General features: G+C 38.5%; 1 protein-coding gene across 2 annotated transcripts; it reads right to left on the bottom strand.

Moving 5' to 3' along the window:
• Window positions 1-49,722: 49,722 nt before the first annotated feature.
• On the bottom strand, window positions 49,723-73,261 carry LOC120535645 (T cell receptor delta constant). Of its 2 annotated transcripts, none has more exons than XR_005634952.1 (5): window positions 73,166-73,261; window positions 69,512-69,814; window positions 66,273-66,332; window positions 50,292-50,402; window positions 49,723-50,135 (listed from the first exon to the last, which is right to left on the bottom strand). XR_005634952.1 is itself a non-coding variant. In XM_039763598.1 (5 exons), exons 1-4 carry the CDS (start codon window positions 71,775-71,777, stop codon window positions 50,293-50,295), a joined length of 477 nt encoding a protein of 158 aa, XP_039619532.1. In that variant the 5' UTR covers window positions 71,778-71,827; the 3' UTR covers window positions 49,723-50,135; window position 50,292. The 2 variants fall into 2 exon arrangements, 1 of the variants encoding a protein (XP_039619532.1); XM_039763598.1 differs by lacking the exon at window positions 73,166-73,261 and adding an exon at window positions 71,774-71,827.
• Window positions 73,262-144,179: the final 70,918 nt, after the last annotated feature.

Raw genomic sequence — 144,179 nt, 5'->3', positions numbered from 1 at the left:
ATCGTTCCTCCCCCACATTATGTGACTCTTCAATTCTACCTGGGAGGGTAAACGTTAACATTAAGTTATTGTCTGTTATACCTGCATTTTTACCACTCTTTAATTTAATATGGTTTTTATCAGTATGCTGCTGCTTGAGTATATGAATTTCCCCTTGGGATTAATAAAGTATCTATCTATCTATCTATCTATCTATCTATCTATCTATCTATCTATCTATCTATCTATCTATTGTCAGGGATGCCAGGGGCAACGACCCGGCCGGGACGGCGTGAGGGACCGGAAGAAGGTCAAGGCCCACCCTGGATCACATGGGGGCCGCCTTCCTGGTTGCTCTGGGGGCCACGGGTTGAGGGCATGGAAGCCCCACCCTGTAGGAGCCCGTGGTCACCACCAGGAAGTGCCCCAATCCCTTGGGGACCTGTTACCTCAGCACTTCCACCACACCAGGAAGTGCTGGGGGGAAGAATAAGGACGATACCCGGAGAGCTGCCGGGGGAGTGTCGGAAGCACCTGGAGCTCATCCGGGTCATTTATAAAAGGGGCACCTTCATTCGAGGCTAGAGTCAGGTGGAAGTAGGACGAGGCACGAGGAGAGTGTGGAGGCGGCCTGAGAAGAAGGCATTTGTGGCCAGGACTGTGATTATTGGGGTTTGTGTCTATCTATCTATCTATCTATCTATCTATCTATCTATCTATCTATCTATCTATCTATCTATCTATTCATGTCCTTCCTTTTCTTTCTGCAAGTAACCAATTACCACACAATAAGTTCTTTAAATGTAAAACCATATCTAAGCTTGGAATGCTGATTCTTCAAAACTTTTGAGAAACACTGACATATGTTCGTAGTACATGTTTAATTATTCCATTCATCTATCCATCCAGTGTTGCGCCAGTCCCAGCAAGCATACAACAAAAGGCAGTGTGGAGGACTGCCGGCTTCCCATGCCGGTTCGCACCCACAGGCCGCCAGGAGGAGCTCTCCCAACAGCAGAACCATGCCCCGAGGACCAGCAGGGCCTTATGGACTTTGTAGTGTTTTAACACAACCCTGCTGGATACCTTGGGGGCCACCAGGAGTCGCTGTAGGGGGGCTTATGGGTTATTTTATGCCCTATGACCCGGGAGTACGTCAGGGTCACATGACAGGAAGGAACGACGTGCTCCCGGGTTAAAGAAAGGACTGATTGCCCTGACCCGGAAGGAGTAAGGAACTATGGACTGTCGGGACAGGAATACCTCCGGGTCAGGGACTATAAAAGGACGGTGCCTCAGTCCAGACGGTGAGCTGAGCTGGGAGGAAGGGTGGCTAAGTGTCTGGGCGAGGAGGAGACTTTATTGATAGTGTTTGTTGGTTTATTGTATGAGTAGTGTGGAGGGTGCTTGGTGCACGGAAGAACAAAATAAAAAGGTTCTGGACTTTTACCTGGTGTCTGGAGTTGTACCTGAGGGTTCAAGGGTGCACTACTGCCCCCTACTGTCACAGCAGGAACAATCCCTGAACGATGCACCAGCTCATTGCTACCGCAATGAAGTTAAAAACTTAGCTGTATAATGTAATATATATACTTTACTGCATTTTCATCTTAAAAATGATATCAAAAGCTCCAAGAAGATAGCGTTTGGAAATCTAAATTGATTTAGAAGCCAGTCGTCATTATCTGTAAAGTCGTGCTCTCTTCTATTGAATTGAATTGAATTAAATTCCTTTATTGTTATTGTATGGTACAACGAGATTCAATATGCAAATCCTCCATAAACTTTTTTTCCTATAAAATGATAAATGACTCAAGGCGCTTCTTCCCTCGATGTCTGGCAAGGGAAGATATTGCCTGTGATGTGGACGAGGCATTGTGGCCAGACCCAGCTGAGAGGCAAGATGCTGCCTAATTATTTTTCTTGCCTCTTTTTTTTCTATATATTTCTTCTGCACTTTTTCTGTTTCAGTTTAGTTTTTTCTGTGCATATTTTTGTTCGCTCCAATGTAAATATATCTGCTGTGCATATGTTGCACTGACTTGTTTGGTGAAAAATAAAAAAATAAATGCATGTGTGTGTATCTGCAAATATTTCTGTGCATGTGAACACTCTAATTTTCTACAATTTGGACTATTTTAGTATTGTGGCAGAGCATACTAAAGATGAGAGTGCTTTTCATTTTGCCCAACAGTGTGTAGTTGGTTAGAGAAAAATCTGGTGATATGACTGACATGTGTGCCATTTAGTGCAGTAGTTTGATTATGATCATTCTATATGTAGTTTTGGTTGCAGTGTTTCATTTTGCAGGATATGTGAGGTGTTTTAAATGATTTGCAACAATGAGCCTTGTTGTCAAAATTGTGCTTTAGCAATTGTAAAAAACTGTAATCCCAAATGTTTTATAGACATTAAAAACTGCATATGTTTGCGAGGGTTGAAAAAAGATTCTCCATCTTAAAATGCTTTCTACATTGGTTCCATATTCTGAGTGAGTGAAGCACTATTGGGCTATTAGTATATTGGAGATAATTTGCATTTATTGGGGTGCAAAGCAAGGAATATAAAGAGGTACTGCAGGATTTTATTTCTATTGCAAACCAAGCCTGTATATGTTCATCTATTTGTGTCCTCCAATTCCTGTCCAATTCTGGATTCGTCACTCAAGAAGATCCTTCTCACTTTGCCTTACAAATGAAAACATAGCCTGTGATGTTGACAAGGCCCTGTGGCCAGATTCACCTAGGCAGAGAGATGATGTTTAGTGTTCTCTTTTTTTCAGTTCTGAACTGGATGCTTTATGTTACTATTGTTAGCATTCAGTAATACTGTATAATAACTGGAAAATGTTTTCTTATGAATGTTTTGTTGAAATGTTCAGTATTGACTAACTTCCATCCAACCATTTTCCAACCCACTGAATCCAAACACAAGGGTTTGCTGGAGCCAATCCCAGGGCACAAGGCAGGAACCAATCCCAGGCAGGGTGCCAACCCACCACAGGACACACACAAACACACCAAGCAGACAATCTAGAATTGCCAATCCACCAAACCTGCATGTCTTTGGACTGTTGGAGGAAACCCACACAGACACGGGGAGAACATGCAAACTCCACGCAGGGTGGACCCTTGGAAGCAAACCCGGGTCTCCTAACTGCAAGGCAGCAGCACTACCACTGCACCACCGTGCCGCCCTTATTGACTATCTTGAATACATGAAAAGAAATAAATATTTTTATTGGTCTGCACAATTGGTGTCATGTACTGTTGGTGAACTTATTTTTATACTTTCTCTGGATGTGTTTATGTTATGACAAGAAAATATGGCTTTTGTAAGAAATTGTATAGTTTTGACTAAAGTGTTCCATTTTGCAAATAATTTGAGGTTTTGTGCTAATTGTGTGAAGTGAAGAAAACCAGGCCCTGTTTTCAAAATTGTGCTTAAGCAATTGCAAAAAACTGTAATGAACATCATTTTATGTTCTTTATAACTGTGCACTGTATATTGGTAATGTCATAAATTAAACAGCAGATGGCATTATTATACAAAATAATACACAGACTACAAAGTTACAACATCTAGCACAATAAACACATGATTAAAAAAATAGGATAGAAGTTAAACTACAGGTAGTGCGCTTCATTAGTTTTTCATCAACCTGAACATTCTCCTATCAAGTTTTTGCTTTTTGTACTTTAAAAGTGACTTCTTTTTTCTTTAAAGTATGTTGCAAGCTGTTCACTGTTAGATTGTAAGAAAGTTCAGTGGATAATGCAGAATTTGTAAAGCACTTAATTTGAAGAAAAAAGTAAAATTGAAAATACAGTATTAATTTTAGTGATACTCAAAAAATTAGATTATTTTATTTCTGTCTAGTACATTTCAGTTCAGTTCAGTTCAGATTTATTATCATCTGTACAATGTACAATGAAGTTAAGAATTTGCAGCTTTATCATTCCCTGTTAAAGACAAGTTCTCTTTGCATTATCTATTTCTGTATTTATCCATGAAAATCTGAAAACTGAAATGTAGTTTAACTTGAGCCACATGGTATAGGGCAAATTAAAGTTTATTCATTGATTTTCTGAAACAGCTTAATCCAGTTATTTTGGTAATGCAGATCTGGAGTGCGTACTTGTTTATATGCCCATTCTAGTTTTTTTTAAATTGACATATTCTGATTAAACTTAAACATTTGAGGAGAGAACCTAGATTACAGACTGTACAGACAGCACCAGTCCACTGTGTCCTTCCAGTTTTCAACTAGAAACATTAGGAGAAATGAAACATAATACTAGCTATATCATTTATGAGCCTTGTAAAATATGTCTGCTGCTATTAAATTTAAGGCATTGTTTAAGTATAAACAGTTGTCAGACCTTAGACTCCTAGGACCATGAACTGAATAAAAGTATGTAGGTTTTATCGTTAATGAATGAATGAGTCAGTGCTTGTGGGGATAGACCCTGGCTCCCCCACCATCCTGCTTCAGATAAGTGGGTTTGGATGATGGATAGATATATGGATGTACAGATTTTCAGTTGTGATAATATCCAATAATATTCCAAAATACACCTTAAGTTGTAGTTTTTTCCTGGCATTACTTAAGGTCAAGTATTCTTGTAATATGATTAATTCTATAACTTCTTCTTTCAGCTGCTCCTGTTAGGGGATGCCACAGCGGATCATCTTCTTTCATATCTTCCTGTCCCCTGCATCTTGTTCTGTTACAACCACCACCTGCATGTCTTCTCTCACCACATCCGTAAACCTTCTCTTAGGCCTTCCTCTTTTCCTCTTGCCTGGCAGCTCTATCCTTAGAATCCTTTTCCCAATATACCCAGCATCTCTCCGCTGCACATGTCCAAACCAGCGCAATCTTGCCCCTCTGAATTTGTCTCTAAACTGTCCAACTTGAGCTCTAATGTACTTGTTCCTAATAATATCCATCCTTGTCACACCCAATACAAATCTTAGCATCTTTAACTCTGCCACCTCCAGCTCTGTCTCCTGCTTTCTGGTCAATGTCACCCTCTCCAAACCATGTAACATAGCTGGTCTCACTACAGTCCTGTAGACCTTCCCTTTCACTCTTGCAGTTACCCGTCTGTCACAAATCACTCCTGACACCCATCTTCACCCATTCCACCCTTCCTGCACTCTTTTTCACCTCTCTTCCACAATCTCTGTTACTCTGTACTGTTGATCCCAAGTATTTCAACTCATTCACCTTCGCTAACTCTACTCCCTGCATACTCACCATTCCACTGACCTCCCTCTCATTTACACACATGTATTCTGACTTGTTCCTACTGACCTTCATTCCTCTCCTCTGCACAGCATATCTCCACCTCTCCAGGGTCTCCTCAACCTGCTCCCTACTCTCACTACAGATTACAGTGTCATCAGCAAAGATTATAGTCCACCGGGACTCCTGTCTAATTTCGTCTGTCAACCTGTCCATCACCATTGCAAATAACAAAGGGTTCAGAGCTGATCCCTGATGTAATTCCACCTCCATGTTGAATGCATCTGTCACTCCTACCGCAGACCTCACCACTGTCACACTTCCCTCATACATATCTTGTACAACTTTTACATACTTCTCTGCCACTCCTGACTTCCTCATACAATACCACAACTCCTCTTGGGGCACCCTGTCTCCACGTCCACAAAGACGCAATGTAACTCCTTCTGGTCTTCTCTGTACTTCTCCATCAACACCCTCAGAGCAAACATTGCATCTGTATAACATATATACAGTGTCGGAGAGGGCTGGGGTGGCGACCCGGCCAGGACGCCTAGGAAGACCGAAGGAGGGCTTACGCCTTCCCCAGACCATGTTGGAGCGATCGCCCTGGTTCCTTTGGGGGCAACGGGTACAGAGCTTAGAAGCTCAACCCGTGCCTTTGGAGCCCTAGACCTCGGCACTTCCGCAACACCCGGAAGGGCTGGGGGGAAGAAGAATGGGGACACCCAGAGTGCTTCCGGGAATACACTGGGGTGTGTCGGTGGAAGATTGCCGGAACCCACCTGGAGCACATCTGGGTGCTATAAAAGGGGCCACCTCCCTTCAGACAAGGGCTGGAGTCGGATGAGGAGCGGACTAAGCTTGGAGAGGAGAGTGGAGCTGGCCCGAAGAAGGAAGGCAAAGTGTGAGTGAGGCCTGGACTTGGGGTAATGTGGGTTATGTGGCACTATTGACTTTGTAAATATTGTAAATAAACGTGTGGTGGTGATTTACAACATGTCTGCCTGTCTGTGTCTGGGGCATAGTCCACAACAGACATAGGTAGGATGCTCGTTCAGCTCATGATCCTGCTGCGAAAAGTTCAAACAAGACATTTTGAAGACTACCAAGAAATGTAAGTAGATGCTGGGTGATATATATGACCCTGTGTGACATGATGGTGTAGAACCCCACGGTTGCTTATGGAAGCACATAGTGTCACATTGCCACCATGTTGGCCAGGGACTTCAACAGTGGCCCGCTGGCCATTTATGTTCTGGACTCTCCTTCTCCTTTTGTAAGGTTGAACCCTGCTTTATCCACAAAAATGTATTCAAGGCATCTGTCCATGGAATCCAATTGAAACATTCTCCATATGTAGAAATAGATATACAGTTTTGTAAGTGCTACAGAAAGACAGACTTATGTTGTTCAGTAGACTATATGCACTTTTGATTTACATACATTGTACATACTGTGATGTCATTGAGCTTAACAGTAGTATGAATACAGTAATATTATACTGTAAACAATCTGGATTACTGCAAATGTGTCTGAATGTACATGTACTTGCATATACTGAAATCACAGCTTTTTGACTCATTCTGAGTTGTACTCAAAGGGTACTCTGTACACTTGCTTCATGCGCACCCTATTGCATTGGAGGAAATGGTTGATGGTGGAAAGGCTGACACTGTTGATTCTGTGGAAGACGAATGTTCTCTTCGTTCCCTTGTACTAATTCATGTCTGAGAAGTAAGCTTTACAAAACCATGTAACAGCATGCTTTGTTTTAGCAAACAGAAAAGTGTTTGTGCAAAGGACTCAAGGTCTGAGCATTCCACACATGAGTCTGCCTTATCACGTTTTCCCTTAGCTTACATCTGAACGCCATAACAAAAGGAGCCAAGAAATCAAGTTGCACAAGGGGCGTTGAAGGGGCTAAAGGTTTGTGTATAATAAATGTGTTGACTGTTACATTTTATAATGATATTAAATTACGCATTCTAGGGGTATAAAACTGGACCCCACCCAACAGACGGGGTTCAGAAGAGCCCTGACGCTGTCATGTATATTTGATTGTCTGCTTTTCTGAAACTCTTCTCACCGTGACTCTGAAAATAAAGCTGCTTTATAACCGCACCTGCTGTCGGGTCTGAGATTTCGTCCACAGTTTTGGCGCCCAAACGTGGGGCAGGAGACGGCAGACGGCTCCTCGTGCAGGATCGTCCAGATGACCGTGGTGGAGCCGATTCCGGCCGGATCGGGTCCAGCTTCGGTAAATGTAGGATTGGCCTGCCTTGGGCGTTTCCTGCGTGGGGAGTCCCTGACCTCCTCCTAGCCGATACGAGGCACGACTTGACGGGCATTTCCATGCAGGTGGATGGAGTCACGGTGAGTAGATCGGGGGACTGGTGTGCTGGAAGTAATATGAATATAGAAGGAAAAGGAATAAAAAGCATATGCAAAATAAAGAATAAGAAAGCATACTGTATGGAAAATACATAGGAGTGTTCTAAGGGCTCACGGAAAGTGACTTGGGACCCTACGGAAAACGGCACAGTGTGAATGTTAGCTAGTCACCCTGTGGAAAGGATTAGAAAAGGGCGAGTGGCACGCTCCTATAATAATTTGAGGAACGGGGGTGAAAGGGCATATTTAGAGAATGTGTGTCTAAATAAACGGGAGGTCGAGTTTTTCATCTGCTGTCTGGTCATACTCTTGTTTCAACGGGTTGCTAAGGTGACGGAGACAATACCCTGGCAGATTGACGCATACAAACCGTCTGATGAAGGGATCGGGGTAAAAACCTCCATATCCTGGACTCCACGGGCGTATTGATGTAGGATTCTGCTGATGACAATAACGGACACGAAGTCACCTGAAGCTGTAATCCGGGAATAGGAGCGGACGGCGGGTGGAACGGGGTTTATCGAGGGCTGAGTCACTTTCTGCTGAGATCCTGCCACTCACTATGGGAAAAACAATCAGTAGCCAGTCAAACAGTCCCCAAAGAGTCCTAAAAAACCTAACGTTAGAAGGATTATTTTCGGGGGATCGCCAGGCTCCTAGTGCGCTGTCGGGATTGAAAGGCGGGTTCCCTAGAAAGCTCATTGAAAAAAACGACAGGATTAAAAAAAACATGTAGGAGGTGGAATAAGGACAGTGGAGGTGGATGGCCAGTGGAAGGAACTGGAGATATGAATTAGAAAAATACTGTGCAGAAATACACAGGGTTGTTGTAATGGAGGTCCTTATCGGATGGATATTTATGACAGATGGGAATTGGTTATTAAAGACCGTACGTTGGAAGCGGCACAAAAACGGAATGAGCTTTTAGTTGCTGAACTTAAGAATAGAAAGGAAAAGAACAGCTGCTTATAGCTTTACAGAAAGTGTAGGCTGATACGGGACCCCAGTCTGAAGGAAGGAGGAGAAGGAGTGATAAAAAAAAAAAAACTTTTATATCCAGTGCTTCTTCCCAACACTTTACCCACAACCCTTCCACTGCCACATTCACTCATTGCCCCAACGGCTCCTGTGGTTACTGATGCCCCAGTTACTGATGATTTCTTTGATGAACAATATCAATGCGACCCCTCCTCACTTACACATCCTGATGATGAGACTGACGGCCACTTGTTAGGGGCTATGGGAGGCTCTTCTAACTTACACAAAAAGCCCTCCATTTCACAACGTGCTAGAACCAAAACCCTCAGAGATAAGACCCCTGAAAACCTTTAGCACCCACATTTTCATGCCCTTTAATTGAGGTTCCTAACCCCCGACACGATCCCACACTGCCCCCAGGAAACGCTAACCCCACTACTGTAATGATACACGTAACTGAGATATTCAAGAGCTGAAAGACGTAGTGTCCAAATTGCCTGATCGAAAGGTAATCGGTGGGTTGAAGTTTGTGGAACAGGTGCAGCAACTAGACAACATATATAACCCAGTGCGGCCGAGTGGACCCAAGTGCTACGCAGAAAGATGGGCACCACTTGGGCTACTGTCAATTATGGGCAGCATAATGGAGTACAGTGGCATTGGAATGAGGCATTGCCTCGTGGACAAAATAATGAGGGTCCTTTCCTTGCCAAATGGGAACCCGTGAAAACTGCAATAGCTGCAAAATATAAAAAGGGCACCGACTGACCTTTTCAGCTGCCAAACAAAAGAAAGATGAGACGTAGATGAATGGGCACACCGCATTCAGGACTTGTTGACAAACCATTCTGGCTTAGACAGCCCAGACGACCGTAACAAGGCAGGAGTTCCTCCTTTTCTGTCAGGACTCAGAAGTGATATTCAAAATAAAGCACGTCCTGTATTTGGATGGGAAAGTGCCACTTTTGATGAAGTTAAAAAAAGACAGCGGAGCATGCTGAACGACAGACTAAACAAAAGAGTCAGACACTCAGACCAAGTTAATCGCGCACAAATGAATTATTATGCAGGTGGAGCTCAGGCAGGGGGAGAGGACGTGAAAGACGTGGATTTTCCGAGAACAGGGGCGAAGCCGGGGGAGAGGTCGTGGATTTTTACTTCCTAATCCGAATTCTTCGTCTGCTCAGCCGCCTCTCCCCTCAGATCAAGCACCTACACATCTTGCCTGTGGGACACTTCTGCAGCAATTGCCCACATCAGCTTCCTCCCCCGCCTTCCTTACCTGAACTTGAGGATATTCCTTTCACAGGGACCCCCAGCCACTCTTTTCAGTTGCCTTTGCTCACTTGCCATGCGGACACAGATCCTTTATTGACTTTGCTGGTGAATGGCACTGAAACTGTTTTCTAATCTGCCTCGAACGATACACTGACTGTACTTACTACTTCTGGACAACCACATGTTTTGCTGGTGTCTAAACCTCTTCGGTTCAGCTTCATTTCAGTGGTTCCACTTTGATGCACCGTTTTTGTTAAATCAGCTCTGCCCTGTTAATCTTTTAGGAAGGGATGATGACTAAGCTCTCCCTCTCTATTTCTCTAACCAAACGAGGGTTTCACTATTCTTTTCGTAAATTCCTGTGCCAAACCTCCCCACACTAAGCCCTCTTTTGCAGCCTGGACCCTGAACATCTCCTCACACACCATTCTTCTAAAGCCCTACACTCTTATATTCTTTTCCCCACTTGCAAGTCCCCAACACCCTCCACTGCACTGCCCAGTACTTCCCTTCTGAAGTGGACACACCTTGGTTAGAATCTTTTCTCTCTTCAGGTAATAGCGCAGAGACCCTTCATATCCCTTGCATTTTTTTCTCATGCAAACAGCTGCTGCTCAGTGCACTTCACATATTCCAAAGCGTTTTCTATTTAGGAGGTTCGGTTCCCCATGTTTTCTTTAGCCAATTATAGCACCGTTCACTGAGTTGAAATTGGGGATTGGGTGGAACAATGTTTCAATAGGACGGACTGGCTACATGTTGCTTCGGGTATCTTTGATACCTCAGATCATTTGATAACTAAAGTTTGTGCTTCAAAATGATTTTTTAGTACATCATGCATTGTGCCGTCTTCCCTTTCTGCTTTTTCATTGCAAACCGCCTCTCCCTTTTGGCTTTCCTCACTTCCCGATGCACTTTGGTCCCAGGGGAAAAATGATTATGGAAGGATAGCACACTGTGAGCCACTGGTGATTTACCCAAAAATCCTCCTTCCGCCCGCATCGCCCCAGTATCCTCTGTCTCCAGCAGCAGAGGCTGGCATCTCCGCCGTACATTCCGATCTCGTGAAACGTGGAGCAGTCATTCAAATTAAACACTCTCCAGTCAACTCCCCCGTTTTACCTGTTTAAAAGGCTGACGGTTCATGGCGTTTTTGTTCAAGATCTTCGACACGTAAATTCTGCAGTTTTCCTAGGGCACCTATTGTTACTAATCCTTCCACTATTCTTTCTACGATACCCTCGTCGCCTGTTATTTCTCTGTTATTGACTTTGCTAATGCTTATTTTGTATTCCTTTGCACCCGACTCTCAATTCTGGTTTGCCTTTACTTTCCAAAACCGCCGTTGGACATGGACCGTTATGCCTCAGGGATATATTGTAGCCCTTGTGTATTGGATAAGCTCTTGCTCAAAATTTAAAAGGCTAGATAAAGACAGTGTATTGATACAGTATGTGGAATGATTGTGTAGTACTACGAAGCAGATTGTGCACGGATATTCAGCAATTGTTATTATTTAGCAGAAAATGGCCACAAACTTTCTAAAACAAAACTGCAGTTAATTCAAACAACTGTGAAATATTCAGGTCATGACATTTCTTGTGAAACGAGCTCTCTCTCTCTCTAGCGACCGTATAAACACCATTCAAAATCTTCCTAGACCAAGACATGTTACAAAGCAACAGGTTGTGTCTGTATTAGGCATTATAGGATACTGCCGGCAATGGATTTTAAACTTCAATGAAAGAGCACAGCTTTTGCAAACTTTAGCGGTCACCCCTGATCTCCCCCTTTCTGGTCAGGTGGCATGGAAAGATCAAGCTGGGAAGGCTCTATGTAACTTAAAAAAAAAATGCCCTACTGTTTGCGCATGCGTTGGGACTGTTGACTATCTCGTCCATTCACTCTGTTTGTGGACGAAAAGGGGGGATATATGAATGCATTTTTTACACAACTCCATGGAGAAAAAACAAAGGCTTAGCCTATTTTTTGAAAAAATTGGATCCAGTGGCTGTGGGACTTCCAACCTGTCTCAGAGCTGTAGCAGCCACAACAGAGGCCGTGCTAGCCAGTACAGATATAGTGCTCATGAGCCCCCTAGTGGTAAAAGTGCCTCACGCCGTACACTCCATTTTAGTACAGGTTAAAACCTCACATCTCATTACTGCTAGGGAAATACACTACCAAAATATACTCTGTACATTGTCAAACGTTACCATAGAAAGGTGCTCCACCTTAAATCCAGCTACATTGCTTCCAACTGAAAATCAAGAGGAACCCACAACTGTCATGATAAAATAACTAAGGTTATAAAACCTAGACCAGACCTACAGGAAACAACCGAATTTCTTCAAGTTTAAGCGCGCAGGCAGCTGAGTTGATAGCTCTCACCCGAGTTTGTCAGTTGTCAGAGGGAAAAATTGTAACTATCTATACTGATTCTAGATATGCTTTTGGAGTCTGCCATGATCATGGGGCATTATGGAAACTCAGGGGATTCAAGACCAGTACTGGCAAGCCCATTCAACATAAAAAACTAAAAGAATCCCTCTTAGAGGCCATAACAAAACCATCAAAGCTAGCGATCATTAAATGTCAAGCTCACATAGGAAAACAGGATCCTGTCAGTAAAGGAAACAAATTAGCTGATCATTTTGCTAAACGGGCTGCGTATAATAACACACCAATCTTTTTATTCCAACAGAGAAATGACCAGGACACTGATAATCAAATTATTTCTTTACAGAATGCAGCCACGGACACAGAGAAGAAAATGGTCCAAAGAAGGGTCCCTCTCTGATGGAGTCTGGACCCATAAGCAAACTAACAAACCTTTCCTCCCAAAGCTTCTTTCCCAGGTATGGAAAAAATCGCCCATGGCCTAGACCATGCTGGAAAAGACGCCATGGTTCAAGATGTTGAAAAATATTGGGAAGCTGTAGGTTTCTCTACATATGCAGAGCAGTTCTGCAGGTGCTATGCATTATGTCAAAAGTTTAATGTAGGAAAGGGCACCCAGGTAAGTCCCGCCATTACACCTAACCTAATGGGTCCATTCGAACACCTTCAAATGGACTTCATTGAATTAACACCATCAAAGGGGTACCGATACTGTTAAGTAATTGTTGATGTGTTCTCCCGATGGGTGGAAGCTTTCCCTTCCAAACATGCAGATGCCAAACCTGTGGCAAAAGCTTTGATAAAGGAAATCATTCCTAGATGGGGAATACCACAGAAATTACAAACTGATAATGGCACCCACTAAATTCCATTATAAATAGGTATTTTTACAAGCCTTAAATTTTACACCGTTTGGCTTGCTCTCTCTCTCAGGGGTGGGGATCGATCTGTTCTTAGCATAATTCTTTTTTTTTTTTGTAAAAACTTGATTGCTATGTATTGATTGTAATAAAATTAATAAATAATAAAAAAAATAAATAAAATAAATAAATTCCATTATAAATGAATTAACCACCTGGCTCCAGATAAATGTGCATCATTATTGCAAATACCACCCCCAGAGTGGAGGTATTGTGGAACGATGCAATGGTGCCTTGAAATCTAAATTGGCTAAAATCTGTGAGCAAACAAATTTAACTTGGCCTGATGCTCTGCCTCTGGCCTTGATGGGATTAAGGGGAAGAACACATTGGCAGTTAGGGCTGTCGCCATTGAAATTCTGACCGGATGGACCATGCCAGTTGGCATGGTCATAGGTAATGTTACACTGCATACTGTGGACAATGATCTTCTTTCCAGTCTTACAGGTCTCCGAGCTTCTCTGAATGAAGTCCACGAGCAGGTGAATCAGGCCTGGAGAACTAGTCCTCCATTAAAGGACTCCCTGATTCCATTAGGAACCTGGATTCTGGCTAGAGATACTCGAAGGAAACATTGGCATCACCCTCGGTGGAGAGGACCGTTCCAAGTTCTGCTGTAGACACCACACGCTGTTAAAGATGAGGGACTGCCTGCTTGGATTCCCATCTCACATTGCAAAAGATGGCACCCTTGATTGTGGTCCTACTATGTCTTTCCATCCCCTTGTCGACTGCTCTGGTCACCTTGACTTTTCCTTTCGGAATCACCACATCAGTTCAGGTGGATTTCTGTTCTATTATTGACTATGGGACTGATCGACAAATCCAGTGGAACTGGTCTGACAAATATGTGTGTGTAACTGTTACAAACTCTGGATTCGGAAGTAACTGTGACATGTGGGACTGGGTTTTGGCTAATACTGGAACTGGTGACTGGTGTTTATCAACCCTATTAGGCCCAGAGTATGGTCTGAAATATCGTTTTCTATTATAAAAGAACATGCCCCTCATGAATGTGCCGAATACCATTGTAACCCTTTGATCATTACTCTGAAGAACCCTTCTTTACATGATTCAGGAACCTGTATTTTAGGGGCATGTGTATCTGGAATAGATCCTCTAGGGAGATTTCAAATTGTAATTGGGTATGGGGATCAGAACCGTTGGCTGCAATGGGTATGATATTTGGCTAGACAAGTGAATCAATCTGATTGCTATGCATGTGCTATAGCTAGGCCACATTTGGCCACTGTCCCTTTTCCTCTTTCTAACTTATCTGATCCTACTGGCCTTCCTTGCCTACTTGCCCTTTTTATCTCTTCCTCTATTCCAATCGACTCTAATTACATTACACTTTCCCTTCTTTTTACCCCTACTCTTCCCATGACTCCCCCGATGTTCCAGCCCGATGAAGGTATTTATACCTGTTTTTTTAGAAACCTTACTTCCTCTCGTGGCACAAATGTTGGTAATATCCCATCCTCTTTTTGTTTCCAAACTTTTCCAATTAATTCTTCCTGTTTAGCTTCCAAATTATCAATTTTTCTGATTACTCAGAATACTGATATTTGGTGGATGTGCTCATAGGTCTAAATTGCTTGACATCCTTCCACCTGACTGGACTGGCACTTCTGCTTTAATACAATTTGTTATGCCTTTCCGACTTTTCCTTTGACTGCCTTCCATGTGTCGACCATGTTTGGCCGACATTGTCAAACTCATTCTGTGGACCCTTCCCAGTTTTCCCTACATGGCCCTGGGGTGTATTTTGATTCCATTCGAGTCCCTCGTGGAGTCCCTGATAAGTTCAAGGCAAGGGACCAAGTTGTTGCCGAATTTGAGTCTATTTTTCCTCAGGTTACTATAAACAAAAATGTAGATTGGATTAATTACCTCTATTATAATCAACAAAGAGTCTTAAATTTTACTAAGAAGCTGTTGAAGGTATCCATGAGCAACTTGATAAAACATCCCTCATGACCTGGCAACATCGATTGGCTTTAGATATGCTCTTGGCTGAGAAAGGAGGCGTTTGTGCTATGTTTGGTGATGCATGCTGTACCTATATCCCTAATAATACAGCTCCTGATGGATCAATCACCCGTGCTTTAGCTGATTTGACATGAACTAGCTACTAATTCTGACATTTCTAATCCTTGGGACAAATGGTTTATGTCCACTTTTGGGTCCTGGGGCCAATGGCTTAAATCAGTTTTCATCTCTCTTACGGTTGCTTTAATTGTTCTCCTGCTTGTAGCTTGCTGTATTGTTCCCTTGATAAGATACATTGTATCCAAGTATTTTACTGCCTCGATGGCAAAGGCTTATTTTTACACAAAGAAAAAATGTTTCAGATCAGCACATCCACCCCACACTCCTCCGCCCACTCCACTCCATCCTCCTCTCCTACCCTTTCCTACTCAACTCTCTCTGATCAAATATTTTGTTTTGCTAAAAGGGAATGTGGAAGACGAATGTTCTCTTCGTTCCCTTGTACTAATTCATGTCTGAGAAGTAAGCTTTACAAAACCATGTAACAGCATGCTTTGTTTTAGCAAACAGAAAAGTGTTTGTGCAAAGGACTCAAGGTCTGAGCATTCCACACATGAGTCTGCCTTATCACGTTTTCCCTTAGCTTACATCTGAGCATATAACAAAAGGAGCCAAGAAATCAAGTTGCACAAGGGCGTTGAAGGGGCTAAAGGTTTGTGTATAATAAATGTGTTGACTGTTACATTTTATAATGATATTAAATTACGCATTCTAGGGGTATAAAACTGGACCCCACCCAACAGACGGGGTTCAGAAGAGCCCTGACGCTGTCATGTATATTTGATTGTCTGCTTTTCTGAAACTCTTCTCACCTTGACTCTGAAAATAAAGCTGCTTTATAACCGCACCTGCTGTCGGGTCTGAGATTTCGTCCACAGTTTCTTCAAAGTTTGTGTTGTTTTCAATAACTCATTGCTGTATTTTTCACAGTCTAATGGTACTGTTTTGGTGGACCATGTCAACTATAACGGCCTCTTGCTGTTGATTGAACATAGCTATCCTTCCTCCCTCCTGTGGCAGTCTTGCAATTCTACAAAAAGTGAAAGTGCAGTTACAAAAGTATTTATGCAGTACAATATAAACAATGATGGACTTTCCTCCCAGTCTACTGAAACATCTGTATACAGCAGTATTATGAGCTTTCAAAGACAAAAAAAAGTTATACTGTACCTTTTCTCTTGTCTGAATCTGCGGATTATGGTGGACACAGAAAATATGCTAATATTGCACTGTACTCTTTGTCCTCCTTCATTCATTGTCATTCTGTGGACAATAAAATGGTCTATGACAGTACCTTGAATTTCATCAGAAATTATTACTCTTTGTCTTGCTGTTCCTCTGCCCCCTTCTTCCACTTCATACCCCACCTCTTACACGCACTCATGCATCTCTTATTTTTTCTGTCCATTGTTTTTATGAACCTTCAACAACATGTGTGTACTCTGAACTGGCTTATATTGGTTGTGTCACATCATTTGAAACAAGTGTTATCAATTTTGAGTCATAGTGTTTAATTTATGACATCTGTGCTTTATTTGTGTTTACATTTTGCCACTTGGGGTTACCATTATGTATCACAAGTGCAATGTAGTGCAAAATGTGTTTTATTGCATGAGAATATGTTTATAGCTTTGCAAAAAGAGTTAATGAGATCTGCAAATTGTGTTTCACTAGGTGAAAATTGTTTATAGTATTGTCGAAAGAAAGAATCTATATATATAATTGACTAAGTCGCCGACCATGAGATACGCACGACAGAGCCCTGCCCGCCAACTCTAATCCTCCTCCCGTGTCATGGGATACACATGACAGAGCCCCGCCCACCAACTCTCCCTCTCCTACCGCGTCCATCCTCGCTCTCGAGGCATGCGCACTGGTTGCTCATGTGCCCGCACGCAACACCTCACCAAACACAGCCTCAGTTGCTTTCGTCTCTGCTACAGTCCATATGCACCTCTGAGCCACGTTGATTTTTCATTGTTCTTTTCGGTTCCGGCTGCATTTCTATCTATACTGTATATATAATCGACCAAGTCGCCCGACCATGGGGTACGCACGACAGAGCCCCGCTCACCAACTCTAACCCTCTTCCTGCGTCATGGGATACGCACGACAGAGCCCTGCCCGCCAGCTCTAACCCTTCTTCCGTGTCCACCCTCGCTATCGAGGCATGCGCACTGCCTGCTCATGTGCCCACCCCCAACATCTCACCAAACACATGTTTACACGTTGTATACAGCGATTCCCATCCGCGACAAACATGCTTCTTCTTAGATGGTACTGCAGGAACAGGGAAAACCTTTATCTACAAAACCCTGATTCATACCATCACAGCTAGGAAGCTAGAACCATCGTCCTGCTTCCACCACAAAACCGGTCCTGCCAACATGCAGCCAACACGTCATTTCTTGCCAAGCATCAGCAGTACGTTTACAAAATAAAGAAAACTCTACATGCAGCGAAAATGTACTTCTCCAGCTAGATTCCATGCTCAGAACCATCAAACCCTTCGCTAAATCATACAAACACATGCATGAAATCGCTCAGTCCAATCCAACAGCATCTGTATGAATGCTTTTCGAGGAAAACCCTAGGCAGGGTTTACGACAATACAATGCCCCGACATGTCACACCAGTGTTGCAGTGATTTTCGTCAGAGAAGATGGCGAACCGCCTGCCAAAAGGAACATTTGCATCTGTCCTATAGGCAACTCCTGTAAACAGATTTCCACGCTCAATATGAATTGCGATCCTATGGTTTATCCACTTTTATTCCCTTATGGAGACATTGGCTGGCACAAAGATTTACAACTTGTTCACGATAAAAGAACCACCAAGCGAAGAAGGCTTTCTCAATGCCAATTTTAGGCGTACAGATTAGCAATGAGGAATATATTTAGAATTTTGTACTCCAGCGGCGAACTGTTCCAACAGTACGTCGTAGATGCGTATGTTAAAACAAAGGACACGTGTCTCAACTGTCTCAGATTAGATCAACAAGATTTGCGCGTGGAACAATACAAAGGACTGTCAGACGCACTGCAAGCAAACGCTGAAAATAACAACGTACGTGTGGCAAAATGATCATATTACCGTCCACATTTCCAGGAAGTCCAAGATACATGCAACAAAACTAGCAGGATGCCATGGCCATAGTACCTAAATTTGGACAGCCTCATTTATTTATCATTTTCACATGTAATCCTGCTTGGCCGGAAATTCTACATGCATTGTCGGATACCCAAAGACCGGAGCACAGACCTGATACTGTAGTACGAGTCTTTTGGATTAAGCTGCAGGAATTACTTAGAGACATTCTACAACAACATCTTTTTCAGGTTGTTATTGATTATATTTACGTGTCAATTTCAGAAGCGCGGCCTTCCTCATACCCACATGCTGTTTATTCGTCACAATAATTCTAACAACCAGTCTTCAGCCACGGTCAGTTGTACGTGGCTTTTTCTAGGGTTAGATCTTTCGACTCATTATCTGTCGTCACCACCAAAATACCTATTCACACCTGCGTCTTTCAAGAAGTATTTATTTCTTCTTGATTTCTGAATTCCTTTCTCACCATTTTCCGTTCCTATTCTTACACCGCTGTATGCTACAGCGGGCTTCGGCTCGTGAATCAATAAATGAGTTCAGGCCACTGAGCTTTTGCTTCAGAGAATGGGGCATGGTGTTTTAGCAATTCAAAAACACTGCAATAAAGAAATAACAAAAATAAATCAGTACAGATTTACATAAAGAACTTTATATAATTATACATATAAGCTAAATATACAGTATACTATATATATATATATGAAAATATGTATGGGAATATAAGTTAAAATATATATGCACAAGTATAGCATTTATGTGTAATGCAATTTAAAGTGCAAATCATAGCAACATGCAGTATTAATTGTCATCTTACTATATACTTTCCAGTGTTGTCTTAAGAATTGCAAAATAATGATTTTGTAAATTAGAGGTCAACTCATTCTTACAATGTACACTTTTACTTAAAAGCCATTCACACTATACAGTATACAGTGTAAGTAATAAAAATAAAACACAAAGCACTTTTTAACCAAAGGCATCCTGAATTCGTACAAAGATATATTCAAATAGTACACATATTGTAACAGCTCTAACTCTTGCATTAGCCTGAGGATTACAACAGCATTGCGTTATCAGCAGTATGAGTGGACAAAGTCTCCTCTTCACAGTAGAAACTGAGACTTGTTTTTTTTTTTGACCACTGTTAAGCTGTGCTCTTTGTGACAGCTTGAATAAAACAAGTGCACCTTCATTCTCTATCATGAAAGAAGTGTTGTGGCTTCACCAGAATGCCTGTTTATTAGGTAGGTGAAGGAGAAAACAAACAAAAGATTAACGCTAGAGAACACCATCATTAAAGTGGAGCTAGCAGTTCTTTCTAGTTCTTTGAGTTGTGTCACCTTTAACTTCTGACTTTTGGGTAATCAGACTACTCATGAAGTTTGGATTGACTCTTTGAGAATGTCCTGAGGCAGGGTTTGATTATCTGAGTTGTGTGGGGAGAGTGGTTTCCTCCATGCATTGGAGATAACAGATAGATGTGTTGGTGGCCCAGTGGGATACTCCATTTCTTGTTATACTGTTATGAATATCTGTGTCATATTTGTGATATTAAAATCTAGTAATTAGCAGCATCTTTTGTTGACAACTGCAGGTAAGGAGTAATTTCTTATTGGCAATCTGATGAGTCACTGTATTTTTTGTATGTTTCATTTGGACATGAAAGTTTTCACCAAGTAATGAATCAAGTTTTCAAATGCCACATATACATTTCAAGGTATTCCATATTAGTTTATCTGAATAAAGTTATTCTCTTTATGAGGAATTATAACAGCTTGTCATATATAACAAATCAATACTTTTTTTTAGAAATTGTTCTTTGCAAATAATGAAAATAATTAGTTTTTTACTAATGTAAACTGATAATACTTTGACTATTTCATGAACTCTCTTAAAGCTTCAGGTTCAGGTAAAAACTTTTATTATTACATATATCCAAAGTATAAAGAAATTCTTACTTGCATGTCCTTCAAAAACTAATGGCCATAGTAGGACAGGTTAGATGATATGCATGTCCGACAGAAGACAAAAAAAATAAAAGCCTGAACATTAAATACATCATACAATACAACAACTACATCACAATAACAACTATGTTTGTCTATGCAGTTTACAATATGATTATTTTGTTAATAGGCAGATATTGAGTATCCTAATAATGCGTGGGCCATAACTGTTAATGAATGTACTGCTGCGAGTGTTAATGGCCAAGTAGCATTTTCCATAATGTAGGATGGAAAAAAGTAACTGTGCAAGTTTAATAACACTTTTTGCTCTTATAAGGCAACATGTGTTCTCTATGCCCTGAACAAAAGATAGGAGTGTGCCAGTAATGTTCTGTGCCACATTAATCACTTTCTATAGATCTTTGTGGTCCGGTACTGAGCAGGTGCTGTATCAAGGTGTTATGTAGCTAGTGACAATGGATTTCACCATGATCAGCAAAATGGAGACATCTCAGCTTACACCACACATTTAAGGAAGATAAAATATTAATGTGCTTTCTTGACAATTTGGTAAGACATGTAGTTTATACAATTTTGTTACAGCTCAAAGTGAAGTTAAGTCAAAGTGCCTTCTCCTTTCTTAAGTTTTTGACCAGCTCTTTGATTTTGCTTACATCAATTTTATCCTATCAACAGTGTGTCAGAAATCCCTGTATGTCATCTCCTTATAGTTGGTGATCAAGCATATGATGAGAGTAATCAGAAAATGAAGTCATGAAATTGGAGTGGTGTTTGGCCATAAAGATTTGGATGAACAGAAGGGAGTACAGAAGTGAGCTCACTCTATGGTGTGTCTACACTGAGGATTATGTGAAGGAAGTGATACCACCAATGTACACTACTTTGGGTAGCACCAAGTCAGATGTTTAAGAACATGATGATCAGCTTTGATGGAATAGATAGATAGATAGATAGATAGATAGATAGATAGATAGATAGATAGATAGATAGATAGATAGATAGATAGAATTTTATTTGTCCCCAGGGGGAAATTTAGCTTTTTACAGAAGCTCTTATAATTGATAAATACATAAATAGATAAATAAGTAAATAACACATATACCATGGTCTAAACACATATCAGAATTTCTAAAAAGTAAGAAAATTAAAAGAAAGGAAACTTCTGACTTGACAGTCACCGTCACATTGAGGCATTATGCATACATATTACTGTTGGTATAATGGCTTATTTGTTGGCTGAAATCATTCAGTTTTATTGTGTCAGAGAGAGGATGTGCAGAATTGTTCATAATGGCATTCAGTTTTGTTTTAATTCTATCCTTTGGTACTACCTCCAGGGAGTTCAGAGTGTCTCCCATAACTGAGCCTGCCCTTTTAATTAGCTGGCTGATTTGGTGGGCAGCTGTTGAAGTGATGTTACCAGTCCAGTTGACCACAGAATGGTGATATGGTCATCACAGAGTTGTAGAAGATGTGAAGGATGTCACTACTCACATTGAAGAAACACAGACTTCTAAGGAAAAAGAGCCTGCTCTGCTCTTTCTTGTACAGTTTCCCTATATGCAGAGACAAGCCCAACCTGTCATTAATGTGGACCCCCAAGTACTTGTAGGAGTGGACCATCTCTGCATCCATTCTCTGAATAGTGACAGGACATAGAGGCGCTTTGGGGCAGTGAAATTTCCTTGGCTTTGTTGATGTTAAGATGCAGAGTATTTCTTTTTTCAGGTTATCCTGATGTTTTGTCTCATACTGCCGTCTTAGATTAAATTCTGTAATTACAGCCACATTAGCTCCACAAATGAGACACATGGGTTTACCTGCAATGTCAGTAAACATATACTCAGCCTCCCATCGGTTTTTAAAGGCTCTATGTTCAGAATCACCTTTTCTCTTTGGCATCGTGTGGGCTAGCTTCGCAATAACTTGCAGCATCATAAACTAGACTTGATTAACGCGGTAAGTGTTCAGCAAGGCAGCTGAAGCGCTGCATTATGGGATCTGTAGTTTATTGTGTTACCAGCGCTTCATATACCCGGGCCATTAATCACAATAATACAGTATATAAAATGATCTCGCGGGCCGGATATAATTACGCCGGGCGGATGTGGCCCGACCCCTTGAGTTTGACACATATGGACTAAATAGAACTTGAAAAGATATATTTTTTCAAATGTGATCGCGCAATTCAGATAGAGTTGACGCGCACTACTGCCTGCATGCCTCAATAAGTCATCCTCCCCTCGCACTTACTGTTTTACCGTTCATCTAATGAATACACTGAGTATGGCTTTACCAAAACAATCATTGATGGCGAATAAAGTATCCATTATTCGAGTATGTAGATCGGGTTATATATATATATATATATATATACCTGCGTATCGCAGCTGAGAAGTAGTGTGTTAAAAAAGCTAGGAAAAGAAAAGGGAACATTTTAAAAATAACGTAACATGACTGTCAATATACAGTATTTGCTTTGTGAGTGTTACTGAGTGTTGCTGTCATCAAGGATTTGATTATCATTATTTCTTTCAATCAGGTGCGTATTTGTAGGATGTGTTGTGTTCAAGTTACATTCCGTGTTTGTCAATCGTTGTAAAGATGACAGGTTTCATTCATTGATTCGTTTCTTACTGCATCAATAAACAGCTCATCTTCTTCTTTATCTGAGACCTGACACACTGCATGCACAGGTTTTTTTTTTACACTGTCTTCCTTTAGCGGGACATTGACTTTTCCACCGTGTGCTTTGTTTCGCAGTAGCTGGATTTATGAATATGCTTGTATGTATCAGACGCTTCATATTTTTTGCTGCCTTTTCAATTGTGTAATTCGTTTTTTGTTCAGCGCTCTTTGCAACTGTTGCTTTTGGCTGTGCACTCGTCCAGTTCCGTGAGCGCTCGGTGTACATGCATCGAAGGTTCCCAGCTGTGCTGGTGCCATCTAGTGCTATGTCCATGGCTGTATTTAATGTTACCTTAGTCCTGGCACTTAAAACTTTCTCTCGCAGTTTCGCTGAGTTTGTGCCAAACACCACCCTGACCATCTCATCTTCCTCTGCATAAGAACAGTCCTTCACCCGTGAATATTTAGTGGGAGGTTGCTATTGGATTGCCGCTGACGGACGGCCTTATATGGGCAGGCACTAAATTACAAACGCCAGCAGCAGCCTGTCTATGAACTTAATTTAAAGTGTAGGTTTACATCGTACTTTGTTTCCGAAGTAGCAGAACTCATGAATATGGTTGTATATGTCACTCGCTCGCTTCTTATTGTTTCGCTGCCTTCTCAATTATATAATGCATGTTTTCTTCAGCGCTTTTTGGAGGTCTTCCTGGTTTTCTATGTACTGTGTGATTACGTGGGAGGCGTGATGATGTCACACGAAACTCCGCCCCCACGGCATTCAAGCTCATCTCCATTACAGTAAATGGAGAAAAACAGCTTCCAGTTATGACCATTACGTGTAGAATTTTGAAATGAAACCTGCCCAACTTTTGTAAGGAAGCTGTAAGGAATGAACCTGCCAAATTTCAGCCTTCCACCCACACGGGAAGTTGGAGAATTAGTGATGAGTCAGTGAGTGAGTGAGTGAGTGAGTCAGTGAGTGAGTGAGTGAGTGAGGGCTTTGCCTTTTATTAGTATAGATAGTAAAAATGCAATAGACAATATAAAGATTTGGGGTTTTTCCGGCCCCGTATATTGCAGACAATCCACAATATTTCAAAAAAGAACAGGTCAAAATATAAACAAAACAGTTCATATGCGCGCGCCTTTCAGAGCGCGTGGCCATTTTATAGAGGAGGGGCCGGAAGTGGAGGAATGCTGGGAAGGAACCGTGAGGGAGGATGGGACTGCTGACGTCAGGAAAGATGGCAGAGGAAGGGCGGAAGTGGACATACTGCGGGCAGGCTATGACGGCGGAGTGTCTCTTTTTCTGGAAGACAAAGGAGAAAGGTTAGTACCCCGCCACTCCCCGCCAGCGAACGTCTTTCGAAGCGGTTTAAGATCCGTTCGCGGCCTCCTACTCGCGCATGCGTGACACGACCCCCCCCTTAGCCCAAGACTGTCAGGTCGGGCGGACCTAACCGAGAGGTCGTGGATGCGAGAGAGGGCATCGGCATTGGCGTGAAGGCTGCCGCGGCGATAAGTGACCGCGAACTTATAGGGCTGTAAGTCCAGAAACCACCTGGTGACCCGCGGATTCGACTCTTTGTGGAGGGACATCTGCTGAAGTGCAGCGTGATCAGTCACCAGAGTGAATTCGCTACCCAACAGGTAGTACCGGAGATAAGTCACGACCCACTTAATGGCCAGGGCTTCCCTCTCCACTGCCGCGTACCTGGCCTCTCGGTCCAGCAGTTTCCGGCTTAGGTACATCATGGGGTGTTCAACACCATCGACGCTTTGGCTCAACACGGTGCCCAGGCCTGTGTCCGAAGCGTCTGTCTGGAGGATGAAAGGCCGCCCAAAATCAGGGGTCCTTAATACAGGTGCCGACGTTAGGGCCTTTTTCAGGCCATTGAATGCGTGTTCCACCTTGTCGTTCCATACCACATGCAGGGGAGCGCCCTTCTTTGTGAGATTATTCAAGGGTGCTGCTCTTTCAGAGAAACGGGGTACGAACCGGCGGTAGTACCCTGCCAGCCCCAAGAAAGCCTGCACCTGTCTCTTGGTATTCGGACGGGGCCATTCCAGGATGTCTTTGACTTTGGAACATTGGGGTCTCACCTGTCCTCGTCCCACAAGGTAGCCTAAATACTTGGCCTCCTTTAAGCCAAAAAAACATTTACGGGGGTTAATGCAGAGGCCGGCCTTAGCCAGTGTCGCGAGGACAGCAGAGACCTGCAATAGATGCTCCTCCCAGGTGCCGGAATAGATGACGACGTCATCCAGGTAGGCGGCACTATAGGACTGGTGGGGCTTCAGCACTCTATCCACCTGACGCTGAAAGGTCGCTGGGGCCCCGTGCAGCCCAAATGGGAGGACCTTGTATTGCCAATGTCCACTAGGGGTGCTAAAGGCCGTTTTTTCTTTTGCGGATGCCGTTAAGGGAATTTGCCATTACCCTTTCGTCATATCAAGAGTAGTCAAGTACCGAGCCGCACACAGCCGCTCGAGCAGGTCGTCAATGCGGGGCATCGGGTAGGCGTTGAACTTGGAGGACTGGTTTAGACGTCTAAAGTCATTGCAGAACCTCCAGGAGCCGTCCGGCTTGGAAACAAGGACAATTGGGCTGGACCAAGGGCTATGGCTTTCCTCGATAATGTCCATATCCAACTTTCGTTGCACCTCCAGTTTCACTTCGGCGCGTTTTGCCTCCGGGAGTCTATAGGGCCTCTCCTGGACGATCACTCCGGGGTCCGTGACTATATCGTGGGCAATCAGCGATTTCTGGCCCGGTGACTCACTCACTACTTCGGGGATGGCGTGGATAGCCTGGGTTATCTCTCGTCGCTGTAGGGGTGTCAGCTCGTCACCGAGGTTAAGGGCAGACGTGCTAGCGAAAAGGGAGAGGGATCTACGAGTGTCGGGAGGCTTGTCCCTGTCCTTCCAGGGTTTTAACAAATTGAAATGGTAGATCCTCTCACTCGGTCGACGATTAGGTTACTTAACTAAATATTCGACGAGCCCCTTTCTTTCCTTAACCTCGTATGGCCCCTGCCAGTGAGCTAGCAACTTGGAGTGGGAGGTAGGAACGAGCACCATCACCCGATCCCCCAGGTGGAACTCCCGGAGGATGGAGTTGCGGTTGTAACACTGGGCCTGTGCTGCCTGGAGTTGCCTGATTTTAGCAAGCCTGTGGGAAGGGCCTCAGCCTCCCAGCCCTCTTTTAGTATGTCTAAAAGTCCCCGGGGTTGTCGGCTGTACAATAATTCAAAAGGGGAGAACCCTGTAGAGGCCTGGGGCACCTCCAGGTAGGCAAAAAGCACGAGCGGTAGGAGCTGGTCCCAATTCCTGCCATCGGCGATGACTACCTTGCGGAGCATCTGTTTAAGCGTCTGGTTAAAACGTTCTACCAGCCCGTCTGTTTGGGGGTGGTAGACAGACGTCTTCAGGTGCTTTATTCTCAGTAATTTGGCAACCTCCCTGAACGTATCCGAGGTGAAGGGAGTACCCTGGTCCGTGAGGACTTCTTTAGGAATACCCACTCTCGAAAATAGGTTGACTAATTCCCGTGTGATATTCTTAGTGTTAGCGGAGCGCAGGGGAACCGCCTCTGGGTATTGGGTTGCATAATCTACCATGACCAATATGTACTTGTGGCCACGGTTCGAGGGTTCCAGGGGTCCTACTAAGTCCACCTATTGGTCCAAGCGGGATGTCTATCAGGGGTATTTGGACGAGAGGAGCGCGGTTCTCCCAGGAATCTGGCGAATCTGACATTCCGGACAGGATTGACAGAAGCGCCGGACCCCCTCGTTCATCCCGGGCCAGTAAAGCGGGCTTGATTCTCTCAATGTCTTCTCGGCCCGAGGTGGGTGGCTAGGAGGTGAGCGTGAGCTAGTTCACATACCTCCCGCCGGAAGGTACACGGCACTAGCAACAATTTCCGCACCTCACCCTCGTGGGTTGCCACCCGATACAACAGATTATTTTCTAGCACAAAGAAGGGCTTGCGTGGCATGGAACTGTCAGCTTGTGAGCTGCCTGGAAGAACAATCACATTCCGGGCAAACCGCAGGGAATCGTCATTCCACTGCTCACTTTTAAACGAGGCAGGCGTGGACTGAAATTGGTGGTCCAAATTGCCTCAGGCCACCTGTTCTACGACCTTCCGGGCTTGGGGACCTTCGGGCCGTAACCAGCGTCCCATTTTGCCCCAGAAGTTGAAGGCCTGTGCGGGCGGCTTCTCCGGGTCAAACTGCCAGCTCCGCCATTCGGTCGCCTGCTGGCCCGGCGTGATGCCGTAGCGTGCCAGGATCTCCTGTTTTAGGAGGTCATAACTCACGGCCTTCTCCTCAGGGAGGTCGTAATAAGCCCACTGCCACTCGTTCCGGGTGGCCATCTGTTCGAAAATGCCCAGGTAGGACTCGATGTCATCCGCCTCTGTCATTGGCACCAGAGACGGAGGTGTTGGACGAGGTGGATCAGGTCTTACCCTTTGGGCTTCTGCCAACCTGGCCTTCGTTTCCTCCAACTCGCGGGTGGTTGCGGCTTGCGCTTGCTGCAGGGCCAGGATCTGGGTATTCATCCCCTGCAGCACTGTGTTTAGGTCTTGCCCTTCAGTCATCTCTCTCGGGCTTTAATCCGGCCGACTACGCCACTGTAAAAGATGCAATAGACAATATAAAGGTTTGGGGTTTTTCCGGCCCCGTATATTGCAGACAATCCACAATATTTAAAAATAACAGGTCAAAATATAAACAAAACAGTTCATATGTGCGGCGTCGGCGGCCATTTTATAAAGGAGGGGCTGGAAGTGGAGGAATGCTGGGAAGGAACCGTGAAGGAGGATGGGACTGCTGACGTCAGGAAAGATGGCGGAGGAAGGGCGGAAGTGGATGTACTGTGGATGTACTTTCTGGAAGACAAAGGAGAAAGGTTAGTACCCCACCACTCCCCACCGGCGAACGTATTTCGAAGCGGTTTAAGATCCGTTCGCGACCTCCTACTCACGCATCCGTGACAATATATATACACACAGACACACACATATATAAACATATATATATATACACATCATATATATATATATACTAGCAATATACCCGCGCTTCGCAGCGGAGAAGTAGTGTGTTAAAGAAGCAATGAAAAGAAAAGGAAACATTTTGAAAATAACGTAACATGATTGTCAATGTAATTGTTTTGTCACTGTTGTGAGTGATGAGTGTTGTTGTCATATATATATATATTTACACACACACACATAAACATATATATATATATATACATATCTATACATATACACATATATACATACATATATATATCTACATATATACACATATATATACACACACACATATATACACACATATATATCTACATATATACACATACATATACATACACACATACATACATACACACACACATATATATAAACATATATATACATATACATACATATCTACATATATACACACACAGCTATTTTGTATCAGTGCAATACGCTGCTTGTTAAAACGGATGACTCCCGCTCTTACGTGCAAGTCTGCGTGGATATTATGAACTATCGTATTTGTTCAAGTTCTATTTAAATTTTAAATAGAAGGAATTTTTATTTAGTCGACAGAAATATCTTTGGTAGGAATGGTAAAAACAGACAGGAATATTATTCGTTAATAAATCAACTCAAACCTTAAACAACTTATAATATTTTGCTCTCCATAAAAATATATCCTGTCTAAATTATACAAGTTTGAAATAAAGTAAACGTTAAAAGAACAAACATTCACATTTCTTTACTCTTATGTAATTTTATATAAAAAATAAACTTAGATTTTAAATATCCCAAAAGATTTTGCTCTCCATAAAAGTATATCCTGTCAAAATGATACAAATTCAAATATGAACATGCTGCATAACAAAACCTAGAAATATAAATAAAATGTGTTCCTTTCAGCAATAACAAATCAAATCATTCAGTTGTCTTTGCTCATATGTCATTTTAGAGCTGGACGCCTGGCATCTTTTTTTGGCAACAAGTTCGTTTATGTTTGATGTGAGGTTCTGTGTTGTGGAGATTCTCAAGATGGATTGCAGGTGCTCATCAGTGAGGCGACTCCTGTGTGCTGTTTTGTTAGTCTTTATCACTGAGAAGAGCTTCTCACACAGATATGTGCTACCAAACATGCACAAGGTCCGAGCCGCATGTAGACGGAGCTGGAGCATTTTTGCGGGAATGGAGTGAATAAACTGTGCGGGCCGTGCAGTATCGTACTTTGCCTTCAGTGTGCCATTACACTGCAGCTCAATCACCTCCATCTGAATCTGCACAGGTGCAGTTTCCACATCGACAGCAAATGGGTTGCGAAACAAGTCAAAATTCTTTTTTTGTTCTTCAAAGTCACCAAAGCGCCGTGCGAACTCAGTGCGCAGTGCGCTCTGTTTATCAGCAAAGTGCGTATTTGGTAACACCGTTGTGCCGACTTAGTTCAGCATTACTTGGCAACAGGGAAAGTGGGGCAGGTTGCACTGGTGCATTTGTGTCTCACATAAAAGTAGCTTCACTTGAAATCACTTTGTGATTTTGCACAGGTAAAAACGTCTGCTGAAGTGTCAGATTCTTCTTTAACTCTTCTGCTTTCTGTATCTTGTGCATTGCATTCAGGTGTTTCAGGTTATCTTGATGTTTTCTCTCATAGTGCCGTCTTATATTAAATTCTGTAATTACAGCCACATTAGCTCCACAAATGAGACACACAGGTTTACCGGCAATGTCAGTAAACATATACTCAGCCTCCCATCGGTTTTTAAAGGCTCTATGTTCAGAATCACCTTTTCTCTTTGGTATCGTGTGGGCTATCTTCGCAATAACTTGCAGCATCATAAGCTAGACTTGATTAACGCGGTAAGTGTTCGGCAAGGCAGATGAAGCGCTGCATTATGGGATCTGTAGTTTATTGTGTTACCAGCGCTTCATATCCCCGGGCCATTAATAACAATAATATATAAAATGATCTCGCGGGCCGGATATAATTACACGCAGGGCCGGATGTGGCCTTTGGGCCTTGAGTTTGACACATATGGACTAAATAGAACTTGAAAAGATATACTTTTCAAATGTGATCGCGTAATTCCGATCGAGTTGACGCGCACTACAGTACATCGAGCCCGTGTGCTATTGTCGTTTTGCCTGCGTGCCTCAATAAGTCATCCTCCCCTTGCTGTTACTTTTTTACCGTTCATCTAATGAATACACCGAGTATGGCTTTACCAAAACATTCATTGATCGCGAATAAAGTATCCATTATTCATAAATCTTCAATTGGTGCTCTGTCCTTCTGGGTTAACTGCATGTTTTTTCATATGTCTCAAACCAAGGGGATGCGAGGCTAAAATGTATCGGGAAGCGCGCGTACATACTCAGTGCATCCCCTCTCGGGAATCGAACCTCAGAAGCCGGCGCTAGAGGTGAAGCCTCTACTATTGTACCACGGCGTGTGGTTTGTGTATTTGAGCGTAGCACTGTAATTCAGTTTTTGTTCAGCACTCTTTGGAACTGTTGCTTTTTGTCTGCGCACTGCGTCAGTTCACGTGAGCTGCTGAATATGGTTTTATATGTCACTCGCTCGCTTCTAATTGTTTCATGTTTCGCTGCCTTAATTATATAATGTATGTTTTCTTCAGCGGTTTTTGGAGCTCTTCCTGGTTTTCTACGTACTGCGTGATTACGTGAGAGGCGTGATGATGTCACACGAAACTCCGCCCCCCATGACTTTCAAGCTCAACTCCATTACAGTAAATGGAGAAAAATAGCTTCTAGTTATGACCATTACGAAATGAAACCTGCCCGACTTTTGTAGGTAAGCTGTAAGGAATGATCCTGCCAAATTTCAGCCTTCTACCTACACGGGAAGTTGGAGAATTAGTCATGAGTCAGTGAGTGAGTGAGTGAGTGAGTGAGGGCTTTGCCTTTTATTAGTATAGATGCACAGGAAATAATTTGGTGGTGGTAGTCTAGGAAATAAATATCCAGGTTTGTATAAATTGCAATCTTATATTGAACCAAATTCAGTGCTATGTCTCTATTATATTAAAAAATCCTGGGACAAGACATGAATTTTTCAGAGAGATAATTTCAAGTCCCGCGAGACGAGACTTTGTGCCAAGAGATTTAACCACGCCCGGGTCCGGAAATAAAAGACAAAGAGTAGATGAAAAAGTAGAACATTGTATAGAGGTTCAAAAACATTGGCGCGATACACATGCAGAGCAGGTTAGAGATAATGAAAGTACTAAAATTTGAAAGTCTCAAAAAAATTATATTAAAGATCGCATTAGTGAAAAACAAACGGAAATTATTACTCGGTGAAATAACAGAACAGCAAAAAGAGATTGAATATATTGTTCGGATTTAAACTTTAATTTGGAGACTTGTAGATTGTCCAATTTGTGTTTCCATCAGGGAAAGTAGTGTTTCTTCCCAATGAAGAGGCGTATCCTTGTGAATTAAAAGATTTGTTGTTTGGTGAAAGTGAAATCCACATACGCAAGTGGCAGAGATTTGAAGTGGCTGGCGCGTAGAGCAGACTTGGGTGTTGGTGAGCAAAGTGAGCAGGGGGTGAAGCTCCCTAGTTTTCTATATTATCTTCTTTCAACATTTTTTATTCTCTCATATAATATAAAATTATGACTTGCATTATTGTAGTGTTTTATTTATATTTGTATTTTTATTAGGCATTTACAGCCAAAACATCGTGACTCGGAGCCCATTTTATTGACAAGCTGCTGAAAGATGTTAATTTCAAATAAATACCACATACACAACAAGTAGCTTTTATGCAATGCAGTGCTATCAGCAAACAAAGAACCAAGACTTAAACCTTACAATGGAATTACATAGTCATACAACAAGTTTGGTCATTCATCTAATAAATTTCAGCCAGCCTTGGATACCTCTTCAAAATCTGGATCTCTGACAATTAAGCCATCTCTCTCTGACTCCGGTATCTTTTACTGTGACATACAGCCATACAGTGTTAACAGGCAGTTGTTCACCTTAACAAGTCTTTTAAAGCTATGAAGATGCTGCTTTTAATATACCCTCTACAGAAAGTATGGAAAGCCATTTTTGGTGCGTTTTGAAAAAAGAAAGAAAAGAAAAAAAAAAAAAAAATGAAAAAAAAAAACAGGGCTTTGTATATGGCTAGGATCTTCTGGCTGTAGTTAATTCTGACTGTAATGGTACACTGTCCTTAGTTGTCCTTCACTGGGGTGGGGTGGTTCACCATCAAGGTGAGTGTGCTTTTTTTAACATCACCTGCAGCTTTATTCCAGTGTTCTGTTTATACATCCTCTAGGCAGAAGCTAATATTACTTATGCCATGGACCAGCCAGATTGTGGTTTATGTGACATGCCTAAAATAAAGGTTCTGAATTAATTTTTCATTTGGGCAAAGAAAAAAAAAAGAATTCGAAAGTATTTATAGTGCAAGTCTCCCATAGTTCAATGTGTAACAAAGTATGCTTATTGACTTACATTTTTTTTGGTATTTCCTCTATATGGGCTATTTTAATGGTGGGTTTTATTGTAAAGCACATGACACAGTATGGGGCGGAGAAGGAAATATGGAGCTTAGTATAAAAGTGTAATCTTTCAAGAAAGAAAAGGAAAGGAGAACTGAATATACTATATAGCACATTACACAAGATCCAACTTATTTACAAAATATAATATGATTCAAATTAATCAGTTTTGGATTTTGTATTTACTTTATTTAGGTATTTAAATTTTCTAATTCAATAAGTATGTAATTATCTTTTTTTTAAATTTTCTATTCATGGTTAACTTTTTGCATCTTTTTCTTAGGTGTTTATAGTCAGGACACTGTGAATCAGAGCCCTTCTGATCAGCAAGTTCCAGAGGGACAGTCATTTCAAATAAGATGCAAGTACACAACCAATAGCTTTAATTCAATGCAATGGTACCAACAGAATAGGAACGGGGGTTTAAAATACATCAACGAAGCTACATCTTCAAGAACGTACGGTGATGATGCAGATAAATTTAAGCCAACTGTGGACACTTCATCAAAATCTGGGTCTCTGACAATAAAGCCATCTCTTTCTGATTCTGGAACATATTATTGTGCAATAGAGCCGCACATTGCTACAAAAAATACCTCAGCCTAACAAAAACATCAAAACAGGAGTGCAAACTATATCTTTGGAAAATGATTTATGCAGGTGTTGCAAATATCAACTTATTATATAACCACTACATGATATATGGGAAACGATGACAGCAGATGTTCTGAGAAAATGAAACATTACAACTGGCATCTGGAATCTGAGACATCTGTAATTAGAAGTAACACGTTTTACTTAAATGTTATTTATAGTAAAAATTTTAAATGCATGTTTTTGTGATTTTTTTATCCTCAGTAAAAAGATAAAAAGGTGATGCAGAAAATATTCTGGTTATATTAAACAGTTTAGAGACTTCAAAAATCACAAGACTACATTCAATTAACAGATTAAATTCTCGTAATCACATTACAGTCACTGTCTTTGTAAAAATGTATTACATATATGCTTCTAAGCAGGTAATATGGAATGCAAATGCCCTCCATTCCATCTGATGTAATATTCATGGAGGTGAGTGTGGCTACCCAGTCTGCGTAATCTAACCAATTTATACTGCACATTTACACTTTTTTCACACAGGCGTGGAACTTATTGAATTTTACAACACTGTCAGATCATTATTGAGATGTGTGTTCCTTTACCATGTTAAACTCACAGTTGATTTTACTTAAGGATTCTATAAAGGCTAATTTGGTCTTTATTAAAAAAATAAAGATTTTGAGTTTTGAAACAAGTACGAAAGGTAAATATACCACTGTACCATTTAGACTGATAATAATGTACTAAGAGAGAATATTGCTTGAGAATTTACTTCCACAGCTCTTATTTTTAAAATTTCAAGGGATTTAAAACTAAAAATAAAACAAGCAAGTACAATTATTTATAACAAATAATATGCAGAATAACACACATATACTGTACATAAAAGCTGTAAAAAAAAAAAAGGGAGACAAAAACATGTTATCTGTGTCTTGTTCTTCTTTTTTCGTCTGCTCCCGTTAGGGGTTGCTACAGCAGATCATCTTCTTCCATATAGTCCTGTCTTCTGCATCTTGCTCTGTAACACCCACCACCTGCATGTCCTCTCTCACCACATCCATAAACCTTCCCTTTGGCTTTCCTCTTTTCCTCTTTCCTGGCAGCTCTATCCTTAGCATCCTTCTCCTGATATACCCAGCATCTCTCCTCTACACATGTCCAAACCAACACAATCTCGCCTCTCTGACTTTGTCTCCAAACCTTCCAACCTGAGCTGACCCTCTAATGTACTCATTTCTAATCCTGTCCATTCTTGTCACACCCAATGCAAACTCTAGCATCTTTAACATTGCTACCTCCAGCTCTGTCTCCTGCTTTCTGTCAGGGCCACCGTCTCCAACCCATATAACATAGCTGGTCTCACTACTGTCCTGTAGACCTTCCCTTTCACTCTTGCTGATACCCGTCTGTCACAAATCACACAATCCCCGTTACTCTGTACTGTTGATCCCAAGTATTTTAACTCATCCACCTTCACCAACTGTACTCCCTGCATCATCACCATGCCGCTAACCTCCCTCTCATTTATACACATGTATTCTGTCTTTTACTGACCTTCATTCTGCTCCTCTCTAGAGCATATCTCCACCTATCCAGGGTCTCCTCAACCTGCTCCCTACTATCGCTACACAGTGATCACAGTGTCATCAGCAAACATCATAGTCCATGGGGACTCCTGTCTAATCTCGTCTGTCAACTGGTCCATCACCATTGCAAATAAGAAAGGGCTCAGAGCTGATCACTGATGTAATCCCACCTCCCTTCTTAACCTAGCTTCCACGACTCTTTCCCATAATTTCATGCATTTTATCCTCTTGTAGTTACTACAGCTCTGCACATCCCCCTTATTCTTAAAAATCTGTACCAGTACACTTCTTCAATTACCTCTTGCCTGAAGAAGGAGCCTGAGTTGCCTCAAAAGCTTGCATATTGTAATCTTTTTAGTTAGCCAATAAAAGGTGTCATTTTGCTTGACTTCTCAAATGAACAATTAACAGTACATTCTTCTGAATGAGACTGTAAATTATTCAGCATATCTCTTTTCATTTAACAATTCAACAAACTGAGTTAAAATGTTGAGTCGAATAGCTAACGTATTCCTAATTTATACTTCATTTGAATTTTACAAGGGTAATAGGAAAAATCTTAATGAAGAATTGGGCAAACAGACTAGTATGACACGTTTAAATTGACATATCATGTTGAAAGCTAGAAGATATTTTCTACTGTTCTTTCAGCTCTTAATGGTCCAACAATCACATCTGTTACAGTATCAGTAGACTGAAATTTATCAAACCACTTTAAAATTGTATTACAAGGAGGAATTCATGCTTGCTAAGGCACATTAAACTTGATACAAAAATGTTTTGCTGTTTTATTACAAATTTGGATTGAATGTATGCCATGATTGTGAACACATAATGAGGCTCCCATCAGTTGCTGCTGAAACTTCATTTAGAATCGAAATAACAAGGACATTATATTTTAAAAATTCCACACTACTGCTTCGCCTAAAAAAACACCATAATTTTTATACCCTTGTGCCTCACCAGTTATTTTTGATATTTCAATCTGACACCACAGTTCCATAACCTCTCAAGCTTATCTGTCTCCCCCTTTCTTAGATGTTTATATGTTATTATTATTTAAAATGAAAATTCTTTGTTATGAGTCAACAACATTGTCAGCTGAATTCATTCTAGATCACACACATCCGCAGTCAAATGTACACAAAATAGATGGTATCACAGAATTCATCCCTGGACAAACTCATTTTAGTACATGGTCATGTGGAGACCTATCATAGTAACCCATAGTTTAAAAAACACTGATTTACATAAGAGCATTTTAATGGTGTTACTCAGTGGCTTCTGTGCTGAGTAGCCTAACGATCTGAGGGCAAGAAAAGTAACTGTATTTCTATATCACATTTTCATTCAAAGAATGTAGCTCAAAGTGCTTTACTAGGTGTTAAAGATATAGTTAAAATAAAAGAGAAACAACTTAAATTAGGTAAGAATAATAATGAATAACTAAAAATATCCATACAAACTTCAATAACTGACCTAAAATTAGTATAAAACTAGCCTCCCTATACAGTATACAATATCATATTGTAATTCTCAGATGATTGCAATAATTAGGTCACATGGCAAAGAAAACTCCAGTTAAGCTGAAGAAAAAAAACAAAATCTGAAAGGCTCCCAAAACCAAAAGACTGGAGCCCTGGAGAACATTTATAGCACATGCTGCCTCAGCCATGCACACAGTCTATTTGAACAGCTCCCACTTGGCAAATGCTTCAGAACTTTTCCTGTAGGGACCTATCAAGTGATCCTGGGAGAATTGTTTGTACTTAGAATTACAATTACCTCACTGTAAACTTATACTTCAGTTGTAGTATTGCACAACCTGAGTCGCTTTATGAACCATTTTCACTATCTGCACTATATGTACATGTATATTGTACTTATGCTTTCATATTGTACTGTATATTTTATAAAGATAAAATATGTTTATTTAAGACAATATTATAACAATAGTGGGTACATTAGCAAATAGATTTGTTGCCCTAAATGGCACAGTTGTACTGTGAAGAATGTTCACTGTTATGTGTTCTCTCCATGTCTGTGTGGGTTTTCTCCAGAGTCTTTGTTTTCTGCCCACTATCTATTGATTTGCACATTAGAAGACACTCTTTTTCCTCAGTGCTATAAAGATTGGTGCTTTCACTATGTATCAGATTAAGAGGAGTTGAGTACAAATGAATGCATAATAGAACTGACTTGGATATATTTTCCATCATTTATTGTTCTTTTAACTGTCAGGATTCTAACTAGTAGGACAGACTCTGAGTTAATTCAATCCTTACCATAAATAATATACTGTAAATATTGTTATTTTATAAATCTATAGAAATATCGAATATTCTCCACTAAGACAGAGTTAAAGATAAACAGTACATTAAAGACAGGATGACTGGGTGCTTCTCGACTTTTGTTATATATTCACAGGAAATTCGGTGGTATGTTTGACGCAGACAGACATTGTCAAGTCATCTGGAAAATAAATAATCAGGTTTTCTATAAATTATAGTTCTCTTTTTGATTTAAGAAAGAAACATAAAATGTAACAAAATATAATGGAATTTAATATAATTCAGTGTTTCATTCTATTTTTTTCTTTTTTCAGGTATGTTCAATACATATTTTTTATTCTTTCACATATGATATGGTGGCATGGGCTATTGTTGTGTCTTGTTAATTAACTTATTTTTTCCCCCTCTTTTTAGGCAGTTATAGCCAAGATATTGTGACTCAGAGACCATTTTATTCTTTTGTTCTTTATTTTTAGTTTTTATGCAATGCATTGGTATCAGCAAATAAAGAACCAGGGCTTAAAATTCTTAAATAAAGTTATATATTCAAACAGCAATTTTGGTGACTATTCTAACAAATTTCGGACAGCCTTGTTTACCTCTTTAAAATCTGGATCTCTGACAATTAAGCCATCTCTCTCTCATTCTAGTATCTATTACTGTGCCATAGAACCGCACAATGCCTCGAGAAGTTGTTCAACTTAACAAAAACTGAAGTCTTTTACAACTATGAATATGCTGCTTTTAATATACAGAAAGTAGGGGAAATCATTTTGTGGTGTGTTTTGAGAAAAAAAAAAGAAATAAAAAGCACTGTGTATATGACAAGGATCTTTTATCTGTTGTCACATTTGACTATAATGGTACAACGTCCTTAGCTGTCCGTCACATTAAGGGCTGGAGTGGGGTGGTTGGCTCTCTCAATATTTCACCATCAAAGCGAGTGGGCTTTTCTTATTTCATCTATACTATAAAGCAGTACTCTGTTTGTGTACCCCCTAGATAGAGGCCCCCATCACTTATACCATGGGTCAGCCTGGATTGTGGCTTATGTAACATACATAAAATAGGGGTCCTGTAAATGCCTCCAAGACATCTAAATGCTGAACATAATTAGACCCATCTGGCTCTCTAGATGAACCAATATTAATATGTAAACAATCCAGTTTTGCAAGTTAAGAAATCATTTTCTCCTTTTGAATTTTTTTTACCTCATTCAGAACAGACAAATTAAGTATATTGTTATTTTATATTACAATGGTGAATCATTTGGTGTTTCCTTTTTTTTCTCTCTTGGTTGTTGTTAAAATAAAAAAAGTAGTTCTCATTTTCTGATATGTATAGTGGGTGCCCGGAAGAAAGGACAGGCATCCTGACCAGGATAAAAGAAATATTAATACCCGGCCAGGAGGCCATAATGGATAGGCCAGGAGAATAGGCTTAAAAAGAGAAGTGGTGGAGCCCCCTGATGGTTACAATTGGCGTAGTTGGTAGGATTTTCTGGCCGTCTCTCTGGTAGAAGACCTGTATAAAAACAAATTTATTGTGACCCAACCCTCAGACACAATAAAGCCCAAACACACTTTATGCTCAAATAAAGGTATTTTTTTATTGAGCCCCAACAAGTTTTTCACAAGAAAGCAACAAAATTATGTCAAGCACAATTCTCCTTCCTCATCCTAATGTTTAGCCCACTGCCCACTGCCTCCTGACTCTGACTTTATTGAGATAGCTGACTTTATTTTAAGCTCGGCTCAGGAATTGCTTCTGATCTCTTGTGCCAGTCATCTGGTGCATTACCCAGGTATTGCAGAAACCAAGGTAGTCCTCCCCTTGCACTGCCCTCTGGTGGTCCTCAAAGAACCTGACAGGGTTGCACTTCTGGACTCCATTCCCCATGCAACCCTGCTGGTGTCTTAATCAGGTTTAGTCCCAAAGCACGCTGCCATCTGCCTCATACTAACTAGGTATGAACCCTTCCATTTTTCCTGCCAGGATGCCTGTCCTTCCTTCTGTGCACCCACATTATCAATTAAATATATGTTGAATAACAATTTGATTGTTAGATAAAAATGGGAATGGCAAAGAATTGGATCAACATGGGGGCTTAAAACTGGGGTATTGAGGGTTTATCTTCTAAATCAGTTTGCGGTGGTGATTGTCTTCTGTTTGTAGTGAACATGGCAGCAATAACATGTAATTTTGGAACAGTTTAACATCATGGGTGTTTTGTAAAATCGGTTTGGAAGTATGGATTCACTTCTTGAACCTGTCTCTTATTTGTCTGTAGTTTTAGTTTTTTGTCTTCTTGAACTTCCATCATATTTTAAACACTTGAATGTAAGGAATGTTAACGTCAATGAGACTGAGGAGTTTTTGAAGCAAATAAGGAGAGATGTGTTTATTTACAAGCCTTGAAAGTACTGCATTTGAGTAAGTAGTTTATTAGCATCTATGATGTAAAGACTGGTGTAGGCTGTAGGTTGGTCTTTATAAGGATGTATTCCACTAATAACATGATAATCTTGCTTATGAATTCTGTACATGTAGGCCCCATGTCCTGGGGTATTATCAACAGATGCTCCCACGCATGAAAAAGATGAGCTGTTGATATTATGTAAGTGTTGCAAACAGTGATGTCCTGCAGTTCTTGTGGAACATATAATGTCTTTTACTAGTTAAGTACTATGCATCAAATGTACTTTGTGGTATAATGGCATTTGTAAACGCAGTGAGGAAGAACTTTTTATCTTCTTAAACCTGTCTGTTGTCTGTCTGTGCTTATAGGTTTTCTTCTTGCTGAACTTGGTTCTGCAAGACTTCTAAATGTTGGTCATCATATAACCAATTGGACAGTCTAAATAAACTAATATTTACACATAAATAATCAAATTATGTAACACAAAAAAATCAGTATAATCTTTTGAAATGTTATTTTTTGAGCTTGTTCAGGACAAACATATTTACTAAAGTAATTTATATGCCCGCACCTGGAGAGTCTTCTGTAATCTTTTTTGCCTTTCGATCATTGGTTATAGGATCATTTGGGTTTTCTATTGAATTAATTTTTCATTTGGGCAAAGAAAAAGATGGATTTCAAAAGTATTTATAGTGCAAGTCTCCCATAGTTCAATGTGTAATAAAGTATGCTTATTGACTTACATGTTTTTGGTATTTCCTCAATATGGGCTATTTTAATGGTGGGTTTTATTGTAAAGCACATGACACAGTATAGGGCGGAGAAGGAAATATGGAGCTTAGTATAAAAGTGTAATCTTTCAAGAAAGAAAAGGAAAGGATAACTGAATATACTATATAGCACATTACACAAGATCCCACTTATTTACAAAATATAACATGATTCAAATTATTCAGTATTGGATTTTGTATTTACTTTATTTAGGTATTCAAATCTTCTAATTTAATAAGTATGTAATGATCTTTTTTTTTAATTTTCTATTCATGGTTAACTTTTTGCATCTTTTTCTTAGGTGTTTATAGTCAGGACACTGTGAATCAGAGCCCTTCTGATCAGCAAGTTCCAGAGGGACAGTCATTTCAAATAAAATGCAAGTACACAACCAATAGCTTTTATGCAATGCAATGGTACCAACAGAATAGGAACGGGGGTTTAAAATACATCAACAAAGCTACATCTTCAAGAACGTACGGCGATGATGCAGATAAATTTAAGCCAACTGTGGACACTTCATCAAAATCTGGGTCTCTGACAATAAAGCCATCTCTTTCTGATTCTGGAACATATTATTGTGCAATAGAGCCGCACATTGCTACAAAAAATACCTCAGCCTAACAAAAACATCAAAACAGGAGTGCAAACTATATCTTTGGAAAATACTTTATGCAGGTGCTGCAAATATCAACTTATTATATAACCACTACATGATATATGGGAAACGATGACAGCAGATGTTCTGAGAAAATGAAACATTACAACTGGCATCTGGAATCTGAGACATCTGTAATTAGAAGTAACATGTTTTACTTAAATGTTATTTATAGTAAAAATATTAAATGCATGTTTTTGTGATTTTTTTATCCTCAGTAAAAAGATAAATAGGTGATGCAGAAAATATTCTGGTTATATTAAACAGTTTAGAGATTTCAAAAATCACAAGACTACATTCAATTAACAGATTAAATTCTCGTAATCACATTACAGTCACTGTCTTTGTAAAAATGTATTACATATATGCTTCTAAGCAGATAATATGGAATGCAAATGCCCTCCATTCTATCTGATGTAATATTCATGGAGGTGAGTGTGGCTACCCAGTCTGCGTAATCTAACCAATTTATACTGCACATTTACACTTTTTTCACACAGGCGTGGAACATATTGAATTTTACAACACTGTCAGATCATTATTGAGATGTGTGTTCCTTTACCATGTTAAACTCACAGTTGATTTTACTTAAGGATTCTATAAAGGCTAATTTGGTCTTTATTAAAAAAATAAAGATTTTGAGTTTTGAAACAAGTACGAAAGGTAAATATACCACTGTACCATTTAGACTGATAATAATGTACAGTCTATGGAACATGGTAGATAATCAATGGTTACCTGTTTCATTTAGAACCTTTACCATAATTCTGTCTATACAACTGAAATCACCACTACTTATGTATCATTTAAACACCACACAGTAGTAAATGTTGCACCAAACTTCAAGAAAATAGAAAAAGCAGATCTTTCAAAATAAATAAATATTGTATATCCATAATAACCTTTCAACAACATCACAAAAACCTCTTCAAATTTTTGTTTACAAAATTGTTTAAATGTCTAATTCTTATTGAAAGTTAATTTAAGAAAGGTGCAGGTAAGAAATACTGAAAGCCAAAGAATAAAATTCCAAGAAACAAAAAAAAGCTTCAGGCTATGTGGGTCATAATTTCAATTAGTTTGGTGGCCGAACATTTTTAGGTTAGCTGGTGTAAACACATTAGCAAATACAAAAGAGCTATGGTCTCCGTATCTCAGTATTGTGTCCAACTAAGCCAAAATATTGCAGACCAACATAATATAGTTTTTTTCTCATGTTATTGCCTTATTTATTATAATTTTAATTCCAATACTTCAATGTGTAGTGATACATACCGATAATTTTTCCTTCATGGTAAACATCTAACAGTTCTTTTGGTGTGGCTTGTTCCTCTGATCACTAGCTTCTACCACTTGCCAAAAAATACTGAACTAAGAGAGAATATTGCTTGAGAATTTACTTCCACAGCTCTTATTTTTAAAATTTCAAGGGATTTAAAACTAAAAATAAAACAAGCAAGTACAATTATTTATAACAAATAATATGCAGAATAACACACATATACTGTACATAAAAGCTGTAAAAAAAAAAAAGGGAGACAAAAACATGTTATCTGTGTCTTGTTCTTCTTTTTTCGTCTGCTCCCGTTAGGGGTTGCTACAGCAGATCATCTTCTTCCATATAGTCCTGTCTTCTGCATCTTGCTCTGTAACACCCACCACCTGCATGTCCTCTCTCACCACATCCATAAACCTTCCCTTTGGCTTTCCTCTTTTCCTCTTTCCTGGCAGCTCTATCCTTAGCATCCTTCTCCTGATATACCCAGCATCTCTCCTCTACACATGTCCAAACCAACACAATCTCGCCTCTCTGACTTTGTCTCCCAACCTTCCAACCTGAGCTGACCCTCTAATGTACTCATTTCTAATCCTGTCCATTCTTGTCACACCCAATGCAAACCCTAGCATCTTTAACATTGCTACCTCCAGCTCTGTCTCCTGCTTTGTCAGAGCCACCGTCTCCAACCCATATAACATAGCTGGTCTCACTACTGTCCTGTAGACCTTCCCTTTCACTCTTGCTGATACCCGTCTGTCACAAATCACTCCTGAAACACTTCTCCACCAATTCCACCCTGCTTGCACTCTCTTTTTCACCTCTTTTCCACAATCCCTGTTACTCTGTACTGTTGATCCCAAGTATTTTAACTCATCCACCTTCACCAACTGTACTTCCTGCATCCTCACCATGCCGCTAACCTCCCTCTCATTTATACACATGTATTCTGTCTTTTACTGACCTTCATTCTTCTCCTCTCTAGAGCATATCTCCACCTATTCAGGGTCTCCTCAACCTGCTCCCTACTATCGCTACACAGTGATCACAGTGTCATCAGCAAACATCATAGTCCATGGGGACTCCTGTCTAATCTCGTCTGTCAACTGGTCCATCACCATTGCAAATAAGAAAGGGCTCAGAGCTGATCACTGATGTAATCCCACCTCCCTTCTTAACCTAGCTTCCACGACTCTTTCCCATAATTTCATGCATTTTATCCTCTTGTAGTTACTACAGCTCTGCACATCCCCCTTATTCTTAAAAATCTGTACCAGTACACTTCTTCAATTACCTCTTGCCTGAAGAAGGAGCCTGAGTTGCCTCAAAAGCTTGCATATTGTAATCTTTTTAGTTAGCCAATAAAAGGTGTCATTTTGCTTGACTTCTCAAATGAACAATTAACAGTACATTCTTCTGAATGAGACTGTAAATTATTCAGCATATCTCTTTTCATTTAACAATTCAACAAACTGAGTTAAAATGTTGAGTCGAATAGCTAACGTATTCCTAATTTATACTTCATTTGAATTTTACAAGGATAATAGGAAAAATCTTAATGAAGAATTGGGCAAACAGACTAGTATGACACGTTTAAATTGACATATCATATTGAAAGCTAGAAGATATTTTCTACTGTTCTTTCAGCTCTTAATGGTCCAACAATCACATCTGTTACAGTATCAGTAGACTGAAATTTATCAAACCACTTTAGAATTGTATTACAAGGAGGAATTCATGCTTGCTAAGGCACATTAAACCTGATACAAAAATGTTTTGCTGTTTTATTACAAATTTGGATTGAATGTATGCCATGATGGTGAACACATAATGAGGCTCCCATCAGTTCCTGCTGAAACTTCATTTAGAATCGAAATAACAAGGACATTATATTTTAAAAATTCCACACTACTGCTTCGCCTACAACAACACCATAATTTTTATACCCTTGTGCCTCACCAGTTATTTTTGATATTTCAATCTGACACCACAGTTCCATAACCTCTCAAGCTTATCTGTCTCCCCCTTTCTTAGATGTTTATATGTTATTATTATTTAAAATGAAAATTCTTTGTTATGAGTCAACAACATTGTCAGCTGAATTCATTCTGGATCACACACATCCGCAGTCAAATGTACACAAAATAGATGGTATCACAGAATTCATCCCTGGACAAACTCATTTTAGTACATGGTCATGTGGAGACCTATCATAGTAACCCATAGTTTAAAAAACACTGATTTACATAAGAGCATTTTAATGGTGTTACTCAGTGGCTTCTGTGCTGAGTAGCCTAACGATCTGAGGGCAAGAAAAGTAACTGTATTTCTATATCACATTTTCATTCAAAGAATGTAGCTCAAAGTGCTTTACTAGGTGTTAAAGATATGGTTAAAATAAAAGAGAAACAACTTAAATTAGATAAGAATAATAATGAATAACTAAAAATATCCATACAAACTTCAATAACTGACCTAAAATTAGTATAAAACTAGCCTCCCTATACAGTATACAATATCATATTGTAATTCTCAGATGATTGCGATAATTAGGTCACATGGCAAAGAAAACTCCAGTTAAGCTGAAGAAAAAAAACAAAATCTGAAAGGCTCCCAAAACCAAAAGACTGGAGCCCTGGAGAACATTTATAGCACATGCTGCCTCAGCCATGCACACAGTCTATTTGAACAGCTCCCACTGGGCAAATGCTTCAGAACTTTTCCTGTAGGGACCTATCAAGTGATCCTGGGAGAATTGTTTGTACTTAGAATTACAATTACCTCACTGTAAACTTGCACTTCAGTTGTAGTATTGCACAACCTGAGTCGCTTTATGAACCATTTTCACTATCTGCACTATATGTACATGTATATTGTACTTATGCTTTCATATTGTACTGTAAATTTTATAAACATAAAATATGTTTATTTAAGACAATATTATAACAATAGTGGGTACATTAGCAAAGTAAATAGATTTGTTGCCTTAAATGGCACAGTTGTACTGCGAAGAATGTTCACTGTTATGTGTTCTCTCCATGTCTGTGTGGGTTTTCTCCAGAGTCTTTGTTTTCTGCCCACTATCTATTGATTTGCACATTAGAAGACACTCTTTTTCCTCAGTGCTATAAAGATTGGTGCTTTCACTATGTATCAGATTAAGAGGAGTTGAGTACAAATGAATGCATAATAGAACTGACTTGGATATATTTTCCATCATTTATTGTTCTTTTAACTGTCAGGATTCTAACTAGTAGGACAGACTCTGAGTTAATTCAATCCTTACCATAAATAATATACTGTAAATATTGTTATTTTATAAATCTATAGAAATATCGAATATTCTCCACTAAGACAGAGTTAAAGATAAACAGTACATTAAAGACAGGATGACTGGGTGCTTCTCGACTTTTGTTATATATTCACAGGAAATTCGGTGGTATGTTTGACGCAGACAGACATTGTCAAGTCATCTGGAAAATAAATAACCAGGTTTTCTATAAATTATAGTTCTCTTTTTGATTTAAGAAAGAAACATAAAATGTAACAAAATATAATGGAATTTAATATAATTCAGTGTTTCATTCTATTTTTTTCTTTTTTCAGGTATGTTCAATACATATTTTTTATTCTTTCACATATGATATGGTGGCATGGGCAATTGTTGTGTCTTGTTAATTAACTTATTTTTTCCCCCTCTTTTTAGGCACTTATAGCCAAGATATTGTGACTCAGAGACCATTTTATTCTTTTGTTCTTTATTTTTAGTTTTTATGCAATGCATTGGTATCAGCAAATAAAGAACCAGGGCTTAAAATTCTTAAATAAAGTTATATATTCAAACAGCAATTTTGGTGACTATTCTAACAAATTTCAGACAGCCTTGTTTACCTCTTGCTTAAGAAAGCAACAAAATTATGTCAAGCACAATTCTCCTTCCTCATCCTAATGTTTAGCCCACTGCCCACTGCCTCCTGACTCTGACTTTATTGAGACAACTGACTTTATTTTAAGCTCGGCTCAGGAATTGCTTCTCATCTCTTGTGCCAGTTATCTGGTGCATTACCCAGGTATTGCAGAAACCAAGGCAGTCCTCCCCTTGCACTGCCCTCTGGTGGTCCTCAAAGACCCTGACAGGGTTGCACTTCTGGACTCCATTCCCCGTGCAACCCTGCTGGTGTCTTAATCAGGTTTAGTCCCAAAGCATGCTGCCATCTGCCTCATCCTAACTAGGTATGAACCCTTCCATTTTTCTTGCCAGGATGCCTGTCCTTCCTTCTGTGCACCCACATTATCAATTAAATATATGTTGAATAACAATTTGATTGTTAGATAAAAATGGGAATGGCAAACAATTGGATCAACATGGGGGCTTAAAACTGGGGTGTTGAGGGTTTATCTTCTAAATCAGTTTGCGGTGGTGATTGTCTTCTGTTTGTAGTGAACATCACAGCAATAACATGTAATTTTGGAACAGTTTAACATCATGGGTGTTTTGTAAAATCGGTTTGGAAGTATGGATTCACTTCTTGAACCTGTCTCTTATTTGTCTGTAGTTTTAGTTTTTTGTCTTCTTGAACTTCCATCATATTTTAAACACTTGAATGTAAGGAATGTTAACGTCAATGAGACTGAGGAGTTTTTGAAGCAAATAAGGAGAGATGTGTTTATTTACAAGCCTTGAAAGTACTGCATTTGAGTAAGTAGTTTATTAGCATCTATGATGTAAAGACTGGTGTAGGCTGTAGGTTGGTCTTTATAAGGATGTATTCCACTAATAACATGATAATCTTGCTTATGAATTCTGTACATGTAGGCCCCATGTCCTGGGGTATTATCAACAGATGCTCCCACGCATGAAAAAGATGAGCTGTTGATATTATGTAAGTGTTGCAAACAGTGATGTCCTGCAGTTCTTGTGGAACATATAATGTCTTTTACTAGTTAAGTACTATGCATCAAATGTACTTTGTGGTATAATGGCATTTGTAAACGCAGTGAGGAAGAACTTTTTATCTTCTTAAACCTGTCTGTTGTCTGTCTGTGCTTATAGGTTTTCTTCTTGCTGAACTTGCCGTCTATTTGTAAAGTCTTGTGTAGCTGTTTGTGTTAATGAGGCACATACTGTAGTAGTTAAGGCTGTAGGTTCCAATCCTGCTACTGACACTGTGACCATGAGCAAGTCACTTGACCAAAAAGAAAAGTAACCAATTGTATCATAAATGTTGTAAGTCATCTTGGACAAAGGTGTCAGCCAAATAAGTAAATGTATATCTTGTAATTTATTTAATAAGTGAGGAGAATTGTATTTTCAGGCCATAATAGTGTTTGCTTAAGAGTTTGGTTTGAACTGGTATGTTCACAATAAGGTATTAAACCTGTCAGATATTTATGATTTGTGGTTTGTTTTTTTGTCCTAAATTCATATGCAAGACATTCAGAGTGATTGTTTGACTGTTGTTTTAGTGTCTGGTAAATCACATGTGTGCGTTAGATGTGAATATGTATTTAGGAGCAGGTTGCTCTGCTGTTCGGTGGTCCCCCTTTTTCACTTTAACTGTAGTTTCCCATCATCTCCATATGCAGGGGCCAGATCAAGGAAAATTATCTGTTATCATTAAGGAATAATTAAACATTTTTCAAAAAATTATTTTTGTAGTTCGTTCTATTTCTAATATATTGTAGACAAGTGAAGAAGCAACAAATGCAAAACTACTATTTTTAATTGTAATACTATCAATCATGTTTGAAAAGTCATTTACACTTGCAGATATGCTGAGCATAACCTAATGTTGGAGAGATTTTTAATGGAGTGCAGATTGCAAGTCTGTCTATCCTTCTGTTTTCAGAACCTGTTTCCTGCATTACAAGGTGACAGGGAAGATTCACCCAGTCCATGCAATATTTGGGCTGATTTGGAAATAACTGCACACCTTTTTTACTTCTCATCACACAAAGAATTGCTAATAACTGCTTAAACGTTTGGTTGGTTTTATGACCTTTAAAATAGGTGAAATTATTGTAAAATTATTTCTAGAAATTAATACCCCTATGGCAAAAGAGAAAAACAAACAAACAAACTAATAATTTTGACATCTAATTGCTTGTTATTTTTCACGTGTCCATGTCTGAAAGACTGAATCTGGAAGTCCTGCAGTGTGGCTTGTCTTTAGCTAGAGAATTCTTCCACATCTAAGTATTTTTTCCAAAACCTATTATTTTGGCCAGAAACGTGCCTCCTAACTGTTACGATAAAACACGGTTTAAAAAAAAAGTGAACAAAAATGATGCAGTGGATTTGCAGTTTAGGAAATCAAATACTAGTGCACTATTTTTTTTATCTTATCAAGTAACATTCCATACAAATAAGTCAAACCTGACAAAACTAATTTCAAATCAGCCCCCAACCAAGAGAAAGAGAGGAAGGACAACAGCTGGAGTAAAACTTTTAACAGTACAAAAGAGGGAAAAGAATCCTTTCCCCTAATATAAAGGCCTATTCTAAAATGTTATTGATTAGATCCTGCCAGGTTTTAAAAATGTTTTGAGCAGATCCTCATTTCATTTCATTTTTTCCAACTTCAGATAGCATATAACATCAGTTACCCTCTGACTTACAACAGGTGGGCTAGTATTCTTTCATTTCAGCAAGAGAGGGGGTTTTAAAGGCTGCATTACAGAAATGTGTTTATCAACATATCTTTTAACTTTCCCGGAAAAGGAAAAATAACTATTTCAAGATATTTTAAAGTGTTTTCAAATGTTGCAGATATCATATAATCAAAATGTCAAACCCTTACTTGTGGTATAACTGCTACTTGAATAAACAGTAAAAAAAAAACCACTTGTGCAACGAATTACATCCTGCCTGCTGTTGCACTAAGAAATAATTAGATTCTTATCTTACAATATGTTGGAGGCTTGCTTTTTTATAGTTACAATGTGTCAACCACTAGCCTTCCTGTATGAAAAACAAAAATGTATTTGGTCATAAAGACATACATTTTAAAATAAGTGTTATTAAATATTAATAGTATGCTGTAAAAAAGATAGACATTAATAAAATATTTTTGTACAAATTTCAGCATGAGAATTAATTATGCCTAATGTAGTATTTGATTATTAGTTTTATAGTGATTGTAAGTATTTAAAATCCCTTCTATCATGTTTATCCACCAAAACTGAACAGTAAAACAAATCTTGGTAACAAGATGAAGGGCTTGACAATCCATGAGAGCCCTGAGTTTCAGTTGCTTATTCTCTGGTACAGTAAAGGTCATCTGCAAATCCAGTGAAATGTCTGCTGGTAGCCTCCCACTTGTGAAGAACTAGATACAGCCAACTGGAAGGTGACCAAAAAGTAAACCAGAACATACCAGAGAAATTATGCTGTATCTGCCATTTAGCATAGGAGTGTCTGGGAATGCATCAGAAGACTATTATTGGGACTGAAGAGGTCTTGTCAGTCTTGCCCAGCCTGTTATCACCATAAAGCACACCATAAACTAGTCAACAGAATTTTATATAAGGGACAATTAGAAAATAAAGCAGAGCGTGTAACTGTATAGTTTTAAATATAAACTTTATTGAATGAGATGTGAATTGTTACATGTGAAATAAAAGTCCGTTTTAAGATATTAAACATACAGTATATTTTTATTTTGTTATTCTGTGAAGAATATATAAAATAGCCAAATGGATAACAATTAATTAATGGTGTGAATGAACAACAGAGCATTTTTCTGTATGAGCTTTCAATTCAATTTATTCTTAGCATCTAAACTTCAGTCAGCAATGATATTTATGCGTTACAGAAGTGTTTTAAAATATGATTTTGCCATAATATTTCTTTAATTAAAATTCAAGCTTATTTTGATTATGAATACTGAAATAAGCAAAATATACATAAAATAAAAAACAAAATATTCTAAAAGCAAAAAAAAAAAAAAAGAAAAATTGACATCAAAAACAGTAGCTCTCCTTATACAGATTTTGCCATTCTTGCTCTAGAAGAAAACAAAGAGACAAATAAACTAAAAGCAATTAAATTAGATACACAATTGCATAAATTTATTAAACTCTGTAAAGAAATATTTTTAAGGAATATAATTATGCTTTAGTAAAGAATTATATTTTCAGACTTAATATAAAATTACACTTACTTTAGAATATGGTGGCTCTGGCTGTCATCAGTAGATTAAAAGCCACACACTTTGCTAACAGCACTCTTAGTCCATTTACAGTCAGAGACAGAAAATTAATCTTTGTTAAATCTGTTAAAAAAACATACATTGATATTTTGTTCTTGAGTATATACTAGAGAAAAATATAAAATATACAATATACAAATTCATTTTTGAGTGTTATATGCAAAATATTCATCACCATTTTTTAATAAACTGGGATAATATGATTTATTTCTTATAAGATGTAAAATTTCTAATTTGTCCAAAGATATTTTGTATCTTTTAAAGTGATTTTTAAAAATGAAAAGTGTTCATTAAATTGAAATAGTGTGCATAAAATATGATCCAAAACAAGTGTGATTTAGGTTGATCGATGACTCAAAATTAACTGTGTTAGTGCCTAATGCTGCTGGGGTAGGCCCCAGCTCTCCAAAGAGCTTCAATCGGATTAAAGGCATTTGAAAATATGGGTTGATGGTAAAATAATCTTATTAACTTTTCTTCATTTTTGTCATAATTTAAGTTATATGTACATATCTATGTAAAGGATAATGACTATTAAATTTAAGTGAAAACTAAACTTTGTTGTGTTTATGGACTGGTGCTTCATGGATTCAACATCATGGATTTGAGTCACTTACTCTACATCGGTTTTTCTTTGCGTCTACTGATTTTACTCCTACATCCAGAAATAAAGTGTGTGTTGGATAATTGAAAATTCCATATTATCCTTATGTGATTGTCATTATGGGTGCATGTGAGTGTAGACACTGTGCTGGACTGCAGCCCCATCTTGTGTTGATTCCTACTTTTCTATCTGATGATGTCAAGATATGTGCCAACATTCATGAACCCATAGTTTGATTAAGTGGATTTGAGAATACTGTATTATTTCCACATTTTAAAATAATTTTTACGAGGGAGATTCAAAAGGTTTCCTCACTTTTTAAAACTCTATTTATCAAGAATTTCAAAAACAAATTACACTGGTTTACTACATAGTCACCTTCGTTTGCGATGCAATTTTCCCAACGTCATACAAGCTTTTTAATGCTCAATTACTTCTCTTCCCACCTTCAACGTTTCCAACGAAAATATAAAAGTGTTTAAACTTTTTAAACGTCCGTTGTACTTTTAATAGGACTTTTATTAAGAATAAATGCAATTGGTAATGTGCATGAACTTAAATAGTATCTTCACTGAGACATATTATATTTGCAGTGTTTTATTTTCTATGATTTGGTTTCTTATGTTATTATGTGCATTAAAAGAAGATAAATAGAAGGCCTCTGAATGATAAGACATTTTCTTTTTCCACATTTGCAGCCTAAAGTTTATTGAAGTTAGTTGTTAAATCTATCTTTATACTTGTAGCTGAAGAATGCAAAAATATTTTAAATTCATGCTAATCTTCCATGGTGGGCTAGAGAATGCTATTTAACATTGTTAATCTCTAGTTGGGCGGCACGGTGGCACAGTGGGTAGCGCTGCTGTCTTGCAGTTAGGAGACCTAGGTTCGCTTCTTGGGTCCTACCTGTGTGGAGTTTGCATGTTGGCTGCATGGGTTTCCTCCCACAGTCCAAAAACATGCAGGTTAGGTGCATTGGCGAACCTAAATTGTCTTTGGTGTGTGTGTGCCCTGCGGTGGGCTGGTGTCCTGCCCAGGGTTTGTTTCCTGCCTTGTGCCCTATGTTGTATGGGATTTGATCCGGCAGGCCCCTGTGACCCTGTAGTTGGGATATAGTGGGTTGGATGATGGATGGATGGATAATCTATAGCTTTCTATAAACAAATTTTTGTTTTGAGAAATTATGAGAATAACAGCAATTAAATTATAAGATTTAATTCAAAGTACAGTATGTGCTATAGCATAGTATATATGCAAATTCTTTATTAATTAGGAATTAAAATAGAAAACCTCAAAAGTATTTTAGTGTATTCACATTAATATAAAATTAATAACTTCAATTGGATTTACTCTCAAAATAAATTTTAAGTGACCAGAAAGATAATAAACAAAGAACTACATCCATCCATTTTCCAACCCACTGAATCCGCACGGGGCACAAGGCAGGAACCAATCCCGGGCAGGGTGCCAACCCACCGCAGGACACACACACCCACACCCCAAAGGGACAATTTAGAATCGCCAATCCACCTAACTTGCATGTCTTTGGACTGTGGGAGGAAACCCATGCAGACATGGGGAGAACATGCAAACACTGCGCCACCGTGCCACTCCAAAGAACTAAAGTTTCTCACTATCAAATCTTTCATTTTCTTATAATCTGAAGCTCACACTTATTTTTTCAATTCAGCACTTTGTGTATAATATTTATGTGAAATATGGGAAGATTCTAGATGTACAAATAAAATACATTTTTAATTTCAAGTGTAGAAATAACATTTGATTTCTTTTTTATTCTACATGTGTATCTTTTAAAGTTTAATCTAATATGCAAAATTACTAAACAGCATAATATACCTGAGTTGAGGAAAATATGAAAGGTTGCAGGGTAGCGCAATGGTTAGCATTGCTGCCTTACAGATCTAGCATCCTGCATTCAAATCCCATGCCTTGTATTTGGTTTGCACATGAGTTTTCTTTTGGGTTTTCCAGTTATGTGTGTGAAGTTAACTGTTTGACTGTGGGCATGGGCATTAGTGTGTCTGGTGATGAACTCTGTTCATGGCTGATTCCTACCTTACTCCCATGGCTCAGAGCCCTGCCACTCTTGATTAAATGAGTTTGAAATGTTATTTTAAGTTTACAAAGCCTTCCTTGTACTCTGTAATAGAAATCTACGTGGATCAAGAAAATTATTGTCAGTCATACTCTTTGGCTTCTGCTTTTTGTTTACCATTAGTTCTTATTACACTGAAGTATGCCAATGCACATATACTGTATGCATTAAAGAGATATGATTTAACAAAGCATTTTTAATAGCATAGGTTAGGAAAACAAAGAATATAAATGATTGGACATCAAAATTAAGATAAAAGTTTTATATATATTGTTACAATATCATTCAACTATTGGAAGTTTCCACAGCTCACAGTCTCACAGCTCCTACGTTTGAATTCTGAGACTATTTCTGTTGAGCTTGTAGTGTGGTTTTTACCTCAAAGATATGTACGTTAAATTAATTGGTGAGTGACAACTAGGGTTCTATGAGTTGGCCCTGTGATGAACAAGTGCTCTGTTGAGAGTTACAGTAGTTCTTTTTCTTGAGCTCAGTGCTGCCCGGATAGTCACTAGAACCCCTTGACCCTGAATTGGAAAAGTATATTACAAAATAAATTGAAAAACTATAAATAATACAGATAAAATTCAGTTACAATGAACTTCCAGGGACCTAAAAAATATTTTGTTGTAATGAAAATTTCGTAGTAATGAGATTCTGTATTTGAATTCTCAGACTTAATGTCAATTTTAATTACGAACTATGACACACTCTTAATAGTCGGCGACTTTAACGTTCATATTGACAATCAGTGTGACCAAAAGGTAAAGGAATTCATGAACCTCCTGGACTCTTTTGATTTGAGACAGCTTGTCAATCAGCCTACACATAAAGCAGGTCATATGTTAGACTTAGTGATTACTAAAGGACTAAAAGCTGATATTAAGCAGGTCATACGGGTCTATCAGACCATTTTCTTCTACTTTTTAATATAGAAATAATGATAGAAAACACTCATGAGAGGCATATTGTTGAAAAACGCTTGTTTGATTCATCAGCAGCTTTAAAACTTACAAACATTCTAAGCAATCAGTCTGTTTATAGTGCCAGCTATAATAGCGAGGATAATGTAAATAGTAAGGTGGAAAAATTTTATACTAAAGTGAGAGCTGCTGTTGACATAGTTGCACCTGAAAAGACAGTTAAAAAATCTTCTAGCATTGTTATACCATGGAAGACCCAAAGAGTGTCTGATTTAAAGAGAACATGTCGTATAGCTGAGCGTAAAATGGAGGAAAACTAAACTGATTATCCACTATGAGATATTGAAGGTTAAAATAACAGAATACAATAACACAGTCCGTCTTGAGAGGCGCTGCTATTTCTCTAAGATTATAAATAACAATGCTAGTAATCCCAGAGTCTTATTTTCTACGATTGATCGTCTGCTAAACCCAGGTAATGCAAAGGAATGCCGCCAAAATACTTCCAGTGAAACCTGTGAGGCTATTGCTGTATTTTTTAATCAAAAAATTAATGATATTAGAGATAACATAGTATATCTCCCCAACACTGTGGATCCTCCTAAGCCCCAGTACTCCGTTATAAACAAATTATATTCTTTCACCAGGATAGATTTACCTGAACTACATAGAATAATCTTTCAACTAAAACCCTCCACCTGCGTCCTTGACCCAATACTAACAAGTTTTTTCAAAGAAGTATCGGGCGTGCTAATTGATAATATTCTTGACATAGTAAATCCGTCATTAAATACGGGGTCTTCCCAGACTGTCTTAAGACTGCTGTAGTTAAGCCCCTACTCAAGAAAAATAATCTTGACTCCTCGGCTCTTGAAAATTTTAGACCCACGTCTAACCTGCCCTTCTTAAGTAAAATTCTAGAGAAGGCAGTCATTATGCAGTTAAATGACCACCTCAATAAACATGCTATTCTTGATAAATTTCAGTCAGGTTTTAGAACAAATCACAGCACAGAAACTGCACTTGTTAAAGTAGTAAATGACTTGCGGGTAAATGTAGACAGAGACCATTTATCTGTTCTCATCCTCCTCGATCTGAGTGCTTTATTTGACACCATTGATCACAATTGATCACTGCCTCTCTGGCAGTGTCTGAAATTGGTTTGAATCCTACCTGGCAGGAAGAAAATTTTTTGTTAGTTGTGGTAATCACTACTCAGACACATGATATCCTATACGGTGTTCCACAAGGCTCTATCCTGCTCTTTTCAATCTATATGCTTCCGTTAGGTCAGATTATCTCAGGGCACAACGTGAGCTACCACAGGTATGCTGATGACACACAGCTGTATTTATCAATAGCACCTGATGACCCTGACTCTCTCGATTCACTAACACAATGTCTTACTTGTATTTCTGAATGGATGAATAGTAATTTTCTCAAGCTAAATAAAGAGAAAACTGACATTTTAGTGATTGACAATAATGGATACAAGGAGGTTATGAGAAATAAACTTGATGCATTAGGATTAAAAGTCAAGACAGAAGTAAAAATCTTAGGGGTAACTGTTGACTGTAACCTAAATTTTAAATCTCGTATTCATCAGACCACTAGGACAGCATTTTTTCACTTAAGAAGCAGTAAAAGTTAGGCCTCTTATATCATTGAAAGATGCTGAGAAATTAGTTCACGGTTTTCTTTTCAGTTGACTAGATTACTGTAACGCATGCCTCTCAGGACTACCCAAAAAAGACATAAATCGTTTGCAACAAGTGCAGAATGCAGCTTATAGAATCCTAACTAGGAAAAGAAAATCCGAACACATTTCTCCAGTTTTCATGTCACTACATTACCTGTGTCATTCAGAATTGACTTTAAAATTCTGCTTATGGTTTATAAAGCCTTAAATAATCTCGCTCCATCTTATATATTGGAATGTCTGACACCCTATATTCCAGATCATAACCTTAGATCCTCAAATGAGTGTCTCCTTAGAATTCCAAGAGCAAAACTTAAAAGAAGTGGTGAGGCGGCCTTCTGTTATTATGCACGTAAAATCTGGAATAGCCTGCCAATAGGAATTTGCCAGGCTAATACAGTGGAGCACTTTAAAACACTGCTGAAAACACATTACTTTAACATGGCCTTCTCATAACTTCACTTTAATTTAATCCTGATACTCTGTATGTTCAATTCATTATAATAACTATTCATGGTGGCTCTAAAATCCGTACTAACCCCTACTCTCTCTTCTGTTTCTTTTTCCGGTTTCTTTGTGGTGGCACCACCTGCGCCATCACCATCTACTCAAAGCATCATGATGCTCCAACATTGATGGACTAAAAGCCAGAAGTCTGCATGACCATCATCATCAAGTCCTTCCGTGAGAACCCTAAATACAAAAAGGACTGTTTCATTTATGTGAGGTAGAATGCCCAGAGGGGACTGGGCGGTCTCATGGTCTGGAATCCCTGCAGATTTTATATTTTTCTCCAGCCGTCTGGAGTTTTTTTTGTTTTTTCTGTCCTCCCTGGCCATCGGACCTTACTCTTATTTTATGTTACTTAATGTTGACTTATTTTAATTTCTTACTATGTCTTTTATTTTTCTATTCTTCATTATGTAAAGCACTTTGAGCTACATTTTTTGTATGAAAATGTGCTATATAAATAAATGTTGTTGTTGTCACTATAGTGCTTTCTTTAACTTGCCTCCAGGCTTTTGCAATCATTTTAATTGCTTCTTTGGTGTTAATTTTAATCTCCTCCTGTCTACAAGTTATGCTGAAAAGAATTTATTTCAGCATTTCCTTGCAATAATACACTTTGGCGCGAAAGATGCCCACATCCAATGGCTGAATCATTGCTGTGCAATTGGGTGGGAGGAATTCAACGCGAACATTATCTAAATGTGGACAGCACAGTTATCAATCATAAGCCAAATCATCATTTTCTTCTTCTTCATATTGTGAGGTTTCTGAACTCATTTAGGATCCCTCCCACCCAACGGGAACGACACGCTGAAGTGTGTCCTGAAGCGCGATTTCCCTGTCAGTGTAACATTGTTTGTCCATTGCCGGGGCAGGGCATCAGCAGTGCTGCAGTGAAGCACTACAGAAGCAAATCATAAAAGATCGGGGTTGCGCTATAAGTCCCTGTTTTGCACCCCAAAACACGAGGCTTAGTCTCAATATTTTAGCAAATCCAGCTTTATTCAGCTTGAAACAGGAACGCAGGGTTATTTATTGTAGTGTGATCTGCCACTTTCCTATACAGAGCTGTGAGCCTGCTGTTGCAATGGATAAACAGTCTTCCACAGACAGGGTGATTGTACTTCGGAACACTCTTTGGTGTATTGTCCAGTTGGGAGAGGTCCCAGGAGAGTTTAGAAACATCACATTTTCTTGAATGAGTGCCGCATTAATAGGAATGTTTCTTGAACAAACATCACTGAACCATATGAAAACAGTTTTTTTAATGTGTCTGCCATTTCTATACAAGAGTGACAATGAGTTAAATGCCAATGGATGTTTTTCAAATGTTAACAAGCAATAAGCAAAAGGTATCACTGAAAACCAACAAAAACAAAAACAGCAAAAAAAAAAAAAAAAACAGTACGAGGAAGGTTTGAAGAAAGAAAAAAAATGACAGTTTTTCTGTTTGGGGATCATTGTGCACAGCTGAGCTGCGACCACAGAACTAACTGCTCTGTGGATGATTCATTCGGGCATTTCAAGGTCTTTTAGGCACTTTGTTGTAATGAAAGTATCTGCTGAGTGTATTTCGTAGTAACGAGATTTCTATAGACTCATGTCATATGGGGAAACTGTCGGGACCATAAAAATACTTCACTGTGATGAAAATTTAGTTGTAAAGATATGCATTGTAACGTAATTTTACCTGTATAACATTCTCAGATGTACTCAATCAAATTTAGGGTCATGTAGTGCCAAAGCTTATCCAAGTAACAACTGGACATAATCCAGGAAACAGTTGTCGAGAGAGTCGCAAGGCCAACTCAAATACATACTACTCACGGCAATCACACAGCCTACTCAAATACAGACCCATATATCTTACCCTGGGTCCATTTTGGAATTGACAATTAATACATTAGTCTGAGTATGTGGGAAGAAAACATATACATGCTGAGAATGTGCAACATTAGAACAATCAAGATGAGAATATGCCACTCAGCCCAACAAAATTCACCAATCCTATCCACTTAATTCTTCCAAAATAACATCAAGTCTAGTTCTGAAAGTCCTTGAAGCCCTACTGTCAACCACACTACTTTATAACTTATTTCATGTGTCTGTGGTTCTCTATATAAAGGGGAACTTCTTAATAGTTGTTTGAACTTATTTTAAAGCAGTGCTTCTCAAATAGTGGCTCCATCAAGGGGGGCGCGTTTGACCTCAGGGAACTTACTTTTTTATACTTGTACTTGTACTTATAACAATTTTATAGACAAATGATACTATTTATAGTCGTGCGGGGGGCGCGAGATGTTTTCTTCTTCCTAGGGGGGGCATGACAGAAAATAATTGAGAAGCACTGTTTTAAAGTAACAGTTTCAATCCACTGCACTAATTTCCTTCATAATTCCAAAAACTTCAATTATGTTTTCTCTTAATTTTATTTTGCTTAAATTGAAAACGCATGGCAATTTTAATCTTTCCTCAACTCCTAACTCTGCCCTGTGGTCATGGAGTCAGCGTAGTCACTCTTCTCTGAAGTTTTTCTAGCACTGTTATGTCTTTTTTGTAGCCAGGAAACCAAAACTGCACACAGTACTCCAGGCGAAGTCTCACCAGAGCACTAATTGCTTTAGGAAAACCTCCTTGTACTTGTACTCTACACATCGACCTAAACAGCTTAATATTCTGTTGACTTCTTAATGGCTCTTGTACACAGTCTGGCTGTTGATAAACTTTTGATTTTCATTATGAATTCAAACCTGACATATTTACTTCCTACTTTTAATACTTTACATTTAAATACATTAAATTTCATCCACCACAAATCTGCCTATGCCTCTATATTGTTCAGTTCCCTCAGTAATGATTCAATCTCGATTTTCTGCCGATCCACCTAGCTTGGTACCATCTGCAAATATATTAAAAATAGCAGTTGGCCCTTGCACTGAACCTTATGGGACACCACTCTTAACATCAAGCAATTTTGATAGGGCTCCTCGCACCATAACAATCTGCTTCCTGTGTCTGAGAGAATTTTGCACCCATCTGCACATAACATCCTGAACTCCCACTTCTTTAATTTTGATGCATAACCTCACATGTGGAATCTTATCAAATGTTTTCCGAAAGTCAAGATAAATAATATCATATACTCCACTTTGAATATATCCGTTTGTTGCTTCCTCATAGAATTCTAGCATATTAGTAAAACACGACTTTCCTTGTCTAAACCCATGCTTACTGTTCAGTAAAACTGCTGTTCTTGCAATGTGTTTCTCAATCTTTTCCTTAATAATTCCGTACATTAATTTACCTGTGATGCATGTAAAGCTTACTGGTCTAGAGCTACTTGGATCTCCCTTTTTAGGTGACGGTATAAAATTGGCCATTTTCAATCCTTCAGAATTTTCCCAGTGCGCAGTGACTTCCTAAAAATATATGTCAAGGGTTTATGTATGTACTCTTTAAGCAATTGAGGAAAAATATCAGGTCCTGGTGATTTGTTCGAATTCAGCCTATTTTATCTAACCAACACTTCTCCCATTACAATTTTCAAATCATTCTGTACCTCTTTAGTAGTCTTTTTTCAGCTGGGAGGTTACCCAGTTCACATGTGAAGACCTCGGAGTTTAGAGCACCTGTTATTTCACTGTCATTTTTAATTCCCCTTTGCTATTCCCAATGCACTTCACCTTCACCTTGATTGTTCTTTTACTACTAAAACACTAAATGAATCTCTTTGGATCATCTTTCACCTTATTTACTATATTCCTTCCTAACTGTCTTTTAACTTCCCTAATATCCTCTTTAATGGTTGTCCTTAAGCTTTCATATGCATAATAATTTACATTGGAGTTATTACTTTGTATACCATATACAGATTTTTTTTTTTCCTTTGCAGCTTCTTTTTTTAAAATTTTTATTAACCCACTGCAGAGTTTTTAATTTTTTTTTTTTTACTAATACCAAATTTAGAGATGTACCTGTCTGGCATTATATGCATTATTAATATTTTTAATCCTGTTTCACTGCTCCTTGGCAGTCACTTAGTTTATCCTAGTTCATCCTCCTTAGATTTTGCCACAATGCTCAAAATTCGTCATACCAAAGTTGAACTTACTATTTTTGGTATTTGCACTCTTCCAAAATGCTGAGAATAATATTATATTATGAACACTTGACCCTAGCGGTTTAATCACCTGTACACACTCAATTTTATCCTGATTATTACAAAATACTAAATCTCAACAGACTTTGGTGCTTTAACATACTGTGTTGAAAAACAATCACCGATTACTGTACTTCTAAAAACTCCTCCTCTTATGATCCACTATCTGCAAGGTTAGCCCACCTGGGGAGTTAAAGCCGCCCAGCAAACTTGACTTATTAATATTATTAAAAAGATGTGCTTTACAATTACTGTCTGCATTAGACCATCTATAACATACTCTTAAAATAAAGCCTCTTTCCCTGATGCTTTCCAGATGAACCCAGATGTCTTCGCTAAGATGGTGTTGATCATCTAATTGAAGAGGACTTGAGTTTAAATTCTGTTTAATATAAACAGCAACCCCAGCTTCTTTTCTCTTCTATCCTTCCTAAACTGTGTTTTCATCTAAGTTATACTATATATTTCCCCATCTTTTTCATTTAGCCACGTTTCTCTTATTGAGATAATATAATAATTATACTCAGGTACATACAACTTCAACTCACTTGTTTTATTTTTGATACTTCTAGCATTAGGACAATCTATTTTTAATGTGCTACTCATTTTACTTTTGCCCTTAAACTTTGGGTTAGAATTTGCGTTAATATGCAGTTTTATTTTTATACTATTGTTTGTTTCTTCATGTACAATTGTAAAACTTGCCTGTCCTAAATTCCCTGCCCCGCCACCATTCTCTAGTGTTAACAATCCTCGACTAACCTTCTTATATGCCTCCCCAATAAATTAGTGCCTCTCTGGTTCAAATGAAACCCGTCATGGCAGAACACACATCATCTGTTCCCAAAGGAATCCCAATGCCCATTAAACATATACCCTTCTACAATACACCAATATTTGTGCTATGTGTTAAGCCTTTTAATCTCCTCAGTCTTACCTAGACTGGTGTGTGGCACAGACAAAAATTTGAAGCCTTCTAATCTCCTCAGTTTTACCTGGGCTGGCAGAAAGGCACAGGCAGGACTTTGAAGGAGACTCTTAAATTTGGATTGCAAAATTAAATAAAATCAAAACAGAAGTTTAGATGGGGTTTTTGTAATGGTAAAATATCTAATAGAAGGAAACCTGGAATAAGTACTTTTAGATGTAGGTTGATAGAAAACAGCAAGCCATATAAAGAATTAATGTTGAAATTCACAAAAATAAACTATAAAATTAATATATATACTTCTGGAAAAGGTAATGTGTTAGAGTTAATTTTAAAGTCATACTGCGTTATTATTTATTCCGTTGCATTAACTCTTGCATTATCGTATGCCTTAATTCTGATTCCCCAATTGGAAATATTATAAGAAAGATTTTAATAAAGGCCTATAGTATTCCTTCATGCAGCTAACTAACATGAGAGTTTCACTTGTGAAAATCCTAGAATTAACAGCTAAAAAGTAAACATTCAGTTTGCATCTCACCAGGAAGATGATGGCAGGGAAAGGTATAGGAATGGTGTTACTTGGTTCATTTTATTTAAAAAATTTGCCACATGGGTCAGAGGATAATGTAATTTGCAATATTTGTGTAGCTGAATTTAAATACCACAGGAGCACCACTTTTGTTATCCTATCACTTGTAAGCAAAACATAAACAGATAGCTTGAGTGGCACTGCGTGAAAAGCTACTGTTCACTAAGATGTGTTAAATTGAACCATGTCAGATGTTAAGGTGAATGTGATAACAAATGCAATAGCAAAATAGATTGCTTGCGATTGAAGACCTTTGAACACTGTTGAGAATGAAGGCTTTTTCAACATAATTAGACTGACAAGCTCCAATGCTACATACACATTGCCATCGTGTTGAACAAATGCTTCATGGATTGAGGATTTACATAAGAATCAAAAATCAATAAAAATGGAACAACTTAGAAGTACAAAAACATTGGCATTGACAGGTGACTATTGGAAGCCATTTAGCAACCATAACTAACTCACTACATAGACAGTTTGTGGATTTTTAATTTATTTGCACTAGGAGTGACACTTATAGACATACAGTACATTTTGTAGAGGAATGTGGTAAACATTTTTTGATATCGCATTGTTGGGAAATACGTGGAAAAGAGCCAGCAGTAGGCCTAGGCAATGCACACATTATGATGGCTGCAGCGAGACTCATGCCCTGCGAACAGATGCTGTGCATTGCACACAGTATACAGTAGCCCATTGTAATTGCTGTTTGGGACTGTGGAGTTGATATTGTGCTGGCAAAATTTAGAAAGGAAGTTGGACACTTCAAGCATAGTCTGGCTAATGCAGTCGAACTGACTCAGTAACAAGAAATGACTTATGTTTATATTTTTTGGCAAATTATCATTTTCTAAAGTGCAATTCATACAGCGAATCAATAGTTGATTTATTGCAGTTGATTTGTTAAAGCTTTTTTTAAGTGAATTAGACTGTTTCAGCAAACTATGTTATTTAAATTTTGGAAATTTGTATTTGATTGAGCACTTCTGTTAAATAAGTTAATTTTATTATTAGTTCAAGATTTATTTAAATTATAAAGTTGTTTTTTTTTAAGTCTAATAGATTAAAATGAGAATTTTGCCAGTTATTAGCTGCACTTTTCTGTTTGTAATAAATTTCTGCACTGAATATGCTGTAAAATATACTATATAATATACTGTGATATAGATTATTATTATACAATAAACTGAAAAATCAATGGTATTGCAACATGATTTAATTAGCGATTGTTTGTGTGATTAACCATGAAGGTTTGCGATTAACCACACAATTGTGTGCGATTACTTGTGATTAAAATAATGGACTGTTTCCCAACTCTAATTTATTTACAGTATATAAAAATAAAACCTTTAACCAGGACCGCAAAACAAGTTAAAATCTGAACTGTGTGATGAAATGACATGACGTTAACACTAAATAAACATTCAGTAATCACTACAATCAGAACTACTCTGAAACAAAACATAATAAAACTCAGGAGTGCTAAGACTTAATCCCATCTCAAACAAACTCTTTTAAATGACTATCATGTAGTGATTTAAACTCTGTATTTAGTGATTTGAGCCTTATATCTTTTAGATAATTTTTTTTAGAATCCTAAAAAACAGATTGGTAGGTATATATTTTTGAAATATATTAGCTTGGGGATTAAAAGAGACATCAGAAGGAGTCCTCGCCCAGACAAGATACATGAAATCTCAAAGAAACTGGCAAAGCCTCTATGGACTGAACAAAAATCTGAAGCAGATGATATGCGTCCAGACTTGATGTTCCATAACACTCTTTTCAAAAACTTTTCCTACATTTGCTACCATTGATTTTATCATGTTTTAATAGCGTTGCTGAATAGTAATATTGATTTTATTTTGCTTCATTGGGTCAATAGTGTTTAAGAGTAACTATTTTGAGTGCCAGCCATATTCCCACTGAGGTTAATGGCTCAGGAAAATATGTTTTCCTAATATAGCAATACAGTGATTATGGGCTCCTGTATTTATGAGTGGCACAGATGTATCTTAGGACCGAAGACAACTGTTTGGTCTGCTTATGCTGAGCTAGAAAGTCTCTTTGCTTAAAGCAGCTGTCAACATGCTACACCGGGCAGTATAAAGAAGTTATATTAAAGATATGGATCAATTTTCACAATAAAACAGACATGAGCAGGCTGATTGCTCACATGACAATATTCCCATCAAAGAAGGAGCCAATAAAATTTTATAGTTCTGCTTTAATAATAATAATAATAATAATAATAATAATAATAATAATAATAATAATATAATATAGTGGTTAGTGGGCATTTAAAATCAAATGATCATATTAGAAATATTTCCACTGTGTTTTCGAGGAGTACATTTTATATAGAGTTATAGATATTAGAAAATGTAAAAGTCAGTAGGGGTTATTCCTGTATTTTAACAGCAAGAAAACAGTCAAAGAAAAGGTGAAGTGATTTTGCAGGAATTGGAACAATCCCGGGTTTGGATTAAATTAATTCAAGATTGCTAAAGAAATTATGAAGGAGAAATAAAGAAAAAAATACTCGTAGAACTAAAAAGAGTAACATAATTGGTGGGGCCAAATTATTTTTAAAGCTATTATTTTAAGTACAAGACAAAGCAGGACATATCTATTTATGACACAGTTATCATTGCTGTTGATACAAGAGAACATGTCTCACTAACATGGAAGAATAAGGAAAAAAAGACATATTTGGTCATAGTGGAGCATATTACTTATCTGGATCTTTAAACTATGCAAGATCTCTTTATTCAAAGTGCAGTACACAAATGTGTGTACTGTGTCAAAGTTACCATTCATTGTCAAGAAGTGTACAGAAACGACTAAGAAGGCTAGTTATAATATGAGGCTGATCTTCTAGTCGATAACTTTTACAATGTGTTTGAAACCATGCACGTAAGTTATGTCGTGAGTATGGCATTCCGCAAATGTATAGATATAGGTACCTGAAAAGTAAGGACTGATTCATAAAAATACCTCAAGCATGGCCATAAAAAATTGTGTTTGTTTATTTGAAATTATCATATGATCCAAAAATATCAGATTTAGGGTGGCAGTAAAAAAAAAAAACTCATGTCTTAGCTTAGATCAAAAATGATTTACATGTCATCAAAACTTCGAACTTCAAAATTATAAAAGTTGTCATCTGTTCATGAATTAGCAGACTTCATTACAATAAGAAATCATATAATTGCAACTAGTCTGCAAGACATCTGCACGGCTTGTGTTTTGTTTTTAACTATCCCAGGGACAGTTGCAATGGCTGAGCAAGCTGAAACATATTAACAATTATCTACGATCTGCTGTGTTCCAGACTTTAGAGTCAGGAAGAGCTAAGGAACTAAATGTTATGAAAATAATACAAGGTTTTGCCAAATTAAAATCCTGAAAGAGGAATATATATTAGAATTGCTTGTTTTTGCTATTTTTTTCTAATGTGAAATCCACCTTTACAATGCAGTACAGTTCATTATGGATCATTTCTCTTTTTTGTATAGTATACAAATTGCATAATTATAACGATAATTCTTTATAAAGTTACATCGTTGCCAGAGCTACTGCAGTATTATGCAGTTTCAATCAATGTCGCTTCATTTTCAAGTTTACAAAACATTTGAGAACAGCGGTTCCCGTAATGTACGTGTACTTGTACTGCATACTAAAGGGGGATTTTCTATAACTTCAACATGTGATGAAAATATTTTTTTGTGATGATTACTATCAGTATTTGCATTATATAATTTTACAATAAATGTTAAACAGCATTGTAATACTCGTATATTTATAAAAAAATACGCGGACCATTTCGTAAATGTGAAGTGTGCAAGGCAAGTGCAGATGCCATCACTTGTACTTAAAGACTTCAGAAATCCAATTGTGTATTAGTTACATTATATAGTGATATTTTTCCTGTTTGAATCAAAATGTACAAAATGTTTGATATGCATTTATGTATATTGATGTACCTAATCCTCGGGGCCCCATTAAAACCTTTGACACGGGCCCCATTCTGTCAAGTTACGTCCCTGGCTAGCAGGATGTTGGGAATCACATCAAGCAGTGTTGGCAAAAAGTCAAGATAAAGAACAACTCATTTATGAAGCTTAATCTTGCAGCTAACAGCTCATAAAATGTGACATAACACAACTGGTTTTCTAAGCTTTCAACTAATAGGTAAACGTTAGAAAAATGAATAAACATAAGAATTATAATCATTTTAGACGCATTTGGTTACTAAATTGTTTAAAGTGATAAATGATATATGAGCAAACTTAATTAATTTTACTGAGATATATAAAGTTGTTAAGTATTGTGTTCTGTATTATTAGACATTACACATATAAATATATACACCAGATCAAAAATTCGTGTTTCTTACCATGTGATTCAGGCTGCTTCCATGCATCAGTTGAATTGCAGGTTTTGTTACGTGGTGCAGCTATCAAATAAATATTTTATAGTCAGATAAATTTTAACATAAGTATTTTTACATTTGCATAAATAAAATAAAAATAGCTATTATATGACTAAATGACAGTAAATTAAATGAATGTATCATCAGTTAAGGAGAACCATGTTTAATAAAGCATTAAATATTTTTACGAGTAGTATGTCAACAAAATTTCTAACACCAAACAAGTTCATTAAATCCCCCTTTTCTGTTACATGACAATCCGTCACAAGGTACTCATGCATTCACCTACATGGACTTTTCCAAGAAAAGACTGTTCAGGTTTAGTTGTGTCAAAGCATTTCAAATAAAGTACAAGCAAATTTTAAACATCAAATTTACTTTTATAGAATATATAACTTTATGCACCTGAATGGGCTGCCCACTATTAAATGACTAATAAACACACAAATACAAAGTAACACGTTCATCCAACATATCATGATAGGTGCAAAAATCTTAACAAACAAGAGAGAGGCAAAATAAATAAATAAATTACATTACAATGTGTTTACTCCAATTCTCACAACACTCCCTTTTTAGTGGCAATTTTCTCATAATGAAAGTGAAGCATCGATGCTTTATTTTCTTTTCCAAAGGTAAACGTGGCGTATCTGAATACCAATTACTACTTTTATTACTATTTGGTGACATTCCAAATAATCGTAATTTGGGTTTATATGCTGATCATGTTCTGATTTATTGTTGTATTTCTTTGAAATGAAACGGTAAACTGTATGGAAGAAAATTGCTTATTTTTAACCTCTGATAAAACAGATCTTCTTTTATTAGGTGGATTTTCCAATGACACTAATCAAATTAAACTCAACTTTATATTCAGAGGGCTCCATTTTTCACCTTCATTTGTTACTCTTGGCTTAGGTCTTTTTATTTTAATTATTGATTCATTTTGAAGGATTATTTATCAAAATGAATCAATATTGTCAGTTACAACTGTCACAAGAATACCACTGCGTAGGTTACACAAACACTATTTATTACATATTGTATGAAGAACAAGCCTTTACAGGAATGTATTACTTTCTGACAGTACACGTCCTAGTAATTCTCTGAAATTGCTTCTCTTTCCATTTGACAACCAAGGAGCCGAGTTTATGATAAGAATATAATATATTTTAAAGTGTTTTGCTTAGGTTTCATTTTAGAAAGGTAAATTTTGAGCAGATGCTTCAATATCTAAAAGAAAAAAATTTGGGTTAAATTTGGATATGGAGTTGGTCAAATAACTGAGGAATGGACCTAAAAATATAGTCCGTCCATCCATCCATCCATTATCCAACCCATTATATCCTAAATACAGGGTCACTGGGGTCTGCTGGAGCCAATCCCAGCCAACACAGGGTGCAAGGCAGGAAATAAACCCCGGGCAGGATGCCAGTCCACCACAGTATAGTCCGTCCAATACATGACAAGTTCATCCCAACATGTAAAAATATTAGAAGATTTAATAAACGTTCACAGTGGATGACTAACAACTTTTAAAACAAATGTCAATTTACAGAAAAATAACTCACTAACTGTGGGGCTTATGAGCTGACAGTAGAAGTGGTTAAAATTAAATTATTAATATCAAAAGGCGTTTAGAGAAGAATATCGCTGAAAATGCAAAACTGGACCCTTAACAGGTTTCTTTCAGTGTTTCAGCAGTAAGAAAATAGTCAAGGAGATGATGAAGTGTATTAATAAAAAAACAGAAGAAATAAAATATTTAAAAACAAAACAGCATTATTATTATTATTATTAATAAATTATTTTTAATACTTTAGTTTCATGTGAAATAAATATTTTAAACTTCATAAGTTATTATTGAAATAATACATTTTTGGAGATTACAAAACCACAAGTGCTACTAGGATTAAAAAAGATAAAATCAAGTAAATCATTTGGAACAGATTATATTTACAAAATATTCCTGAAGGTAAATTGAGATTTTAAACTTCCAACATGCATTTTTTTTAGAAATCGCTGAATATATAAGAAATTAATACAGTGTGAAAATGACCATATTTGAATTATGTAAAATGTGATCAGGCAAGCATAGGCTGAATTGCCAGAAAATAAATGAATGAACAGTCAGTGTAAATTTAGACAGGATAGGCTGCGCTTCACCAACAGAGTAATATGAGAAAAAATAACAACATTTAATTAATGTGGCACAAATTAATAGACGATTTTAACGCACAAGTGACTAGTGGTCTGATATGCCGATTGGTGCAGAATTGGCTTAAAGATACAAAGGTTATGATGTAAGGGTTTGTTTTTCTTTATTAGTTGACATTAAACGTAGGGTCCCGCAAAGATTAGATTTGATTCCGCTACATGTCTGAATTTACATAAACGATACAGGTGAAAATAATTAATAAACTGGTTATGATTAAAATTCACCAATCTACAGGATGGTCCAGATCTAATTATGCAGATCCAGATCGTCTGGATGACTTTGATTATTTGGGGGCAATTCCGGTTCGGCGCGAAGACGATTCTTTATGTCGTCAGTTCGCACACTTCTCGATGGTCCAGGATTTTTCAGGTGGTCTTCTGCGTAATAAACTTTTAAGTTAAAGGCGTAATGAAAATTGAATAGTTAGATCTGGACGACCCTATAGATACTAAACAGAGAGAAACGAAAATGGCTCTTAAATTGGTAGTTTGCAGAAAATCCATTTTTTCATTCAATGTAAACCTAATTGACTATTGTTCCTCTATAGCTCAAATGTGCTCGGTGCCTTCTTTAACATCTGTCAGCTAAATCAAAAAAAAAAAAATCAATGACGTACAATAATTTATGAAAGTTTAGCTACAATTAAACAACTTAGAAAATTGACGAAGGATGTAAAATTAATACAACATTGTGTGACTTAGATAACTTTTTTGGAAGTTAGAGCATTTTCCATTTTTATCATTAAAGACAAAGCTATCACATTTCTGTGTATAAGTTTTTTAATAGTTTAAATACCCTTTTGAGTTATCAGACCTATTGAATTTTGCTTTCTGTAGAGCGCACATATACTTGGGTCATGAATTTAAAAAAATGAAATAAAATTTGTGTGGTATGAATGTTGATTGCGGCAGCATTTGTTTTCAACATTTTTATAAACAGAAAAGAAAAGAAGATAAAAGAAAAGAATGGATAAATGTCAAATTACCATTGATGGTTGATGGATTTGATTCCGTATTTTCCTTGTAAGATACCGTTTGTCCATCCACATTACAAGTCAGTTCTTTCATTGAATTTATTTCCTTAACACCAGCAAAACTATATAACTTCTTGGTTAAGGACAACGTTGTATTTTCCATGTTAGCCTTTAACAGATCCTTGCCTTCCGAAGTTAATGTCAAGGTCTTTGAGGAGTCATAGAAATCTGAAGCCAGACACACTGCTGCCTTATTATTGTTTTTGGTTTTTATTACGGTAATATTCAGCTGAGGATTTGTTGGATTCTGGTCTCCTAAAAAAGAAAAAATGAACAAAAAACTATAGTTTAAACCAGTTAATTAAACCAATGCGAAGGATACGTCTATAGAACATATGCTGTTGTAAAAATAATGATTATATATATATATATATATATATATATATATATATATATATATATATATATATATATATATATATATATATATTATATGTTGCTTCTTCCCTTCATAGATAATACAAAAATCTAGTTTTCTAATGCGTGCATATTTAAATATTACATTAAGGAAATTGTGATTATTAACAAACGTTTAATGATGTACTGTATACTAAATTAATGCATTTTTGTTTTACGAACGTTTATGTAATTTGTAATTTAAATTTCATTTCTAATCTTCCGAGTAAGAAACAAAAAAACAAAAAACACTCCACAGTGTTTTTCAATGCAGGTACGGAGAAGTTCTAAAAAAGAAACCAGTTTTTGGAAACAGTAGAGAAATTGGGTGGACATTAAAACAGGCAAAGCAAAACCAGCATATATTGTTACTAAACCCAAAGAGATTACATTCAGATTATTAGGACTGCTTCATCTTCACCGCACACGTTCTTTGTTTGGCATGGTTCAATTCTTGTTGATTTTAATTTATTTACAGAAAATTCAGATGGCTTAGTTTCTTGAAAAATGGGTTAATGTATTATCTTTATTATTATCACATTTCAGTGATTCCTATTATTATTATAGTTTTCAGTAAGTATGAAAACCACATTAGATAACGGATGCTAACTTTTAATACATTATTTTAATATTTTAAAGCTCCAAATACTCACTAAAAACATTAAAGTACTCTGAAATGTGTTTATTAGTACAGGGTTGTTGGTGTGACAGAGTATCACTATTAATAACTGAAAAATTCATGGTCAAATAAAAATGCATTGATTTTTGGAATAGATTATTTTATTTTCATATACACTCTTAAAAGGAAAGGTGCCAAGGTAGTTTTTCAGAGTGACAACTAGGGGAACTGGTTTTGTTTTGCAGAAGAACCATCCACATAAAGTGTCCTGAAAGAATTTTTTACTTTTTCAGATGCATAATTCAAAGGTGAGAGATTTGTGAAGTCCCAGTGGGTTCTTGATTTTAAAAGAACTCATAGTAAGTACAATAACACAGGCTAAGCTCAGATTTTATTGATCTGTTAGTATACTGCTAAGTAGCCTGCACCGCTTTGTAGTTTTCCAAAAAACCAAGACCAAAAAACCAATTTCATAAACTCAGAACGAAACAGGTCAACCAAGGGTCCTACAAAGAAGAACAAAACACAGTAAAGGGCCATTTCTGAACCCATATCTCTAAGAGTGATGCACTTTAGAAGTTTTAAATAGTAGCAGTCATAAAAACTGGTTGTATATAATTAATAATACATATAATTATTTAAAATAATGAGTTTTCTGCTTTATTTATGTTTTTTGCATGTATTGTATAATATTTAGTAAAAATAATAATTGTAATGCAAGAACAGTATCCCATGAGAAAACTTTAGAAACAGTGAATGTTTTCTTTATTAGTTGACCTAATAACAGAGGTCCAAATATGAAACTTAAGCATCAAATAAAACACCAAGATTAGTTTTCTTCAAGAAATGTGCTTAGTATTATTACTATTATTTATTTATCTATCGGTTTTTAATTTTACTTTAATATATACATTTTATCCTAGTGGATGCCTAACTATAACTACTTTAATATAGATTTGCTTTTAAAATGACAGACAAGTACAAATAAATAATCTTTTGTAAAGGACATTCAAAGTCCAAAACAAACAAAAAAACCTTTATCTGTTTTCCTTTTAGAACAATTTAAATCAATTCTGACAAAGGTATCATTAGAGAGTGAAATATGAGATATTTTAAATATTACAATCTAAGAAAAATCTTTAAAATGTCAAAAACATACCTTCAAAGAATAAGAACATGAATGAAAATTAGAAACTTACTCATTTTAACAGTTAACTTTGTTCCTTTTCCAAATGTTAGGGGTCTAGCCTCCAGTTCCCACAGCATAACTATCCTTACCAGAAAACATTTATTTGGAATATATATATATATATATATATATATATATATATATATATATATATATATATATATATATATATATATATATATATATATATATATATATATAGATTTTGAGGAAAGAAGTAGGCTGCCTATAATTTAGGTAATTTTAATCCATTTATTAGCTTTAAAGTAACACTTTCCCTACACATATTTAAAGCACATTATTTTATTTCAGCACTTCTACCTTTATGTAGTTACTATAGCCATTTATATGAAGATACAATTCAAATTTGCCATTTTTCAAAAAAACAAACAAAAAATGGTAAATATATTTGGTGTATTAATTACAATTTAAATTAGTAAATCAAATGTTTTTTGTTCAGCTTGTATTTTTAAGGCTCCTTGGTGACTTTTTAATTACTTTATTTTTATTGGAAGATGAGCACTTCTTAATAGTGTTATTTAAACAACTAACAATATCTTATTTGCCACTTTCTCTGGTACTGGCAATTCCCTAGCTTATTTTTCAAAAAAATTTGTTTTTGGTTTTCATTACATCTAACAGTTCAGTTTTCAAAATAATTTTTAATTTTAAAACTTAAAAGTATGGGAATGATTTTTTGGTTGCTAATACAAAAACAATGTATAATATTTAATAATAGTGGAAGCTGTCATTCAGTTAATTTTTCAATCAAAAAGAATTTTCTCAAAATTTGAAATGGCAACTTACAGATGCTGTAGTTCTGTAGGAACCTTTAAAAAGTCATCTGAATATACACAATTACATTTAATTAATTCATTTATAATTCAGACAATGTAACATTTGTCCAAAAATACAAGTCAAATGAGACTACAGAGCACAGTTAATCATTTAAAAAAATGAAGTCCTCAGCATAAAGTATTTTTACCACAATTTTCTGTAATCTACTGTCAATAACTTTTTTCATCCATCTATCCATCCATCAACACATTATGCCAAAACTGCCATAGTAAAACAATCTTAAAATCTTTTTCATTCTCTATAAATGAGGTTGATTGGTAATTCTAATTTGACCTGATCTGATGTCAGTGAGAGTGTGGATGCCACCGTCCAGAACTTATTTCTGCCCAACGCGGGTAAGAAAAGGTCTGGTCCCCCCTGAACTGGATTAAGTGGGTTTCAGACTATTCTGTTGTTTCTACATCTGTATTTTATATTCATGCCCTAAATTTTGCCTGAAAGGCAGCAAAATATCCTGGTCTTTAAATAATAAAATAAAGTTTATGAATCTGAGTAAGGTCATTTTTCAAAGCAGTAAAAGTAAAGATATTAAAATTTTACTTACTTGGAGTAACGGTCAGTTTAGTTCCAGCTCCAAAGGTTAGTTTATCTGTACACAGCAGCAGATAGTACAACAAAAAAGCTGACTAAAAGCTTGGTTCTCCAAACACTTTTAACATGTGATCAACATAAAGGAAAACAGGAAATAATACTTCAAAGCAACCATATTACACAAAACACACCAAACAAAATTTTCAGAGAAAAAACATCTTTAAATGAAATGCTTTAAACTGTTTAGATCTGTACCTCATGTTGCTCATTTCCGGTGACTCTGTTTAGTGCAGCAAAGATAAATAGACATCAATTAAGCAATTTAAAAAATAGAAAGCAAACACATGAATCATATACTTTTCGGGAAATAACCTGTAGTCTGAATCCAGTATTTTTTCTAGAATGCCTTTTCTATAATTTATTTCAGGAAAAATTCCTGTGAGTGTTGTTTATGGCTGAAGTTACCTCAACAGTTGTCGATACAAGGCTAGATGCTAGAGCTATTCACTTTTGCTAGGCTAATTTAACTGCACAAAGATGCATCAAGGTGAGTTTGTCCCCAATTGTACAAAACCTTTACACAGCATGTCTGGTGTAATTTTCCACAAAGAGGGTGTCCAGTAGCACAATGTCAGCATTTGCTGGAAAAGTTAAATCAGTTATCTGAGCCAAGGTTTTTCTCTAATCTGTTTTCAATAGGAAGAGGGAAAAATATTTATTTGAATGTGCTGCATTGCACTCTTCGTGGCATAATCCATAATTGTCTTCAGAGTGAACTATTGTCTATTGTAAGCAGGTTACACTGCAAGCAGACCATGGGTTTTGTTTAGGAGTAATGTAATTAAAGTAGAATAACCTTAATGTGATGTAAAAATAACAATAGCAGGAAAATGACAATTTGATATCCTGTTTCTGCACTGTGAAAAATCATAACAAAAGTAAAAGAAATATTTTTGTGATATGTACAACATTTAAAAGTAAAACTTTTTAAAATAATTAAGCTGTGAATAAAGTCAACGTTATTTTTGGAGAAGATGAAAAATATGATCAAGGTTTTTGGGCTGAATGGCCTGTTCTTGTCAAATATTGTTCTAATATAAAAAACAAACAAAAAAAATCTGTTCTAAAGAACCAACTCTTTGTTGTTTCAAAAATGATGCATCATGCAGGCATGTACTTTGTGATCTTTTTAAAGACTTGTAGTCACATAGTCTATTCCCTAATCCCACAATCTATTCCTTATTTCCTAATCTATTTGTATCAAGCGTGGTATATGCCTTGGCTACTGGCACTTAAATATCCATTGGGATCAATAAAGTCTGTCTGTCTGTCTGTCTGTCTGTCTGTCTGTCTGTCTGTCTGTCTGTCTGTCTGTCTGTCTGTCTGTCTGTCTGTCTGTCTATCTATCTATCTATCTATCTATCTATCTATCTATCTATCTATCTATCTATCTATCTATCTATCTATCTATCCCCTGTAGCTGGAAATGCAAGAAGTGCATGCAGTGATCTCTGTCATCTACTAGAAGGGTTTGCAGAGAATGGTACATTCTAAATTTGAGGTTATGGTCTTTATGCTGCAACAATGCTTCCCGAAGTGTTGAAGTTTAAGTACCTCAATCTCATGTTCATGAATGAAGGTAAAGGTGTTTATGAGATCATTCAATACATTTAGTACAGTGGTAATAATACTGTGAACATTGTACTTTAGACAGTGTAGCTAAAGATTAAATTAAGTATTTCAATTTAGCTTCTGATTTACTAATCAGCTTAAATCCCATGTTCACCAATAGTCATTAATTGTGAGTTGTGACTGAAAGAATGAGGCTACAAAGACAAGTGGCCAAAATGAGGTTCATGCACAAGATTGCTGGGCTCATTCTCCACCAACAGAGTGTGGGGCTTAATAATACAGGAAGGCCATGTAGTAGAAGAAGTGCTGGTTGTTTAGATTAAAATGATCAAGCTGAGGTGCTTTGCGAGAGTTGTCAAGGTTATTTTTGGGTTCCACACATGGCCCACTGGGAGAAGATGATTACATCATTTGACTGATTTGAGAGTTCTTGGAAATTCCTCATAAGGAAAGATTGTCCTTTCTAATCATCTTTGCCTGTTGCCTTAGCAACCCCCACCAGGAAAAGTAAATAAAGGACAATAAATAAGTGTGACATATTTCCTTAAATATTTTATCAATCATTAGTAATTATGCCTTAGCCTTTCATTAACCATTTTATTAGCACTTTCACTATTCTTGAGTCATGAGTCATAAGAAAAGATTTTTTAAGAAAAACTAAAACAGGTCTTTAAAATAACATGATTTTATTTAAAAAGGATTATGAGGTACATAGCTTGTATGAGTTTTGAACTCCAGTTCTTAGGAAACCTTATTGGCTTTCAGTCATCTATGGAGCTAATTTTAAGATTCACATTTTGACAAATAAAATGATAAACAGTGTAGCCCTCATGGAAGTTGCCTACACTTCAGACTGTGCACCTTAATGATATGTTGTAGGTGTCCCTATAGTTTCAGTTTACAATATAAATAAATATAAATACAACTACTGTTGGTGGGACATTTAGCAATATAACACACAAACACTGGAATGATCTATCTATTACAGTTTTTCTCGATTGGTTTGGCTCATTTCCTGAAACCGAGATGACATTCTCAAAATAACATGGACAAATCTCCAAACCACCTTGCAATTGTTCAGAACAGAATGTCATTTTTCATTGGTTTAATCAAATTGCAAATGCTTTAGTACATGTCTCAAGTGACTCTGTGCTTCTTTTCAAATGATTATGTACAAGTAGCTACAGTTAGCACAATGAGCCCACATTTAGCACATTTTCCAAATAAATAGATCTTGCCGATCTAAACTGATTAGTTGATTTTTCAGTGAAATGGTCACTCACTCCAAAACATATCAGCATGGTTTCATTGTGTAAGTCATCATATGCACAATTGTCTGTTCAACTGTCAAAATTAGTCAAAGATATAATACCATGAAAGAATATCTTGGAACATTTGATAAAGTTATGACAGTACTTGACAATCAATCAGGTGAAATTAGAACTAACGAAGGAGCAGTTTCCCACATCTCAGATGACCAATCAAACAGGTTGTTCAGATACCTGACAGGTGTTGTCTATGATTATGACTGCTGCCAAAAGTATATAGACAGAGCTTGGCGGGGCCAGTTTCATTTGCATTGTGAACATGGAAGCACCTCGCCAAGTACAACAGCAACTTCCTGCTCGAGGAAGAGGAGGAAGAAGAAGAGGAAGAGGAGGAGTGAGAATGCGTGAAGGAATAGGGGGAAGAGGCCGAGGAGCACGGAGGCACCATGATGTCCCAGATGAAATCCGGGCCACCCTTATTGACCACGTCATAAACCATCGCCTCACAATGGCAGAGGCAGGTCGCCGAGTGCAGCCTAATGTGCCTCGGTCTACAGTCTCCTCCATCATCCAAACCTTTTGCAGGGAAAACAGGTACAGAACTATGCTATTGAACTATTCAGTGTTGGTGTGTGTGTAGGCCTAGAGTACTGTAATATCGTCATGTGATGTTATATGATACTATAAAAATGACAAAGACAAAAAAATGGAGAAAATAATGTGAACAGTATTCCAGTCACTGTGCAGTGCATCACACTTCTAGTACCATAAGACAGCAGTACAATTACATTGGTAACTCATTTTGTAACAAATTTACAGTGTTGACCTTTGACTTGTATGTCTAGGATTGGACGACAGCCTCAAGTGGGTGGCAGAAGAAAACTTCTAAATGAACAACAAGAACAAGAAATATGCAACATGGTCATTGCAAATAATGCCATCACACTGAGACAGATTCGTAATGCAATCCTGCTAGACAATGTAATGTTCCAAAATATAAACTCTATCAGCATCTCCACAATAGACCGGGTATTGAAGAAACATCAGATGACCATGAAACAGATTTACAGGGTACCATTTGAGAGAAACTCTGACAGAGTGAAAGGGCTGCGGTACCAGTATGTGCATGTAAGTCAACTAATGGTTGTCTATCATTGTAACACTATTACAGTAAGACATGGTTACCACTGTTTTTTTGTTTTGCGTTATCCTTTTCACCTTCAGAATCCAGCTTTGTGTGACTAGAGCATTTTTCCTAGAAATTGTCTTCAGTTTCCCACTCCCTGTTTGTACAGTACTTTAGATCCTCCCTGCAGTATCTCTCTCTACTTGACTGATTAGATTTATTTCTATTCTATTGTAGAGAATTATGGCATTAGAAGGCAACGAAACCCCTCACATCCTAGTGTTCGTTGATGAAGCTGGCTTCAACCTGGCCAAAGGTCGAAGGCGTGGCCGTAACATCATTGGCCACCGAGCCACTGTGGATGTCCCAGGCCAGCGAGGAGCAAATATAACAATGTGTGCCGCTATATCAGAAAGAGGTGTGGCCACACACATTCCCAGTTTAGAGCCAATTTTTTGGACCACCTTTATACTGATCTGATCCCAGAAAATGAGAGAGGTGTAGAAGGACCTCAGCTACCACATTATGTCATTGTGTGGGATAATGTGAACTTCCACCGCGGCCCACGCATCAGAACCTGGTTCACCACCCATCCCCGGATGCTAATGGAGTTTCTTCCACCTTACTCTCCTTTCCTGAATCCAATTGAGGAGTTTTTCAGCTTGGAGGTGGAGGGTGTATGAGCATCAGGCTCAAGACCAGAGGGCCCTGCTGCATGCAATGGATGCTGCATGTGAGGACATCACAGGGGATCAATGTAGGGGATGGTTGAGACATTCACGCCGTTTCTTCCCTCGCTGCAACGCACGAGAAAATATCCGTTGCGATGTGAATGAGAATTTATGGCCTGACAGAGAGCAGCGTCGATGGCCAGGAGGATGAGGATGGTGGCCAGGAAAGAGAGGGTGACAATGGCGACCACTGAAAATATTACTGTACTATAGTTCTGAGACTTTATTTACAGTATGGTGGGCTAGAGTTTTTTTGTTTTTTGTTTGTGTTTATAACTGTTCACATTTACAGAATCCTGTATATGTTTTCTTTTCACAGTATGTTCTCTAATGTTAACATTTCTTTGTACGAATAAAAATGTTTACAGTTTCCTTGAGTATGAGTGGTTTATTGGAGGCTGATTTTACTGTAAAATCTTTTGGTTTTATTCATAGTGGTATTCTGTTGCTAGACCTGTGCCTCAGTGACAAAACGTCTAAGCATTTTGACTTGCAGTGCTTAAACAATGCCAAAGGTATAATGCATTTTGGGGGCATTGACTATTTATATGGGAAGGATATTTAGTTTTGACACATGGATAAACTCTTTTGGGAGAGATATGAGCTTTTGCAGGGGATCCATGGTGTTGTGCTAAACCATCCGGGGTATTCTGACAAAAGCACTAAATGAATGCACATGTGCCAAGGCAATTGAGAAGGATCTGTGCTATTCTGACTGTACTGACCTTTTATATGGGAAAGGAATCTGCTTTTGAAGCATGGACGAAGAGTTTGGGGTAAGATATTTGTTTTGCTAGTGAGCTATAATGTTGGGCAGCACTGTAAGACTGTTTGGCCAAATGACCTTATGGTTTTGAGAATGTCATCTCGGTTTCAGGAAATGAGCCAAACCAATCGAGAAAAACTGTAATATCTGTTGGTAGTAAAATCAAGGCTGAGTTCACAATAGTTTGCCTTAAATATACTTGTATTAGATGTGTGAGGCTGCTCATGTTGCTTTATTATTTTCTTTGTTGTGCTGCTATCCTGTAGAAACACTTGATATAACTACCATAATTATCATTATTTTTTTTTAATTTTTTTCATGGCACTGGAGAGTGGCAATATATACTGTATCTTGCTCAATTTCTGCATTAAGGGCCAGTGGGGCATGGCCCCACCAGATGCTTCCATCAGTAAATCAACTTACTATACCATTTAAAATGTTTATTTAAGCTTTGAGTTTTGTCTTATTAACCCTCAATGGTTCCTTGGGGTGCGTTCTGCACCCCATGCCCATTTCTATGGCTACTACCATGTTATTATTAAAATTTCAGCAGTTATCCTCTAGGACATTGCAAGTGCACTAGTTTTTCATACGGTCATGCATAAAATGATAGAAAAAGTGTTAACGTCAATTATCGCTGGCATATTTTCATCGGGGGTGCAATATGCACCCCCAAAAAAACTTAATTTTTGACAGAAGTCTGTGGAGATTCTCAGCTATCCAGGTCATGGTTATCCTAAAAAAGAGTTATGCTGGACTTTGTTTCCATCCAGAGTGCTTTCTCAATTCTAACTGATTGGTTGGCAAAGTTAAAAGAACTGTATTGTAGGTGGATTGGGAGGACAACTGATTCAAATGAACGACTGTCGTTGAACAGAGGCGGTGGCCTTATACATAATCTATCACTGACCTACAATGCAGTTCTTTCAACTTTACCCAGACGGTTCCACAGTCGATCACGCCGGGAGGATGACTGGTTCAAATAAACGACTGTCGTTGAACAGAGTTGAACAACTAGTCCCATTCAGAGGACGATGTCCATTTAGGCAGTACATTCCCAGTAAGCCTGCCAAATATGGGATAAAGGTGTGGTGGTGCTGTGACAGTGCCACATCTTATCCACTGAATGCAGAGGTCTATCTTGGGCGGCAACCGAATGAAGTCAGAGATCATGATCAGGGTGCATGTGTTGTGAAAGCAATGGTATCACCTTGGTACAAAAGTGGTCGTAATGTAGTGGGAGATAACCTGTTTACAAGCGTTGCACTGACAGAAGAATTGCTTACACAGGGTATGACCTATGTAGGAACGATGCAAGAATAAACGAGACATTCCTCTGAGCATGATAGCAAAAAACAGAGACGAATTTTCTTCGATCTTTGCATTTGATGGCAACAAAACTTTGGTATCATATGTCCCCAAAAAAGGAAAGTCGGTCATCCTTTTGTCGACAATGCATCACGACAAGGCTGTTGATGGTATGAAACAAAAACCAGAGATCATCCTTCATTATAATGCTACTAAGAGCGGCGTAGATAACATGGATCATTTGGCCTGCATCTACTCTTGCAAATGAAAAATCAACAGGTGGCCAATGGTCCTGTTCTTCAACATGCTTGACACAGCTGCCATTGCCAGTTTCGTGATCTGGATGTGCAATAACCCTGATTGGAACAAGTCATCCAAAGCGATACGTCGTCGCCAGTTCATCGTGAGTCTCGGGGAGTCTCTTGTCGAGCCACTGATTAAAAGACGTTTGGACAATGCAGCCCAGCTCAGAAGACCGATCATGGATGCAATCCAACTTCTAGAGCTGGACTCTGGAGAACTAGAAGCAGGAACTGAGAGACCAGCTAAAATGAAGAAGACACAGGGACGTTGTCACCTGTGCCCGCGTGAGTTTGACAGGAAGACACGCAAATTCTGTGATAAGTGCTCTAGGCCTGCTTGTCCAGCACATTCTGTCAATAAATCAAATGTACTTTGTGACAAATGCATATAACTTTAGACATGTCATTTGCAGAAATCTTAAACGTTTGCATCTAAAAGGTGTGATAATATATATTTTACAATCTTATTAGAACATTGGAATTAAAATGGCACTTACACTTAAAATGGCAGTGAAGGGGTCGGCTAGACGGAATGTGCATTATATGACCAGTCCCCTCCGCTGCCACACCCCACCCGCCCCCCCACTGCCGCAACCCATTAACTGCACTATTTCACTGCATAAGCAGTGTATGCATCATGCACTTACCTAATAAACGCATCTTAACTTTAGTTCATTGAATTTGAGCTTGGTACCATTGAATTATATATACCAACCAACAGGGGTGCAATTTGAACCCCAAGGACCTGGAACGTAACTTTCTAACAAGGACCCATTGAGGGTTAAGCATTTTCCCCAATTTTATGTCATATGCTTATGATCTTACACTGACCAGAAAATACTTGACCATTTGATAGTAAGTGCAGTTCAAGTCATGCAGTGTGTGTAGTCTGAGTATTATTTCTGTGCTATTGTTAATTGTCTTTTTTCATTTGAAATCCACACTGATTCCAAACTTGAACTTTGTTCAGTTTAAGAAGTTCAGAGCGAATATATTTTCCTGAGAACCAGGGGGTTGCTCCCACCTTTTCTTTGATAATGTGACAGTACAGACACCAGCTTCCCATTCATTCATTTTTTGTCACATGAATTGTAAATGAGTAGGATATTTCATTAGACATTAGTAAAAGAAACTCAATATTTAGGTTTGGAAAGTTTGAACACATAAAAAAAATGTGGTATAGCCCCACAAGAATTTTGCTTTGTGTAGACGTGTATGTTTCCTGCATATAATGTTTTTGTCTTTCGTTGTTCATTTCATTTTCATGATCACCAAATCTTTTAAGACATCAGAATCACTACTCAGGACTTGACTTTTATCCTTTTAAATACAGAGTTGTTATCACCAGTTATCTTCAACCATAACTACCAGCCTGACTCAGCTGGGAGCACCCAGATAAGGAAAGCTAGGAAATGGGAAGAAAAGGGAGGTGACCAGTGAAGAAAACAATAATGGCAACTGGCAAACTCCATCCAGAATTCTTCTCATCTGTATTCAGTCACAAGATAACAAATTATACTGTATGACATTAGCACAAGATGGTTTTGCAAAGAGACAACAGAAACGGCCCTGTTTCCAGTTTCCTGAAATTACTAACTACTTACCACGTTGACACCTGATATTGCAATGCAGATGTTTTTACTGTGTGGACTAAAACTGTCAGTTAATAGTAGAGGGGGTGATTTGTTTCTGTGCTTATTTTTATATTTGTTTTTATGTTCTGTAACACAGGGTGCTGTGTGTTTTTCACCCAGAATATGTAGTGTAAACATTCTCAACTTAGCTACAGTATTTATTGAGTTATATACCTTTTAGACGGTATTTGAGCATTTTTCTGACTGATGGCTACAGCTTTCTGCAAGCCAACACCAGCAGTGCACTAAATAATCTACAAAGTGTAATGTCATTATGGAATACTAAAGTATTATTTATTATAAGTTTAAGGACTAAATATCACTGGCAAGTCACTTTTCTCATCAAAATGTGCTGACACTCTGGATGACTGTTATTGACATGACTGTCAATTTTAACTTTTCCAAGTAGTTCCAGAGGCACTAGAATAGTTTTTGGCACTTTTTGAGACCCAAGAATCCAATGATAGATCACATTTATTTTTTGTTTCTAAGCATCTTTACTTATGTTAGTTATTTGTTGTGCTATCCTGTGGCGCCATCATATTTTTACTATGGGCACCACCATTTTAGTATATTAGGGTTGACAGTTGCTATATGGTTGTTAGGAGTCAAAGGATATAAAGATTGGATCCCCTTGGATTTCCTGGATTTTCCAAGTTTGTGGATTCAGCCTAAAACTCTCTCATTACTATTACTATTGTTCATTAAAAGACTCTCTGTTTACAGATTTTTTTTCGATCTGACAATTATTTTTGTCTTAAATCTTGGTTCTGATTATGTGAAAATTTGGTTATAAATCCTTTTAATTACATTTCTTGACCATAATAATTGTTTAACTTAGCTTGTTTTTTCCAACCTCCTTTTGTCTCTCAATTCCAATTTGTTAAATTAATTGTCATCCCATTTGGTTAAGTACTGTTGTAACAATCACCTCAGTAGAATGACTGAGAGTGCTGTGTTTTGTGAGAGGTGTATACACCACCTGCTCTGACATGCGTTCATGCTACATACCTAACAAGAAGAGAAATGTGTTGACACATGCTGACAGCAACCTGCATAACACAGGCTGGCTGATCCTTTTCATTGCTTGTGTGCATAAACCTCATAACCAGGAGGACCTATAGTGATGTGCCACTGATTCTAGAGAAGCTGAATCTGCAGAAGAACTTAGAACTTCACTTTGCAAAAAGAATCACTAAACTATACCATTTCTTGACCAGTCAAAATTGGCACAATTGATCCAGGAACAAAACTATTTAATATATATATAAAGCTGCTCTCCTTAAATATGTTTCATTGGTAACCTTGAGGCAATCCCAACACTGTTTATTCCAATCTGGACCACTTACTGAGAAATTTATAGGTTCAAAAGTGGTTTATAAAGTGTTGCGAGCTGTTCCTTTCTTTCCACAAAAAACCTTTAAAAATTATTTTCGATGAGTTTCACTATTGCAAAACTGTATGTGAACAGTAACAAACTCAAAATGAAAACCAGCTGTTTTGCTTATCACTACCTATTATGATGTTCTGATTCACTTAATCTAGGATGTGCAATTCAAGTTGTGCAAGCATGTAGACTACATGTGACAATAAATCTGTTATCAATGCACAGCTTTGCATTTTTGAAAAGCAACAAAAGCTTTTGTTCACCCGTATAATGCCATTAAGTTTGCAATACCAATTGACAAGCGTTATGTGCTTTTTGAAGTAAGAAGATTGCAAAGAAACTGAAAAAAAAAAACAAAAAATGCAAACTAAGCGATCAACCTAAGCCACAAAGGAACAGAATGAACAAAAAAAATAAAAAAATAGAGAACCCATTTTTCACAATGTAATAGAAAAAGAACAATGGAAGATGGTGCTGTTCAGTGACTAAATATAATCAATACCTTTTGATTGTTTTTTGTTGGTAGACATTTCTTCATTTTAACAGTTTTTAGCTTTGAATGAATCAACTTTAAATTACTTTTATAACATTACAAAATTATGTCCTACAATACACAGTTTGGCAGCAATCTCTTTCATACCATTAACCTCCCATCACCAGTCCTCCTGCTTTTAGACATCCCCCCACTATAGATGTTTCTCCCTATCCATGTCATGAGTTTGACACCCCTAAACCCAAATAAAGTCCTGACCACCTTTTACTTATCGAGAATGAGGAATGACATACCATAAGATAACAAGTCACTGCCACACATATCAAAGCAAGATTGCCTAAATGTAGACTAATTAAGCTATCTGTTAACACTCTGGCTCATTGACATGCTTTGCTCACCTTCCAATACTGCCAAACGTGCTGAAATGTCTCCCTACAAACAAAACCAAACTCCAATCTACACCCATCTTTATATTATAAACTCTGATGAAGCACTTTGATGAACACTTTCCAGACCACAAAATACCAACGTATCTCCTCACTCATTGACACTAACACTTCTTACAATACATTTTTTGAGGAACACATATACAGTGTCAACAGCTCCACATCTTTAACATTCATGAAACTCTCCATTACAGTACATAGTGCCTGCATGTTATGAATTCAAAATCAATTTAATCATTATGTTGATGGATTTCACCCCTTTCAATTTGCTTGTATTTCAGGAATGTAGGTCTGCGTGTTCAATTAGTGTTCTTTGATATCTCACAAGATTCTATGCCTCCAAAGTGCTTCAAAACGACAACCTCTATGCTAAAGAAAATGAAGGTGGACTGTCTGAATGAATACAGACCAATGATACCAATGCACTTTGTCATGAAATGCTTTGACAGAGAGATGCAGTGATGCATTAAATTGCATATTCTAAAGAGATGGGACCAACTGTAGATTACATATCCTCACAACAATTCACAGAGGGTGCCATATTCCCTTGCATGTCATACAATCTTGGCACTCCTGGCTATTAAAAACTGTGATTCTGGAGTACTGTTTAAAAACAATGGCTCAGCAATTAACACTCCTGTACCTTCAACACTGATCACCAATCTCCCACACTTAGTTCTACCCTCCACAGCTGATAAACCCCAACATGTGCTTTTTGGCTATGTCACTTCCTCCCCAAAGTCATCTCACTTGGTACTGCCTCTTTTTCATCACCTCATTCATTTATGACTATTGAACTAAACATAGCTCCAACGCCATCATTAAATTTGCTGATGACAACATAATCATGGCTTGATCACCAAGTATAATGAAACAGGTTACAGAGAGAAGACTTGTCTCCTGACATGATTCCCCAGGAAAAAAAACTCCCTTTCAGTCTCTCTCTCTTAGTTCAACAAATCAAGGAGCTGATCAGAGTTAAGGAAATGGGAGGCAGATAACACTCCAACTTACATCAGAGAGGATGCTGTAAAAAGGGTCATCAGCTTAAAATGTCTTTCAGTGACCTCCGTTAATGACCTAATGTAATGACCATAACATATAAGATAAGAAGGTTCACTATTTCCTTTGCTTCCTCAGATGTCTTAAGAAAATTCAGATGTTTGTACCTATACTCACTAAGTGCAGGGTAGAGTCCACCACTCACTGTACTCATTCACTCCATATGGGTTTTGCTTTAGCTTACAACCACAAAACACAACAAAGAGTGGTGAAGGAGGCACAGAATATCATTGGTGCTGAGCTCTCTCCTGTTCATTACCTATATAACTTGAGGTGCCTTAGAAAGGCCATCTGTATTATTAAAATCCTCAACCATTATGCACAATAACTTTTATTACGCCTTCTTTCTGGAAAATTGTACTTAACATGTGCATCACTAGATTCAGAGACTGTTTTTAGCCACAGGTCATAAGGTTACACAAAAGCCACTCATACTAACAAATACATTTCTTGGAAATACAGTATATTGAATTCAATAAATGATATAAATCTTATTGTCTTGTGTATTGTCATTTGTTGGTATTATACAGTTTTTGGATTCTCTAGGTTTGGACACACATCAGCTGTGTCTTTTTATCTTTGTCTTTCAATGGTGGGGGGCCTTTTTGTCCTTGATCCATAAAGCCCTTTTTGGTTTAATGTGCCATGTATGGTATAGATTAAAAACATCCCTCTAGAATACACCATGTCATCTTTGAGCTCTTTTGATGTCATTTAAATAGTTTGCACAGACCTAATTCTTCCCAACTCACTCTGGGAGGACTTTGACAGTTGCATGAGCCGTAGACTTCATATTTACTTTGCAAACTTTGGAAACATGAATGCCAAGGGGTCTGTAGATGGCCTTGACCCCCTTTGCCTTTATTTTGCATTTTTAGTTTTGATCATAATGCTTTCTATGATGGTATGTCTTTTGTTTGACATTGTCAAAAAGGGACAGAGAATGAAAGTGACATTTTCAAGCATTAAAGCCATAATTTATTGGTTAATAATTAGTTAAAGTCAGGTCCTAACAATTGTTTAAAATATTACAAATGACACTAATTTTGCTGCAATGAAAAAGCAATTCTTCAAACCTAGTTTTTCAACTGATTTAAATCATTCAAAAGGGTGTCTTGGAGCTTAAATATATGCTCTTTTTAATTGTTGTTGCTACTCTGTATCCAACAAATAGGTGTATATAGGCAAACATGTTTTAAACTGACCCCTTTTTCAAGAGATATTATACAAGATGCCACTAAAATGTAAGGCTGACATTAATGCTTAGCACAACCACAGTATATTGTTGTCACTTGTCTGAGGAGAATACACAAATGAGAATGTCATCGTACTGTGCACACATGAAAGAATACAGTGTATATAGTGTCAGAGTCCATTCAGAACAGGTCTGTTCATACTGACATAATGTTATACCTCTTTATACAGATCGTGCAACACTTCCTAATTATGTGACTTCTGAAGTTAATTGGTTGTTTAGGGATTTCATGAATACATATGCACTTACAACTTTTCAATTTGAACTTGTTTTTCTTCTTCTATATATTGTGGCAGGCGGCTGGGTTCCATGCCCGGCCAGGATGCCCCTGCTGCATATGTTCCGGGGGAGCAACCATGGGCAACTCAATACCTCCCCTGGGACACTTGGTGGCAGCCTCCCTGGCCGGCGGTGATGCCTCAACCTCCTGCAGGGCTCCATGGGAGATGGAGTCCTCAACAGACCGGTTGGGAGTTGGGTGGCCACAAGGGGGTGCTGCATGGATTCCACAGCCCAGCTGGACAACTCTACAGCCCCGCCCGGAGGTGCAATCAGATGCAGGTGATCAAGCACTTGGAGCACTTCCTGGTGGGCTATAAAAAGAGCCAGCAACCACCATTCAGGGCCAAAATCAGGACGAAGAGGACGAGTTTGTCTGGGAGGAGTGGTGGTGCCAGAAGAAGGATTTGTGTTGCTGTGCTTTGGACTGCGTATTACCTGTGGGGTTCACGGGGAAGACGTGCCCCACAGGTGAAAAAAAATAAAAGTCTTTTGGGTTTTACACATGCCTCAGTGTGAATCTGTGCCGGGTCGGGCACCTGTATAGCACCTTATTTCACAATATACAATGTATTTTAGTTACATTTCACTTCATTTCAAAAATTTGGACTACATTGTTAAGTTCATTGCATAAAATCCAAATGGAGATCGATTTTAATTCTAAATTGGAATGTGAAAAAAATATGTACAGCAATATTTGATTTTGATTGCAGACCAGACATGTGTATATTCATCAGTTAGTGTCAGTTTCCAGGGGCCTCATGCATAACGCTGTGCGTAGAATTCGCACTATATCATGATGTAAGCACAAAAGCCGAAATGTGCTTACGCACAGAAAAATCCAGATGCAGGAATCTGTGCGTACGCAAACTTCCACGTTCTTCCGCTACATAAATCCCAATTAGCGTGAAAAGTAACGCTCGTGCACGCGCCTGCTGTCCTGTCCCAACTCCATCCAGAACTACGCCTCTTTGAATATGTAAATCAATATAAATAGCCCTTAAGCTCAGCCTTCTGTGAACAGACAATGGGAAAAGCACGGGGGAAAATATAAGAATTTCAGCGAATACCAAGTGGAGGCAAGGAAAACCATACTATTTGTTGGTTTAAACAGTGATATAATCAACAAAAGGAAGCTGATGGAGTGACAGAGTGTCGGAGAAACTCGAAAGCTCAAGTTCACAAAGTCGTACAGTACCCGAAATAAAAAAAGAAGTTGTCACATATCCAAGTCTCCGTGAAAAGGCGAGTCGTAGCCCACCATCTGAGTGTCATATAAAAGCTTATTAGGGTACAAAGGAAAAAAATAGGCACACAGTGGGAAAAAAGCAGGTAATGTCAACTATAATCTCGAAATTTCCACTTTAATCATGTAGTTTATTTTGTCATTAAAGCAGAACATCATAAACTTCATCTTAAAATCGATTAATTTACTAGTTTCTCAAATCCCATTGTAACTAAAGTAGCACATTAAATGCTTTTTTTGTATTTGATCTTCTTTGTGCTTGGAGTGTGAATCACTACGTGGTTCTTAAACCGGCTTTCTCTTCCTCTGACAGGACACAGAATCCATTACATTCGTGATATTACAGCTCTCTGAATAATTAAAATACTGAGATGTATACATGATATAATTTTCATGACGATAGGAATGAAAGCATGCTATTAAACATGGGAACATGGTGGCGCAGTTATTGTGCACAACCTTCAATGAAATTATTGCAGCAGTTCTGTCTCTTTCAAGCGTACTAAACTCTAATTCCTGTCCTTACTTTTCTTTCTCCAAATACCCAATCGCCACACAATCAGCTCTGTAATAGACATTAAACCATCTGTAAGCTTACAACGATGATTCTTCAAAACTTTTAAGGAACATTGAAATATCTTTGTTGTACATGTTTAATTATTCTATTTATCCTTCCATTGTCACGCCAGCCCACCAAGCATACAGCACGAGGCAGGATCAATGCGTGAACTAGCTAGCGCTGTGGCACCGTGTCCTCACATGTTTAATTATTAACAATACAGCTTATTCAAATGAAGTTAAAGTTTTATCTGTATAATATAATCAACTTATTTTGCTGCATTTCATCTTAAAAATGATATCGTCCTCATATGTAAATATTCGCTTTATAAAGTGGCGCAAGTTGTGCGATATTATAACTGTAGTGCAAGTTTACAGTGAGGTGATTGTACTTATAAGTACAAACAGTTCTACAAGGAGCACGTGATGGACTGATTGATTGTGTTTAAAGTTCTTGGGATGAAACTATTTCTGAACCATGAGGTCCGTACAGGAAAGGCTTTGAAGCGTTTTGCTGTGACTGAGGCAGCGTTGATGCTGTGTCCCGATAATTCTCTATCCGATTAGCTGCTGCTGTGATTCACACTCAGATACAGTGATATAAATACTCTGAGTGGTGCAGTGAGAGTAATATGAATAAAGATGATCCGCTGTGGCAACCCTTAAAGGCAGCAGCTGAAAGAAGAAAACAAAGAAGAAGATGGTGCTGTGAGAGTAACAACGCTAAAGCAGTTATGGTATTTGGAATACTATGGCTATTCCCTGGGCCATTATATTGTTACAGGTAATCTACAATCAGATGCATTACACTAATAAAAAATATGCGGTTATTTTCAGTGTATTTATAAAGCCGTGTCAGAAATGTGGTTGTAAGAAATAAAGGGTAACCACACAGGAACAGTAGCACTGCTTTGATGCTGGGTGCCGCCAGCCTGCAAAACTGAGCGGAGAACTTGTGTACGACAGGGTATGAGGTACCATGGAAAAGTGCGTGGCTTTACGTCAAGTGTAGGTTTTATACACCACGATTTGGACATGGAAACGTTCTTACGCAACATTTCTGAGCGTACGCACCGTTTATACATGAGGCCCCAGGTCTTTATAGCTTGTATATTTGCCGCCCAGTAATAAAACTGAAAGTCAGGTAGTGCTATGCCCACTTCTGATTTAGGTTTTTGTAAAGTTGCCTTTTGAATACAGTATGTGGATGTCTGCAATGCCAAATAAATGAGGTTATAATTAAGTGTAATTTCTTAAAGAATTATTTGTTAATGTATATAGGGATGCTCTGAAATAGAAAAAGAAGCTTGGGAAGAATGTTCTTCTTGACAGTATTGTTTCTCCCTGCTAATGTGAGATGAACGATAGACTTGAGGGTCTGATAAAGAGTATACAGTACTGTATCAACTACATATAGCGATATTTTCTTTTCAAGTCCTTCTCTGATAATCCCCTTTATCTCTAAATCATTTTGAAAGTGAATGGCCAATGACTCAATGGCAACTGCAAAAAGGAATAGTGATAGAGCGTATCATTGTCGAGTACCAAATTCTAGTTTGAAGTAGTTTGAGACAATGTTGTTAATACAGAAACAGGCTTCTGGATTGGTATGAAGTAGTTTTATTCTGTTTCTTTTGTTGTCAAGAGCTTTAATTTTGATTATAGAATGTATTTTTTCCTATAAAGTGACTCATTTGGAGACCTGGGGCCTCATGCATAAACGTTGCGTACGCACAGAAATGTTGCGTAAGAACTTTTCCACGTTCAAATCGCGATGTATAAAACCTACACTTGGCGTAAAGCCACGCACTTTTCCTTTTGTCGTACGCAAGTTCTCTGCTCGGTTTTGCAGACTGGCGGCACCAAGCGTCAAAGCAGTGCTACTGTTCCTGTGTGGTTACTCATTATTTTCCTGACGCGGCTTTATAAATACACTGAAACTAACCGCATATTGTTTATTATTTTAACGCACTTGATTGTAATTAACTTGTAACAATATAATGGTCCAGGGAATAGCCATAGTATTCCAAATACCATAACTGCTTTAGCGTTGTTACTCTCACTACACCTTCTTCTTTCAGCTGCTCCTGTTAGGAGTTGCCACAGTGGATCATCTTTTTCCATATTACTCTCACTGCAGCACTCGGAGTATTTATATCACTGAGTGTGAATCACAGCAGCAGCTGTTCGGAAAGAGAATTATCGGTATACAGCATCAGGCACACGCTACCTCAGCCACGGCAAAACGTTTTAAAGCCTTTCCTGTACGGACCTCGCGGTTCAGAAACAGTTTCATCCCAAGAACTATAAACGCACTCAATCACTGCTCCTTGTAGAACTGTTTGTACTTATAAGTACAATTACCTCACTGTAAACTTGTACTACAGTTATAATATTGCACAACCTGAGCCACTTTATAAAGTGCGTATTTACATATGATGACAATATCATTTTTAAGATGAAATGCAGCAAAATATGTTTATTATATTATACAGGTAAAACTTTAACTTCATTTAAATAATCTATATTCTTCACTGGGACTGGCGTGAGGGATAGAATAATTAAACATGTACTACGAAGATATTTCAATGTTCCTTAAACTTTTTAAAGAATCAGTGCTCTAAGTTTACAGATGGCTTAACATCTATTACAGAGCTGATTGTGTGGCAATCGGTTACTTGGAGAAAGAAAAGCAAGAACTGCATGGGCGGCCACGCCAATACATATTGAATATAAAACAGAAAGAGAAAATAACGACACAGCTAAAAATGCAGCGGCAAATTTCGACAAAAGTTAAATGCTTGTGTCATGAGCACGAGGCGGCTAGTGTCTGCAACGGACGTGGCCATCCGCCGTGCATAAGCTACCTCACTGACATTGGAGGGCGAAGGAGCCACCGATTCTTTTTCTGCCCAGTGCCACCACAAACCTAGAGCCGCCCCTGATTTACTGCTGCAATAAATAATTTCATTGATGGTCGTGCACAATCGCTACGCTGTAAAACCCATGTTTAATAACATGCTTTAACTCTTAATGATATCACGTATACATCTCAGTATTTTAGTTATTCAGAGAGCTGTAATATCACGAATGTAATGGATTCTGTGTACAGTCGGAGGAAGAAAGCTGGTTTAAGAAGCAAGTAGTGATTCACACACATAGATCACATAGAAGATCAAATACAAAACAAAGCATTTAACGTGCTACTTTAATTACGATGTGATTTGAGAAACTGGTTAAGTAAATGATTTTAAGATGACGTTTATAATGTTCTACTTTAATGACAAAATAAACTACGTGATTAAAGTGGAAATTTCGAGATTGAAGTTGACATTTCGTGCTTTTTTTCTCCACTGTGCCTTTTATTTCTCTGTACCCTAAAAAGCTTTCATATGACACTCAGACGGTAGGCTATGACTCGCCTTTTCACGGCGACTGATATCTGAGCTTTCAAGTTTCTCCAACACGCTATGTCACTCGATCAACTTCCTTTTGTTGATTATACCACGGTTTAATTAAACAAATAGTATATTTTTCCTTTGCCTCCACTTGGTATTCGCTGAAATTCTTATATTTTCCCCCGTGCTTTTCCCATTGTCTTTTCACAGAAGGCTGAGCTTAAGGGTGATTTATATTGATTTGCATATTCAAAGAGGCGTAATTCTGGGAGGAGTTGGGGCATTACATAAAGCGCGTGCACGAGCGTTAGTTTTCACGCTGATCGGGATTTATGTAGCGGAAGAACGTGGAAGTTGAGACGCGCACAGATTCCTGCATCTGGATTTTTCTGTGCGTAAGCACATTTCGGCTTTTGTGCTTACACCATGTTATAGTGCAAGTTCTACGCACAGCGTTATACATGAGGCCCCTGGGGTATTCCTGATCTATTCTGGTAATTTTGCTTATTAACTCTGACGCCTTTCTTGGTCTCAAATTTAATTTTTGGGGAAGATATGAAATAATCTGTCCTCTTAAAAAAGACTTCAGAGTTTCCCAGAGTGTTTTTTGCAGTGACATTTGAGGATCTGTTTGTTGCTAAAAAATAGTCAATTTGTTTGGAGGTGAATCCTTGAAAGTTCACATCTGCTAATGACAGGGGTTAAGGCACCAGTTACAAAATGAGTGTGTATGGCATAGTGATTCAATGGGTCTGATAAGTTACTTTTCATTACAAACTGTGTGATTGTTTTTGTGGTATTAGAAGTTATTGCCACTGTAGTTGAAGACCTCTCCAGGTCTGGATTTAAAACACAATTAAAGTCTCCAGCCATTATAATTGATGAGTGTTCATATTGGGAATAGATTCAAATACATTTTGGATATAATCTCTATCATCCTCATTAAATGTATAGATATTTATCAAAATTATTTTATTTTTGAATAAATTACCTATCACCAAGGATATATCGCCCTTCAGGATCAGATACAATAGATGCTATAAATCAGATTATTTTATGTCATGAGATTCCCACACTTGTAGTTTTGTTTGTATGGTAGTTTTATTTTTATAGCTGGAGTGAAAAACTTAAGTTATTAACTTAAACTATTAATTGAGTCTCCTGCAAAAACACTTTCTTAGCATTTGAGTCTGTTAGGTGGAAGAATACTTTTTTCTATTTAGTATTTGAAACCTTTGACATTCCAGCTTAAAACTTTCACTGTTTGGTGAGACACTGCTTCTAGGCTTTTGAGGACATTTTGTAAGCTTCAGTAATCTGTTGTTTCATAAATTAGCTTTAACCATGAATTCATATTATTGCCAGGTAATAAGGCTAAGGAACTTATTATTATGTTGGCACACAGTTATGGAGGTGAAAAAGATAAGAAAGAAGTAACTTGCTCTCTTCCCCCCAGGTGTACAAGGAGATAAGGCATAAGGTGAAGAGACAGGTGGTAAAGGCTGAAGATAAAGTAAATGATTAGTTGTATGAATGTTTGGACACTAAGGAAGGAGAAAATGACCTGTGCCGATTGGCAGGACAGAGGGACCAAGATGGGAAAGATGAGCAGCAGGTTAGGGTGATCAAGGATAATGATGGAAATGTACTCACAAATGAGTGATTATGTTAAGTAGATGATGATGAATGAAGAGAATGAGAGAGAGATAAGGTTGGATGATATGGAGATAATGTACCAGGAAGTGCAACATATTAGCAAGGAGGAAGTAAGGACAGCTATGAACAGGATGATGAATGGGAAGGTTGTTGGTCCAGATGGCATACATTTGGAAGCATGGAGGTGTTTAGGAGAGATGGCAGTGGAGTTTTTAACCAAATTGTTTAATGCAGTCTTGGAAAGTGAGAGGATGCCTGAGGAGTGGAGAAGAAGTGTACTGGTACCAATTTTAAGAGTAAGGGTGATGTGCAGAACTGTAGTAACTACAGAAAGATAAAATTGATGAGCCACAGAATGAAGTTTTGGGAAAGAGTACTGGAAGCTAGGTTAAGAAAAAAGGTGATGATTACTGAGCAGCAATATGGTTTCATGCCAGGAAAGAGCACTACAGATGTGTTGTTTCCACTGAGGGTATTGATGGAAAAGTATAGAGAAGGTCAAAAAGAGTTGAATTGTGTCTTCGTGGACCTGGAGAAAGCATATTAGTGGGTACCTAGAGAGGATTTGTAGTAATGCATGAGGAAGTCTGGTGAGGCAGAGAAGTGTGTAAGAATGGTACTGGATATGTACAAGGAAAATGTGACAGTAGTGAGGTCTGTGGTAGGTGTGACAGATGCATTTAATGTGGAGGTGAGATTACATCAAGGATTGGCTCTGAACCCTATCTTATTTACTTTGGAGATGGACAGGTTGACAGAAGAGTTTAGACTGGAGTTCTTGTGGACTATGATATTTGTCGATGACATTGTGATCTATAACATGAGTAGGGAGCAGGTTGAGGAGACTGTGGAGAGGTGGCGATATTCTCTGGAGAGAGGATACATGTATGTGAATGAGAGGAAGGTCAGAGGAATGGTGAGAATACAAGAAGTAAAGCTGGCGAAGGTGGATGAATTTAAATACTTGGGATCAATAGTATTAAGTAATGGGGAGGTAAAGAATAGAGTGCAAGCTGGATGGAGTAGGTGGAGAAGAGTGTCAAGAGTGATTTGTAACAGATGGGCACCAGCAAGAGTGAATGGGAAGGCCTACAAGATGGTAGTGAGACCAGGTAGTTTATATGGGTTGGTGACGGTGGCACTGACAAAGGTGGCAGAGGTAAAGATGTTAAAATTTGCATTAAGTGTGAAGAGGATGGACAGGATTAGGAACAAGTATATTAGAAGGTCATCTCAGGTTGGATGGTTTGGAGACCAAGACAGAGAGGTGAGATTGCATTGGTTTGGACATGAGCAGAAGAGAGATGCTGAGTATATTGGAAGAAGGATGCCAGGGATGGACCTGCCAGGCAAGAGGAAAAGAGGAAGGCTTAAGAGGATGTTTTTAGATGTGGTGAGAGGGGACATGCAGGTGGTGGGTGTGACAGAGCAAGATGCAGAGGACAGGAAGATATGAAAACAGATGATCTTCTATAGTGACCCCTAACAGGAGCAGCCAAAAGAAGAAGGAGAAAGGATGCTACACTAAGTGCTTCGGCAAAGTAATGAACTACTGTGTATTTTTAACTTTGTAATTTCTCCTGTTAATTTTTAATATTACATTAATTATGTGTAATTGCTACTTCTCAACTCCAGGGGTTCTAGCAGATCTGAGTGCAATTTGCTTGTTTCTATTTTATCAGAGTAAATATTCTTTTTTATAGTTTTGGTTTCTAAGCAAACAACAAAAATGTACAGGTTAAGGTGATTTGTATGCATAAGTTGTCCTAGTGAGAGTGTATATGTGTGTGCCCTTGCAATTACCCTGTAATGAAATGACACGTGATCCAGTGTTAGTTCCTACATCATTTCTAGTGCTGCTAAGACAGGCTCTGGGATCAAAAAACTGATTAATAGTTAGCTTAGCATTGTAAATATTTTCCCATCAGGTATTTTTTTCTTTCATATTTATTTCATTGTATTGTATTTTATACTAAACCATAAAATATTCAACGCCCACTTAATCCTGAGCAGGGTTGTGAGGGGCTGGAGCCTATCAAAACAAGCATATCTGATTTGTAATGAATTCAGGGAAAGGCACATTATGTACAAAAAAGAATAAATTAGATTATTCCTGTGCCTATTATTGTCAGGGTTAATTTAAATAAGATGTTACTGGTAAATAAAAATCTATACATTGCCATAAATATTAACAAGTATTTATAGTGTAAGGCCTAAGTTAGATTGGCGATTGGCTCATTAACCAGGACTGGTTCATGCATTGCATTCAGTGTGGCAATGGAACCATAAATTGAATTAAGTGGGTCTGAGAATTGGGGCTTGACTGAACTCAGACTTAGGCAAACTTGTTGAAGATGAAATTTAATGCAAAATAAAGATAAAGGTATTACACATTTTTAAGTGAAAATGTTGTATGTTTGGGGCATCTGAAACTTGAAAGTGCATTCGTATGAGAAGGACCGAGGAGTAGTATTGGACTCATCACTGCCCAATGTATATCTAGGCAGTGTAAAGGAACAATGAAGAAGTTCAAAAGGATGTTAGATTATACAGCCCAATGAGTGGAGTACAAGTCAAGAGTGTATTTATGCGGCCTCTGAAGCACAGCATAAAGGTATGGTCTCCATAGTACAAAAGAGGCAATGCAGTGCTAACTCCAGAGATTTAATAAAAGCTGAAGCAAAGACTGGTAGAGTCAGGATTATTTGTTACGCTTTTATGGGAACTGATCTCTGTTTTGATTTTCTTGCATGCTTGGGGTTTTCTACCCCACGTATTCTTGTGGTTACATCTATTGTTCGCCATTTGGCTTAATTTTGTTTGTATATATTTATTAGAAACGCATGTCTGTCACCATTTTGTTTATTAATTGGTAGCTTCCATTGTTCGGACAGCACCCATGTTGCTAGAGGCCTGTCCTCTGAGTTTATGAATTACGACTTGACAGGATAAAAGTGCACCTCAAGGTTTTATCTGTATTGGATTTCCCAAAAAATCCTTGTTATTGCTTTGATTAAATACTCATTTTGATTCTCTGTTTTTGAATTTCTTTTGACCTTTTCCTGACTATGATTGTTGTCTCCTGTTTTGGCTATTTGCTAGTATTTCTGATCTCCTTATTTTGATCTTCACTTTGTTTTGACCTTGCCTCTTCTCATGATTGCCTATTACAGTATAGTGCTTGTTTTTTTTAAAAAAAGTAGTGGTTATTATTTTTGATAAGGCAGATATAATAAAAGTATAAGATAAGGAAAGGGTTTGGCCCAGATAACGTTGTGGGGCTGTTACTCAAAACATGTGCTGAGCAGCTGGGGCCTATCTTTTATAACATGTGTCTTCAACTCTTTCTTGTGGTATTTGCTATGCTACTTTGAATATAGCAACAAAAGGTTTTAACATCTGTGGTAGGTTGGTGCCCTGCCTGGGATGGGTTCCTGCCTTGCGCCCTGTGTTGGCTAGGATTGGCTCCAGCAGACCCCCGTGACCCTGTGTTTGGATTCAACGGGTTGGAAAATGGCTGGATGGAGGTTTTAACATCTGTTTATCCTCACTTCAATTAGACTATATAAGGAAGGCTGTATTTGCTTTAAACAATGTCTTTCTTTTTCTTTTCAATTTTGTCTTAGACTATCATTGCTTTTGTTTAACATTGTTTTCTGAGAAAGTGTGCTACTTCTCAGGGTTATGCTCTTATGTTGTGACCAAAATTTCCCCTTGGGCTTATCATAACAATTAAACTGAATTAGACTAACAAAAATTAAAATAAAGGCTGATACCAGTACTGTAAGGTATGGAAAATAAAGAAAGATTGAGGTAATTGAAACCTTTTAGTTTAAGCAAAAGGAGATCAGCGGTTACAAAATCATGAAAGGAATTAACTTGGTGGCCTTATAGCCTTTGTGACACTTGCTACACACAAAGCCAAACATGCATAGCTGAGCAGCTAAAGAAAAGCGCGGTTTCCCAAGATACCTATCCATGTTCCTTTTGTGGGAAAGACAATGTTCTGAAGATAAGGATAATATTAATCTCCAGAGCTGTTTGAATATTTCAAATTAAATAATCATTGAAAGTTAAACAAAGTGCTTTTTTGTGTGTTTCTAATAGCGATTTGTGTTAGTTTTGAACTTGCATTAGGTTGGAAATAAAATAACCTAGATTTCTAGGGAGTATGAGCCTTTTGCAAAATGCACTATAATAAATATTTATTTATTAAACTTAAAACTGAAATTTTACTTTAAATATAATGACTGTAATGCATAATTTCCATCTAATTTCAAAGATTTCTTCCCACAAATATGGTTTTGATTCTTACTTAAATTTAATATGTTTATATGGTTTTAGAAGTGTGGCCAAACGTATCAGTTTTCTGTGTTACACTTTTGTATACAATTAAACAAACAAATAAATAACCAACTGTTTTGACGACAACGATCCTTTTTTTTTAGAGTGGGAAACCAGCAGTTAAAATGTTTTATAAATATCTCCATATGTCAATTTGAACGGGAAAGGAGTTTGAGCAATATGATAGTGCGATAATAATCGAACTAATGTCAAGTCTCGGTCGGCAAACACCGACATTATTATTCTGTATCTAATAATCACATAAAAACGTATAAACACATTTTAAGCAATCGTACACTTCTATTTAATAAATGAATAAATAACTAAATAAAAATTCCACGCAGGTACTTACGAAATAACAGATATACATTCAGTCGTTATTTTTCATACGGAAGGTATTTTCCATGTAAGAAAAAAGGTAATAAAGAACTGTATCTTATGCCCGATATGATACACGAGCGTCTGCATAAGCCTTTTAATCTGAAGAATAATATTTAGCAATCCGTGGTTTTTGTACGAGTCCTCAATGGAGTTTTATCACAGTGACTATCGTAGTATAGCACGGTGAAAACTCGCCTGACAATAAGGTCTCGTTGCGGAGAGAAAGTTAGTCAGAGAGAAAAGTAGAGCGACAGTGGAGTTGAAGGAAGCGCAAGCTGCAAATCCAATGGACGAGCGTCAGAATAGCGCAGCAGCTCCTTCGGCTGTAACAGAATTTAAGGTAACGAATGTTATAAACTTTTATAAACAAGGTATTATAACACTCCTTAAATACCAGCACCTTAAAAACAGTTATTGATTTTATCATTTTTTGTCTGATCAATATGAAATTAGTGGCATTAAAATTGATGACTTGCTAATGTATTTGCATTTTATATCGTCTACTTTGGCGGTGTGCAGCTAAATGTATTTAATAGATGTTACTGCCAGTTTTAGTGCTATAATGTTGGATAGTGACGTCCGTAACTTTCATTTTATTTCCAAATTTATATTCTTAGTTCTGGAATGTTGGTAGCTCTAATGTCTTGAGGCTCCAGAAAACTGGCTTCAGCTCTCCGAGGTTGCAAGTTACCCCAGTGCCTGTATGCCGTTTTCACCCAGGCCTCCAAAGCGTATACAGCATATCTAGATTGGGTCTTGGTCCCTGAAATCCAGAGTTGAAATACAGTAGGTGGGTTCAGAAAATGGATGGATTGACACTTTATTAGTCTTATTGCATTCTAATACAATTATTCAAACATTTCAACAGAAAAGTGACAAACACCTAAGGCGAAAAAAAATGTATACTGTACATTATCAAAGTCAGCTTTTGTGTAGTTTTCCTTAGAAACGAATTTGCTTAAAATAATTACACTTACATTTTATATCATTTGACATATTGAGGTCTACAAAGTAGTGCAGTGTTTAATGTGGTTGTCTCACAGGTTTAGATGCAAAGATTCTGAGTCTTGACCCTGTCGCTCTCCCTTTTTATTTACTTACATCACAAAGACTTTTGTTTATTTAAATGGCTAGACCAATGCAAATCATGCCAGAATATGACATTTAAAGTTTTTAATTAAACATTTCATTAAAAACATCAAAAAGGTTTCTCACTTTAATATTATTGGCTTCAAAATGTATTCATGGTGAAATATTAGGGCTAATTTAGTATCTTCAATTGGCCTAACCTATATCTCCCTAACCGTGGGAGGAAGTCAGAGCCCCTGCAGGGATCCCACACAAACACGGGGAGAACATGAAAAGAACACGTAGGACGTGAACCCCAGTCTAATTGTTGAAACGCAACTTGCAGTTTGTTCATAAATGATACATTTATTTAAAAATTACAAATGAAAGAAAGGTCAGTGACTATACCAACTGGTACATTTAGAAGTGCTAAAACGCTTCTGTTAACAGTAAACAGAATCGCGGACTATAATGCAATAGTACAGATCTAAAATTAAGTGCATTTGAATGATTTAAACTGCTGTCGTGTTTATTTGGAGAAATCCCATGTATGTATTTTTCCATAAGAACATCTTGTGTTGTTTTATACTGTATTTCTAACTTTACGGATTTTGTGCTGTCTGCACACCTTACATAATAAAAGAAAGTATAGTGTAAAAGTAACATAAACGTCAATTTATGTTATTTGAAAGCTGTTTACTTTAGTGATAGGATTTTTAAATATGCACAAAGTAACACGGATTATGAATTGCGCGGATAAAAATTACAGGGAAACCTGTATGATTAGCATTAATTTAATTAGTAAATACATTTTAACGAACCATTATTTATAATTACTTCCTGAAACCTTTGAAAAAATCTAAATATATTTAATTGGTTTAAGGTGCTGTTTTTCTGGAACGTTTTGAAGAAACTAATTATAAAATCTAGACGTTTCTAATATGTTAAAAATTAAAATACTATTTTTGTTGAAACATATTAGAAATTAAACGAAATTGACTTGTAAAATGAATAAACTGACGGTCAGTATTGCTATATTCGCTATGTAAAATCGTAAAAAAGTAAGGTGATCACCATTATCCAGCAAATGCTTTCAACAGTTTAAGCGTACCTGTAATATCAGAAAATGAGCAATGTAAGTAATTATTTGATACTGAGTCTGGGAATCCCATCTTACAGAATCAACATAATAATAATAATAATAATAATAATAATAATAATAATAATAATAATAATAATAATACGTGAGAGCGCAGGGGTGCGCAGCCTGATGTGTTCTATACAATCAGCAAGCTGCAGTTTTTGTACGAGCGCTCAATGCAGTTCAGTCACTGTGCGTACCCCACTCCACACGATGACATTTCTCGAGACAAAAAGCTCTGCGCTCAGGCGGCGAGTTCAGAGTTAAGCAGCAGTTACAAATGGTACAGTTAATTTACTACGTTAGTTTCTTTCTGTTATTTCAATGTATGGATTGAATTGCTTTCCCATTGAAAGCTCATAAGCAATATGAGTTAAGATTTTTCAGTATGTAATGTTCAGAATAACTAACGAAATTAAATACTGGGGTTAAAATTTTTTGACAAATATTAAGATTAGTTAATTATTTTATAAATATTTTAGTATGGATCTCAATATAATTATTCAAGGAGCTGCTTTTTGTAGCAACAAGGAAACCTCCTAGTCATTAAAAATTGTTAAAGGAAGGAATGAAAATAAGTTTTTTTTTTTATCAACAGTGGCTTTTTGCTAATTATATTTAATACTGATATTATACTGTAATGTATTTTGTACAGAAATCTTTTAAATATATTTTGGCCAAAGCATGGTGTTTTTAGTCGTTCACAAAGCCATAAATGATCTCGCTCCATTCTATATTTCAGAATGTCTTTCACCTTTCACTCCAAATCATAACCTTAGATCCTCAAATGATTGTCTATTATTCCAAGAGCTAAACTTAAAAGAAGTGGTGAGGCAGCCTTCTGCTGTTATGCACCTAAAATCTGGAATAGCTTACTGATAGAAATTCGCCAGGATAATACAGTGGAGCATTTTAAAAAACTGCTAAAAAGACATTATTTTTACATGGCTTTCTCATAGCTTCACTTTAGTTAAATCCTGATACTCTGTAAATGCATTTAATTATCAATATCATTCCTGGTGGCTCCATAATCCATACAAACCCCTACTTTCTCTGCTATTCTTTTTTTGGTTTTCTGTGGTGGCGATCTGCGCCACCCCCATCTGATCTAAAGGCCAGAACTCCACATGACCTTCGTCATCAAGTTCTTCCATGTGAACCCTGAATACAATGAGGACCGACTGAGGTCATTTATGTTAGGTAGAATGCCTACAGGGGGCTGGGTGGTCTTGTGGCCTCGGAACCCATGCAGATTTGTTTTTCTTTAGCCGTCTGGAGATTTTTTTTTGTTTTTTCTGTCTTTTTCTCTTTCTTCATCCTGTAAAGCACTTTGAGCTACATTATTTGTATTAAAATGTGCTATATAAATAAATGTTGTTGTTGTCAGAGCCGCTGCCCTCAACACCAACAACAACATTTATTTATATAGCACATTTTCATACAAATAATGTAGCTCAAAAGCTTTACATGCTGAAGAAAAGACAAAAAAAGACAAAGTAAGAATTAAAATAAGACAACACTAATTAACATAGAATAAGAGTAAGGTCCAATGGTCAGAGAGGATAGAAAAAAAACTCCAGATGGCTGGAGAGAAAAAAAAAAACTTTGCATGGCTTCCAGACCATGCCCTTTGGGCATTCTACCTAACATAAATGAAACATTCCTCTTTGTATTTAGGGTTCTCATGGAAGGACTTGATGATGATGGTCATGTAGACTTCTGGCTTTTAATCTTTTAATCCATCAATGTTGGAGCATCATGATGCTTTGATTAGGTGGTGGTGGCGCAGGTCGCCAGCACAGAAAACAGGGAAAAGAGACAGAAGAGAGAGTAGGAGTTAGTATAGATTTTAGAGCCACCATGAATAGTTATGATAATAAATTGAACATACAGAGTATCAGGATTAAATTAAAATTAAGTTATGAGAAGGCCATGTTAAAGTAATGAGTTTTTAATAGTTTTCTAAAGTTCTCCACTGTATTAACCTGTATTAGCGAATTCCTATTGGCAGGCTATTCCAGATTTTAGGTGCATAACAGCAGAAGGCCGCCTCACCACTTCTTTTAAGTTTAGCTCTTGGAATTCTAAGCAGACATTCATTTGAGGATCTAAGGTTACAATTTGGAATATAAGGTGTCAGACATTCCGATATATAAGATGGAGCGAGATTATTTAAGGCTTTGTAAACCATAAGCAGAATTTTAAAGTCAATCCTGAATGACACAGGTAACCAGTGTAGTGACATCAAAACTGGAGAAATGTGCTCCGATTTTCTTTTCCTAGTTAGGATTCTAGCAGCTGCATTCTGCACTAGTTGCAAACGATTTATGCCTTTTTTAAATAGTCCTGAGAGGAATGCGTTACAGTAATCTAGAATACTGAATACAAAAGCGTCAACTAATTTCTTAGCATCTTTCAGTGATATAAGAGGTCTAACTTTTGCTATGTTTCTTAAGTGAAAAAATGCTGTCCTAGTGATCTGATTAATATTTGATTTAAAATTCAGGTTATAGTCAACAGTTACCCCTAAGTTCTTTACCTCCATCTTGACTTTTAATCCTAATGCATCAAGTTTATTTCTAATAACCTCATTATATCCATTATTGCCAATCACTAAAATTTCTGTTTTCTCTTCATTTAGCTTGAGAAAATTACTATTCATCCATTTAGAAACACAAGCAAGATATTGTGTTAGTGAAACAAGAGAGTCGGGGTCATCAGGTGCTATTGATAAATACAGCTGTGTGTCATCAGCATAGCTGTGGTAACTCACGTTGTAACCTGAGATAATCTGACCTAACGGAAGCATGTAGATTGAAAAGAGCAGCGGACCCAGGATAGAGCCTTGTGGAACACCATATAGAATATCATGTGTCTTTGAGATTTGATTACCACAACTAACAAAGAATTTTCTACCTGCCAGGTAGGATTCAAACCAATTTAAGACACTGCCAGAGAGGCTCACCCATTGACTAAGGCGATTTCTAAGAATGTTGTGATCAATGGTGTCAAATGCGGCACTCAGATCTCTCACTCATAAGATCCAGATTCGACACCCTGCCCGGCCTGCAGTCTGCATATTGCATATTCTCATCTGTTTGGGTTTTCCCAACACATCCATCTAACCTCATTTTTGTTTCCCTTTTTGTGTGTGTGCTATTCGGTGGACTGATTTCCAATTCAAACATAGTTTCTTTGGAACCAATGCAGGTAGGACTGTCGTCTTTATTACCTTGCAACACAATAAATAGATTTCAGAAATAGACAGCAATTCAGTACTCCCTACCATTTTGGATGTATTGGACTTTGGCTTTGTTCTATTACAGTACAGTACAGTACAACACTACTTTATTTTTTTTATTAAATTATTCTGTATTTTGTGAATGACTAGGGGAAATATGTCCTGTCATTATTCTTTAATCTAGTACCAGTCTATTCTTTAAAGGCTCAATTATATTGGGTCAAAATCCATCTCATTTAGTTTTGTAGGCTTTAGTTTTCCTGGTTTTACTTTCATAACCTTTCACCTTTCATAAGTGTGCAGGAAGTGGTGGACTTAGGAGGGAAGAGGGTCCCACCTGCAGTAGAAGTTCTGAGGAAACCACAAAAAAAAACTAGTATGTAATGTGAAAAGTGTAGGAGCTGCCAAACTTCAATATGCACTACAGAAGAGCAGCAAGTAGTACAAGAGAAAATGGTTGGTTAGTCAGAAAAAATATACAGAAACAGCAATTGAAATTATGAGGTATATATTATAGGGAGGGACAGAGTATGCACTGTCAAAGTTTATATATATATATATATATACTTGAGAGCCATCAAAGTGCAGTGTGCCATGTCAATATTAAAAACATAAAGAATATGATCCATTCCAACTATTCTGAGATTGAAATAGAGAGAATGAAAAATACAGTATATTAAAACATTATTCTAGCACCTAGTTATTTTCACAGTTTCAGGTATTTTCAGCTAATATAAACTAAAAACTGAAAACAAAAATAAAAATAAAAACACAACAGCAGGTTTAGTTTTTCAGCAGTGTGTAGGCTCTGGGCACTTCTGACAAGCTACAGATAAACTGTAGCTGTAGTTCAGCAGTGATAACGGCCAACTGAGTAAATGCAGGAGGTGCAGCTTGCATTCATTGTCAAATGACCCTTCCAACCATGTGATTTGTCAACATCAACAACAAAAACTTTCTTCTCAGGTATATACAGTATACAGAACAGGATTTTCACCATTGTGCAAAGTGTCATGTATGTTGCTGTCAACAACATGCAACTAACTACCTGACAAGTAAGTGGCATAGTTTTTCACTCATGATCCATATCCAAGGCTTTTCAAATAAACATATTTTGATCAGTGCATTTCAACGTCATGCTTTTAGATTATATACAATGAGTGCAAAGAAAGAAAGCAGTTCATCATAACTGGCAACAGATCACATGCGTTCCTAGAATTTGGTTTCAGTGTTTGGTGCTGATGCACTGAAGCTTATTCCTACCATACAAAAAAACAAAAACATTTTGTATTATATTGTATTATTTCACAGTAATCATTGCATTATTTTTTTCCACCATTAAAAAAAAAACATTTTTTGAGTATCAGGAGAAAACTGAAATTGGACTATAACTGTTCATTTTCAGATTTTCACAATGGTTGGCTGTTTGGTAACAATCACCTACCAGAGGGAACTTGACGACAGGTCAGAAAATCTCATCCAAGCTTCTACTCCATCAAGCCTGCTTTGCTGGTAGCCATAAATAGACTGATGAGGTGCCTGATTTAGTTTTCATATGGTTTGAGTGTTCATGAAAACATAAAAAGGCAACCTGAAGCCCCGTGCAGTTTTCCTAATGTAATCTGGACAACAACACTCATACTGCAAAAAGAGCACATAGCAAGAATGAACTTGCTTTTGTTAACCATAAGCAATGACATTCCATTAATATACAAGCCATCTGTGATACTAAGATGGCTGACAAATGTTGCTCAGTTGCCTAGGTCAACCCATGATTCAGTACTGTTGGCAGATTACTTGACTGATAATACTGTACATGACAGCTGACTTATTTGTAAGGTAACTGACTGAACCCTCAGTGTTTCATATGGCTTATACTATTAATAGGAACAACAACAGCAATCATGTCATTAAATGTGCCAAGTGATTGTTTCAACCTGTTCAGACGTAGGTGCCTTACACCTTTCTCCAACCCCAGAGCACACTAAAGAGGCTTCACAAAACGCATATTCTTGATGTGCTCAATTGTGGATAAACACTCCATGTCACCTCTCATCAGTGCTCATATGTGGTATAAAAATGCCTTTTAAACACCATATCTATCTATCTATCTATCTATCTATCTATCTATCTATCTATCTATCTATCTATCTATCTATCTATCTATCTATCTATCTATCTATCTATCTATCATGGTAGGTGTCAGGTGCTGTTTCTATGTCTATTTTGTTCATTGCTTTTGTTCACATTATTGATTATTTAGCTTCTTTATGTTTATGCATCTTTTGTCATGTTCTTTGTTATTTGTGGGTGGGCCCCAAGAGGTGGGGTCACCTTCCTATTACTGAAAGGAACTGCTCTCAGCCCTATAAAGGCAGGGCTGGTGTGAGAGAAGAACTTTAGTTATAGAGGTAACATAGTTGGTGCATAAAGTGTTTTAGTGTGCAGTGTACATTAAAAGAAATACACAGCATTTGTTTTAGATAGCATGAAGAGACAGCTGAGTTGTTTAAATAAACAAATAGAATGTTCAATGGGATGATTCAAGAAATTGGCTGATGTCATGTTCTTTCACATATCCATTAAGACATGACAGTTGTCACATACACAGTTTCTATAAAAGGATAAGAGCTGAACTTGAAGGATAAATAATAGAGTGGAATGAAACTTTCATTTTGGGGTGTGTAAGCTGCTTATGGTCTCTGCTGAAAACAGCCCATGTCTTTAAACCAATCAGATTGAATATTCAGATGGTGCAAGCCAACAAACCAATCAGAGTATGACACAGTATGTAAGCATTAACTCAGCACTGTTATGTAATTCAAATGTCTATAAATATGAGCCGGCTTAGTGACCATTCCATCAGAGTCAGCTGAGATGGAGTATATCCCTCTTCATGAAAAGAAATTAAAGAATCAATGAATAAGCTTCCTCCTGCCTGGTTCTTCGATTTTATTAATGTTTATATACTCAAAGTGGTCTCCAATTTATTGATCCATGCTGGTCATTTGAATTCACTTGGGAGTTAATGAGTTTTTTTTTACAGCGAGTTTAAGTGCTTATGATTATTTTGTATATTTCTGGATTTTTTAACCCGTGCTCTGTTTTTTGGCTTTCTTCACTGAATTTGTGTTTGGGACTTGTTTTTCTTGGATTATCTTACCTTTTGCAAGCATTCTCTTTTATGCCTCTTGTGCTCCCCAGAGCTTCACTGTTAAAAGAGCCTTTTTTTTTTAAATAAAACCTTTATTTATAAAGACTTTAAGCTGCCCTCTGTGAAACTAGTAATAGTTCATGACAGAATTTCCCCCTCTAGTGTATTTGTTTGGGATTGTTTGGGACTTGTGTGCTTGGGAACACTCAAGGTTCACAACACTATCAATCAATCTATCTTTCTGTCTACTTACTACAGCTGCTGTTCAGAGTCATTCCTGATATGCAGTACTGAGGATCTCCATTGCAAGACCCTGGCTGGAAAAATCCCAACATTGTTTTTTGATTGCATGTTGAAATTGCATTCTTTACATAAATTACACAGTAAATAGCAATCACGGGTAAGCGTTCACATATCGGTTTTATACTTCTTTTTCTGATTATATTTGGACAATCAGTTTATTTCAAGGACTTAAATTAAACAAGTAACATGTATGTTTATGTTTATAGTGTTGTTTTTGTACAATTAGAATTGTAATATACATTTGTAAGCTTCACAGGATTCCAATCTAAAAAGGACATAAAATAAATGTAATATAGTGTAGAAAGATGCTATATTGGTGCCGGACCTGGCACAGAGAAACACGGAGGTACATGTAAAAAGTAAACACAAATTTATTGTCTTCACCTGTGAGACATGTCTTCCCCATGTCCCACAGGCACAGCACAGTCCCACAAAACACAAACAAAAACACCAAAACAAAAACACACTCTTCACCACCACTCCTCCCGGCAAGCGTTGTTGTCTTCCTCCCGACTGTGGCTTCCGGAGTGGTGGCTGCTGTCTGCTTTTATAGTCCACCCGGGTGTGGCTGAAGAACTGCCTGGTGGCCACCCCGGGTCCCAACAAGGCTGTAGAGGACTCCATCTCCCATGGAGTCCTGCAGGAATCTGAGGCACCACTGCCACCCAGGGGGATGGCATCTAGCGACCCGGGGGAGGTATTGTGCAGCCCATGACTGTTCCCCTGGATTATATGTATCAGCCCCGGCCATCCGTCACAATACCTTGTGTAAATGTTCAACTATTTCCTTTGCTCACATAATATTGATGGGGATAATGGGGATTTTAAAGTGCAATGTTTTTGTGTTTTGTATTTCATGCTGTGTAAATAAAATCAACCTTTTAGAAGAAATCTGAAATGCAAAACAAAACATAAAAAGTGCAATTTTACCGTTTTACATTTTACAGTTGTTTACCCTCACTATTTAACAGTTTTACACTGTAAAATTAACAGCAATTTTTTAAGTGTAACTGTAATGTATCAGTATTTGGCTATAAAAAATTAATGAAATGTATTGTTTAAGATACAGGTAATTTTCAGTAGAACATAAGGTAACTTTCCTTTTTTTCAGAAACTTTTTTTATTTTCATCATTTATAATATTTTTACTGTTAAATTTACTGACATCTTTTACAGTGTAGAATTTTGCCTTGTTTCTTTAGGAACATTCAAATATTGTCATGGTGAAAAATTGTCACCAGAAGGCTTTTTATCTGAAAATGAAGGCTATTAGGACTCAGGATAGGCAAACAGAGTTTTAAAGCTTTATTGCAATAAAACAACAATAATAACAACAAGGACTCAACCCAATACGGCCAAATTGAGCTGAGCCCCGAAACCGTTCAAAACTCAAAACTTATATAGTAATTTCTTATCACTCCGACCTTGCTCAATTAGCTCATTCTGCACCTGTCCTCACTGTCCATTGCTCATCTCTAGTTTCTGTTTTGCTTATTTTTGATTGGTCTTTGGTTGGGCAGATGCTTCCTTTTTCCATTTTTGGGCTTTTTTGTGTCATTTTCTTTCCTAAGCCTTTCATACTAGTTATTTGGTACCCAAAGCTAAGCTTTTAACTAAAAGAAATATGGTGTGTGCCTTTATTTAATCATTTGCTTGGCATGCTTGATTTGGCTTAATCTCTGCGCTAATTCCATTATATTTTTCTATATTTATTTATGCTAGTGCCTGAATATACTAATTTTATTTTTCATGCATGACATCATTTTGACCTTTGTCAGGGATGCCAGGGGCTATGACCCGGCCGGGACGCCAGGAGGGACCGGAAGAGGGTCAGAGCCCGCCTGATCACGTGGGGTCGCCTTCCGGGTTGTTTTGGGAGCCACGGGTCAAGGGCTTGGAAGCTCTTCCCTGTAGGGGCCCGTGGCCACCGCCAGGAGGCGCCCCAATGCCTTGAGATTTGTTTCCCCAGCACTCCTGCCACACCAGGAAGTGCTGGGGGGAAGACTTGAGACGGTGCCCGGGAGCAGCCGGGAGGACAGCCGACACTTCCGCCACGCTGGGGCGTGGCCAGAAGATTGCCGGGAACACCTGGGGCTCATCCGGTCCTTCATAAAAGGGCCGTCTCCCGTCATTCAGGGCTGGAGTCGGGTGGAGGTAGGACGAAGCTGTGAAGAGTGGAGGCGGCCCGAAGAAAGGCATTGTGGCCAGGACATTGGGTATTTGGGGGTTTTGTGCACGTGATTAGGTCTTTGTGACCATTGACTGGGGTCTTGGTGACCAAATAATTGTAAATAGTGTGTAAATAAACGTGTGGTGGTGTCGAAACAACATGTCCGCCTGTCTGTGCCCGGGTACCGTTCACATCTGGCGTAGTCGGCAGGATGCTCCGCCTGTTTCAAGGCGGAGACCTGTTCAAGAAAATATTGTTGTGGACGGCCCGGTGCAGCAGGGGACCCCACCCACGCACGCTGGTGCTGCGTGCACACAGCCCCGGGTAAAGGAACCCCACGGACCGCCAGGGATCCGCAGGAGGGCCGTTATTCCCTGAAGCGGGCGGGCGTGCATTGGAAGAGTGCAGCGGTCTCCGACGAGCGCGCCGTTGCTGGAGGCGCCCGGGACGGCATGGCGTCCAGAGAGGCCACGCCGAGGACGTTTCCTCGGTATGACGGGACCTGGGAGGTGAGTTCCCTGCCTATCGGCAGCCGGCCCTTGGGGGCCGGGCGTGTGTTTTGTTTTCCAGGCAGGGACCTCCAGGATCCGCGTCAGTGGCGGGCGCATGCTGGTTTGCGGGCTCCGGCAGCACAGCGGCAGCCGCGAGGGCTGCGAAGGAGGAGACGCTGCAGCTCGAGGCGCTGGCAACAGCAAGGCTGCCGGCAAGCACGCCGCCGCCGCAGAAAGGGAGTCATGATGGCCGCGGACCGGAAGTCCCTCCCCCTGACAGGCACGCGATTGGACGGTGTGTCTTGCGTGCCGCCGATGACTGTAGAGAGGCGGGACCAGGGAATGTCCATCACGGGCAGGGGGGAGACCCGATTGGGCGGAGGAAGGCCCACAGGAAGTGGCGGCGTCGGAGGCCGACAGTCAGGTGGGCTCCGCGTCGGTTAACTTCCTGTCTTTGCCGGCTGCTTTGGCGGAGCTGGAGGCGTCCCTTCAGCCCGCCGGGCAGCGTGTGTTACAGGTGCTATGTGCCCTCCGGGCTGAGGTGCTGGTACTGGAGAGGAAGGCGCTCGCGGCGCTGAGAACGTTACTATCGACAACGGGACGGCGCGACGCTGGAATCTCCAGCCGGAGAGGTACAGCGGAGACGGTGAGTACAGCCGACTCCGTAAAGCATATGGGAGGGCTGCTGAAAAGGCTGTGAAGACAATGATCAGTTCGAGTAAGCAGCCCTCCGACAGGAGTGCGGCGCCGCGGACTGCATGCTTGGCGAGGGGGGAGTCCGTGAGGACGCTGAAGGGACACGGGCTGCTAAGTGCCCGGGTCCTAGCGCCCTCCGCCCGAGTTGGCTGCGGTCTTGCGCCGCACTATAGGGACGCAGACGGACAGGGCGCCTTTTATTCCATAAGGAGTCTCAAACCGTCATGGCGTCCCAGAGTGAAGGGAGGAATAAAGGGCTGGGTGCCGATTCCTCCGATAAGGTGAGCAGCGTTGCTGGGTGCAGCGTGTGGCTGGCTGCCCTCTGAGAGAGCAGAGGGAATCCCTGAGGCCGGCGGAGAGAGCGGGCGGTGCCGGCGACTCCATCGTCGAGAGGGACACGGAAGCCGGAGAGGGTGCCGATCAGGCAAGTGCGGGGTGCGGTTGGAGGGAACGCTGCCCGTGCGTGGCACGAGCTGGGTGCTTTGGCAGCGGTTCTGCCCCTGTGTTCTCTTTTGTAGGGGCGGACCCCGGGCGAGTTGAAGGAACCCTTCGTGGCGGAACAGCCCTCTGATGTCGGGCCGTCTGCAGAAGGATCTCTGTCGGTGCGCAGGTGCGCTCGCAGCTGGAGGAGCCAACGGGGAACGAGTGGCTCAGAACAAAGGCGTGGAGGTCCCGGAGGGGGTGCCCACCAAGGAGGCCCGGGGTGCGGTAAAGGGGAGCACAACCTGTGCGAGGCACAGGGATGCACCATGGGTTGGTGTCTGGATTGTGTCTCCGCCCCTGTCCCTGCTAGGAGTGCGGGGCCGGACCCCGGCTGTCCTCGAGTGGGGCCCGTTTCGGAGCTCTGCTGCCCTCGCGGGACGGGTCGCTCTTACCCACGAGTGGTCTTCGCTGGCTGTGGGGCACTGTCAGGGATGCCAGGGGCTATGACCCGGCCGGGCGCCAGGAGGGACCGGAAGAGGGTCAGAGCCCGGCCTGGATCACGTGGGTGCGCCTTCCGGGTTGTTTTGGGAGCCACGGGTCAAGGGCTTGGAAGCTCTTCCCTGTAGGGGCCCGTGGCCACCGCCAGGAGGCGCCCCAATGCCTTGGAGATTTGTTTCCCAGCACTCCTGCCACACCAGGAAGTGCTGGGGGGAAGACTTGAGACGGTGCCCGGGGAGCAGCCGGGAGGACAGCCGACACTTCCGCCACGCTGGGGCGTGGCCAGAAGATTGCCGGGAACACCTGGGGCTCATCCGGGTCCTTCATAAAAGGGGCCGTCTCCCGTCATTCAGGGCTGGAGTCGGGTGGAGGTAGGACGAAGCTGTGAAGAGTGGAGGCGGCCCGAAGAAAGGCATTGTGGCCAGGACATTGGGTATTTGGGGGTTTTGTGCACGTGATTAGGTCTTTGTGACCATTGACTGGGGTCTTGGTGACCAAATAATTGTAAATAGTGTGTAAATAAACGTGTGGTGGTGTCGAAACAACATGTCCGCCTGTCTGTGCCCGGGTACCGTTCACACCTTGTTTATAGCAAAGCCTTTTACTGTCTTTCTGCTGATTCACCATTCCAGCTGGTTTCTCACATGTCTACCAAGGCCACCTTTTTCTTAGCTTCCTATCTTGTCGACCACAGGTCTACGGGCAGTTTCTATTGGTCATTCCTGTCCTGTCCTTCTTTCCCACACTAGCAATTCTGCCTCAAGCTTTAAAAATAATGCAATATGACTGATGTTTTAGTTAACCATTTGCTTGACTTATCTTATTTGCTTGACATTCTAATTTATGCTTAATCTAATGTTTCAGAAGCTTTTAATTACTTTTATGGCTATTTATGATAATATATAAATTTTTTCTCTTCCATAACACCAGCCTCTGCCTGCAATCCATTTATATATATATATATATATATATATATATATATATATATATATATATATATATATATATATATATATATATATATATATATATATATATACTGTAACAGATTCAGAAGGAGACAGCAAAAGGTTTGGGGTTTTCCGGCCCCATATATTGCAGACGATCCACAATAAAAGAAAAAAACAGGTCAAAATACAAACAAAACAGTTCATATGCGCGACGCCGTATCATGGTGTCGGTGGCCATTTTATTAGGGAGGAGCCGGAAGTGGAGGAATGCTGGGAAGGACCGTGAGGGAGGATGGGATTGATGACTTCAGGACAAGATGGCGGAGGAAGGGCGGAAGTACCATACTGCGGTCAAAAATGGCTTATGGTGGAGGAAGGTCCTTTTTCCTATGAGGAAGCAGAGGGAGAAAGTTAGTACCCCGCCATTCCCTGCCGGCGAATGTGTCCCCAGGTGCGTTCGAATCCGTCTGCGGTCTCCTACTCGCGCGTGCATGACATGATATATATATATATATATATATATATCTATACTAATAAAAGGCAAAGCCCTCACTCACTCACTCACTGACTCATCACTAATTCTCCAACTTCCCGTGTGGGTGGAAGGCTGAAATTTGGCAGGTTCATTCCTTACAGCTTCCTTACAAAAGTTGGGCAGGTTTCATTTCGAAATTCTACGCGTAATGGTCATAACTGGAAGCTGTTTTTCTCCATTTACTGTAATGGAGATGAGCTTGAACGCCGTGGGGGGGAGTTTCGTGTGACATCATCACGCCTCCCACGTAATCACGCAGTACATAGAAAATCAGGAAGACCTCCAAAAAGCGCTGAAGAAAACATGCATTATATAATTGAGAAGGCAGCGAAACAATAAGAAGCGGCGAGTGACATATACAACCATATTGATGAGTTCTGCTACTTCGGAAACAAAGCACGATGTAAACCTACACTTTAAATTAAGTTCATAGACAGGCTGCCGCTGGCGTTTGTAATTTAGTGCCTGCCCATATAAGGCCGTCCGTCAGCGGCAATCCAATAGCAAACTCCCACTAAATATTCACGGGTTAAGGACTGTGCTTATGCAGAGGAAGATGAGATGGTCAGCGTGGTGTTTGGCACAAACTCAGCGAAACTGCGAGAGAAAGTTTTAAGTGCCAGGACTAAGGTAACATTAAATACAGCCATGGACATAGCGAGATGGCACCAGCACAGCTGGGAACCTTCGATGCATGTACACGAGCGGCTCCGTGAACTGGCGCAGTGCACAGATAAAAGCAACAGTTCCAAAGAGCTGAACAAAACCGAATTACACAATTGAAAAGGCAGCAAAAAATATGAAGCGTCTGATACATACAAGCATATTCATAAATGCAGCTACTGTGGAAACAAAGCACACGGTGGAAAAAGTCAATGTCCGCTAAAGGAAGACAGTGTAAAAAACCCGTGCATGCAGTGTGTCAGGTCTCAGATAAAGAAGAAGGCGAGCTGTTTATTGATGCAGTAAGAAGCGAATCGATGAATGAAACCTGTCATCTTTACAGCGATTGACAAACACGGAATGTAACTTGAACACAACACATCCTACAAATACAAACCTGATTGAAAGAAATAATGATAATCAAATCATTGATGACAGCAACACTCAGTAACACTCACAAAACAAATACTGTATATTGACAGTCATGTTACGTTATTTTTAAAATGTTCCCTTTTCTTTTCTAGCTTTTTAACACACTACTTCTCGCTGCGATACGCGGTATATATATATGTATATATATATCCCGATCTACATACTCGAATAATGGATACTTTATTAGCCATCAATGATTGTTTTGGTAAAGCCATACTCAGTGTATTCATTAGATGAGCGGTAAAAAGTAAGAGCGAGGGAGGATGACTTATTGAGGCATGCAGGCTGTAGTGCGCGTCAACTCTATCTGAATTGCGATCACATTTGAAAAATATATCTTTTCAAGTTCTATTTAGTCCATATGTGTCAAACTCAAGGGCGCGGCCACATCCGGCCCGTGTAATTATATCCAGCCCGAGATCATTTTATATACTGTATTATTGTTATTAATGGCCGGGTATATGAAGCGCTGGTAACACAATAAACTACAGATCCCATAATGCAGCGCTTCAGCTGCCTTGCGAACACTTACGCGTTAATCAAGTCTAGCTTATGATGCTGCAAGTTATTGCGAAGCTAGCTCACACGATGCTGAAGAGAAAAGTTGATTTTGAAAATAGAGCCTTTAAAAACCGATGGGAGGCTGAGTATATGTTTACTGAACCCGTGTGTCTCATTTGTGGAGCTAATGTGGCTGTAATTACAGAATTTAATCTAAGACGGCACTATGAGACAAAACATCAGGGAGTTCTGTGTTGTGGAGATTCTCAGGATGGATTGCAGGTGCTCATCAGTGAGGCTGAAAGACCTGAATGCAATGCAGAAGATACAGAAAGCAGAAGAATTAAATAAGAATCTGACACTTCAGCGGACGTTTTACCCGTGCACAATCACAAAGTGATTTCAAGTGAAGTTGCTTTTATGGGAGACACAAATGCACCAGTGCAACTTTCCCTGTTGCCAAGTAATGTTAAACCAAGTCGTCACTACGGTGTTCCCAAATCGCACTTTGCTGATAAACCGAGCGCACTGAGTTTGCACGGCTTTGGTGACTTTGAAGAACAAAAAGTCCGTCTACATGCGGCTCGAACCTTGTGCATGTTTGGTAGCACATATCTGTGTGAGAAGCTCTTCTCAGTGATAAAGACTAACAAAACAGCACACAGGAGTCGCCTCACTGATGAGCACCTGCAATCCATCCTGAGAATCTCCACAACACAGAACCTCACACCAAACAGAACGAACCTGTTGCCAAAAATAGATGCCAGGCGTCCAGCTCTAAAATGACATATGAGCAAAGACAACTGAATGATTTGATTTGTTATTGCTGAAAGGAACACATTTTATTTATATTTCCAGGTTTTGTTATGCAGCATGTTCATATTTGAATTTGTATAATTTTGAAAGGATATATTTTTATGGAGAGCAAAATCTTTTGGGATATTTAAAATCTAAGTTTATTTTTATATAAATTTACATAAGAGTAAAGAAATTTGAATGTTTGTTCTTTTAAGTTATTTAAGGTTTGAGTTGATTTATTCACGAATAATATTCCTGTCTGTTTTTACCATTCCTACCAAAGATATTTCTGTCGACTAAATAAAAATTCCTTCTATTTAAAATTTAAATAGAACTTGAACAAATACATAGTTCATAATATCCACGCAGACTTGCACGTAAGAGCGGAGTTATCCGTTTTAACAAGCAGCGTATTGCACTGATACTGAAATAGCTGTGTGTGTATATATGTGTGTCTATGTATGTATGTGTATATATGTAGATATATATATGTATGTATATATGTGTATGTGTATATATGTGTATATGTATAGATATGTATATATATATATGTTTACGTGTGTGTGTGTGTAAATATATATATATATATATATATATATATATAAACTGCTCAAAAAAATTAAAGGAACACTTTGAAAACACATCAGATCTCAATGGGAAAAGAAATCTTCCTGGATATCTATACTGATATAGACTGGGTAATGTGTTAGGAGCGAAAGGATGCCACATTGTTTGATGGAAATGAAAATGATCAACCTACAGAGCCCTGAATTCAAAGGCGCCCAAAAATCAGAGTGAAAAATTATGTGGCAGGCTAGTCCATTTTGCCAAAATTTAATTGCAGCAACTCAAAATTGTATGCAGCACTTTGTATGACCCCTGTGTTCTTGTATACATGCCTGACAACATCGGTGCATGCTTCTAATGAGATGACAGATGGTGTTGTGGGGGATCTCCTCCCAGATCTGGACCAGGGCATCACTGAGCTCCTGGACAGTCTGAGGTGCAACCTGGTGGCATTGGATGGACCAAAACATAATGTCCCAGAGGTGTTCTATTGGATTTAGGTCAGGAAAGTGTGATGGCCAGTCAATGGTATCAATTCCTTCATCCTCCAGGAACTGCCTGCATACTCTCACCACATGAGGCCAGGAATTGTCGTGCACCAGGAGCCACTGTACCAGCATAGGGTCTGACAATGGGTCCAAGGATTTCATCCTGATACCTAATGGCAGCCAGGGTGCCTTTGTCAAGCCTGTAGCGGTCTGTGTGACCCTCCATGGATATGCCTCCCCAGACAATCATTAACCCACCACCAAACTGCTCATGCTGAATGATGTTACAGGCAGCATAATGTTCTCCATGGCTTCTCCAGACCCTTTCACTTCTGTCACGTGCTCAGGGTGAACCTGCTCTCATCTGTAAAAGCACAGGGCGCCAGTGGTGCATCTGCCAATTCTGGTATTCTATGGCGAATGCCAATCGAGCTGCATGCTGCTGGGCAGTGAGCTCAGGGCCCATTAGAGGACATGGGGCCCTTGGGTCACCCTCATGAAGTCTTTCTGGTTGTTTGGTCAGAGACATTCACACCAGTGGCCTGCTGGAGGTCATTTTGTAGGGCTCTGGCAGTGCTCATCCTGTTCCTCCTTGCCCAAAGGAGCAGATACTGGTCCTGCTGATGGGTTATGGACCTTCTATGGCCCTCTCAGCTCTCCTAGAGTAACTGCTTGTCTCCTAGAATCTCCTCCATGCCCTTGAGACTGTGCAGGAGACACAGCAAACCTTCTGGCAATGACACTTATTGATGTGCCATCCTGGAGAAGTTGGACTACCTGTGCAACCTCTGTAGGGTCCAGGTATCGCCTCATGCTACCAGTAGTGACACTGACTGTAGCCAAATGCAAAACTAGTGAAGAAACAGTCAGAAAAGATGAGGAGGGAAAAATGTCAGTGGCCTCCACCTGTTAAACCATTCCTGTTTTGGGGGTCATCTCATTGTTGCCCCTCTAGTGCATCTGTTGTTAATTTCATTAACACCACAGCAGCTGAAACTGATTAACAACCCCCTCTGCTACTTAACTGACCAGATTAATATCCCATAAGTTTCATTGACTTTATGCCATACTCTAATTAAAAAGTGTTCCTTTAATTCTTTTGAGCAGTATATATGACAGCAACACTCATCACTCACAACAGTGACAAAACAATTAAATTGACAATCATGTTACGTTATTTTCAAAATGTTTCCTTTTCTTTTTCATTGCTTCTTCAACACACTACTTCTCCGCTGCGAAGTGCGGGTATTTTGCTAGTATATATATAAATGTATACAGGGTGGGCCATTTATATGGATACACCTTAATAAAATGGGAATGGTTGGTGATATTAACTTCCTGTTTGTGGCACATTAGTATATGTGAGGGAAACTTTTCAAGATGGGTGGTGACCATGGTGGCCATTTGGAAGTCGGCCATTTTGGATCCAACTTTTGTTTTTTCAATAGGAAGAGGGTCATGTAACACATCAAACTTATTGGGAATTTCACAAGAAAAACAATGGTGTGCTTGGTTTTAACGTAACTTTATTCTTTCATGAGTTATTTACAAGTTTCTGACCACTTATAAAATGTGTTAAATGTGCTGCCCATTGTGTTGGATTGTCAATGCAACCCTCTTCTCCCACTCTTCACACACTGATAGCAACACCGCAGGAGAAATGCTAGCACAGGCTTCCCGTATCCGTAATTTCGGGTGCTGCACATCTCGTATCTTCACAGCATAGACAATTGCCTTCAGATGACCCCAAAGATAAAAGTCTAAGGGGGTCAGATCGGGAGACCTTGGGGCCATTCAACTGGCCCACAACGATAATCCACTTTCCAGGAAACTATTCATCTAGGAATGCTCGGACCTGACACCCATAATGTGGTGGTGCACCATCTTGCTGGAAAAACTCAGGGAACGTACCAGCTTCAGTGCATAAAGAGGGAAACACATCATCATGTAGCAATTTCACATATCCAGTGGCCTTGAGGTTTCCATTGATGAAGAATGGCCCCACTATCTTTTTACCCCATATACCACACCATACCATCAATTTTTTTGTTCCAACAGTCTTGGAGGAATCTGTCCAATGTGGGTTAGTGTCAGACCAATAGCGGTGGTTTTGTTTGTTAACTTCACCATTCACATAAAAGTTTGCCTCATCACTGAACAAAATCTTCTGCGTAAACTGAGGGTCCTGTTCCAATTTTTGTTTTGCCCATTCTGCAAATTCAGTGCGCCGATCTGGGTCATCCTCGTTGAGATGCTGCAGTAGCTGGAGTTTGTAAGGTTGCCATTTGTGAATAGCTAATATCCGCCGAAGGGATGTTCGACTAATGCCACTCTCCAGTGACATGCGGCAAGTGCTACGCTGTGGTCTCTTGCTGAATGAAGCTAGGACAGCCACTGATGTTTCTTCATTAGTGACAGTTTTCATGCGTCCACATTTTGGCAAATCCAACACTGAACCAGTTTCACGAAACTTAGCAAGCAGTTTGCTAACTGTAGCATTGGAGATGGGTGGTCTCGTAGGGTGTCTTGCATTGAAATCTGCTGCAATGACCCGGTTACTGCGTTCACCAGACATCAACATAATTTCTATCCGCTCCTCACGTGTTAACCTCTGCGACATGTCAATGGCTGTAAACAAAGAGAAACTTATAAATAACTCTTGAAAGAATAAAGTTATGTTAAAACCAAGCACACCATTGTTTTTCTTGTGAAATTCCCAATAAGTTTGATGTGTTACATGACCCTCTTCCTATTGAAAAAACAAAAGTTGGATCCAAAATGGCCGACTTCCAAATGGCCACCATGGTCACCACCCATCTTGAAAAGTTTCCCCCTCACGTATACTAATATGCCACAAACAGGAAGTTAATATCACCAACCATTCCCATTTTATTAAGGTGTATCCATATAAATGTCCCACCCTGTATAAACATATAGGTCTTTGCTTCATCTTGACAAGTCACCAACGTAATTTTCCAAGATTTGAACGAGGTAAATGAGTTATGTACACCCCTCCAGAAAGAGGGTATAAACTAATGGGAAACCCCATACAGCTCTCCCATGAAACAGTGCTAAAATCAATGGGAGAATCCACTGAACAACCCTCTTAATGAAGTAGTGTTCAGAATAATATAGACATGACATTGAGGTGAAGAAGTTCTACATATTAAGAGTCAGATGACGTGGTGCAATAGGTAAGGTAATTGTAATTAGAAAAAAGTATAAAAAGAGATGAAATGTTGAATTGTACTGCTCACTACTTGGAATGAGACATTTGTGCATAACTCTGTGTAAATAAAGAACTGTTCTGTATTCTCGTTTGGGCTCTATTACTACCTTGGTTGAAGATTGAGAAAGTTTTTTCTATGATACCAGTTACCGGTTTTTCCAAACTTAAGCTCATCAAGACATACTTAAGGTCATCCATGGCAGAAGAATATCTAAGCATCTTGGCTATCATCAGCATCAACTAAAACCATGCACAGAACCTGTTGTGTGATGACCTGGCCTTCAGAAAATGTAGAAGTGTGCTGTGATTTATTATATATAACACTAAAGTAGTGGTTTCCCTACATTCGACTTACAGAAATCAGACAGCACATCCTGAACAAAGAAGACATCTTCAACAATGTTGAATCCATAGGTTTGCCAATCATTACATGCCTGCTGAAAAGTCACCAAAAGTCTTTAAAACACCTATACCATGTACCTTTTGAAAAAAATGCAAAGAGAGTGTATCAATTGAAGATTGAGTATGTTCAGGTATGTTCAGTGTTATGATGGCTGTTTGTGAAACATTTCCCATCATTGTACTACAATAAGCAATTCTCTTTCCAACATGTCTTTTCACTTAGAAGGCGATGGCTCTGGATGCTGATGAAAACCATCATAAATTCATTTTTGTGGATGAGGCAGATTTCAACCTGACAATGACAAGGAGGAGAGGGTGGAAATTCATCGACCACCATTGAAATACCAAGACAATGTGGTGCCAACATCATCATATGTGTAGCTATATCAGAAGGTGATGTGGTGGGATGCAGACCTTGTATTGGCTCATACAATGCAGAACTCCTTGTAACACTCCGTGGTGAGCTAACTCTGGTCCATAGACCTGCTGGTGTGACCTATGTTATTGTAAAGGACAATGTCAGGTTCATCTATACTCAACTGGTGGAGGCATAGTTTTAGGCACATCTGTAAATCACCACCGTGTACTTGCTCCCCATACTCTCCTTTCATCAACCCAACTGAGGAATTATTCTTCATATTAATGTGGAAAGTGTATGATAGGCTCCTGCATCAGTAACTGACCCGTCTCCAGGCCATGGATGAAGCATGCAATGACATCACAGCAGACCAATGTCAGGCCTTGATTCGTCATGCCCAAATGTTTTTACCAAGATGTTTGGCAAGAAAGAGCATTAGTTTTGATGTAGATAAGAGGCTGTTGCCAAATCCACAGGACAAAGTTGATGGAAATGAGTGAAACCTGTACTACTGCCTGTACTGTGTCTTTATAATGCCTCACAAAAATGTTATAACAATCATATATCTTCAAGTAGGAGTAAAGATCTAAGTCAAAAAACAATGCAAAAAAAACAAAAAAACAAATGTGAAATAACGTGCAATGACATTTGTAAGAAGGTTTAATGAGGTTCACGACAGACTTTTCATTCCGCCATATTGGTTTATCAACAGCATGTTTGTTTGTTTATTGTTTCAGTTGTTTTTTTTATGTTAAATAAATATAAAATACTGGAATTCAACAGTCTCATATCGCCAGTCATCTGACCGTGACTCCTGCGCTCGACTTTCTGATAGCTAAACCCTGCGAATTAGCGCATTTCCAGAGGTCCCTGACACCCTCTTTTACATGGTCAATAGCAAAACAGACCGCCCGAGAGCAAAATGGACAAAGCAGTGTGTATGGAGGAGCTTAACCTCGTCAACCCGAGCAGCGATGCAGAGGAGAACACCCGATCTGACATCCCCATGTCAAGCCACACCGTTTCTTCTGACCCGCGCTCACACAATGTACACGACCTGTGTGTAGGTGCCGCGACAGCCTTTCCGCCAACGGGCTCAGTCGGCGCGCACAGTAAGCTTGCAGTAAGCAGCCAAGGCCACCGAAAGACAAGAATTCTAGCACACCTTTCGGACTATGATGTGGAATACTGTCCTTCCGGAGGTAACGCGCCCTCCATCGCATGTTCAAAGCCAAGCGAATGTAGCAAACCGAGAAGTGCCATTAGCGCACCTTTGCATGAAAGTAACTGATCAGTAAAATCGGATCACGGCTACAATAAATCCAGTGTACGTGCAGCTTTAAGTCGAGTCTTCGTTTCCCTTCGAGACTCACAATCAGCAACAGTAACTGAGGAAAGGAAACGTGCTGAACTGGAGGAGATTACGCGGCAGATACAGGAGGATGAGCGAGCTGACGAGTTATGCAGCCAGCTTGATAACGGCGTCTTAGACAAGCAGAAATGGACTTGCTGGACGCTTGTTTGATATCGGCCTTTCTTAAACAGAAGGAGGATGAAGAACGTTTTGCTGTTGTTACTGTTTATATAACACCTTTCTCAAACCCAAAAGTTGCTACACATATTATTAATCAGAAGTTAATAAAACGGAGAACCAACAGTAAAAAAAATTGTTGAAAACATTACAAAAAAATTAAGATAAAATATACATAACATGCAAGTGGACCTAACAGTATTGCTGCTGTTTTTAAGGCAATAGGTGGTCACACCAAATATTGATTTCATTTATGATTTCTGTTTACTGTACCTTTTTGTGGAAATGTCGGTGATCCAAATTCTAGTTCTCATTCTAAATCTTTAAAAGTGTGCTTACTCCAGCTAAGGCAATTTTCAAAATTATGGCAGTTTATTAATATTTAAGACCCTCTAAAATGTCACTAATTTGTGTGTACAGTGTAAAACAGATTATTGTAATACTTTCCACAGCTGCAAGCACAACAATCAAAACCAAGAGGTCCAACCATATAACACCAGGGACCTCATTTACAAAGGATGCTCTGTATCTGTTCTTATTCTCTTAGACCTGAGTGCGGCATTTGGCACAATTAGACTTCAGTATTCTTATAAATCACCTTAGTCACTGGATAGGTCTCTCTGGCACTGCCTTAAATTGGTTTATTTAACAGGTAGAAATTGTTTGTTAGTTGTGGTGATTGTACTTTGGAGATCCATGACATTGTATACAGTGTACCACACGGATCTGTTTGGGGTTCAGTATTTTTTTAATTAACATGTTTCCATTAGGTCAGATTATCTCAAACCACAAGGTGAACTACCACAGCTAAACAGATAACACACAGCTTTATTTATCGATCGTGACTGATGACCCTGATGCTCTCTAATTCAATGACATGCTAGTATTTCCAACTGGATGAGTAGTAACTTTCACAAACTAATTAAAGAAAAAATATAAACGTTAGTAATGACAAAAATGGAAATAATGAGGACATTAGAAACAAACTTTGATCTATAAGTCAAGGTGGAGGTAAAGAATTTAGGTGTGATGATCATCTCTGACCTAAACTGTAAATTGCACATTAACCAGATTACCGAGACTGCATTTTTATTAAAGGAATACTGCACAAGTTTGGTCTCTTGTAACACTACAAGATGCTAAAAAAGTAATTCATACTTTTATTTTAAGTCAGCTAGATTACAGTACCCCCCAACTTGACTACCTAAGAAAGACATCAATCAATTTGCAGTTCAAAATGAAGCAGAAAGAATATTAACTAGTGTGGCATCCCCGGCCGGGATGCCCAGGAGGACCGGAGGAGGGCTTGTACTATGCTTGGCTTGGTTATGTTGGGGGCCACGGGTAAAGGGCTTGGAAGCCCAGCCCTGCAGGGACCCGTGGCCACCGCCAGGCGGCGCCCCGGTGCCTGAACAACCCTGGAGCCCAGCACTTCCACCACACCAGGAAGTGCTGGGGGGAAGAAGACAGGGGACACCTGGAGGGCTTCACCTGGGGTGTGTCTGCAGAGGAGTACCGGGAAGCAGCTGGAGCCCATCTAGGTTCCTATTTAAGGGGCTGCCTCCCTTCAGTCGAGAGCGGAAGTCGGGTGGAAGAGAGACGGAGCTGAAGAGAGGACTGGAGGCGGCCAGGAGAAGGAAGGCAGTTGAACTGTGTGGACTGTGGACATTGGGGGATCGGTGCAAGAGGCACTGGGGGTGCACGTAAACAAACTGTAAATATTGTAAATAAAGGGTGTGTTGGGTGAAACAATGATGTCCGTCTGTCTGTGTCCGGGTTCAAGTTTACACTAGCAAAAGAAAACCTTGAGCACATCTTACCAGTTGTAGTGTTTGTACATTGCTTACCTGTGTCATTTAGAATTGACTTTAAAATACCACTAATAAAGTCTTAAATAATCTTGCTCCTTCTTATATTTTGGAGTGCCTGTCCCACTATACTCTAAGTCATAACCGTAAATCTTGTTATGGTGGTCTGCTTATAATTCCAAGAGCCAAGCATAAAAGAAGTTTTAAGGCAGGCTAATACTGTGGATCATCGTGAAATACTACTAAAAATCCATCTATCCATCCATTTTCTAACCCGCTGAATCCGAATACAGGGTCACAGGGGTCTGCTGGAGCCAATCCTAGCCAACACAGGGAACAAGGCAGGAACCAATCCTGGGCAGGGTGCCAACCCACCGCAGGACACCAAGCACACACTTGGGCCAATTTAGAATCGCCAATCCACCTAACCTGCATGTCTTTGGATTGTGGGAGGAAACCGGAGTGCCCGGAGGAAACCCACACAGACTCATCAATTTTTTTAATTTGAATTTTTTTGTTACTATATTTTAGTGCACTCTTAATAAACTATACAGACATACAATTATCATACTGTTCAGGGATTTGCAATCATTACTATTCTCTACTTTTCTCTGCTTTGTTTTCTGGTTCTTCTGTGGTGGTGTGTGCCCCTACCACCTGATCGAGGCACAATGCAGCGCCTGGGGATGCTTGCATGAAGGTGTGTGCCCCAGTTGTTCCTAATGCATCAAGTCCACCAGCATGAAGCCTAAGAACAATGAGGAATGAATTAGGCACATTCATTTTAGGTAGATTGCAAAGTGGTGGCTGGGTGGTCTTCTGGGCTTGGAACTGCAGAAGATTTTGTTTTTCCTCCAGTTTAACTGGAGCTTCTTTTTGTTTTTTTCTGTCCTCTCGACCATCAGACCTTATCATTGTACTCAATATGATATTGTATATGTGAATGCTACTTTTATACTAATTGTATATCTATGTTATATGCTTGTATGGATTTATTTATTTATTTTTCTGTGTTACTTGTTATTATTCTAATCTTATATTTTTTCTTGTACCTTTCTTTTTGACACCTTGTAAAGCACTTTGAACTACATTCTTTGTATGAAAATGTGCTATAGAAATAAATGTTGTTATGCTATTTAATGTTTTTATCTAACACTAGCAGACCATGTTCGCTTCGCTGCAGTCGCTGTAGTTATGTAATTATGTATCTACATGCGACTTATAGAGCTTCCTTATATACAACATTTTTGGTTTGTCCTGGAGCCAAAATATATACATTTTCTGTATGACAAGTTCGTGAACATGCTACATAAAGTACTGCGTCTAGTAAACAGTAAATCTGTAAAAGAGAGGACTAAACAATAAAGAAAAAGAACAGCAAGACTGCGTCAGATGCGGAGCTCAGCTTGGAGCGAAATGAAGTGAATGAAATGAGGCGAATGGGAGGGGAGATGATCACGTGACTCCCCCACCCGCCTTAACTGTCAATCCCTCCACAAACACACAAACACAGTCTCTCGGATCCCAGCTTTCCTTTATATGTATAGATAATGACATTCAAAAGTAATCAGTCACCTTGAAAGTCATCATATGTTTTGATTGACAAAAGATTTATACACCTATTTATCTATTCAGTATTTTTAATGTGAACTCCTGTGCTGTAACAATATATAGTTTCAAAGTCAAAATAAACCATTTTCTGTAGGTATTTAACTAAGAAGAAAAATGTAAAAGTGTTTGCATAAGTATTGAAGCCCTACATATTAATATTTTGTTGAGAACCCTTTTGCTGCAATACCAGCCTTAATTCTTTTGGGGTAAGTATGTTCCAGTTTTGCACATTGTTCAGGAGTTATTTTTCTCCACTCTTCTTGGCAGAATTTATAAAGATCCTCTGGGTTGGTGGGATGGCACCTCTGGACAGCAGTTTTAAAATAATGCCACAGATTCTCAATAGGGATAATATCAGGGTTTTGACTTGGCCATTCCAAAACATTCACCCTTCTGTCTCTGGGCCATTCCAGTGTCTCTTTTGCTTTATGCTTAGAGTTGTTGTCATGTTGAAGGAGGAATATTCTCCTGAGCTGTTAAGTTCATTGGAGACTGGAACTGGAAGTTCTCCTGCAATATTGTGTGGTATTTGTGCCCATCCATTATCCCTTCAGCTCTGACAAAATTCCTAGTGATTTTATGTGGACTTTCTTAAGGAATGGCTTCTGTCTTGATACCTTCCCATACAGGGCTGTTTCAACCAAAGAACACTGCTGACTTCTGAGAGTGACAGTTGAATTTTTGTAGCCTCTCTCATGAACATCTTGCTCTGATGTTTAGTTTTAAAGAATGGCCTGTTCCATTAAGAGTCTAAGTGCTGTGATAAACCTTCCACTTTCTGATGATGGAAACTGCTTAATGGGACATTCAAACTCTTCAATTTTTTGAAGCCATTTTCTGCCTTCTGCATTTCAACGACTTTGTTTTTAACATCAGTAGAATGCTCCTTTGTCTTCATTTTTTTAGTGATTGTCCAACAGACTATGGCCGTTACATAAGGTGCTTTTTATATCCAGAGAGATATAAAGGACTCATAAGTAGTATCTAATTAACACTAACCTTTGAGTTTTTCTTCTTCAGTTAAATATCTATCTATCTATCTATCTATCTATCTATCTATCTATCTATCTATCTATCTATCTATCTATCTATCTATCTATCTATCTATCTATCTATCTATCTATCTATCTATCTATCTATCTATCTATCTACAGAAAATTATCCATTTTGACTTTGTAAATTAATTGTAACATGGATAAGTATGTGCAAAAATCTTTTGTCATGCAGAAAAGTATGATGTTTTCATACTGAATAATTTTGCATAGCCTTGTATTTCAGAAATCTCATTGGAATACCAGTAAAGCAGAATCACCTATATGTAAATCCATATTCTTATTAGTAGATCCATTTTCCTCACACTAGTTACTGTAACCAGAGTGGTGTCATTCTGGAATTAATGAGTTTCTTTGGCCACATCTTTATTATCCTGTGAAATAATATACTTTAAATGTAGGAATATGATATGTGTACTGTTACAATAATCTCTTAAGCAATATATTTTCTTAAAGATACTGTATGAAGTGTTCAATTAAGAGCTTATTTTGTATGTGGTCACACCTACACAGCTTAAATTGAGTAGTAATAATAAATAGAATTTGCCCTAAATATTTTTGTACTAGTGCTCAATTATTTTCATTAGTGTGACCCACGTATAGCACAGCCTGAAACTGTTGTATAAAAACTCTCAATTATAAATGACATTTAAACTGAAATGCAAGATAGACTTTATGATAGTTAGCAAACTGTGGTTTATTTTCTCCTATTTTTAAAGTATGCAGATTCTTGTAACAACCACCTCACCACAAACCTCAAACTTGCCTTCAGTAAAAGATAGTTATGTAACATGCTGAACAGCAAAAGATGAAAAATGATTTTTGGGAAGCAGCTACATGATTTGTTGGTATCTTTAAAAGTGCTCCCAATTGGTCAGTGTTGAGTCCCTCGTCCCTCCTATTCTTCACAGTGAAATGGCCCTTAGAGGCAGATAATGTGAACGTCAGTCTAACATTTTGTATGAATTTGCTCCAAGCCATAGCAGTCAGTTTTTTTTGGGTTGGACAAAGGATTTGTTTTCTATTCATATATACTTTTGAATTAATGTATTCAAACTCTCAGAAATATACAAATAAAAGACATGACCCATCTAACACTGGCAATTGGGGAAAATGTAGCATTTTTAATGAAAGTTAATTGTATATTCACCTACAGGAGTTATTATGTAATTCAATTTGTAACAGGTATAGAATAAAATCACACAGTACAGCTGCTATAACCCTATTTGTTTAATGAGCCAACTTCATTTATTTAATAATTAATTGCTTATAGGTGGCACAAGTGTTTTATATCACACATGTCTACTTTGCATTGGTACTAAATTGGCATGGTGATTTCCATCCAGGTTCAGTCTTTCTGTCTTTTTTAAGTCCTTCATATTATCAGATTGCTGCCAACTGTAGTTTCTGCTGTAGTTCACATATAACCTCTTTAGCATATTTTGCTAAATCATGCAATCATGTAATGCAGTGTTACAATATGTAAGGTAGCTTCTGGAGTGATATGGCTGGCTGTTGGTTGTTGTTGTTTAGATGTTAATTTGTTATCAATATTTACCTTTCAAAAGTTTACAACATAATCTGGAAATTGGCAGTGCATAGAGGAAATAAAAATGCAAATGTCATTAGGGAAAGGTCATTTGAACCTCTCACTCTTTTGACTGTTGATTTTCAGTTTCTGCATGTGATGCTTCAACATCTCTGCCAACAAAAAAAAAGGCCAGGAGATTTTTATACCTGTCAGATTTGAGTTAAGATGTTGTACTGCATACTATGGGGTTGCTCATTTAGTGTCTAGTAGTGAGTCACATTGCAGCCCTGAACAAGATGGTTAGCCTAATAAAAGATTGTGTAGATAACCATACTGCAATGACTTTATGTATCTTTTGATAAAACTATCTGGGAAATCAGTTAAAGAAAAATTATGAATTAGCGTACGTCACCCTAATTTGTGGTCTTCATAAGAAATGTAATGGTTTAGATCATGAAGTAGAAGTACATAATAAATAAGAATAATTGCATCAATTATTTGAAATATTACAATATGCGCTTCAATTTAAGACAGTTGGCAGACTGCCGCCTCTGCAGCTCCAAAACCTCTTTTTCATCTGCTAAGGTCTATTAGCCTGGGTGTGTGGACACCAGAAGAGCTTCAGGCACCACGGAGATGGGGAAAAGTGTGGCAGATCGAGTTGCCATTTACCCCAAGAACTGTGAGAAGCAGGGCTGGTGGTATAAGGGCATAGGCAAAGGAAAAGGCAGTATCATGGACAGAGAGTGTTAAAAAATATAAAAAAGCTCGCTCAGACTACTATTCTAAAATAATAGACAACAATAATAATAATCCTCAGGTTAGTGGCTAATTTAACAAATGGAAATTCACATCTACAGTGCAAAATACCAACAGATACTGTATTAGCAGTACAAACTTTATAAAATTGTAGGAAATTAAAAATATAAGATCCCAGATCTTACCATCACAATGCAAACCGCATACTAGTTTGGCAGACCCTGTCACACCTTGCATTCAAAACTTTATTAATTTTAATCCTGTAACAAAACAGGAAGTCTCAACTTTAATTTCTAAAATGAAACCTACTACTTGTTCCTTAGATCCAGTGCCAGTAAAACTAGTAAAAAGCACAATAGATATTCTTGCAGTGCTTATTTGTAACTAAAAGTGTCAGTCCTTAAACCATTACTTAAAAAATCAGACCTAGACCCACGCATACTTAATAACTATAGACGCATTTCAAATTTACCCTTTCTGTCTAAAATACTTGAAGAAGTAGTCACCAATCAGCTTCAGTCACACCTTATGCATCATAATTTACTTCAGAAATTCCAGTCTAGCTTCCACACTGTTTATAGTACAGAAATGGCACTAACACGTGTTGTAAATGACATTCTAGTATCCTCTGATGAAGGAACCTCCACTGTACTTAAGTTGTTAGACTTAAGCACTGCATTTGACACCATTGACCATTTTATTCTGCGGTGGGTTGGCACCCTGCCCAGGATTGGTTCCTGCCTTGTGCCCTGTGTTGGCTGGGATTGGCTCCAGCAGACCCCCGTGGCCCTGTATTCGGATTCAGCGGGTTAGAAAATGGATGGATGGATGACCATTTTATTTTATTGCACACACTACAAAATGATTTTGGGCTTACAGGCACTGTGCTTGCCTGGTTTAGTTCTTATTTATCAAATCAATTCCAATATGTACAGAAATGTGCCTACAGTACTCCATCATTATGTACAGAACTGAGATATGGTGTCCTGCAAGGCTCAGTACTGAGACCTTTACTGTTTTCACTTTACATGCTTCCACTGGGATCTATCACTAGAAAACATAACATGAATTTTCACTTATACGCAGATGACACCCAGTTATACATTTTTTTTAGAACAAATGAAGTTTGTCTGATGCTGTCTTTATTAAGGGGCGGCACGGTGGCGCAATGGGTAGCGCTGCTGCCTCTCAATTAGGAGACCCGGGTTTGCTTCCCGGATCCTCCCTGTGTGGAGTTTGCATGTTCTCCCCATGTCTACATGGGTTTCCTCCGGGTACTCCGGTTTCCTCCCACAGTCCAAAGACATGCAAGTTAGGTGCATTGGTGATTCTAAATTGTGCCTGGTGTGTGTGTGTGCACGCCCTGCAGTAGGCTGGTGCCCTGCCTGGGGTTTGTTTTCTGCCTTGCGCCCTGTGTTGGCTGTGACCCTGTAGTTAGGATATAGCGGGATGGATAATGAATGGATGTCTTTAATTATTTATGTTAGTGAATTAAAGAAGTGTATGGATGAGAACTACTTGTCTTTAAACACAAATAAAACAGAGATGATAATTATTTGAGGGAATGATGCTGCTCGCAACAATATTTTTTCATCATTGACTCAGACAGCAATCTAGGAGTTATCTTTGACTGTAGCATATCATATAAAGTGAACATTACAAAGTTGTCTAAATCATGTTTCTTCCATCTTAAAAATGTTTGCAAATTATGGCATTTTTTAAATAAGCAGGATTCTGAGAAATTAATTCATGCATTTATTTCTAGTAGGACTGACTACTGTAATTCGGTGTTCACTGGATGTTCAAACCTTTCTTTAAAGAGCTTCCAGTTAATTCAAAATGCTGCTGCAAACAAGAACAATAAAATACAAACAAATAACTGGAGTTCTTAAATCCTTACACTGGCTCCCAGTCAAATTTACAGCAGATTTCAAAATCCTCCTTTTAACATATAAAGCCTTAAATGGCCAAGGTTCAGCTTACTTATCTGAACTTATGACCAGAATGTACATTAACATTTCAAGATGCCGGTCTGCTTATGATTCCAAGGATTAATAAAATAACAGTGGGAGGTCGACTTTTAGATACAGGGCCCCTAAACTGTGGAATGGTCTGCCTGCTACTATAAGAGATGCCCCTTTCAGCTTTCAAATACCAGCTGAAGACTTTCTGTTTCAGTTTAGCATATCCTGACAAATTCTGCTGATTAACTGTGCATACTGAATCTCTGTTAGTTATTAGTTCTAAAACATGAGTAATATGATAGTTATAATTTGTCACTAACCCTTACCTATTCTGTTTCTCTTCTTGGTATTCAAATGGTGTACTTGGTCCCACTGTCCTTCTGCCAAGTTGTTTTGCCAGCCTAAGGAAAAGTCACCTTTGATGGAGGATCGCAGGAATCACCAGGTAGAAGGGTCCTTTCATTGTATTGGTCTTGCTCAGAGGTGACTCAGCTCTGGAATGGTCAATTTTTAGCTTGATGGCCGAGGTCTCCAGGACTCTGACCAAATCAAAATCGTATTATGTAATATGATCTACTGTTGAATTCTGCACTGTACTTGTAATATTTCTATTGCACTATTATATTGTATTGAGGATTACTTGTGTTCTATTCTGTACATTGTATTGTGTTTACCCTGTTCTTTTGACACCCACTGCACGGCCAACCTACCTGGAATAGGGTCTCTCTTTGAACTGCCTTTCCCAAGGCTTCTTAAATTTTATTTGCTACAAGGTTTTTTTTGGGAGTTTTTCCTTGTCTTCATAGAGAGTCCAGGCTGAGGGGCTATTAAAAGACAGGGCTTGTTAAAGCCCATTACTGCACTCCTTGTGTGATTTTGCCTATATAAAAATAAATTGTATTGTATTATATTGTATCATAGGGGTGTTGTGAGATGGCATTGAAGGGAGAGTCTAAAAGCTGAGATCCAGACCTGGAACTCAGTTTGTAGCCCCAATACAGTGAAGGAAAATAGCCAAGAGACTGGTACATCTGCATCTCCACACAGGAATGTTGACCTGTTTAATTATAACTAACCAAGGTAGAACATCTCTGCTAAACTTTATGGCAGAGCAACACTGAGCATTCCATTAAACAACACAGTGCTTATGATGCCTGCTGATGTACCCTCATCACCAGCTGCATGACTGAAGCAAGATAAAATACCATGCTGCCATTTTAACAAATTTTTTGCGACGTTGCATAGGGTTGGAAGTTATTGCAGAGGAAAGCAACTTCGATGGTCAGGATGGCAAGTTACATCAGACAGAGATGAGTCACCCAATTATAAGCTGGCATTACATCACCAGTGGCAGGGGCACCTATATAATTGTAACAATATATGGTATAAACAGTCCTATAACAGAGGCACACACTCTCTGCTTCCGTTCTTTACTTCAGTGTATTTTGTGCTTCATTTAGAATGCTGCAGTAAATCAATACAATAAATTTCAAAATCAAAAACTATATATCTATATTTATCACTATATTTATATAAGTGACAAAACAATTTGATGTTCAGATACAGTAATGTAAAATGCAACATATTTTTACATACCCTTCTTTACAGATGATCAGCTCAGGGTGCTGCAGAGATCACAAGATGTCAAAAAATAATCAGTTAGTTGGAATCTTTTCCAACAACAGAGGGAGCATGATAGGAAGAGACATTGTTCCATCAAATGTACACACCGACTCCTGACTACACCCAGCCAATCTGGTGTGGAGAGTGTGGACGCTAGGGGTCGCTGTTGCCCCGTGAAACCCACCAGACAGACATCCAAGACACACGTGTAAAAGCACCCAGAAGAATCTTTTAACATTTTCTTCAAAAACAGTGCACAAAGCACCACACGCACCACAATTCTTCAATAATTGTAATAATAATAACAATAATTAATAATACAATCCTGCACTCCCAGCAGCTTCGTCACCCAACCTCCCAACTCTGGCTCTCCTTGCTGGGTTTCCCATAGTCCTTTTTATATTCCTTGACCCGGAAGTGCTCCTCATCTTCTTCCGGGTCAAACAACACATCATTAGTTCTTAAGTAGCCCAGAAGTACTGCGGGCTTCCATCCTGGTGACTCCGAAGTACTTCCAGGTTGTCGTAACAGTAGTAGTCCCCAGTTTCTTTGTGAGCTCCCCCTGGCGGCACCCATGGCACCCAACAGGGCTGAGGAAACAGACTCCACATCCCAGGATGGTTTGAGGGAATTTGGGGAACCGTTGCCGTCCAGGGGAGCTGCCACCTAGCGTCCCTGGGGATGCAGTGCCCTAAAAAGGCTGCCTTCCTCCCTTCTTTTCTTTCATGGACGTCCCGGCCGGACTGAACCACCGGCTGTCCATCGCAAGAGACAATCTAATCTGCTTATCTTTGGCATATTTAAGGAAGTCATAGTCTGACAATGTCCTCTATTTTAAGTCCACGTCACTTTAATTGCAATTGACAGTATAATGGCAGATTTTAGAGCAGAAGAGGATCTGCTTTCTTAGTTAGTGGAGAAAATAAAAATTACCTCTGCATACTGATTCTAGTTGTGCTTCTAAAATATTCTTGGTAGTTTAGGTTTTAACCAGCATCCAAAAATTTGAAAGCTACCTCTGGTAAATAACAACCATCTTTTACTTGTGAATAAAACCTTTTTGCAATTAAAAGGCTCACAGGAAAGTTATCTATTAACAGTGACCTTTAACAACAGTTATTCTGGTGAAAGAAGACACGGTTAAAAACAGAATTCCTTGAGAAGAAACACAGTTAAGGTCAGCTTTGGGACAAAACAAAACTTTTATGTATTCTAAGTATTACAAATTACAGTACTGTATGTTACTATAAGAAAAGTATTTAATGATGCTTTACAAATCAATGATGTGAAAATGACAACATATAATAAATTCAGTTACAGATTTTTAATTAAATAACCTTTAATATGCAAATAACTTGTGCACCTTTATGCATAAACTGTTTTTATGTTCTGTTGTTACTGTTTAAAATTTGTATTTTTTTATCACTCCTGTTCAATAGGAAAGTTCTTATATGAAAATTAATTTAATTGAAATTTCAAAATACACAGTATATCTCCTGAATACTATAGAAGCAATCACTTGATAAATATGTGTAACAGAAGATGGCACCCTTGTGCTGTCTTCTTGCAGTAAAGGCAAAAGAACCACTACCAAAACTGTTTGTATATTTTAAATAGTATAAAAGGCAATCTCAACAGGATCAACAGAGAGTACAAATGAAAACAGAGGGATAAAAAAAATAAACAAATTCTCTGCTATCCTTTGCTATCAAACAAAAGGATGAATCAATGCTTTCCCAGCCTCTAAGACATCACTGTAGTAACAACAACTAACATTATTATTATTATTTTTTTTATTAATTTTATTACAATCCATACAAGGCAATCAAGATTTTACAAAAAGAAAAATTGAGTTAAGAACAGATCGATCCCCACCCTGAGAGAGAGAGCAAGCCAAATAACGTTAAATTTAAGGCTTGTAAACATACCTAAATTAAAAATTCTCTGTGCTTTATGAACTTATTTTAAAATATTACTGATTAGATCCTGCCATGTTTTGAAAAAAGTCTGTACAGATCCTCTAACTGAGTATTTGATTTTTTCCAATTTTAAATAATATAACACATCAGTTTCCCACTGACTTAAAAGAGGAGAGTTTGGGTTCTTCCAGTTTATCAGAATGAGTCTACGTGCCAACAGTGTAGTGAATGCAATCACAGTCTTGTTTGTCTTTCTCCACTTTAAGCTCCTCTGGAAGAACCCCAAACACAGCTGTTAATGGGTTAGGAGGGATTGTGAGTCCAAGGCTGTCTGACAGGTAATTAAAAATTTTTGTCCAGAATAATGTTAATTTGGTGCAGGCCCAGAACATGTGACCTAGTTGAGGCTGGGACTTGGTTGCAACGTTCGCAGGTTGGATCATGCCCTGGAAACATTTTGAGAGTTTTAGTCGAGACAGATGTGCTCAATATATAATTTTGAGTTGTATAATTGTATGCTTTGCGCATATGGAGCTTGAGTGAATTCTCTGCATTGCTACTTTCCACTCCTTTTCTGATATATTAATTGAGAGATCTTTTCCCAGTGTCCTCTTGGATCTTTGAAAGGAGGGATTGTAAAAGGATTTTATATATTGTAGAGATGGAGTCTAACTCCTTGAAATTGAGCAATAATTTTTCCAGCATGGATGAGGGTGCAAGATGAGGAAAATCTGGAAGGTTCTGTTTAACAAAGTTCCTGATTTGAAGATAGTGAAAGAAATGTGTAGCTGGAATGTTAAATTTGGAATGTAATTGTTCATAGGATGCAAAGACGTTGTCTATATAAAGATCTCTAAGCAAGTTAATTCCAAATTTTTCCAGATATTAAAACTGCATATGTTTGTGAAGGTTGAAAGAGGTGGTTCTCTTGCAGAGGTGCCACAGATAGAAGCTTCTCCGTCTTAAAATGCTTTCTACATTGGTTCCAGATTCTAAGTGAGTGGAGCACAATTGGGTTATTAGTGTATTGCCGATAACGTGTGTTTATTGGAGCACAGAGCAAGGAATACAAAGAAGTACTGCAGGATTTTACTTCTATTGCGGTCCAAGCCTGTGTATGTTCTTCTATTTGTGTCCAGGTTCTTATAGCCTGTATATTTGCTGCCCAGTAATAAAACTGGAAGTTAGGTAGAGCCATGCCGCCTTCTGCCTTTTGTCTTTGTAGGGTCGCTCTTTTGATGCGTGGATGTTTTGAATTCCAAATAAATGAGGTTATTGTTGAATCTAATTGCTTAAAGAATGATTTATTAATGTATATTGGGATGTTTTGAAATAAAAAGGAGCTTAGGAAGAATATTCATCTTAACAGTGTTAATTCTTCCAGCTAGTGTGAGATGAAGGGTTGACCATCTATGCAAGTCTTGTTTAATTTTTTCCATGCAGACTGCGAAATTTTGTTGATAAAGAGCTTTATGTTTACTTGTGATGTTTACCCGAGGTATTTAAACTGTTCTGCAATGATAAAAGGTAGGGTGTCTAATCTAATATTATATGCTTGAGAATTCACTGGAAAGAGTACACTTTTATTCAGATTAATTCTGAGACCAGAGATCTTTTGAAATTCTGTGAGTGCTGCTAAGACTGCAGGCACAGAATTTTCTGGGTCCGATATATACAGTACCATGTCATCTGCATATAATGAGATTTTCTGTTCCAGTCCTTCTCTGCTAATCCCCTTTATCTGATCAGTATTTCGACAATGTATTGCCAGTGGTTCAATGGCAATGCAAACAGCAGTGGTGACAAGGGCATCCTTGTCTAGTGCCACGTTCTAGTTTAAAGTAGTCTGAGCAAATGTTGTTGATGCAAACTGAAGCTTCTGGGTTAGTATACAGTAATTTAATCCATGCACAAATGTTGGGCCAAACCCAAACTTCTCCAATGTAGTAAAAGGTATTTCCATTCAATCATGTCGAATGCTTTTCTGCATCCAATGATAATAATATTTCTGGGGTGTTTGATTTAGTTGGTGAGTATATTACATTAAACAGGCGTCGAAGATTTGAAGATAAGTGTCGGCCCCTAATAAATCCAGTTTGGTCTTGTGATATTACAGAGGGAGCACTTTCTCCATCCTTCTAGCTATGATTTTAGAGAGTATTTTAACGTCATTATTCAGAAGTGAAATTGGTCTGTATGATGCACATTGTAATAAGTCCTTATTTTGTTTTGGAAAGACAGTGATTAGTGCTTGGCGAAAGGTTTGTGGAAGAGATTGGTTATCTCTGGCTTCTGTAAATGTTGCTAATAGGAGGGGAGCTAGCTGAGCAGAGAATTTCTTGTAAAACTCTGCAGGGTAGCCATCAGGGCCTGCTGCTTTTCCGCCTTGGAGTGACTTTATAGCATCTAGTAATTCTGATAATGCAGAGGTTTATCAAGTTCCTCCACACTAATAGCGTCTATTTGTGGTATCTGTAATGTATCCAGAAATGCATTAGATTGTGTATTGTCTTCTTTAAACTCAGTAGTATATAGGGATTTATAGTAGTCTCTGAAAGTGTGCATTATATTTTTGTGTTCGATGATTTTATCTCCATTCGTGTTAGTAATTACCGAGATTGCATTGCGCACTTCTTGCTTGTGAATTTGTTGAGCTAAAAGCTTATTAGCTTTCTCTCCATGTTCATAGTAATGATGTCTGGATTTGTAAATTAGTTGTTCAGTTTCTTTAGTTGTCAAGAGGTTTAATTCTGAATGTAGAGCCTGCCTCCTCCTATGTAGAGTCTCGCTTGGTAGTCTGGCATGTTCTTCATCTATTTTAGTAATTTCGCTTTTTATCTCTGCTACTTTCTTGGCTTCGGATTTATTTCTGTGGGAAAGATATGAGATAATCTGTCCTCTTAAGAAGGCCTTAAGAGTTTCACAGAGAATTCCTGCAGAGATCTCGGGGGATGTATTTGTCTCTAGAAAGAATTTGATTTGTTTGGATATAAAGCAAAACAAGCCCCAATGCAGCGGCGCTTTAGGGTTAAAAGATAGAGATATCTATTATCAATATAGTCTTAAACAAAAAAAAAAAATTAAAGAGTTTTGCACTTAAAATATATATATATATAGTCTACAGCAATTTTAGTGCATTAAGATAATACACCCAGATAATAAACCCAGGGGATGGTGTTAAAAATGTGTCCAGAATAAGCATAACATGTCTTAATGCAGTAATAGCAATAACAATAAACCAAGGGTATGATATTGAACAGTCTCGTTTAGGGTAAAGATAAAATAATTAGAAAAGAAAAAAGAAAGAAAAATAAAAAGACTAACATTATTGAAGTAGAATTAGTAGTAGAGCATTTCTCGCATACATTGAAACCTAATATTCTCAAAGTCTTGAACTGGAATGAGTAAGTAGAGGGTGAGATGGGTAATTTGGAAAATGAATACTGACTTTGATTTGTTTTGTGCACAATGGCTTATTTCATGTGCTTTATTCATATTTGGTCAAAAAATTTAGTTTTCCTTGATTGTATTTATACTTTTACAGTTAATAAGATTAATTAATTTACCTGTTATGACTTAAAGCATTGGGAGGAGGATGATGCATACAGCAGTTTCTGTGTGTGTTGAGCCAGGCTTGCTGATAAAAGGGTTGCAGTCCCACACCTATGCAGGCAGCCAATGTCAGCATCCTACTACCTGTGCACACATTCTGCTGGTTTTTAATTAGCTTGTGGCTCCGCCGCTGAGGAAACAGAAAGCTTGCTTAGCCACTAAAACACAAATGAGGCCAGCACATCAGCAAAATGAAACCTCAGAAGAAAGAAAAAGTCGCTTAGCTGCTAACATCAGCAAAATGGTATCCCTTTTACTTTTCATCCCACCACTAATGCACAAGCGATGCAAGCACATCGGAGAAATGAATCCTACTGGGAGTGAGATGCCCAGAGTAGTTCTTTTCAATTACCTGACACCTCTACATATCAATTTTTTTTCTATTTCTATAGTTTCAAGGACCCCGGGCTTTTTACAGCACGGGCTTACACAGCTAGTACAGTATATTACTGTAAGAGCCAGTCCTAGTAAGTTAATGTTAATATTAAATTCAGATACAGTGAGGTGTTTGCTTAACTGGAAGAGGAATATTCTTATACTCTTCCATAAATCTGATGTAACATTAAAGTGATCTCAGATAGACAGTAGAGTTGACTGTTAGGCAAATTAGATTACAGGCAGTCCCCGGGTTATGTACAAGATAGGGACTGTAGGTTTGTACTTAAGTTGAATTTTTATGTAAGTCAGAACAGGTACATTACTGTATTTTAATAAATGCTATTGTTGACCGACTGTAACCAAGTGCTCTGCCAATGAATGATGGAGCTTCACCTCTCTCTGACCTCTTTATTATTTCATATTATTTCATCACCATGGTGATGGTTTTTCTCTTCTTTACTCTATCACCAGCACTTACATCAGATTTGTGTTTCACAGACATTGTTGAAGGGTGAATACAAAAGGTACAGATGAGGTCTTCTACACAGCACTGTACAGCAGGAAGGCACCCCTCGTCAGCACGTCTGATGTACTGACAAAAGACAACTTCCTGCTATGTACGTAACAGTACAAGCAGGCTTGCTATTGAGAATGAATGAAGGCAGCGACGGGCAATTCATCACCAGCCCACCTCACAGTCACCTCCACTGCCATTCAACAGGCAGTCATCCGAGGCGCACTACAATGCTATCCACCGCCTCCCCGTTCACCCTCAATGGCCTCCATTCAGCCACAACCGGGTCACAGCTTGCAGCATTACCAGCCGCCCACCTAGAACGAATTGGTGGCTGTGAGTGGTGGGAGGGCAGTGAAACCACTTGCCGCCGGGGGCCACACGAGGTACGCTACACTACCCTGCGCAAGCAGCGAAATCGCCCCCCTCCAGTCTCCGCCCAGCCACCACTTGTAGCATTCCCAGGCCGAAGATGACGGAGCGGCAGTTACTAAGGCGCATGCGTCGCAGCTGCAGCTCCGTTCATAAGTCGTAGGTCGGATGTTCGTAACCTGGGGACTATCTGTACTTGAAAATGGATAGGTACAGAGGTATACAATTTTTTCACATTTGTACTTATCTATGTCATAATGTACACATATGTACTAATGCATGCAACAATGTATGTTATGTAAATATAACAACAAATATGGTAAATTAAAGAAACATAACTAAACAGTGACGTTTAGTATTTATTGATTTTAGATCCACATTTAATAAATATTTATTGATTTGATTTTACAATACATCCTAAATTGTGACAACCTGGCAGCTACTGAATTTTAAAATATCCAGCCATCCACCCATTTTCTAATTTGCTTATTTAGCTCAGGACCATGGGATGCTGGAGGTGGGGCCACACTGACGTCACCACTCCGTAGCCTTACCTCACGATATTTAAACAGAGCAGAAAAGGCTCAGGAGTAGAAAAACATTGTTTGTGAAGTAGCTGTAAAAATTACTGGTTTCTTTGGATTTTCTGTTTAACTTGATTTATTTTGTTTCTGTTCCTTGTTTTTCTTGTAGATTTTGGATTTGAACTTGGTTGTAAAGGATGCCTTTTAGGCAACTCCTTTTTGCAGGTCTTTGGTCTTTTGAGCATTTTGCTTGTACTTTTCTATTTTTTCAAATACATTCTTAATTTATAAAAATTATTTGGTTGACCTTTTGTACAAAAGCTGAGGGCTTATGGTCATCCCTCCTCATGTGGTATTTGCTGTATTTTTAGATATTTTTTGGTATTTTGGCAGCTTACCTTATTTGGGATCTGCTAGATCAGAAACCTGGAGTCTGTTCCAGAAAGAAAGATTAGACAGTCCTGGATCTCAGAATGAATTCTATTTGCAATAGCGCAATTTGGCACAAGCAGATTAGCCAGTGTCGCCATGATAGATTTCAATCAGTTCACGCAGTCTGGATAGGTTGATTCTGATTAACGCATATTCACAGCAAAATGTACAAGCCTTTTTGAGTTGAACACTGTCAATCAACCCCAGACTATAAGTTTGAGAAACAGGGAACAATCATCGCGCTAGAGAGCAAGGTTATTGGCACATCTGACAAACGAGGAGCAACACAGTAGGAACACTGGCTAAAGAAGGGGTGATTGAGGAATATCACTGAAAGACTGAATATGTAAAAGAGCTGATCAGTGAAATCCATGTAAACTTTGTGTGGTATATCATTGCATTGTGCAAAATGTACCCCTGGCAATATTACTCTACATGTAACATTATATGCCCTCAAGTCAACATTATATTCCATTTTTGCAAATCTATATATATAAAATTCTTTTTGCGTTTGAAATGGAAATTGTGTATGACAACGCGAAACGGAAATGACGTATGACCACAGAACATATTATAATACAGGAACTAATCATTTCGTTTGTGGATGCCATTTTTATATTGTCTTTATGAATTGTTATTATTTGTGTGAGAGTTATTTTACTGATATTGAAAAGAAGTAAACACAAACATGCCGATCTATCCCATAGAAGTGAGCCCTGCGTCACCCTCTCCTAGCCCATCTCTCTGGACTCCAGCGCTGAGCCGTCCGCCGCCAGGCATGTTCTGACAGAGAAGGTTTATTTATTCGTCCAAGTGACTGTCGCAGAAATTGACACATTCTCACATTTTTTTTAATTGGCAGTACTTGATATTAGAACAGATGAAGAAAACAGCTTTGTGTCTTTCTAATTTTTAACTGTGCCGAGCTGTAGAAGACCGCCTTCAGCGGCAAGGGGTTGTGACAACAAAGTGAATGCTGGAAGGCGCAGAATGTCGGGCTGCTCTGCCAGGTTGACAGCTTTGCAGTTTCGGGCAGCATCCTCTCTTTTCCCACCATTTGTGACATTTCAAGTGCCCCGTCGGCTCCTTGGACAGTGGAAATCTTTGTGAATGAGTGTAATCTGCGCCATCGAAGCATGACTCTCTTGGTAAATTGTGGTGCACGGCCACTTACTGTCCCTTAAGGTGAGTTTTGGTCACTAAAACCCCGCAACATTCAAGGTTGCTTTTGTGATGAATTCTTTTAAGAAGATGGAGGGTTTACATCTAAGAATATGTACCGACCTCTTCATGTAAAGTATTGGACTTGGGAATTGTTTGGACCTTCTGCCCGTTAAGCACATAAGGGCAGCGTCCACATTTGTCAAAATAATTTTTCTCTTAAGTCACAGGCACGTAGGGCAAGGTTGTCAAGCAGGTAGTTTACCCAAAACCACTGCAGTAGTACTAATTGTATCTTCACTTTTTAAATGTTAATGTTTTACTGTTTAATAATTTATACACTTCTTATATATCATTCAAATTCTCTTATGGAAATGTTTTACTGTTTAATAATTTATATGCTTCTTATATGTTCTTCAAATTATTTTATCAAAATGTTTTACTTCTTAATAACTTATTTTATAAATTCTACATTTTATTTTTTTCCTTTGCACTCAGTTAGCAAAGCCACTGGGTAATCAGCTAGTTTAATGTAATTAAAAAACTGTAAATAAGGGCCATAAAGTTCAGCATATGCAGTGTTGTTCTAGTCGTTACTGTGAGAGATGTCAAACGTTATCCAGCCTGCACTGAACCCTGTATTGTTGAGTAATTACATGACAAAAGACAGCAAAAAATAATTATTTTCATGTACAAATCTACAACTAGAGTCACAGTGTCCACTCTTTGAATGGTAACTTACCCTGTTCAAACCTGAGACTCTGGATATTGGGTCTCAACATTTTTACAGTACTTACAGTATATGCATAGCACCCCAAATTATTTTAAAAATGGATAATGGGATACATTGATATTTGTACCTAGTATTTGATATATGTACTTGCATGGAATTCGTAAAAACCATCATCTAAATGAACTAAAATACAATGCAGAAGTAATATTGCTGCATTATTCCATTACAGAATCCCGAATCAAAGCAGCATTTGTAAGCATATTAGGTGTAAGTATCTGTTGGAGAAGAGAGTCTTCAGAGTCGTTTGCTTGAAAGGACAGGGACTACACAGAAGGGATAAAGGTTTACAGCTTATTCCACCAATGAATCTATAATCTGTGTCACAATTCCACATTTCTTTATCTGTAGTCCAACAAAGATACCAGCTTTCACTTTAGCCTCAGACAGCTTGGGAAAGAATTCTTCTAGGTATTTCATGGCTGCAGACTCTTTACCGAGAGCTGTGACAAATTGTTTCATTAGCCCCAACTTGATGTGCAAGGGCGGCATAAGAACCTTCTTAGGATCCACCAGAGGCTCCCATTTGACGTTGTTAATTCCGACGGTGAAGTTGCTCCTCTCTGGCCAATCTCGACTATGGTAGTGTTCTTTGGTGTCTCTGCTGTTCCAAAGACAAAGGTAGCATGGAAACTTGGTAAACCACCCTAAAGACCCATTAAGAAAGCTACCATTTTAAAATCACAAATGACCTCCCAACCATACTGTTCATAGCTCAAAGCCTGCAGCAGCAGTTTGACGCTATTGTATTCCTCTTAAGCTGTGCTGAATGAGCCACCGGGATAGACGGTAGCTGATTCCCATTGTGGAGAAGAACTGCTTTTAGGCTCCTGGAAGAACTGTCGATAAAGAGGTGCCAATCCTGTGGGTTACATGATATCCCAATTGCATCAAATAGACCTGTCACATCATGGCAGTAGCAAAGGTTATCTTGAAGGGTGAAAAAAATGGAAAATGCTTGATGTTGTTTTCTCTGACCTGTAAGTTGCACTCTTTTGTCTAACAAGTTCCACTGTTTCAGTCGAGATGTCAGAAGTTCGGCTTTAGCGAGACCAAGATCTCTCACCAAGTCATTGAGGTCGTTCTGGTTAGGAAAGTATGGAGTGCTTTCATCAGCAACGTGAAAAACGTCAGCTGCATCAGTGTCGCTGTCTGAGCTGGTGACCTTCCATAGACACCTGCATGTTCTGCGGTGGTGCTGGAATGGGAAGGTCAGAGGAATGTGGAACTGGGGCGATTGAAGAAGGGAATAGAACACAGCAGATGCATTTTTCCCAGAGCGTCGTTTTGATGGATCTACCATGCAAAAATAGCAGTTGTTCAGGTGATCTGTTGGTTCTCGCCAAATTCTCGTTATCACGAACTTCATTCTTCTCTTCTCTTCTCTCCCCAGAACCAACCTTCAAGAGTCTTCTTGCAGCAGTTGCAACTAAAGTGTGGAGCCCAAGACTTATCTTGATCTCCAACTGGCATACCAAAGTATTCTTTATATGCTGCATTCATTCTTGCAAATGTAGTCAATGAGTGTTATTTTGCACGCGTTTTGATAAACTCACCGCAAATATAACAAAAAGAGTCCGCTGGATATTTACAACCTCTCGATGCCATGTTTGAATAAAATACTCACTAGTTTAGTACTCACTCTAGAAATGTAAAATATATCTAATCTGCTCTATTGCTCGATTCTCAGTAGTGATATGCCTAGCACCTGTGCTGCAACTAGAGGGTGAGCTACTGTATATACCCTTATACAGCAGCAGTGTCAGTAGGAAAAGTCGTCCAAATACTCTAAACTTCCATCCATCCATCCATTTTCCAACCCGCTGAATCCGAACACAGGGTCACGGGGGTCTGCTGGAGCCAATTCCAGCCAACACAGGGCACAAGGCAGGAACCAATCCCAGGCAGGGTGCCAACCCACCGAAGGACACAAACAAACACACACCAAGCACCAATTTAGAATCGCCAATCCACCTAACCTGCATGTCTTTGGATTGTGGGAGGAAACCCACGCAGACATGGGGAGAACGTGCAAACTCCATGCAGGGAGGACCCAGGAAGTGAACC

The sequence above is a fragment of the Polypterus senegalus genome, chromosome 9, assembly GCF_016835505.1.
Source record: "Polypterus senegalus isolate Bchr_013 chromosome 9, ASM1683550v1, whole genome shotgun sequence".
Classification (NCBI taxonomy): Eukaryota; Metazoa; Chordata; class Cladistia; order Polypteriformes; family Polypteridae; genus Polypterus; species Polypterus senegalus.
Note: the sequence above shows the minus strand (reverse complement) of the source record. Positions and strands in the feature narration are given on the sequence as shown.

Bases quoted from the DNA above. Each gene is read 5' to 3' on its own strand.
- LOC120535645 (XM_039763598.1), bottom strand. The intron at 66,333-69,511 runs GTAATTTGACAT...TTTATTTGATAG, and splicing joins AAATCCATCAACCATCAATG to CTGCACCACGTAACAAAACC. The intron at 50,403-66,272 runs GTAAGAAACACG...TTTTTTTAACAG, and splicing joins GAAGCAGCCTGAATCACATG to ATTTAACAAAGATTAATTTT.